The 126,311-nt window shown below is 44.1% G+C and overlaps 10 protein-coding genes across 19 annotated transcripts; 7 read left to right on the top strand and 3 right to left on the bottom strand.

The window, feature by feature from the left end:
- Positions 1–14,812: 14,812 nt before the first annotated feature.
- Positions 14,813–19,675, top strand: LOC143008089 (arrestin domain-containing protein 3-like). Its single transcript, XM_076159682.1, has 6 exons — positions 14,813–15,179; positions 15,280–15,337; positions 16,280–16,424; positions 17,594–17,690; positions 18,034–18,290; positions 18,380–19,675. Exons 1-6 carry the CDS (start codon positions 14,924–14,926, stop codon positions 19,073–19,075), a joined length of 1,509 nt encoding a protein of 502 aa, XP_076015797.1. The 5' UTR covers positions 14,813–14,923; the 3' UTR covers positions 19,076–19,675.
- A 2,300-nt stretch (positions 19,676–21,975) lies between these two features.
- LOC143008121 (arrestin domain-containing protein 3-like) lies at positions 21,976–23,940 on the top strand. Its single transcript, XM_076159730.1, has 4 exons — positions 21,976–22,119; positions 22,766–22,862; positions 23,036–23,292; positions 23,614–23,940. The coding sequence occupies exons 1-4, from the start codon at positions 21,976–21,978 to the stop codon at positions 23,938–23,940; spliced, it is 825 nt and encodes a 274-aa protein (XP_076015845.1).
- Positions 23,941–27,087: 3,147 nt separating this feature from the next.
- LOC143008180 (uncharacterized) lies at positions 27,088–31,690 on the top strand. Its single transcript, XM_076159812.1, has 6 exons — positions 27,088–27,235; positions 28,557–28,915; positions 29,051–29,192; positions 30,227–30,346; positions 30,634–30,724; positions 30,869–31,690. Exons 1-6 carry the CDS (start codon positions 27,190–27,192, stop codon positions 31,065–31,067), a joined length of 957 nt encoding a protein of 318 aa, XP_076015927.1. The 5' UTR covers positions 27,088–27,189; the 3' UTR covers positions 31,068–31,690.
- Positions 31,691–36,134: 4,444 nt separating this feature from the next.
- aqp3a (aquaporin 3a) lies at positions 36,135–41,185 on the bottom strand. The gene is made up of 6 exons (XM_076159893.1): positions 40,965–41,185; positions 38,334–38,460; positions 38,032–38,169; positions 37,772–37,887; positions 37,459–37,676; positions 36,135–37,324 (listed from the first exon to the last, which is right to left on the bottom strand). Exons 1-6 carry the CDS (start codon positions 41,070–41,072, stop codon positions 37,117–37,119), a joined length of 915 nt encoding a protein of 304 aa, XP_076016008.1. The 5' UTR covers positions 41,073–41,185; the 3' UTR covers positions 36,135–37,116.
- Positions 41,186–46,695: 5,510 nt separating this feature from the next.
- nol6 (nucleolar protein 6 (RNA-associated)) lies at positions 46,696–59,132 on the bottom strand. Of its 2 annotated transcripts, none has more exons than XM_076159795.1 (26): positions 58,993–59,132; positions 58,566–58,781; positions 58,356–58,472; positions 58,045–58,224; positions 57,767–57,935; positions 57,517–57,651; positions 57,157–57,320; positions 56,851–56,971; positions 56,684–56,742; positions 56,475–56,576; positions 56,261–56,376; positions 55,993–56,170; positions 55,592–55,714; positions 55,327–55,475; positions 51,718–51,793; positions 51,332–51,472; positions 51,121–51,238; positions 50,789–50,943; positions 50,518–50,681; positions 50,185–50,337; positions 49,968–50,065; positions 49,678–49,802; positions 48,338–48,427; positions 47,991–48,191; positions 47,187–47,288; positions 46,696–47,041 (listed from the first exon to the last, which is right to left on the bottom strand). In XM_076159795.1, the coding sequence occupies exons 1-26, from the start codon at positions 59,041–59,043 to the stop codon at positions 46,892–46,894; spliced, it is 3,453 nt and encodes a 1,150-aa protein (XP_076015910.1). In that variant the 5' UTR covers positions 59,044–59,132; the 3' UTR covers positions 46,696–46,891. The 2 variants fall into 2 exon arrangements, with proteins under 2 accessions (XP_076015910.1, XP_076015909.1); XM_076159794.1 differs by having other exon boundaries at positions 57,157–57,323.
- Positions 48,911–49,663, top strand: LOC143008226 (cocaine- and amphetamine-regulated transcript protein-like). Its single transcript, XM_076159884.1, has 3 exons — positions 48,911–48,937; positions 49,068–49,151; positions 49,342–49,663. Exons 1-3 carry the CDS (start codon positions 48,911–48,913, stop codon positions 49,447–49,449), a joined length of 219 nt encoding a protein of 72 aa, XP_076015999.1. The 3' UTR covers positions 49,450–49,663.
- LOC143008167 (E3 SUMO-protein ligase ZBED1-like) lies at positions 52,359–55,333 on the top strand. The gene is made up of 3 exons (XM_076159796.1): positions 52,359–52,641; positions 53,086–54,406; positions 54,503–55,333. The coding sequence occupies exons 1-3, from the start codon at positions 52,430–52,432 to the stop codon at positions 55,073–55,075; spliced, it is 2,106 nt and encodes a 701-aa protein (XP_076015911.1). The 5' UTR covers positions 52,359–52,429; the 3' UTR covers positions 55,076–55,333.
- Positions 59,133–65,635: 6,503 nt separating the features above from the next.
- On the bottom strand, positions 65,636–67,904 carry c20h2orf81 (chromosome 20 C2orf81 homolog). Its single transcript, XM_076159697.1, has 4 exons — positions 67,764–67,904; positions 67,141–67,337; positions 66,812–67,027; positions 65,636–66,699 (listed from the first exon to the last, which is right to left on the bottom strand). The coding sequence occupies exons 1-4, from the start codon at positions 67,801–67,803 to the stop codon at positions 65,815–65,817; spliced, it is 1,338 nt and encodes a 445-aa protein (XP_076015812.1). The 5' UTR covers positions 67,804–67,904; the 3' UTR covers positions 65,636–65,814.
- A 31-nt stretch (positions 67,905–67,935) lies between these two features.
- On the top strand, positions 67,936–71,051 carry wdr54 (WD repeat domain 54). Of its 3 annotated transcripts, none has more exons than XM_076159698.1 (10): positions 67,936–68,038; positions 68,230–68,511; positions 68,978–69,040; positions 69,161–69,227; positions 69,312–69,368; positions 69,471–69,598; positions 69,690–69,790; positions 69,947–70,109; positions 70,198–70,272; positions 70,417–71,051. In XM_076159698.1, the coding sequence occupies exons 2-10, from the start codon at positions 68,290–68,292 to the stop codon at positions 70,546–70,548; spliced, it is 1,008 nt and encodes a 335-aa protein (XP_076015813.1). In that variant the 5' UTR covers positions 67,936–68,038; positions 68,230–68,289; the 3' UTR covers positions 70,549–71,051. The 3 variants fall into 3 exon arrangements, with proteins under 3 accessions (XP_076015813.1, XP_076015815.1, XP_076015814.1); XM_076159700.1 differs by having other exon boundaries at positions 67,946–68,032; XM_076159699.1 differs by having other exon boundaries at positions 67,966–68,042.
- Positions 71,052–82,234: 11,183 nt separating this feature from the next.
- rhobtb4 (Rho related BTB domain containing 4) lies at positions 82,235–120,226 on the top strand. 7 transcript variants are annotated; one of them, XM_076159719.1, is made up of 12 exons: positions 82,235–82,371; positions 83,043–83,196; positions 102,428–102,629; positions 102,872–102,975; positions 107,540–107,725; positions 108,081–108,900; positions 109,016–109,235; positions 110,210–110,328; positions 114,226–114,376; positions 114,510–114,598; positions 114,759–114,864; positions 115,142–120,226. In XM_076159719.1, the coding sequence occupies exons 3-12, from the start codon at positions 102,438–102,440 to the stop codon at positions 115,318–115,320; spliced, it is 2,166 nt and encodes a 721-aa protein (XP_076015834.1). In that variant the 5' UTR covers positions 82,235–82,371; positions 83,043–83,196; positions 102,428–102,437; the 3' UTR covers positions 115,321–120,226. The 7 variants fall into 7 exon arrangements, with proteins under 7 accessions (XP_076015834.1, XP_076015833.1, XP_076015835.1 ...); XM_076159720.1 differs by lacking the exon at positions 82,235–82,371 and adding an exon at positions 82,730–82,789; XM_076159718.1 differs by lacking the exon at positions 82,235–82,371 and having other exon boundaries at positions 82,719–83,196.
- Positions 120,227–126,311: the final 6,085 nt, after the last annotated feature.

Here is a 126,311-nt window from a genome sequence, read left to right on the forward strand (position 1 = left end):
CAGCACTTAAAATGCTGAGGACAAGAAAGATCCATAAATAATGGGGGCGTTAGATGGTGGATATATGTTTGGCCTGGGAAATGGCCGGCTCTGTGTTTTATGGGGCTAGTTGCAATGTTGATGAATATTTGCCGGTTCGGAATCATAGCTTAATGTCAGCCCACAATTTGTTGCAATTAGCCGGGTGATTTATAGGAACGCCAGGGCCCAGTGCATGGTAACAATTAACACTGCTTTCTCTGGGCTTTTTATTAATGGGGTGTCGCAGCAGAAGAAGGTTTTTCGGCGAAAGCGAGTGTATGTGGGGGCCTCGCCGCGTGGGTGTGGCATCAGCCGGCAGCAAAGATGGAGGTGGACCAAGACCCACAGCAGCAAAACACCCAGACAGGCAAGTGAAGGGAACTTTCTAACCTGAGGATTTAGAAGTTATTTAATAAAATCTAATGCATGTTTTTGGATTTATAATATTGCATTTGCAGATTCATACATATATTTTGGCTATTCCACTTTATTTTCATGAAAATAAACACATGTAAGACTTTGCCAGTGACAGAAAACTTGTCAAATACAACAACTGTGGGCTATTAGTGTGCTTTATTCTTTGTTGTTGCCACAGAAACAAGTGGTACAAAAGCTACGTTTTATAAAATATTTGGAAAAAATACATTTTGAAATATAAATAGCCTTTTGCACAAGTGGCATTTGGCATTTAACTATGTCCTTTTTCAAAACTATGCAATGAGACAAACAGTTAAAAAGGAACCAAACAGCTGTTCTGTCTGGCAATAACAGGGTTCAAGTGGAGCGATGTGCCCCTAAACGGCTAATAAACTGCACAAAATGAGCCTGCAATTAAATTTATACACTTGATTGCACTGCTGTCATGTCCACTACAGGCTTATCGAACACCTGGGATCTATTTCCTAATAGAACCTTGGGGAGAGTGGGAAAGGGAAAAAGAGGGGGGAAAAAAAGAAATGAACAAAGCAATCTCTCTTTTTTTTTCCCTCTCCCTGTTTTTTTTTTTTTGGCCGCATTCTCAGATTTTTGTCGAGGATCCTCTTCGCCCAAGTGGAGGGTTGGAGATTTGAAAGAGGACAGACAAAAGAAATTGGCTTTAATTGGATGTATAGCGTAGCAAATGAGCTTTTCTTATATTTAAATCTCTCCATTCATTTGCCGTCATTAGTAACCAGTGTTATGACATGCCCTCCGCCAAGGTTTGTGTTCAGGCATTCAATCAAGGTGAGTTGGAAATGGAACAAAGCGCAGCCCACAGAAATGCGTCTTGCAATCTTAAATGTCACACCGTGCTCATTTTCCCACTGTTTGGAACACGTGTGAGCGGAAAAGCGGCGAGCGGCATAAACGTCTCTATATGTTATTTGTGACCTGTCTCACCAAGTTACATGCATCAATACATGATAATGAATAACGTTGTTGCAAATCTAATGAAATGACAGATTCTCTCCTCCTAACTGACGCCACAAGCGCTGACACCGCACCGCAATAGCACTCAGCCCGGCCTCCGACACTCCATTTCATCATGGAGAGGAGGGAAGAGGGAAAAAAAAAAAAAAGGTGTCAGCACAGCAAATTATAATCGTTAATAAACCTTTATCCGATGGTGTTTGACAAAACTGTGAAAATGTTCTCGTCTTTCTCGTGTCTCGTTACATGTACTCGTCTCATTTTCATCATCGCCCTATGAATACAAAATGGAGGGCATTTTTCTGCCCTTCACGACTATGTAAATGACGCTATAGTGCAGACCTAAACTACTAGATACAATTAATCAGAGTTGGTTCATTTCACTCCCAAAACTGAAAGGTGTATGTAGAGCTGTGGCAACTCTGCATGGAAAGACACGTGCAGTGCTGAGTGGGACGCAAACACGTGGGACAGAATACATCAAACTCGTTGCTTTACCTATCCAATACCTTTTCCTCTCTTAAGCGCCAACGAAAGGCTAAATATAAAAAAGGTCAGTGTGAGCGAACAATGAATGCATTCAGGGGGTGAAACATGAGGGTCACACAGCGAGTCTGCGCTCTGTTTACTCATCTACGGCAAGATTTCCTCTTCCTTTTAGTTTCCTTCAATTTGCTAATTACGCTCGGCAATTTCACCGAGTAGGTTTGATAGAGAAAGTCACGTTTATGGGACTCTGGGCCTATAAGCTTTCACTTACCACGGCAAGGTCACATAAAGTATGTGGCGGAGGGCCAACAGTAATTTGGTTAACCCGGTTTTGTTTTTTTGTTTGTTTTTTTTTAATTGTGGAGGGGGGTCATTCACAATGCCCAGCAGAAAGCATTAGGCATTGAACTGGCACTGACGAGGGCAGGTGTCCCACCAGTAAGTGGCAGGCCAAGAACACCAGCAAGACAAAATGAAAAGAAAGCAAAATACCTCCACCAAGGCAGAACAAGCCACGGTGAAATGAGTCTACTTCTAAGAATACGCTGGCCTGAAGAGACTATAATAAACGGAATATGTGAAAACAATCTGCATGCTCCTAATTAAGCATCAGATTTGCAGCTCACTTTGTTCCAAGCAAATCCTGTATTTCAGTCCAAGTCCTTATCCAGATCTATTTTTCTACGAAAGAAAATTAATTATCTATGTGCTGTATTGTATCGTAAAATTCCAAAGTTCAAATCCTTATGTTGACTTGAATACCACCTTGCTGTGCCGGGTAGCAAAATCATAAATTACTGGTTTGGCTCCTTATTTGATTATGTCTAATTTTGTGACCTTGTCAAGTAATTATTTGTCGATCTTTCTCTCTACTTACCTTGTTCACTGAGTTGCTAATGGTACTTTAACTAACCAAATTACAGGAGTGTTTCTGAAGTAGCTGCAACACAATTAGTTCAATATGTGTCCGAGTTAAAAAGAAAATAAACAGTGTTTTTCCCGAGAATTTGCAATTTTAACTGAAGGATTCATCCCAGAGAATGTGAAAATAAAGGAATATACATTCTATTCTCCTCCTCGGTCGTACTTTCAATCATCCCTTTTTGACAGCTGACTAACAATCATCATTACGGCTCAAACAGTTACCTGTGAGAACGGCCATAAATCTTGTTAAAATAACCCAAACTGTCTCTTGCGCTTTTTTTTCTCCCCTCCACAAGAAGCAACCTGTCTGTAAGCGCACGCCATCTGTACATAGTTAGAGCCGTATGCACACAGATGGCAGCCAAACACTCCCAAAGTTGCTCCGTCCGCACGTCTAACCTTACAAAGCAAACTAATTAACAGTAAAACGCAGAGAGGAGGAAGGAGCAGTTTGAAAGAGTTAGCGGTGAGTCTAATGAGGGGAGAGTGAGAGCAAGAGAGAGAGGGAGGTCATCTGTATAGTAATGCCAGAGGGATGGATGGGGGGCTACAACTGAGGCTTTAGGTTTACGGCCCTCTTCAAGATCCTTTTTAAATGAGGGCTACTTATCGCCAAGCCGCCGTCCCAGCACACGAGCCTCTAACAGCTCAGCACAGGGCACATGCGATGATAGGAGAAATGCAAGGCGGTAACATCAATGTACAAAAAAGAAGCAACTTTTAATGTCATACATAATGCAGACGAGCCAAAATGCCACAAAGCAACGTGGTGCGTTACCATTAAGCAAAGTGAACAGATAAACATTATTTAGACGGCGGCTTAATCAAATATGCCATAGTCGGTCGTGGTTTATAACTTAACCTGTGTTGCAGAATAAATAACTTTGCCCTTCGTAATGTAAGAAAACAAGTGTAACTCTGTTTAAAATGCTCCTTCAGATGCCACGCGACCAACTGAAGAGCTGCTGCGTCGGCCTGGTTGTTGTGTTTACTTTAACAATGTGCCGCCTTTCAGGAGCCTCCCGCACTGATGAATTTCATTTTGCGAAAAGGAGGACAACTCCTTGGAAAGTTAATTAGTAGGAAACAAGCGGCAGGAAAAAGCAGGAAACGAGAAATGACCCAGCTGCCAAAAGTAATAACGTTTTCATTATTTATTTCATTATTCATTTATGGATGTGTTCAGACAGAATTAATAATAGAAATCCCTGGGAGGAAATGTTTGTGCTGGAACCCTATTACCAGCAGGCCAAGTCCAGTGGCACAGTTAGTTAACATGCACATATGTACTGCCCCCCGACAAATAACATATCAAGTGGAAGCCCTGGATTATTTTGCGCTACCTAACCTCTCTCTTTCAATTCTCTGCCTTTCATTTAATTGTTTCAGGCAGGGTTAAGGTTGTATTCAAACTGGCACCGGCAAAAAGCTAAAGAGGATAAAGCAATCTACAGCCGAGGAAAAGCTGTGAGAACGGCACCACAATAATCACCATGGCATCCATTTAAATGGCAGCGGCTAGATTTTCATAATAAAATGAGCTGTCCATTTCTCCCTGAGAAATCTCGTAATGAAGCACAGAATCAATTAGAACTCCCTTTGGAGGCTGGAATTTATGCCGTTCCATTACACATTTCTTCTTTTTAGTCCAAACATTACTCTGCATGATATTCCCTGATCTGGCGCGTGTTTGCTTTTTCTCACTGTTTACTGCAACACTTCCAGGCCAACTCGTATTTGATTTTTCCCCGCTGAGATTCCAAACTCGCTCCCAGTACGCGCTCTGGAGAAAATGAGGCCGGAAAAGGAGTAGTGGGATTCAAGGCTGTCCAAAGATCCCCATTACAAAAGCAGATTTTATTTCCACTTCCCAACACACAGACATCCCTGATACAAAGCATGTCAGAGGCATGCAGGACGACTGGTTTTTCTCTTGGCATATTATTTTTCACTTATCAAATGTGTTTCCCTCACCAGCCTCCCGACCGCAGCCTACACACCCAATTCCTGGCTTTACTGTATTAAAGCAAATTGAGAACGGATGGCGAGGGACTGGGTGCCTCATTGGATCGATCTGTGTATCTATGGATGAAGAATAGAAAAGCACAAACAGAACAAGAAAGGAGCCATGGCCATGTGTCAGTTGAGCATTTTTACATTAGCCATACATAAGGCATTCCTTCCTCTCCTATTCACAGCTCAAAGCGCCAGGGCTATAGCCATGTGTGAATAATCACACAGAGGGCCTCAGCGGTGCCCTCGCCGCCTTACAAGAGGCGGGTGCAAGGGCAGATGGGGGAGGCGCAGGTTGAAGCAGTCGAGGGACGAGGGGAGGGGAAGCTGGAGGGGGGAGTCATAAACGTTAACATGTTGAGGATTTGGATATCCTCACAAGCTTGTCTCATTAGCTGTTAATTGGCGAGACTTCTCCCCGTCCCCCCTCCCGTGCAACTTTTCTTCTTCTTTTTTTCCCCCCTCTCCCCTGGACGGAGGTGAAGGAGGAGGACGCGGGGACGGGACGGGTGGATGACATATCGCGGACGACGCTTCGCCCGGGAGAGTTAAGCTACGCATTAAAGCAACATAAACACTTCTGTCCTGCGATTAACCTTAAAAAGCAACCGAGTGCAAAATGGAACGCTCAACCTGCTCAAGCAAATTAGCGCAGAGATCAAGGGAGAGAGGGCGGGCAAGAGAGAGAGAGACAGGGAGAGCAAGAAAGGGAAGGGAAAGAAAGAGAAGGTTATTTTGTTCCACTTTTTCTCCTTTTCCCCTCCTTCACCTTTCCCCAACTGGGAAATCGCACGAAAAAAAGCAAAACATCAACACGGCTAAACGGCAAATTATTACCAAAGCTCCCCTTAGTACCTGACTCAAATCAGACATATTGGAGTTGTCATGCAGGGGGGATGGAGAATACTTTCCTCGGATTATTTTGAGTATTGGACCCTTTGACAAACATTAAACAAGACAATAAAACGCACAGGCAAAGGTGGATTTGCCCGCTAGCGTAGTCTGGAAGAAAGACTGGGGGGGGGTAGGCGGCGGGAGAAAATAGGTTTTCCATATTAACAACGCAGTTTTCCTGACTGTCCTGGGGAATTGTCCGTCCGTCCGTCTTTCCACCTCCGTCCCTTTTTTCCCTCAGTTTGCCCCACCCTGCCTTTAATTCTGCCAAGATGCAACTGTGCCCCGAATACCAATAAGGCTCGGGTAGACGGCGGGTCAATTGTCCGTTCCTGTTATGTTTGGGAGGTTTTATTTGTTTCTAAAAAGGTATTGGATTTCGGGACCGAGTAATTCAGAGCAAAACTACGTCTGCTGTAATCTATTTTAATGGCCATCATTAAATGGAAGAGACAGAGATATGTGCATGCCTGTGTTTATGAAGGGTTGTTTTATGGTGAGTTGAAGAATATCACAACTCGCATTTACTGACAAATGGTACAACGTTATGCACTTAAAAAGAAACTCCAGACTGCCTTCTGGGTCTTTATTACTAACAGGTGCATGATGTCATTACATTATTTCAAAGTACTTCAGTGTTCGCGATTGAGGGGAAAAAATGATGTATTCGTATCTTAGGAATAAGACGAGGGTCCGAGGAATGTTTACTTCGCAAACGGCGCGGTTTCTTATCGACGGCATGTGGGGGGAAACACTGGGAAAACAGCGGATTGGTAACGCGATGGTTACAATTACAGTGAGAGCGTCGGTCTCTGGTTTATGTTAAGAGAGATGTCACAGAGGAAGAAGAGGGTGAGGAAGCCGGGTCACAGCCCTCATATGCTGTTTAACACCTGACTCTGAGGCCTAACCCGGGTGAGTACCTCATGCTGGAGACAGAGTTGATGGAATAACAGGGAGGGAAACAAAAGGGAGAAGGAATATCAAAGCCCCGAGCTAAGGACCTCACATTCTCTCTCTCTCTCTCTCTCTCTCTCTCTCTCTCTCTCTCTCTCTATATATATATATGGAGCACCTACCGTCACAAAATGAATAAAATGTAATGACTACTAGAAGATATCAAGCCTCACATCGCATGAAACATTATATTACATATAAAAAAAAGATAATTTCATCTTCTTAGAACACTGAAGCAGCTGCATCAGAGTAACAACATTCCATGGGAGTAAGAAGTTCAGGCTGGTCCCAAACGGCCAGCACCAGTCTTTCCATTCATCTGGCATCCAGCAGATCAAGGGCCTCGGACTAAAGCAGTCCTGACACTGACCCCACTAGGACCCAGCAACTGAAACAGCCCTAACAAGGCATTAGCAGGCACCTCTCTTCGCTCTGCACCCCCCCCCCCCCAGACTTACTCTCAGCTCTAGTCTAAAGACACACAGCTGTGGAGGCAGACCTCCAGGGCGAAGGGCAGACCTGCAGGCCACATGGTGCCCCCTGGCTAAGCTCAAGGGTGCAGATGGAGAGTCAGGAACTCAAAGCAGTAGGGTGCAAAGTAAATTGAGATTTTTTTTCCCGCATCATTTTTTCTCCCACAGAATATGCACTTGCCTATTTTTCATAATCATTTTATGAATATACATCTATTTCCTGTCGCAGATATGAGTCTGCCCTCTAAAATGCGGTATGGCTCTCTCTGTGTGTGTGTGTGTGTGTGTGTGTGTGTGTGTGTGTGTGTGTGTGTGTGTGTGTGTGTGTGTGTGTGTGTGTGTGTGTGTGTGTGGGTGTGTGTGTGTGTGTGTGTGTGTATGCGGCATAGATGTGTGTGTGTGTGTGTGTGTGTGTATGCATGTACAGGCACGTATGGCGGTCGTCTCTGTGTGACTGTGGGCGTCTGGAGGAGAGAGAAGCCTCATCTGTTACCAGCCCAGCCCGGCCGGCCCGCCGCATGAAGGAGAACGACAGGGTGTCACCGCCGACGACAGTGATGGATGCCCTAAATTCCGTAGGCAACTTGGGCAATTGGACACATTAACAACAGGCACCTGCTTTCCCCGTACAAATCTATTAAAAGATAACAGCAATGGCGGCTCCCGCACTATTAGTAAATTATAGCTCTGTCTGAGTGTGAGGTAAGTGAGGGCCTCCCCCTTCTCCCCCGCCACCCCCACCCACCCTCCTCTGCCTCACGTCGTTATAGGCAGTCTCACAGTGCCACCCAATGGCTGCAATGTATACCACTTTGCAAATAACCAGTAAGAAAAAAGTAATTCTCAAAAGATAATCACCACATTCTTATCTACGGACAAAAACGCATCATAACAAAGAGAAGAACTGCTGTCCAAACGACTTCCATAGCATCAGAATTATAACATAGAATGCTAAATACTCTGCTGTCACACAATCTCAACGTATATACACAACATCAACAAACATATAGACATACTATACAAGCAAGGTACAAGTTCACCATGACAACAAGCCCTGGGGCCAGTGTTGTTTACAGATGATTATCGAATGCTGGCTGGTGATAATCGCCGGGGTGATAACCTTTATACAGTTAACAGCTTATTCTGTGTGTGTGTGTGTGTGTGTGTGTGTGTGTGTGTGTGTGTGTGTGTGTGTGTGTGTGTGTGTGTGTGTGTGTGTGTGTGTCTGGGTTACACTCGTACTGTAGTTCTTTCTCCTTATGTGCACCTGATGGTTTTCTCTTGGAAGCTTTTCTTCCATAAAATAAGTCTTTCCTTAGGATGACTGGAGCACACTGCCACTGATGGGAGACAGTATATGTGATATAAAACCATTATGACCTACTCAGGACCTCTTATATTAAAACATTAACACCGGACCAGTACTCTCAGCATGACACTATTATGGCTGCACTTGGGCTAGAGCTCAGGTATGCCACATAAACGCGTGTCACATAAATTTGCCCGCGGGTAAATATTTCCGTGGGTGTGTGTGTATGTGTGTGGGTGTGAGTGTGTGTGTGGGTGGGTGGGTGGTTGGGTGGCTATGTGTTTGTGTGTTGGCCTAGAATAAAGGGAGACAAGAACCAGTAAATACTTTTACAGCGGGCAATTTGTCAGGATGTGTAAATGTCTCCGATTCCCAACAGCTCCGGAGTGAAATTTACAGTCACCCGGGAAGTGACAATGCACAAAAAAGGAGCACTTTTTACTCTCCCTCATCTCCCTCAGACCACTAAAACCTTCCCATAAATCTCCTTCGGTCCCCCCCAGATGTCGACCGTTGTCAGATATCATGCCTTGACAATGCCTTCCACCATCATTGTCTTGACAGAAATATGATATGTGAAACTGCAATGTCACATCACTTAACATGATTTAGCCCAAGCAAGCCTGGACCATTTTAATCAATCACACGTGTCACCTCTTTTTTCCTGTAATGATGGTCGAAGGTATAGGATCCCTGTGTTAGGGTGATCTATAAGACTTATCTGGGTTACTGATTTATGACTACTGCGAGCTAATGTACTCAAGGAGCCTCCTCTCTTCCTGTCATCGGGGTTTCTATCAAATTGGCAAATAAGTAGGGCAGTTTTACCTCATGGGCAGAGAGGAAGACACTTGATGTTGTGTGTGTGGGTCTTTAAAGGCGTTTCAACCCTACGCAGCACATACAAGGTCTTCCACACACATAAATCTGCTTGCTGGGTCTGAAAATGTCAGAGTGTGACGCCAACGCTGTCCCGTACTCTGGCAGTGCTGTGAGGAATTTGGACAAACGTGTCAACCAACTGTCAGACACTATGTATGGCGGTTGCTAATGGACTCTATGAGCTTCGGTGGATTACACTTCCTTTGATCAAATGACAACGCAAGCTCATTGTCCTGTAAACCTTCTAAAGCCTTGCTGGGTAATGGTAGCTTTCATCACGTCTTTCACCTGTATATCAGGCTGGGTACTGCATGCTTGTCAAAATAACTTGAAGAAACTGAATAAACACAATGATATCTCTGGAGGTTCAACCACTGTGAACGTCCAAAGGAAGAAGGAATAAGTGAGCCATCAGTTTCATCTGATCAACAATGTTTCCTCTATTCCGGCCAAATGACGTAAAATACAAGCTGTTAATCAGACCTGACCACGACTTAACACCCAGGAACATTCTGTTAAATCACAAACCGAGTTCAGATGTGACATGCATGAGAAACTACTACCTTTCAGACCATAAACATGATAAAATGTAGCCTGTAAGAACTGTACCTGTGACCACGATGGAGTGACTGGACCCACATGCCAGCAGCTTCACTGCGCCCAGCCTGGCCGGCGTGAAGTCTCTCAGATGGGCCTCTTCTGGGCTGACGTCCACCCTGCCCGGCCTGCCGTGCCCAGTTTGGCCGAGCTCCCCGCTACCCCAGCAAAGCAGGTCCACACCCGTCCTCTCCGGCTCGTTCACATCCAGCTGCATGTCCTAAGGAACAAGTAGAAGACGTGGAGGAATATGTTCCAGGCACAAAGCAAAAGAAAGTTTGTTTTAAATGTGTATAAATGTGGAATCATTTTGAGCAAGCGTTGGTCGCAAACAATCAGAATGGCTCAGCCTCATTTGTAATGAACTGCAGCTCTGATACAGATCACCAATATTCTCCTCAACATGTTTATTTACAATCTGCCCTCTGTGCTAATTAGAATGCGACCCAGGCAAGAACACGCACGCACACAAAGCCTACGCACGTGCACGCTTTGTGTGTACATGCCTGCACACGTACACAAACACACACACCCCCCACAGCAATATTACCAACACAATTCCATCCGACTGATATTGGAATTTTCCGAAAGAGCAAACCAATAGATAACCTATTACAAAACTATAAGGGATCAATAGCTAATTTCTTTGCATTGATTACCACTTGGACATTTAACATGCGCCCTGTGGCCACAATGTGTGTTCCGCAAGCTTAGATCCCCATTGGCCCTCATGAGTATTAAAATTATCGATTCAGACAGAGGACTAAAAATGTCAAGCTGTTCATTAATCTTAATAAAGACTGGACTTGACCAAGGCGCCCTTTCTCCCAATGCAGGGATACAACCTATCCAACCAGGAGCACACACACGGCATAGATTAATGAGCTTCTACTAAGGGATGTGATTTAAGTCTTTGCCATTAATGGATCAATTACAAAGGAACAAGTCTTTTATAATAGTGTTTACTTTTACCTTCCGTGCAGCTTTACAGAACATTTCACAATCCGTGTTGACCGCTGTGTGGCTGGTTATTTGTTTAGGAATAGCAAAGAAACTTCACCAGGCAACGAGCAGCAGTGCAGTGCCAGGGTCCTGACGCGATACGGAGCCGTGTCTGCTGTTTGCCTGCAGTCCATTACGGACCAATGCTGCCATCAGGTGCTGTCTGACAGACACATCTTCCTCTTCAGTAGATACGTTTCAGGATGGTCCCTTGCTTAATGAAGGCCCTGAGCAGGATTTGATTTGCTTACTTTTCGTAAGTTTAATTATAATTCTGCCTCGCTCACATATGCGTTTCCTACTCGCTACCGGTTGGATTTGAGCTGATGTCATGATGAACATTCCGTGAATGAATTATAAATATGGATATAAATAAGACAGAAAGCCCTTAAACAAAGTGGCTCCCATAAAACGTGGATGAGGAACACATCTGGGTGATGGATAGCGAGGCGTGGGGCTTCTCAGTGTCGGCTGCGCTCATGGAGTTAAAATATTGCACTTTTTCTCCGACTTACGAGGTGACAACCTTGGAAGGCTGATAGGGTTTCATTCTGGTATCAATATCCTAATGCTCTTTGGATGAGGGGACCAGCAGGTTACAGGACAAATCAGAGGCCAGTTAATACCAGTATTCTCACAAAGACGCAAGGCAAAAAAGAAATGTGTATTTTGTCTTTTCTGCTTGTTATTTGGGATAAAAGATATTGTTATTTCATTAATACATTTTATCACTGTGCTCTGCTTATATTACTGCAATCTGATAAGAGTGCTCCATTATTTCTTAATATATAATCCCTTCCCTACCTCCTCCTCTGTATCTCACACACACACACACACCTCCAGTATTTCCAACCCCCCTTTCTGAGCTCCAACACAAACCTCTATAAAAGGCATCATATATGCTCTTCCACACTCTGTCACAAAATGTCCTTTCTATAACCAATTCATATTTCACCAGGTCTTCCCATATTTTAGCTTATAGAAGCTTCTGCCTTTTTATACATATTTGAAAATACGTTTATTTAAAGTGAAGAAGAACATGGCATCCTATCTGACCTGTGTCCTGAAATATGCTTTTTATCTTAAAGATCAGAGACCTCTATTCTTGCATGTGTAGCCATGTTATGTTCACTTTTCCACAAAACCAGAAGTAATTCATATGAGAATCTTAAGACTGACACACTGGATTCAAATGATATTTGCACCCACTGCCACCAGGGGGCGATATCGGGGCTTGAAAATACAAACAAACAAGTTTGCCTTGAGGGCACCAAAAGAGCATTTATGACCTCGTCTTGACCATGCAACACATATCTCTTTCCTGAAAGATCTACTTGGTATGAAAGCGTACTGGGGCCTTCATGCACTGCACACCACAAACCTGATGCCTGAACCAGATATCTCACTTCCCTGGACATATTCCTCTGCTGAGCATCTTCTCCTTATTGTGCAGACATCTGGTGTCTCTGTGCCATATCTGGGGGTCTTATGCTGCTTTGTCTTCTCCATCATACAGAATATATAACTTGGTGTTTGTTTAAGTCCTTCCCATGGGCCCCTCCTCCACATCAACAGATACATAACAATGGAAGAAACAAAAGCTGGAATGCTGAATTAGAGTCACTGCACCTTTCAGTCTCAACTTCTGCTGTTTGTGATTAAAGGGAAATGGACAAAAACAGATGCATTTATAGGTTATTTAGGTACCAACCACACTTTGCTTCCCCTCTGAAGTCATGTGTCCATACATGAATAAAATACATTAATATAAAACCAAAAGGATCCCGGATCGTGCAGACAATGGGAACAGCTTTGGAATTCTGCACAAACACACCACATCAAATAAAAGTAGTAACAATAGTAAAATGCTGAGCAGCACACAGCGACAAACAACCAACCTGTGTCAAAGTTAAAGGACATAATCTTGTGGTCTCCATTTCGTCCACTGTTGTGCTTCCTGTCTTGTTGTTAGGTTGTCTCGCTGCTAAGACTTTGGTATCCCCCCCCCACCTCTCCCTCCCTGCACTCCCACAGTGCCAGGGTAACCATCTCCATAGCTACAGGATTTTTTGTTGACGGAACCATGTGAATGAGATTGTAGTCTTGATTATCTCAAAGCAGGAGTTGGAACAGTGTCGTCTGTGCAAAATACATCCAACAAGAGGCCACTTTCCTGTTAAAATGTCAATTGCTTGAGAAAATACCAATACTGCTTTGGTTTAAAGCTTTTATTTGTCGTTTGTTGTAAAGCTGTCTCAAAAATAGAAAGCTCTACTCTACTACGCCACAAAAGCACATAAGGATGATCACGCAAAAAGTGCATTAAGACCGTAAAAATTCTCATTTAACTCCCTTAATTTCCATATAGGATAACTCTTGACAGACTGATTGTGTGTGTGTTGCAACTCATCCTGACCCGTGCAACACCTATCTCTTTCCTGAAAGATCTTCTTCATATGAAAGCATACCGGGGCCTTCATGCACTGCTCACCACAAACCTTTTAGCCAGGAAGTCCATGCTTGTAAAAGATATCTCACCTCCCTGGACATATTCCTCTGCTGAACATGTTCTCTTCCTTATTGTGCAGACATCTGGTGTCTCTGTGCCATATCTGGAGGTCTTATGCTGTTTTGTTTTCTCCCATCATACAGAATACATAACCTGGTGTTTGTTTTTGGTCCTTCTAATGGGACGCCCTCCCTATATAGTGAAACATAACGATGAGAGAGAAACAAGCTGTAGAGCAAGCATGATGAGTCTGTGGAAGGAAATTACGCAGGAAAAGAGATGGACTCTATCTGCAACAGAAGAGATTCACTTCCCAACACGCATGACATCTCTGATAATCATCTGACCCGAAGAAGTCTGCAGCAACTGGGGAGCATTATATGAAAAACTACAGCTCTTAATCATCATTAAAAAAAGAACCATTAAACATTTTTAGTCCATTCATAACCACATAAAAGCTTTCATCCTCTGGTGTAGTATTAACCTGCCATTTTCTGTGGCTAATGGATGAATGTAAGTGTTCACGTATGTGCGATATCTCCTCTTGCCACAGACTCATTACTTGCCATTAGAGCGCACTGTGGTCCACAGAATATATGTCATTTCTTCCTTTTAATCATGGATGTAGTTGTGAAGGATGCAGGTTTGTGGCAGTGACAAGAACACGGCACAATACTGACAAGTGTTTCTTATATGCCGTCTCCTGTATTACATTACATTACATTATGGTAATTTAGCAGACGCTTACATTACATTACCACCCATTACAGAGGGGGGAGCAGTTTGGGGTTTGGTGGCTTGATCAGGGGCACCTTGGCAGGGACTCGAACCGGTGACCCTCCGGTTCCCAAGCAGAAGCCCTACCGACTGAGCTACTGCCGCCCCTGTATGCATGTAAATTTGTGGAGAGAGAAAAAAGAAATCTCTAACTTAATTAAGTACTTTAAGAAGCATTTAATCAAAGTTAATGACATTTTCAAGACAAAATAAGGAAAAAACTGAAATCATATTTCATGTATTTAATAGATTATTTTGTATTTTATTTTTGTATCACTCTTTAATCCAATCATCAGTCAGTCATATTTTATAATGTTTTTTTCAAGTTATATTTATTACATTTTCATAGAGGGGAGGAACGCTGTAAATAAGGGCATTTGCTGTCTTTGCATGTGATTGTGATGTGCGAATGTGATTTCTGCTCTAAAACATTTGGAGACATAAGGAGTTTTAGCGGTGCGTTTTCTCCTGTGCACGTTAGATGGCGCTAGAGGTCTTATGAATGTGCGCCTTTGCATTCTTTGGGCGTGTTCCACTCCGCAAAACATAACAAGACGCCATGATACCCTCAGTGAGGATTGTCCTGCTGTGATACATGCCGGGGGCCAAGACTAACAATTGACTACGTAACTTCACCTGCAAAGTTTTGACACATTTCCTTCGACGATGCCTTCGATTAATAGCTTGATGCTAACGTACGACGCGCTGAACGAAGAATCGACTTTCTCGGAAGGGGATACAATAACTGGAAAAGTAGTGCTAATGCTGCAAAAGGAGACTTCCGTGGAATGTTTCTTCGTCAAGCTGAAAGGAGACGCAAACGTGCATTGGAGTGAAAAACGAGGCGAGCATAACCATTCATACACGGCGCACCGGAGGCTGTTTAAGGCGAAGCAGTTGTTCACCCCAAAGAACTCAAAGGGTGCGTTTACGAGTGTGTGTGCTCACGCATGACAGCCATTCATTTTGCAGCGTCAAACCAATTAGTTATTATTACATTATTGTTGTTATTTCATTTGCAGAGACTGTGCTTCCTGCAGGCACCCATGTGCATAACTTCAGTTTAGGGATACCATCAACGTAAGTGGAACCATCCGACAATTTCACACAAATGTCTTGGCTTCTATTGCAGCTGTTCATTTATTAATTAATTAAAAATTACTAACACTCACTAAAGAAACTTTCATATAAACATCAAACAAAAAGTTCGGAAATTTGCGTTTGGTAGATTATTTCTCTGTTGTAACAATGCTTCTTGGCAAACCATTTTATACCGTTGGAAAGCCTGTTTAGTTCCCTTTTAAATGGTTCCCTTTAAAATGGTTCCCCATTTGTAAGGAACATGCATTTGTTGGATGAGCAGCACAGCTGAGTATGTGGGTTGCACTCATGAAAAATTTGCCAAATCTTCTCTGCCAAAGCCAAACAGCTTATTCTGCTGTTCTGATGTTTATATTACATTTACTACTAAAACGCCCTTACATTCACATTTGAAACACTGACATACATACCTAATTTCACTAGCACACATAAGTCATTTCAATAGCATATACAAATGATTTGACTAGCAAGTATACAAGTATTTCACCGGTGAACGTAAGAGTGTTTCATTTGTAAGTGTATGTGTGTTTCGATACTAAGTGTAAGAGCGTTTCAATAGTCGTTTCATGCCAGAGTGTCTCAGTAGTAAGTGTAAGTGTAAGGACCCTAATTGTGTCTGCATCAAATTGGAGAGACACAGGCTCAGCCATGCTTTAAAATAGCTAGTATTGTAAATAACTCTAAATTGTCTCATGAAATTCACAAGACAAATACCCAAAATTCATAACTCAACAATATATTGGTACAAAATAGAAGACAATGTGTTCACAAAATGACTAAATCAGTTCCAAAGGCTCAAGTTATTCCAGGTTTCTCGCACTGTATTGTTGTAGTGAGTTGAAAACGCTGAAGTGTCAGATGACGTTGGTGTTTAGTGTGGACTGAAAAGAGATCATGTCTTCTGCTGGTTCTCCATTACAGGGGCATGCCGTCTAGCTTCAAAGGATGTCACGGAAGGATCGTGTACCTGCTGGAAGCCAAAGTTTCCAGAAGCTGGCGAATGGACACCACAGCAGCAAAAGTGATAACGTTTGCTTCAAAGTGCTTTCCAGACGTTCGTCTAATGGTAAGAATGATCCGTCAGATGCCAGATTCTCTTTTCCAGGATTTGAATGTAGAGGCGCCGTTACTTTATATTGGGTCAACTGATATCTCACTGGGGTAAACCATAGCAATTGAAACATTTAGACAGATTACACTCAGTGCTACCATCATTAAGGATGGCAGATGCTATGGAGGCCTTAATGCAACAAACAGGGTGTGCTGCTCTAGAGTTGAACAACTAAGAATAAACCCAAATTCTTTATTCTTAAAACTAACTTTCCTGCGGCATCCAAGCTGAAACCCAACAGGAGGGCTTGGGTTGAGACAGAGCACTTGAAGCTTAATGCTTCTGCACACACACTTGCCATGCCCTGAGCATGCACAAACACTCAGATCAAGTGCTTTCCTAGTACACACACATACACCCAAACACGCCTCACTTGATCAAGTGCCATCTGAGCCCATACATACACACACACACACACACCGCCTTGCATTGCCTCTAGTAGGTCAAAATTCAAACTGACAAGAAGAGCACTATTCTGAGTAGAAAGATAGTACAGTATTTTATTCATATAGAAGTTTATTAGTAATTAACTTGGTTGAAATTAATCCTTGGTTAAATCATGGTGCAAGTAAGTCATACACCTTAATTTATGTTTTATTTTGTTAAAATAATTTATCTAGCCCCCAGAAAAGAAGTTTCCCCACCACAGTATTTACTTTAATAAATGCAGTTTGAAGTGTATTTTTTCATTTAAATTAAAATTATTTTTTTTTGCTTTTTGTTTTTATTGAAGCAAACATTTTACATGACATTGCACATACAATTATAGGATATTTTGGAGATCATTTTTACAGAAAGAGGGGGAAGAGGAGAGAGAAAGAAGGAAGGAAGGTTGTATTCTTATTACTATCGTTTGTTAAACTTTATATGTAGACCCCGAGGTAGAATTTCTCTATCTCTCTCACTGTATTTCCCCCTCTTTCTATACAAAAAATGATCTCCAAAATATCCTAAAATTGTATGCGCAATGTCATGCAAAATGTTTGCTTCAATAAAAACAAATTGCAAAAAAAAAAAGATGTTTTTACGTGAAGCAAATCAAGTCTCCCTCATAAATAAAATGTGCTGTATAAATCAAGTTGCCTTGCCTTAATTGATCTCTGGCCATCCTGGTTTTATTCTAGTCGCAGCAGTTTGGCACCGTGGATAAAGATTTGGGCCTTTTCTCAAAAGGAAAAGTGCGCATGGACGCCACTGTTGACCGTACAGGGTACGCTCCAGGTATTGTCATTTTAACCTTTGATCACATTAAAAATCCTCTTTGAACTAGTTAAGTTGGTCAAAAGTCATCACAGAAACAAATTGAGTAATTCAGTGACAAACTGCTCTGAAGAAGTTGAAGTGGACAAAGATGAAATATTGTGTATATAGTTCACAACGGAAATGTAAAGGAAACATGCACTTCATTTAATTAGGTCCATTTTGTTCATAATGTCCCTATTAATAATTGTTGACGCGTGTGAATCACTGGGTTATATGTAAATTGTAGAGCTCAAGGTGTTTGTACAACTGTATATGGCATTTGGATCATTGCGAATATCAAATTGTTGTCTTCTGTTCACAGGGGATACTATAAATATTGTTGTAAAAGTCAGCAATTCGTCCTCCAAAGACGTGAAGCCCAAATTCAGTTTAAAACAGACAGTGTTGTACCGTGCTCAGGGCAGTAAAAAACACGGAGAGAAGAGCATCAGCAAAATGGCAGGTGACATCATCCTGCCCAATAAAGAGGGCACTGTCAGGTGTGCAATGGAGATTCCTACAGATACCAGCCTTACCATGCACAACTGTGAACTCATCACTGTGGAATACAAACTGAAAGTATGAAACCTAAGATCCATTGACACAAATGTTTGTTACAATGTTGTAGTGAAGGCATCAATAGTTTTGTTTGTTTGTTTGTTGCCCAGGTGTATTTGGACATCAGTTTCTCCTTCGACCCAGAGGTGGACTTTCCAATAATCATCTTTTCGAAATCCTGCCGGCCCGGTGGGGCTATGGCTCAGTACCCAGCTGAGGCATTTGGGGGCCCTAGCAGGAGTGACTTCTGTCCTCCTGCTGCATCTATGAGACCTGTGTCCCCCAGTCGAGGTGCTTACGGATACCCACCAAACCCACCCACATACCCAAATAACCCACAGATGCATGCTGGTCCTTTTCCCATGTACCCTCTACTGCCTTCACATATGGCAGGGGCTTACTCTAACCCATTGCCACGGGGTCCCTCTCCGTATGGTTCGCCATTTTCATCTGCAGCGACGTCTCCCGTGCACCATCCTCCCCCTGCAGGACAGGGATTTCACCCGCCCCCATCCGCCCCAGCTATTCCCTCACCTTCCTTCGCCCCTGCCTCCGCCCCGGAGTATCAACCTGCCCCATCGGCCCCAGCGTTCCAGTCACCTCCAACTGCCCCAGAGCTGCTCCCACCCTCATATAATTCAACTCTGTTTAATGCAACTCCAACTGGTCCAATGTACATGCCTTCTTCTTTAGCAGTGACCAACACTGACTTCCTGTCTCAGTCAGATGAAGGTCCCCCAGCCTATTTGTCCCTTTTCCCTCCTACGTCCACTGGAGATTCTACCACTGGGTCCAGTGCAAAGTAAGGCGCCATATGATGAATGAGTAATTTATGTAGAGTACTAATAAATGAAGAATTAGCCCATCGATGTTAATTCATATGTACATCTCCTTATGCAATATTTATAGTCACTGTGAGTTTTACCTGCAAGAACAACTGTTTGAGTGCAATATGTACAATAGCAGTTATTTTATGTTTCAAGTCGAGATGCTAAATGGCTTTGTGCAGCTGTTAGTCTGTGACGCAGGCTTCAGTCATCAGGACACAATGTGCCTTGAGTTCATTTGCCCACAATAGTTAATTTTGTGAACCCCTAATCGTTTACATCTCCTTTCTCTACCTCGGTTTTTGTGATATGAGGCCAGTTGAACTTTGTACGACAATGTCTTTTAGATCAATGAAACAATCAATTACAAGGCCAAAGTTGCATGGTCACTTGAGGTCGACAAGAGACTGTATCACTCTGTTGCCTTTATTGTGTCCAAAATATTTGCGACTGTCTTTTGTTCTTAAAAACTTTGCAAACCTGTATGCGATTTGTTATATAAATACACTGCCAATGTTTTTTGCTGATATTTTTGGGGATATATATAAGAAATATAACAAATAAATACCAATATTACCAACCACTACATCCCAGTGTTCTTGTTTGTTTATCATTATCAGGCACAAACACTTTCTTTTTTTTCTTTTTTCGGAGCCCACATTTAGATAAGTGAAAGTAGTAGTAGTTTGCAAGGTTACCAGATAGGTGTCCAGACCCTCACTAATAATTTAGCTTTTCCTTTAACCTGACAGTGATGGTGTTAACATGGATATTTAAATGGGATGCACTAAAAGCTTGTACATAATTGTCGCTAGCTAGACCTTGAAATAACCATTGAAATTGGTCTTGTGATATTGACATGACGGGTCGCTATTCTTGAACATGAAGTTATCATTGGGATCATTCATTCACCATACGTTTCAGTGTCATTGTTTTATTGAAAGGGATTCAAGGATAAATTGAAAAAGAAATACATTGCTATGAGAAGAGGTGTTTGTCAAGGTGAAACAATCCATGACCAATATCTTGTTAGCTCACGCAAAGACCAAAAGCAAAAGTTTGTCTTACTTCGAGTATTGCCTTTCTCTCTCCCTCAGTTCTGACTGGAGGAAGAAGTTTCATCCTCGTGATGCACTCACTCTCGGAAGTCTTTAGCGGAGAAAGTTTATCATAATTGACCTTGGTTGTCCTTTGGCATCATGCAACATCTTCCTACAGAATGCTCTCTCTTGTCTTCAATCAGTTTTGGATCAATTTTTACAGAAGAAGAGAAGACGGTTTTTCCTTTAGCCAGTGTTTAATCCATAATTCTGCTCTGTTTTCTGGAAGATCATCCACATTAAAAAAAATGTTTGGACCGCTACCCGAATGATCCGGTTTAGAGTACTGGGTAACCTGAGAGGCTATCGGCGATACCTCCTCTGGTAGAATCCTACCTGATCTGTGTGTCTCAGGTGTTGGTTTATTCAGAGGATGGGCATGGGTTCAATTCGGGTTGCACTTTGCAGAATCCCGATACCTATATCGCTTATTTGTTTCTCTGCACAAAGACTCTCTAATGCCTTGAATATGTTCGGAACATTGTATTTGGAACAATTTGAAACTTATTATCTGAAGGTTGAGTATATCAGCAAGGATAAACATCTCTATAACCTGCAGCATTCCAACTCATAAGAACTATATAATAAAGGACAGCAATATTTTTTATGACCAGCACATTTTACAGACTTCAGTCAAGTCGTGTGTCAACTGCTTGACACAGTTCATCGTTGAAGTTTTCCATTGACCTCGTTCTTCGGCCATGGCCAGATAAAACCCAGCAGAGTGTAATAAGGACTCACATGTACAGCGATCAGATCCTCTGTCACAAGTGGAAAAGTTCAACTTACAATGTGTTTCGTAAAGGACTTCAGTCTGGCTTACAATGTTCGCAACGACAAAGGCACGGTCTCAGAGGGAGATACTCTAACTGGAACTATAAGTTTTACTTTAAGACGGCAGACCAAAGTTAAGAGCCTCTTTGTGAAAGCCACAGGAGACGCACGAGTAAACTGGACGGAGGGAGATGGAGATGAGACAAGAACCTACTGCGCACACAGGAGATACTTTAAAGCCAAAGAATACTTAATTGGAGAAAACACAGAAGGTAGGCCAAAGTAATGTGTAACCTACATAGGACGACCAAATACTATGTGATTCTAAACCCTGAATTTGCTTAAGTTCTAATTCCAAAGATAGCATTAGATCAATTGAAATCTTTAGCTACAAGCGTTACAACTTCTGCGAGTTAATTGTGGCATAATAAATTAATGTATCTGAAAACCAATGCCATTCATACCGTTTGATCCCACAATGTCAAGAAGTAATTAGCTAAAATTCGGTAAGCAATACTCCAATAGTGATGCTGTGTTGGGAGCCGACTTACTGAGAGCCACGTCTTAAATGTTTCCTCCCTGTTATGCAAGCCTGATCAGTATTTGCAGGAAATGGTATGTGGCAATAATTGCTGCTGATTTGAGGTTCTATCAGTTAGTGTGACATACTTCCTTCCAGCCTGGTCCATTAATGATGTATGTCACAAATCTTAATACTCATTTGATGAGTAATTAATACAGAACTCCAGAGGGTTGACTTACATTTACTAGTCTGTGTACATTGATGGAAATAAAAATTATATGTTCTATCACCAACAACCTGATGGTAGAGGTGTCAATCACGTTTTGTCTCTTGCAGACAATGTACTTCCAAAAGGCGTGCATCGCTTTGACTTTGAGCTTAAAATACCACAGGGGTAAGTGGGAATTTCCGATGCTTTGCATGGATCAACAGTAGCTGCTGCAATCATCTGCATTGTACGGTTGATTCCGTCTTGCAGCAACATGCCATCATCCTTCAAGGGGACTCACGGAATGATCGCCTACATCCTTACAGCAAAGATGTCTAGGAGCTGGTGGATTCCATGTCAAGCGAAGCAGGAGCTGAAATTTGTTTCAAACTCCACTCCAACAACTTCCACGGTAATCGTTTATCAGACACTATAAGGATTCATAATATAGCTTGATTTCTTAATTTTACAATTACAAAGCCCCAAGAATCTGTGACTGGGATTTTCGGTGCAATTTGTTGTTTTTGAGGAGCACAATGCCATGTGATTGACATTAGCATGAGTAGAGTGGTGCTCGAAGCAGAATGCAGGAAATTGAAGAAATCCTGTCCAACATCAAGCAGGTGTACTTAGTCATTTCTAATCTTCTACAATAAATAGGGATTCAGATGCAGGGTGTGTAAATGTCAGCAAAGGTTAAATTATATGTCTGACCAGGAAGATGGTGGAGTTAGTTAGTATTGGTGAATATTCATTTGGAGGAATTAAGTTCACTCAGTTATTTTGCAGGTTTGGTTCATCTTAATAACTGGTTTTCATAGTATTTAAATATTTTGCACCCCCAACCCCCCGGGCTTGTCAAATGTGATCAACTACAGCAGGAGTTTTAAGACATTGATACCGCTGATTTAATGGGAGCCATGGCGAAACAATCCAGTGCTGTGGTTCTGGAGGGTCAGAATCGAGAACCAATGATGTGACGATGTGATGAGACAATATTTTCTAATCGTTCAATTTCAGCTGCAAGAGTTGATGTGAAGTAATGATTCCTCATATGATTCTAGCGTCCCAAGTCTCTTTCAGTGGAAAAAGAGATTGGGATTTTCACCAAAGGAAAAGTCCGACTGGCTGTTACAATTGACAGAAACGTTTGCACCCCAGGTAACGCCACTCTAACATACCAGTAATATGATTCGGTATGTCATCAAGTGTTTGTAATGGAGGCATAATCCATACCTCATATTTGGAAGTGTTTGCTTTGGGCACTAATATCCACGGAATGTACAACACAAATAAGCATAAAAGAATTTCATAAAGATAGATGTTTTTGATAGGTGAAACTGTGGTTGCTGTTGCCAAAGTCACAAACTCATCATCCAGAACAATGAGGCCCAGAGTCTGTTTAATACAGAGAGAGATATACCGCGCTATGGGCAAGACAAGAATCATGAAGGATGGTGTATGCAACACCGTGGGGGAACCAATCACACCACAAACAGAGGAAACTGTTTGTTGCCCACTGAAGACTCCTCATGAGATGGCTTGGCCTATCCATAATTGTGGAATCCTCTCAGTGGACTACTTCCTAAAGGTAAACGAGAAATGCACTCAGAGATGCATCACACGTGCCATAACTGATTTTTGACTGACTTGTAAATGCAAATGGCAAATGGAAGGGGCCTATATCCAGGGGAAAATACTATGACTATGGTGTTTAATTAGTTACACATTTTAAACGTCGGAGTAGTTATTAGAACGCACCATCAAGCTGAAGGAAAAGAAGTTGATGCATGCATGTCAACCCGACAAATTTGATGCAAATCAGATTACATCTGTTATGGTATAGCTACGACAGGCAGGCAGACGGCACATAAATTACTTGTTCCCTGTATTTGTTGTTTTCTTTTCCTAGGTGTATTTGGACATCAGGTTCCACCTGAATCCGCAGGTTGCCTTTCCTTTAGTCATTGTGCCTGCACATGTTATGAACAGCGCCCCTGGTGGGGTCGTTGGTCCAGACACAGCTCAGGCCCAGAGCAAGAGTGACTTCCCTCCTCCTTTAGCCTCTGCGGAACCACATCCTGAGCACTCAGGATGCAGTGCTTATGGAGACCCCACCCTCGATCAACTGCCACAGCAAATGACTCCCTACGGTCCTTCATCCACAGATTTTCCATCATCGTCAGCATCAGAACATTGGCAAAGCCCCGCTGCTCTCCCATTTTATACCATCTTTTAATGATTTCCTCAGACAGACTCTGTAAAATTTACCAATTTGAGAAACAAATCAAAAAGGGAAGTTAATTATATATTAAAAGGTGACATGGGTGTTTAAGCAATTAGGCACTTCACACCGATCATTAAAACGCAGTTTTAACTCATTGTGCCGTCTGTGAAACTTGTAAATAAATAATAACTGCAAACTTCGGGGGGACGGTTTTAATAGTTCTATACCAAGCTTACATAACTGGATTTAGATCAAGGTTTGTACATTCATACGCCCCTGCTTGAATTATAAAATGAATGTCATACTTAATGTCTTGTGTATGTAAAAGGCTGTTGACAAAGCACTACGGACATTGACAGTAACTATGGTTATTTAAAAATGTTTACTGTCGCTCTAGTTCATCCCTATTAAAATGAGCTATAGTAGAACTAAAGCAGGAACCAAAATACAAAGAGGAACTGCTTGACATAGGAGATCTTGGAGATTGCATAATTGTATTTTTGTAATTATGGTCCTTGTATTATTGAATTTCATAAAATTACTATACTATAACTAACTATATTACATTTTCATAGAAGAGAGGAACTTTGGAATTAATGGCATTTGCTTTGCTAGTTGTCATGTCTGTCACTTTTACAATATTTTCAAATTGTGATTTCTGAGCATTAGGATTCTAAAACATAAGTCATCATCATTAGGAGGAATCAACCCTAACCCTGCGACTTCCGTCGACGATGTCGATTGAATTGACGCCGACGTATGACGCGCTGAACGAAGAGTCAACTTTCTGGGAAGGAGATATAGTAACGGGAAAAGTAACACTGGTGCCTTGGAAGGAGGCTAGAGTGTAAAGGTTCTTAGACAAAATGAAGGCGCACCAGAGATACTTTTAATCGACACAGCGTGTCGTCCAGGAGACGAAAAAAGCGCAGTTACGAGTGTGTTGACCGGGTGCAACGCATGATTGAGCCATTAACTTTGCATCATCATCAATTAGTAGTAGTAGTAGTACATTAGCAGAGGCCGTGCTTCCTACAGGAACCCATGTGCATAACATCTTAAATATGTCATCAATGTAGGTGGGAACAGCCAACAATTACACTCAAATGTCTTAACAGTGCCTGGAGATAGATCCAATTTAAGGGACACAGGCTCAGTCATGCTTTAAAATAGCTGGTGTTGTAAATAACTAAAGAATCTCTATGCAGCTGTCAGTCCCCCGAAGACAACCCACCCAAAGTAAATAAAACGGCAATATATTGCTCCAAAAAGATGAAAATGTGTTTTTACCATGACTACGTCAGTTCCAATGGGTCAAGTAATTTCAAGTTTCTCGCATTGAATTGTGACTGAGTTTAAGTTAAAAAATGCTGAAGGGAACGTTTGTATGGAATAATTTACTTAATTTTTCAGTAAGGGTCAGTTAACCAGATTTCCTGGTTCAGATCCAATCTCTCTGGCTGCACTCGGGTTCAAGTACTACTGGTGTTCCCCATGGCTCTGGTTTGGACCCTCTTTTATTTATTATCTACCTTCTATTACTATTACTCATCTTTGCCCATCGCTTACACCTAACAGCACTGCCATTCTTCACACCCTGGTTACATCAATTGCTTTATCCTCTTTGGGCTTACCGTCAAATATCATTTACTTCAATTTGTCCAGAATTCAGCTGCCTATATCATTACCAGAACTCCCTCCTTTCATCATATCACTCCTGTTCTTCATCAGCTTAACTGGCTCCCTGTTAAAATCGGCACTGATTTCAAAATCCTGCTTTTCGTTAATAAGGCCCTCCACAAGAATCTGATCAATTGAAATCGCTGGCTAAAAGTTTTTTCAGTTTATTGTGGTATAATAAATCAATGAGTCGACTTGAGTAATTAATGCAGAATTCCAGAGGGTTGATAAACATTTACTTGTCTGTATACATGTATTCATACACAATTCGCTAAATCAAACGTATTTGGACAAATCATCAAAAAAAGATGATGTAATGCATTGCTTAGTTGTTAGATGTAATCAGGCAAAAGGTTGGTTATTCCACACCCTTACACAACTTGGTTCTAGATACAGAAAAGCATTTGAAACTGACCTTACTTGTCAAGATAGGTACAATAGTGATGGTTGTGATGGCAACAATAAAGAAAAACAAGTCTCCAAAGAAAAACAAAAGTAGGGTTCAGTTCTCTCGGCAGTTGTGTCCTAATCGTGGGGCTGCTGCCACGAGTGTCCCTTCCAGAGCAGAAATGTTTGCACCTCACAACTGGTAAAGGATCAGAATTGTGTTCAATGAAAAAGATTTTTGTCCAATATCATTTTAATACCAAGCTGTCTCCACTGGATTTTGATTGGAAACAATAGGCCCTTGGCATTCTTTGCAGTGCATCATGGTGCAGAAAAACATCATGTGACCAGGCAGGCCCCAAAAGCTGTCCCATTTCTCACCTTAACGAGTGGACAATCCTATTCAGCTTGGAACGCTGTTTTCTCCTTATAACAGATTTATGATCTTGAGTTCTAATTGGTAGTCCATGGAGCCTTAATGTGCCGGTTGTAAACAGACTTTTTTTGCCCATCGTAGTTGTAAACACCAAGGTTGTATGAATCGGTTGCACTTGTGTAGGCCGGTTTTTCCAAACCGGTATACACAAGTACAACAGTAGAACAACAAACCGCTGTCAGCCAAAACAGGTCGCCCATACACACTGAAATCTGGTGTTTGGACCGACACATCCTTAAGGTGGTCCGAAACTCTATGATTTGACATTGACAGTTATAGATAGTCACATATGAAACTCTACTGGATCGGTGATGTGAAGGTTATAGGCTGCACACTCCAATGATATCTGAAATAGAAGAATAGCCTTCATATGGGATTATATAATAATTAATAGTTGGTTCACTCTGTGTGCAACTCATGTATAAGCAGTACATGTTCCCACTGCTGCAGTCACTTTCTGCAACAAGTATCTTTGTCAACCATTAAAATGTTAATGATTATTATAACTTCCATGGCTTTTGAACTTCCATGTGGAATTCGATTTCAAATGAAAATCCCTCCTCCTGGGTTTATTAATCACTTTTTTTTAATCCACTTTGAGAACTGTGCAGTCTGTGGTTGCGTGTGGTGTCCACAGTAACTTGCACGCACTTTGGTTCCTCCCATTGGCACTTTGCTGTTGTGTGCACACTGAGGAGAGCCGAGCTGTTGTCAGTGGAGACCGCACATTGAAGAGAGAGACTGTCTGTCCCCGCGCCATGAGGCTGTCCCGTCTCTGCGTCCTCCTGTCCGTCCTCTATCACGGTAAGGAAAGAAGACTGTGGCGAAAGTTTTCCACCTTTTTTTCAACTCGGTTCAAGTCGCTGCAGGTTTGAGCGTCAGGCTGTTTGATCTCTCGCGTTAAGCTCCTCTAATGTTGCATAGATGTGATCCAGCTCTCGAACTTTACGTGGATTCAGGACATTTAGCAATACTACAAATCAACACACTTCACGACTAGTTAGATACGTTGCAGTACCGATCGAGTATTAGTTTGTAGCTACTGTACACTAGCTGAGCGCTATTCACTATGCCGAGGCGGGTTTGTGGTGCAGCAATGAACGAATACATTTAGACTTTATTTGGGGTATATTTCATTCTACTTTTTATTTAATATTCATTATTCAACGCAGTTATTTTTTGTTTACCTCCAGTTTTATTTTCTTCTTATTTGCATTACTAGTACTCTCTAGTTTAAGCCTTTAGCAAATATATCCGGGTTACTGAGTTATCAGGCATGACTGTACATTCAAATGCAAACCAACACAATAACTAATAAATCACAATACCAACATTAATCACGTTTGATTTGTGTGATATTTATTCAGGTGTTGATTCAGCTGTGGTGAGGTTGTATTGTACTCAGAGGTCACGTTACTATTCTATACCTCTTATGTTTGCTAACAGGGCTTGACAAAGCATTAGAAAGGTCCCTCAATATAATGCTGCTCAATTCCACAGTGACAGGAACTACAGACCCCAGATATTGAGAGCAGAATGACCAATAAATCAGCAGGCCCATGTACACATATCAGGGTATCAGTGTATATTTGCAGGTTGCAATGTTTTGGCCTATACTGTGAATATTTGTTACTCCTAAATATCAACATTGCCCTCAGAAACCCAGTATCAGTCATTTTAGAGTTGAATAAATGCATCTTTCAGTGTCAATAAAGACAACATTCACTGAGATTTACCAAGTAAGCGTGATTGCAGTGATATTGTGTTGGATTGTGGTAGACTGTATGGAATAAACTAATGTTCAGCTAATCCTAAACTAATGTGTGTACTCACACTGCAATTTCCCTCAGGATGAAGAACGTTTGATCTTATCTTACCTCACCAATTTCCAATCAGATGCTCCACCAGATACTAAACTAACTTAGAAATTTCCCTAAGAAACGTGCTGTTATGAATTGTAATCAGCGCATTTAAACTCTTTAATGTTTTAGCATAAGGGCTGTCTAGAAAGCTTTTATTGTGATGTTTGCAATAGTTAGAAACAAAACAATGCTATGTCTATACTGCCCAACTACCACAAAGTTATTTTTGTTACCAATGTTTTGGCTGTGTTCCTCCCTCCCAGAGGCGTCCGGATTCATGATCCGGAACAAGCTGCTTGGCAAATGTCTACAAGTGCATGCTGATTACTCAAGAGTGTCACTAGGGGAATGCACCCCCTCTTCACCCATACAGGAATGGAGATGGCTCCCTGAGAGTCAGGCTCTAAGCAGTCACTACACAGGGGATTGTCTGAGCGCCCCGGGGGAGCAGTTTGAGGGTGTGGGTCTGCGGCCCTGCATCGTCAACCCTGCAAGTGAAGAGGCTGGAAGTCAGGCATGGTCCTGCTCCAAGAAGGGCCTCCTCACTTTACTTAGGAAGGGCGTGCACCTCAGTGCCACACAGGAATCTACACTGGTCTTCCTTTCAAAGGAACACAAGCAGGTAAAATCTACCGTGTGATACAAGATCTGGCAGTATTCAAATACCAGTTAAGCAAATATTGTCAACTAGATTGGAGAGTCTCTGTAAGAATAAGTCAGATTAATGTTCTTTTGGCATTTCGTCTTTACTAAACAGGGCAGCAGGTGGCGCTCACTGGAGAACCAGACATTGTGCAACGTGGACAACCATCAACAACCCCAAGATCAACCTCGACACCCGTTGGGGAAATCATTACAACCTGTGGCTGTCTCTGATACACACAGACAGGCTCAAGCATGTAAGCCCAATAATAGAAAATATATTTCCTGTATCATGCAGGCCAGGCCTTCCTATATTATGAGACACTTACAGTCTGACAATGATAGACGTTCCCCTTAAGTACAATGACGGCAATGCACTTTGCATACTCTCACATATTAATATATCAGAATTACACACATTGTAAGATGGATTTCCTACCTTCAAGGCAGCCGTTGGTTTCAGTTTATGCCAGTTTGTTGTGAAAATCCACTTGCAGACTGTCAGGACCCATGAAAGAGACTCCAACACAGGCACAAAAGATGAGGATGAGCAACGAGTTCATAGTTTCCTTGTTACAACCAGAGACCGATGGCACCGAAAAACAGACAAACTCACATGGCTGAAACGTAACACGTGGTAATTAGCGAATTAGGAGCAGGTGCGGGTGGACAGCAGATGGCCCTCTGGTGGTCAGGTGGAAAATGACAGCCTGGTGTCAGCAGATTTACAAGGGATTCTTTAGTTTTTGTGTCAGAGTTGGATTGCCTTTTTGCTCTGCAGTTAAAATAAAGTCAAGCCAAATTTATTTAAGAAATCAAATTTATAGAAATCCACAGAGAAATTGAATGTGAAAAATAAACGTTGCGATATTATAATTTAATGAGGTAAAACATGCAAAACCGTCAGCTTGTAACATTTGAGAGGTATTAACTCTGCAAAGTAATTCTGCAAAAACATCCATGTTCTATGTCTTCTGGTTTCTGCTGCTTCAAAGATGTATTCCCCAATGGCCCATATATTAGATTAGAGTGTGTGTGCTTCCAGGCTGGATCTCATTAAATAAAAATGCTTTCAAGAACGATCGATATTTGCATCATCTTGGAAAACGTCCAACCAGTGCTTGAATGGGAGTGGCTGTAACTTGGCTGATCCTGAATGAACTGATTTGCCTCTCTGTGGTGAAAATAGACACCACATTCATATCTCTCTCTCTCTATATATATATGGCGGTGCATTGGTGCCTTCACAGGTTAATTTAAATGTATTCTTTGTTCCCCTTACCACCTCCAGTTGAAGGCACTATGGCTGAGGGGGCCACAGACGCAGATCTCGTAACAGATGTGTCTCCCTCGTCCCTCAGCACTAAAGCCTCTGCAGATCCCACCATGATTTTCTTCAGTGTGGACTACGGTGAGTGTCGTTATAAATAAGAAACCATTGGATGTTTCCTTCATGAATTAGATAAATACATGCTGTGTGTGCTGTGTGCTGTGACACACCTTATACAAATGAAGTTACTGATTTGCCACTAGGTGGAGACAGATGAGAGCAGAACTGAACTTTTATGAAGCGTTGTCATTGTTCAGAGCCTGGATGGAAATTGAACACGTCCCATAGCTTATAGGGTGTGGCTGTGTATCTGTATGTTTGTGTGTGTGCGTGTGTTGATCTGTTTTAACTTGTGTTAATGTGTCCAGGGATGGGCTGGAAGATAACCATGTTGGTACTGAGCTCTTTGGCTCTGGTCCTGGGGACTGTGATCCTCATCCTCAATGTTTACACCAACAAGTGAGTGCCAACACTAACACTACAGTGGCCAAATACGTGATTACTCAATAAACTGACAACTGACGATACATGAGGCGGTAAAAATTCCAATAAAAGTTGACTCAAGTTGACTCTTGACAACTCTCTTTTTTTGTCACCCTATAGAAGGAAGAAGGTGGTGTGCGTGTTGAAGTCGTACACACCCAGGCAAGAGGTGAGCATTCCGGGGTCCCCTGTGACCAATGAGAGAGCCCCGCTGACGGATCACGCCATGCGCATCCCACAATCCACCCCCACGTTACACCGAGGGGAGATCCTGATCGAGTGGAAGGACGGCACTGTGACCCCTCTGTACGAGGCTTGATGGCTGCGCTCTTTGATACGCTTTGTTTTGATCCTAGATCTTTAGCAAGCCGTTTTAACATTCAATGTGTTTTTTTAATAGCCCTTTAATTAAAAAATGTTGATATCAAAATTTGACGCTTTTGAAATTTGATATCAAAATTCAGAACACTTGGTATTGCTTTCAGAGTTTATTTCATGTCTGAATAAATGCTCCAAACATGCAGCCCTCGTATCAACAACCACCGCCACGGTACTGCAGAGTCACTTTACTGGGTCACTGGGTTGTAGCTTTTAGTCTGGCGTAGCTCTAAACACACTGCTAATTCAGGAGGTGAGTGTTAGTCAATGTAGACATAGGCACATGTTAAAGAAAGTATTAATACTATTTTTTTCTACAGTTATTGTGCTTGTGAATCAATCTGAGAAGTAGTATTAGAGATAAGATGTGACAAAAGGAAAACTATTGACTAGTTTCATAGGTTTGTATATAGCTGATATAGTTTAACTCTAGTGTTCATTTTGTAATGGATTATGTTTTGATACTGCAGCAATTTATATATATATTGTTTTTTACTAACTTATTTTGACCCATTCAAATTGTCACATGCTTTTGTCTCATTCCATTTGTACGTTTTATAACCTTATGACACTACCATTTTGTGATGTATGTAGGCTTTCTAACTGTTTAATAAAAAAGTGGAATCTAATGGACTTCTGTTTGTTTATAAACATATATTGGAGTTATATCATAAACCTGTTTTAATTTTGCTGTACTCTGTAGCACTTTGGGATTGTTTTTAACTATGAAAAGTGCTCTACAAATAAAATGTATTATTATTTATTATTATTATTTATGAAACCGATTTCCTCCATTTTGTCCATCATTTTCCTGCATGCATGTGTTTTACACTCCAGCAGCCCCTTTCTCATGATTTAGCATTCGCAGGAGGGAGAAAGACAACAAGTGCTGACAAAAATACCACTTCTGCCGCAATAACATCTGTAGGTTTGCAGTAATCACAGATATGTTTAAGTTGATGATGACGGTGTTACGGTTTATAAGAGTTGGCGTTTCCCTGGGGCACGGAAACTTCCCAGCAGCAGGAGACCGTTTACAACAGAATAGCAAAGGCGGTTTTACAGTTTTTGGGTCAGGCCTGGGTGTTGCCAGGCAGGTTAATTTGATCTTTCCTCCATTTAAGAATAATGAGCAGACCTGGTTTTGAACAAACCGCGCTAGAAGGAAGCAAAGTAGCAAATGTATCACACTACAAATACAGATTTCTTTCACATATTACATTTCTGTGTTGTTTTCAGTGCGGTTGCCTTTGTGTAGTATAAAGCTTTGACGTTTTCTCTGGAGAAAGTAACACCAAAGTTAAAGATTGCGCCCCGTCTCCCCTGCTGGAAGTGTTTACACTAATGAGAGGGTGCTGGCTTTAACGAACAGCAAACAGCACCCTGAAAATGATGCAGCATCCCACACCCTTCTAAACTGCAGCCACATGCCTGATGGGGGGAAAAAGCTCTTTTTTTGTGATTCATTGAGTTTCCACTGCATTTTCCAGTCAACCACCACACAAACTATACGGTTACCACACTTTACCACCCACTGCATACTCCAGTTACCTCTGAGGTTCTCGTTTTTCACTGTGGTGTTGCCACAGTTTGCACACATCAGCGTGCACAGACGTGTCTCTTTACCTGTGAAACATGAGGGAGAGGAAGTGGGAACAAAAGGTGTGCGTGGGTGTCTGTCTGTGTGTTTGTCTGTCTCTGTGTGTGTGTGAGAGACGGACTGATGCACATAGCATCTGGCAGAACAAATATCTCTCCACAATGGAATCTTTAACTTACTCACAAAGCAGATCAGTTCTACCATTGCCTCATCTTGTCTGATTTCTCAAGCGGTGATGAAGCAGTGATGACATGCATAGAAGTCCAAAGCGATACGCAACAAAGGTCTGTAATGTTGTGAGGAAGTGGTTAACCCCAGTGTGACCTCAATGTATAGTTTCTGATGGAAGTTGACTCAAAAATGCATTAAAATGTAGTTTTTGTGAACAGAATTAGAGGATTAGAAACAAGCTCTAAGGCCCGAGGTTTGCCTCTGTACAGAAACCCCGGCCCCACTCTGCTCATCCTTACACATAACAGCCTGACGGCACGAGACACTCCCCCACTAAGACACATTTTACGGCCACATCTTGACCCCTACCTGACTTTGCGCAAAAATAGTTCATTTTTTTCCCCGGATTACATTCCAATATCCATTTGTTGCGAATACGTGGACGGCATTTCAGCGCTGTCAGATTTGAGAAAGAACAGCAGCAACACTAAACAGATGTGTTCAGAAGAGCGCAAATACATGAACATCCTCCATTTCCTTCCAAAGCGCACACATCGCTCGGCCTTCTATTGAATTCAGCATTCCAGACAACATCTTCCGGGCACGTCTTATTGTTTTTGTTATATGAGTCGCATCACAGTCATTGACTTACCCAGGATAAAGGAAATGGATTGGGTTTAATTGGTTTATAGGGGAAAAACATAAAAGGAAAGATTACCTTTTGTTGTAGATTTGCAATTCTTCTTGCAAATTAGCTGCATTTGAAGAAAACTTTTTCAAAAAAGCCTAGTCGCATATTATAAATGACATTCTGTGCTTATGACTGAGCCAAGTATGATAGATATAAGTGGTTGTGTATTGTATACTTGTTTGCCTATTTGTTAAGCAGGCAGAAACACTTGATCTGTGGCATCAGCTCTCCAGATCTGGCAACTCCAGCCATCGCATTCAACTCTAATGTGTCCCACATTTCAAAATGCACAGTCAAAGTCAGGCCATGGGAGTTCAGTGAATGCTCACAGTAAGTTTGAATATGAAGAAGCAGGTGAGGATGAAAAAGTGTATATCTTGCGTATTTGTGTCTCAATCTCTTCTCCTGACATCCTCTCACCTGCACCTAAGTGTTTGTTATCAGCGTCTGTCAGCCTCTCCACCTAACCACCTCTCTCCATCTGCATTTTTACAGTTGCAGTCAAGAATAACATACATTTGGTATAAGAATTGAATGGCTACCTTTAGATTTTCATTTCCCTTTTTCTGTTTGTCTGCATGTGTTTGTATATGTGTGTCAGTGGGTTATGTGCTCTCAGTTTCCACACCCAGATTCTCTACTTGGTACAGTGCCATATGTGCAGATGTATGTGTGTTTCAGGATCACAATGTTCAAACAAATGTGCGCACATAGCGGTGGAAAAGTGCGTTTGTGTGTGTGAGGGACAATGACTCACTTCTCTCCAGGTTATGTTGTTGCTGTGGATTTGGCTGCCAGAGTGTCTCCCTCTCTTTTTCCCTCAGAGTGTTGTAAATATAGAAAGTTACAGCGTTCTGTGTATATAGAAGAAGGAGGTTTTCTCTTATTTCACCCCTGACTGAGTCCTCAAACCTTCACAGAACAACAACTCTGTGAGCACACATGGGCCGCACATGGCACCGACTCTTCCCCCTCCAGGTGTTTTGTTTAAGTATAAATGAGCAGGCCAGGGGAGGAGGGGAGGAGGAGAGCAGGAGCAGGAGAGAACCAAACACTGAGCTAGATTTTATCACGTTGTGGGACCTGTCAAAATTTTGTTTTAACTTGCTTGGTTCTTCTTATCCATCCCCTGTTGCAATGCATCATGTGATTGAATTGATTTGCTCCCAAATGGAATGTTATCACTCACACTGCGTTTTTGCCTGAATCTGCTTTGTTTGTTTCCAGGGTTGTTCATCAAATTTGTTGAGCAGATTTGGACAAAAGTGGGTAGGAAGAAGGCGTGACACAGCCCAGGTAGAAACTCTGATTCATTTACTCAGGAACACGCGTTGCTTTTCTGAATTGCTATTCTTAAATGTACTTCCAAATAAACTTAAAACACATTTTCTTTATCCGGTGGTGTTATTATTAGAGTTGTTTCTCTGACAAAGCTGGTCAAGGCTTGATTGGTCTTGGTGGAGGTATGAGGTACATGAGCTCTGATGAACAAAAACATCCAGATTTTGCTTCTTGACTCAAAGATGAAAAACTGCTGGATATCTGGGTCGAAATCCAATGGAATCCTGAAATATGAATTTATGGTAACAAAAATCAAAAAGCACATGTGCACAGCAGACAGGCTATTGGCCTCGAACCTATAGGATCACTGGCCCATGCAGGCTGTTTTCATATTAGAGGTGGCAGATTGTTGACTGTGACTGATGTCAAAGCACCTGTCGAATCTGCATCCAGGCCGTCCAGAACCTTGAAAAGCAATCTGTATATTTATGGGGAATGGTCACAAGTCATCGAACACCAACTTCATTTTGAGTTAAAGAATCACAAGTGTTTTTTTTGCTGAACATTAAGACATTATTGCATCAACCCGGCCTGTGTTGACAAGAATAGATCAAGATGGCTTATCTCACCTAGTCATGTGACGGGACTTGCTAAAACCTGTTTTTAGTTTACCAAAATTCACTCCCTTGTGTGATTCATTTAGAAATGGGAAAATAAATGGAAGCATGTTAACATAAAATGCAATTAATATCCATTAAACAGACAGAATCGTGTTCACCCTGGGGTGTTCCATATGTTTCCTTAATTTGTTGAAGTATGGCAAGAAAATAACAAGCACTTCAAAAGGGAGAGGAGGGTGATTTGGTTTGATTTATGTGCTTGTGTTTCCCATGAAATAGCTTAAAGAAGTGTGAGAGATGCTGCTGTACATGGCGTGCTGATGGCGCAGGACTCTCTCTCTCATAAAGTCGTCCTTAAAGAGCACATCGGTGCCTCGGCGCCTGGAGGGATTTCTTCTTGTGTTTAATTAGAAACTCTGACGCACTCTTGACTTGCAAGAATCACAACATGATGGCGTTTGTGTTGTGCACAGTGTTGATGTCTTTTCCAATATGACACAAGTACAAGATCCCTCACTAAGACAAGATTAAAGAAACAGCAGATATCTGGTGACAATCGCCACCATTATTGAGGCTCAACAGTAAGAAGAAGCGAGAATGGTAACTGGAGTCCAACACCAAACTGTGACCCGAATTTGTGTGGCTATAAAAAAAAGGAACTTTATTGTATCAAAACAAAAGCATTTCCCATTGGCCTACAAACAAAATGCAAAAAGGTTTCATAGCCCAGTGTAGCACCCAACCATACACATAGACAGAAATGAACACACAGTAGAAATCCAATGTTGATAAGATCCATTCATATGTGGGCCCAATGCAAATTTGTTAATGCACTTGTGATATTTTCAAGTATTAAAAAGGGAAGCTGAAAAAGCCTCTGATAACATTTAATTCATATGTAGGGAAATGATCAAACTCACATCAAAATAGCAGTCAACTTATCAACGATTTAACGGTTAATCTCTTTTTTTTGTACAGTGTGTATATAAGAAGAGAAAGCTGCATTAGGAGAGGAGGGCTGACGTGAGAAACAACATGGAAAGGCACGTTTCAATGCCATCTGTGAGCTCTGAGCAGCAGCGTAGACCCGATACTGATCTAGATCGTATCATGTGACTTTGTTAGTGATGACCTGTGCTGTACATCGTTCTTCTCAACCGGAGCTTCATTTCCAGGCATTGAACATTTTGGATAAATTTAGAGACATTTCTCTGAATTAAGAATGTTAACATTGAAAGATGTTGGACTGAGAATACATTGATTGATTGAGTTGCTTGGGAAACACATGTACATCTATATAAATATGTCAAACTATCAAAAAAAAAAGGTTTATAAAACTACATATATATAAAGCATACAATACTGTTCAAACAGGAGAACTAAAAACACCACATCCAAATTTGTGTGTTCTGGAAGTTGTGCTCCTCCCCGCTACACCCGTACTCAATCGCTCCTCTACAACGTATTACAATTAGAATGGCGATATAAAGGGAGTGGCCTGCTTTCACAAACGCACAGCTAAGTCAGGACTCATCCCAGTAGCTGTAAAGCTGGTTTGGAAAAACCAGTTGTAAGGGCTGAACGCTGGAGTGCCGTTAAGTACAGAATCAGCACTTCTGCAGCACACTCAGGACATCTCTTTGGTGGACTCTTTGGGCGTGTCGTTGGAAGTGACATTGGTGAGTCTGACTCGCTCGTTGTCCTGCTGTGCCTCCTTGCGGTCGCGTACCTCACCCTCCACATGGAAGCCAACCATCAGCTGGTAGATCACCACACCAATAATGGTGCCAAGGAACGGCGCAAAGACGGGCACCAGGAACCAGCCATTCCGAACACTGAGGAGTGAGAGAAGGAGAGAATTACTTAGAGATTGATACATAGATAGATTGATACATTCCGCTTGGAGCCACTCATAATGAGGGTGTTTATGTACCAAGTACCAATGATGTGAAAGCGTGAGCAAACTTACGTGAAAACCTCTGAGCCCCAGCCGGCAACCGCAGTGAAAATACGTGGTCCCAAATCCCTGGCAGGGTTGACAGCGTAACCAGAGTTGAAACCCATGGACAGTCCAATGACCAGAACCACAAATCCCACAGTGAAGGCCTCCAGACCCTGGGGGATGGAGTTGTTGTACGGATCCACAATAGCCAGGATGCACACGATCAGTGCTGCTGTGCCAATGATCTATGGGAGGAGAACACACAGTATGAGACGGTGAGGAAATATCTCATCTTTGCACAGGGAATGTGTTTATGCCTAAAATAATGTAGAAAACATACCTGATCAAAGAAGCCATTGACAATGGTGAGATGTTTCCCTGGGTAGGTGGCAAAGATCCCTGCTGTGGCATTTGGCCCAGTCACATTGAAACAGCCAGGATGGTCCCACAGGGCATCTAAAGGGATACAGACAAGAAAATACAGAATGAAACCTTCATCTGTTTGACTAGAACTGCTGTATAAATGAAAAGCTAATACGGATTAGCACAGACACATTGTGAAGCTGTCGTTTTGCACCGCAATTTGGAATCCTTCCTCACCGTAGTACATGCCAAAAATGACGGCGGCACCCAGGAAGCCACCCAGTGTCTGGAAAGCGAAGTACATGGGGAATTTTCTCCAGCGCTCTCTTCCAAGGAGGCACAGGGCAAAGGTCACTGCAGGGTTCAGATGGCCGCCTGCAAAATTACATAACGAGAGCATGTTAGCATCACATACTGGCTGAACAGCTCTGAAAATACACTTACAATTTTGTTACAGTTGCACATAGAATCTGGCTGAGACATATGAGGCCTGACACCCATCCAAAATTGTAGTAGTAGTATTTGAATTTTTAGCATACCTGACACCTGGCCGCAGACCAGGATGCCTAAGGTGGCAGCGAAGCCAAAAGCGAAGTTGACGGTGAGAAACATGCCATGGGAGCCACCGCTCAACACCAACTGGGCCACAGCACCGCAGCCAAACATCTGGAGAGAGAAGAGAGAAAGGCGTGGGTTCAAAAATGTGTCTCCATGACTTACTGTACAACGTTTGCATCGTAACTCACGCGTGCTACACAAAACTCATCCCATGATCAAAAGGCAGCAGAAGTACAGAAGAGACCCTGAATTAATTAACACAAAGGCTTTGTTGCATGGGAGTAGACAGGTCAGGACTCTACATTAACATGTTACTAATCATTGAGCGCTGCGTGAAGTCGAGAGGATGAAGGCAAGTATGTGATCCTAATCAGTGAGACAGAGATCAATACCTATCAAATAACCTCTATTCTGCTCATAAAGGGAACCAGGAGGATATTCCAGAGATATGTCATTGTTTTGATGATGCCTGAGGAAGAACTGCTGCCACCACTGTCTGGCCGGCTGTTCTGGGGAGGAAAACAAAGTGCTGCAAAGGTACCAATTCTAATTTTCAAGGTGGGAAATCTTGCAAAGTTGTCTAACGTAATTAGACACCGTGTGAGAATGCTCAGTGTGCCCTAACTGTCCTGTTTGTGTGCTGTGCTCCATAAAAGAAGAATGCCTGGCAGCTATAAAAACCCACAGCGGCCCCTGACTGCTGAAAACTCAAATGAAGTTTTTGGGTCATTATTTTGGAGCTGAAGGCAAAATAGGTGCATTGTGGAACCAGTTTTCCAAATCACTTAACACAGAGGGAACGCACTCAGAACCTCCCCTCCCCTGTGTGTGAGAGGAACCACATGAGGGGGCGGTAAAGCTGGAGTGGAAAGCAGACGTGGGGCTTTTATGAAACGGCGTTTACAGTGCGTTCTTTGTGTAATTTGGAGCGAGATAGAGAGAAAAACAGTTGCAGCTGGTTAAAAGAACCAATGACGAAGATAGTAGAGTTATGTGATTGCATACTTGGCTCACCTGATACTATACAGTCCACTGTAAGGGTGTGACCAGCGGGCTCATTGTTGACACACCCAGTGATGCAGATACTCATTGTACCGTCACACTCAAGTGGTGACTAACATAATTACTATTAATTGATTATTAATTGGAACAGCTTTTCCTGTTTTCAGGCTGAGCTGGATGCCAAGGATGCCACAATCAAAACAAAACAACAACAAAAACTAACACACACAAATACACATACTACAAACAAGATGGTTTTCCTGGACATTCCAAGACATGATTCCTGAGACGTGCCCTGTTTGTGATGAATGTGCCACACCTGGCAAAATCAATTGTCATGTCACCTACCAGATCGGCTTCCTGATGTCAGAATTAGAATTCCATTGCATTAATATTGCATATCTGTGTGTAATATGAAGATTGATTTTCCTTTAATATGCCGATATACAATCAAATGTTGGAGGAGGAAATAAGTTAAGGTAAGTAATTCAATTTGGGTTCAGTTTCGGCATAAAAGGCACAATTACACCTAAAATGGTCCTACAAGTTGAATCATTTGAAGAATGTCTGGTTTGTTAAGTGTCAACTTACTGCCAATGCTCAAAATAGAACAACAGCCTCTTACATAAGCTAATTTAACATTTACAAAACTGTTGATTGTTTGTTTATTCATCAGGACAGACGGGCGAGAGTCTGGGTTTATTTTACTCAATGGATAAGAGGAGCTACAATTATATTCTAAAACTTAAATAACTATAAGTGAAATGCTAAGATTGAAACAGATTTGCCAATCTGCCTTGAGGAGCACACTGATAAAGTAGATGTAGATCAAACATTTGTGGACAAATGGGATTATGTGGCATCAACTTAAATATACTTCCTCCTTATCGTACTAAATCAATATACATTGCACACACACACACACTCATAAACAAAAGGTCATATATCTCAGTTCCAAGTAAATAATGCTGTGCAATCAGAAATCCAATTATGTCCACAGTTCACAGTGTCCTGATCAACCAGTTACAAGTACCTGTTTGCTCTCCTAGCCCAGTTTGCCAATGTAACCAATCCCATGTTCCCACAAACACACACACGCACACACAGAGCATGCAACACCTCTGCACAATACCAAGAGTGTCACTTCACACTCTTTGAAGTCTCTGCACAACTTATAAGTGACATGTATTTTCTTTTGCAGAGTATTCATCAAACTTCAAAAGTGGCAGCAGCAAGTGCACCAAACAAAAGCTGTCATGCAGAGAAGAATGAAGAAGAGTGATGAAAGGCGAGGGTTGTTTGAAAAGGGCTGGTGTTCACCTAACATTAATATACATTTTGTGTATGCAAAAAAGGGTGCTTGGCACATTAAACGCTGCCTCTACTGTATTTGAATCAGTGCCAATAAAGGTTTCCTCGTTCCCATAAAACCAGCTGAATCAGCATCTCTCTGACACCGTGTCAACAAAAACCTGATCATTCATCTCACCAAGGAAGGTTTACCCTGAGGCACATGAGATCAACAAGCATATTGTTCAAACTGTGTAGCTGGGTACAGCATACATTGTACACACACACACATACACACGCACACACACACAAACACTTACCACAAGGATGAGGGTGCCCAGACACTCTCCCATAGCCTGGCGAAGCAGCAGGTTGCGGATCTGAAAGAAGCGCGACAGTTTGTCCAGAATGTCCTTATGTCTGCCCATGTTGTCCTCGTTTAGAGTTCTGCTTGAGAGAAGGAGTGTGTGTGTGTATGTAGAGAAGATGGATAGATGTGGGTAGGTGTGATCCCTGAGTGGTTGTGATGTTGGGAGCAGTGGACTCCTCCTCTTATAGAGTCAGGATGGGTTGAGGCTGGGCTGGGTCCATACTGACAACCCTGTGAACCACACCTCTCTCTCTCTCTCTCTCTCTCTCTCTCTCTCTCTCTCTCTCTCTCTCTAGCTCTCTCTCTCTCTCTCTCTCTCCCTCTCTTGCTCTCTCTCTTGCCCCCCCAACCCCCTCCCACTCCCACTCTCTCTCTTTCTGCTTGAGGGCAATGTCCCTCTCTGGTCACTTTCATTCCAAAGCCCAAACCTCACTCGTCACTCGTCACTGTCTCTACTCGTACTTCTACAGCAACAGTATTCTAGTTTTGATGTACTTATGTGGAAGTTAGACTTTTGTGCTTCCTCCCCTCAGCAGACAGATCTGTGTTTGGTGTAGTGGAGCAGAGGGGAATGATTAATACTGTAAATGTGTTTTGTGTAGCTTTGTGGCATTGTGTTTTCGTGTCAAATCTTCAAATCTCAAAGAAAAGCAACCATACAGACTTCACTTGTATTTATCTATACTCATGATTACCTTCATATACTGTATGTCACTGCTCATACCTGACCTATAGAATCCAACCTCAACATCTATGGAAGGACAGTGTCTGATTAAAACGTTATTTTTACATGTGCATGAAAGGTGGAGACGATCCTTTCTACTTTTTCAAACATGAAGCGAAACAAATGTCCTAACTCCCCAACATCCTTGTGAGAAACACATACAAATCTGTAATACAGATCATTTTACAGCACTTGCTTGTTCATTCCCACAGGATACACACAAACACACACAAGAACACACACATACATGGCTCTGTCCCCTTTTCCTTTCTGTCTCTCTCCTTATTTCTCTGTGACCTGTTCTTTTGTCCCTATCTGAAACTTCATCACCACATATTACACCAGCTTTGTGTACTTTCAATAGAGGTGTGAGAACGTTTCCACAGACGGGTCTCTATCTGGAGGAATCAGTGTACCATTACTGTACTCTGTTTGTAGTTTTGTTCTTTTGGGTTATGCCCATTTTGTTGTTGTGACAGTACATTATCAACTCCAAACACCTGAGCAATTATTCAAAACACAATTGTGGGCCTATCTGATTAGTTTCCTTTAGTGTGGAACATTCAAAGTGGCTCTGCACATTTCAAAAAGTGCATTTCAAAGCAACTTTCCAAAGCCAAAGCCGGGTGAAAATCTTCCACTGCCTGGCATGTTGTACGTGCAGCTAAAACAATGGTCTAGCACATTACAGATCGGTGATACATTGAATCTGCACAGGAGCCTCAGGCAGTCTGAGTCACACCAATTGAGCGTCAAACTTCGCTGCGTCAGGCGTATTGTGCAACAGCTCCAGTGAACCTGTTTGAGTGCCACCTCAGACCCAGAGGGAGGGACGGAAGGAGACGAGCTGGAGATGACAAGCTCACAAAAATATTTAGCCATGTGTCAGGAGGATAACTGGTTTGTGATGCAAGCAAATCGTGTCATAAACATTTTGTAACAGGATTGGAGCAAGACTTATTCCAGCAATAAGGGAGAGTGAACAGAAATGGCCTTTTCTTTATATGGTGGTTAAGAATACATTACATTACGATCATCTGGCAGACACTTTTATCCAAAGCGACTTACATTACATTACCACCCTTCGCAGAGGGGGGAGCAATTGAGGGTTCGGTGCCTTGCTCAGGGGCACCTCGGCAGGGGCTCGAACCAGCGATCCTCCGGTTCCCAAGCAGAAGCAGAAGCACTACCCACTGAGCCACTGCCTCCCTACATGAATGACGTTGAATGATGTTGATTATTAAATTGCCTCTCATATGTTTGCTGTTCCAATGTACTGTTTATTGTCATAGTCTAATCTCAAAGAGGACGTTTTAAATCTTAACCACTTGTTGGATCATTTATATTAAAACTTGTCTTATTGTAAACAATGTGAACCACAGTTGCCCAATTATACAAAACGGATTTTGAAGAGTTGCCGCAGAAACCTTCATCTTTCTTTTCTCTTGTGTATCACTTCATCTTACAGTCGGAAATTGACAGTAGTAGGAATTCTCTGAAGTAGACCCAAGGAGCTGCATGTTTGGGCCACATGGTTTTGATTTTCCTGGAATAGTATAGCTCAAGAACAGGAGCGGAAGAGAGATGGTGACAGGAATCTAAATTTTCCTGGTTGTCTTTGAGTAACACAACCATCAACAAAAGCTATTAAAGCAACAACGAATTTCTGTCTGATTATGCAAAAACAAGTCTGAACAATTAAGGCCCTGGCGTTGATTCACAGTGTTGTTGTTGCAAAACCAGTCAGTGTGTTTTAGTGCTGAAAAGGGACAAACAAATGGGAAGAACCCTCAGGTCCTCAGGCAGTAGCATGGGTGACTGTACCAGGTTTATGTCTGACGGGTGTTGGTGCCAGGAGTCTACCAGATGTGCTCGTCCACAGGGAGGGTGTCAGTGTGAAAGTTGTTTCCCATCAGGTGCAGGAGCACGGGACAGGTGTGAACAGGTGAAGAGGGATTTATCTTCAGCTCTCAAAGACTTTGCATGATCAACAGCTTAAGAGTTTAGTTTAGGCATTAGTGATCACCCCAGAACAGGATACTTTTACAGTTAATCTTCAGTTTGTAGTTATAACCACAACATGACTGAGTTCTGCTGGTATCATTTTGCATAACGACAACCAGGAAAATTTAGATTCCTGTCTAATTCTACTGCAGAAACTTTGGAGCTGGCTCAGTTCATTGCTGGTTGTGGTTAGCAGAAGAATTATAAACCACACACTAAATCTAAATACCTGCAATCGCTGTGGCCCGAGCGTGTACGACCACATGATGAACATTTGACCCTGTTTCACTCTGCAGAGGTCAAAGGTGAAATCTGCAGTTGTGCACGTCCATGATCGCTGTGACTCATGAATAAATTAGATGGCTGTGTCAGGAATTTGACGACAGTTTATCATCCAATTGCAAAATCAGGTCCCTGTTAAAACAAAAATAATCTCCTGAGACGGTTTGTTGAGAGTGACTCAGATCTGGTTGATTCTTATGTCTCTCAACACTATCTGTGCTTTGTTCAGATTGATGATTGTTTATCCAGACAGGAAGCTGTGACAAATTAAAGTGGGACGTGTTTTATGGGAAGATTATTAGTCAAATGGACTTCATGGAATAGGTGATACTCACACGTCTGCAGAATATACAGTGCAGGGAATACAGCTGAGGCACCATAGTATTGTGATACACTGACTCCTGGGGGTGGCACATACGGTACTCTGAAGCTCGTTTGTGGTACATTTCCCCCTTCTCATTTCCTCCATCATCATACTGGGCTATAATTAAAAGAACATGCTCTGCTGACAACTGCAGGCACACAGACACATCCTGTGTCACGCACAGCTGAAAGGTATAGACTGCCAATAAACATGTTTTATATGGTATTCACAGTAATGCCCAATATGTGGACAGATGCATTGTATTATAAAACAGTGCAGAGGCCATCATGTGAGAGTCAAGGAAACAACAATATCTGCTTTGTTTTATTATGTACAAACAACAGTGGATGTCCTAGATTTTATAAATGTAATTTGTAACAGAGGGGGTTCTTGAGTTGTTATCGCACATATTGTGTTTCTTGTAAGGCTTTTTTTAATCCAAGCATAAATAAAGACCTAAGCAACTGCAAATGTTTATATAAAAGAGTTTTATTGTCACCTTTGATTGCATTACATTATCGTTCTGTGTAATTTGTCAGAGGCAGATTAGTAGTTGGATCGTGGTATTACATTACTCTTCAGGCGTATACCTTGGCTAAACTTAATCCTTATCTGGCGTCTCAAATGTTTTTGCCCCCTCTGTGACCTGTGGAAGCTGTTCAAGTTGAAATCTAAGACGAACTTTGCTGAGTCCCCACTAAGGCAGACTGGCACGAAACTCAGCGTCTCCAACCCTGACGACCTCTAACTAACAATAAGAAAATTGATGGTGGGATTGCACAAATTATACCCATGTCTGCATTACTGACTACTGAGGAGCACTCAGTGAATAAAACAGAGGCGTGCAGCTACACGATTCATCACCACGTGACCCTGATGTGAGGTGATGTACTGGAACCACATGGGTCAGTGAGAGCCATGGTTTGTTGCTGCCTAGACTTGGTTCTGAGGTCCTGACAGTTCCAGGTAATCGGTGTTACTTTTCTACATAATCTCCAGAAGAAGATTGGCAACTGATGTGAATCCCTTCTTCCTCCTTGGAAATTCAACAGAACTCCAGGTTTACCTAACCATGACAACCATGACAAATAGTTGGAATAGGAAATGATGGATGGAATTTATAATCATATGTCATAGGCAGATGTACGATAGGTAAAACAGATTGATTGCTAAATTCTGAGTCTGATAATTACTGTAATGTTTTTGTGGAAATAAAGGTTATTGACAGATCTCAATAAAACCGGGTGGGCAGATGAACACGATCCTGATGGCGGCGCTGTAATCACCATTTTAATGTTTTGGTGATCAAAGTGTAATTATTTGCCCCTGCATTCATTGGGTCTGCAACAAGTTTGGTTTTGCATGAATGAACAAAAGCTGCAGCACCTGTTTGTTTTCTGGGCTCCAGTCTTCATCACCATGGAGCTTTCGCACATTGTGTGTTCAGTTTTCAAACAAGAGCTGTAGCTCGTAACATTCGTCATGTCTGACTCCAACACAGGTGTGCCCGTACGCCACATCTGACACACCTACATGGACGGCAGCCAGACTTAATGTTATTTGTTACACCTGCTAAGACAAGTCAGGTCGCTTTCAGGCAGGCCTGTCCTAATAAAGAGCCATGTTTCACACAACACGCAAAAACACATTGAATGTTCAAATTCACTTCATTTTGAATTTCTACTGTAAACTTCTTGACAGTTTTTTCAGTCAGTTTAGTACTTCAAATGTTCTGAAAGGAGTTGCATAGTTCTATACAGTATGTAATGACAGCCAAGGAAAGTTATTCTTAGGTAACTGGACTATCTGGTAAAGGCTTGCAGACGTTTCACCTCTCATCCGAAAGGCTTCTTCAGTTCATACAGACTGGTGGGGATTCCCAGGATTCCTGGTTCTAGAACCCTCTGTGAAGGCGTAGCGAGGGCCATTGATACTCCTGATAAGTCATAATCAGGGTCGTTGATACTCCTGGTTAGTCCTCCTGGTTGTTGTACTGATCGTCGTTAAGAATTCGTGATTATTTTACTTCTATGGATGTGTTTGAATGGGATGATTGAAGACGCTTGTGTAGCCTCAGACTTGTCTTTATTCACTAACAGGGCTTAAAGAATTGATCCCTTTTTGTTTTTCTTTGATAAGGGATAGGACATAAATCTGAACCTTGAGTCGTTTTAGCTAGAAGTCAGCAAAAAACTACCTCCAAGTCAACTTTAGTGAGTTTACTGAACTTCCTCTGCAAGTGACACAAGTACAAATGACACAATCCTGAACTTGATTCTCTCACCGATACCAAAGAAGATTCAAATATGAATGAAAACTTTGTCTTTATTAGACACAGCACAGATATTAACACCTGACTAGGCTTTAACAGATGACATGTTGGACTTACTTTTCCATTTGCTTTCTATTGTGAACAGACAAAAATGTGCTTTTCTGTTGGAAATGCAAAACCGTAATGTAAAATATGTCCATTAAAAGTGGTGTGTGTTTACAATGGCATGATCTAAAATGCCCATCGTTCCATCCTGGCGTCCACTGATTTGACCAGGTCCTTCCCGAGGATCCTGAAGTCCTCCAGTATGGCCTGGACATTGGGGACGGCTTGTGCTTGGTCCCCTGTCACCTCCACACTGCGAGCAGACATCTGTGACGTCTGTGTGATGAGGGAGTAAAGGTAAGAGCAGGTTAGAGCATGATGCTGGAGGAGAAACGACAGAGGAGAGAAAGGACTGCACAACAAAAGGCTTTTCATCCTGGATTTACGCTTTGGAGATTGCCACGTGTGACTCGGCTGCTACCTTGAAGGGCACTGGGATGAAGGCCTTTGGCTTCCACAAAACTGCAATCACTGTACCGCCATAGGGATCACAGAAGAAGAGGGCCAGGTCTGCAAACGCCTCCTGAAAGTGCATAAGTGCAGGTTGATAAAGTAGAAGATCAAGTTTCAAGTAGTGGCCTAGGGTTAGATCAAACAATCTCTTGCATATTTGCTAAATCTGTTTAGCATAGCGAGCGCTGGGAGGCGCGAGCTGTTGTTTGGGTGAACACACCTGATGTCGGCTCATCGTGTGTGAACAGAGCAACGGGATGGGAAATATGCAGCGTTTTAGCTCACGGCACACCAGGAGTTTGAGGATCAAGCTTGTGACTGCAGACTGGCTGCTTCCATCCCACTGGCACAATGAGTTTGGGTGGGGCAAACGAGTCTAAGCCTTAAATTGCTCCAGTGGAGTTCATCCTCGGATAGATTGGCCTGTGTAATGCTGGGCGGGTTCCAGGTGGTAAAGTGTCAAATCAAGCTTTTCTGTTTGTGTGTTCTGTACCACAGTTAAGGGTGCCATGTTTTTTATATTTCTCCTCTCTGTTATCGACTTTGGAGGCTCATCCAGCAAGGTCCAATAAGCTTCTAGTCTAAATAACCTGGCTGCACTTCACAAATCCTGCTGCAGAGCTTTTCCACATTCTGAGTCGACAAGATGGAATAAAACTCACACACTTCCCTTTAAACAAAATAGTCCCGACAGCTTCCCCCCCCCCCTCCTCGTCTTCAAGCGGGCGATCAACACTGATCCCAAAGAACCCCCGATCCTACCAAGACTCACTCTGAGTTCCGTCAGGTAGAGTGCCACGGGATCGTAGTCGATGACGGGCAGCGGCCCTCCAGGCGCCGCCACGTTGCCGGACACGACGCCCCTGCCGAACGTGACGGGAGGAGGGTCCACCGCCTGGCCGAGCAGGGGGACCTGCTTGGGGTTCAGGTGAATCAGCACGTCGTAAGCGTCCAGGGGAGGACGCATGGCCACCTGCACAAACACACACACAACTGTATCACAATGTTGTAACTGTAGACGCCGCCATCACATCTCATTAAAGAGGCATCAAAGATGAGAGAGAAGGGCGTAGGGGCGAGATTAATGAGTGTGTGAGGAGTGTGTGTCAAGAGACGGACCCTGACGTCTTGTATCTGGCTGCCATCTGTCAGCTGAAGCTCCAGCACCTTCAGGCTCTCTGCAGCCACCATCATCACACGCTGCAGCATCTGAAAACACACACACACACAAATACAAACACAAAATATGAAATTTGCTGACTGCGGTTTTGACATTTTGTAGTTGTTTCTACATAATACGGCCATTACTGCTGAGTACAGCTGCAATATAAAACACAAAGGCATCTCTGTACGTTTACTTTCCAGACTTTGACAAGAAACTTATTTTTTCTGCTACTACAGCTGTTATGGTGACCTTAACCCACGATGACGTCTTTATCAGGACGTGACGGGGTCGCCAGTTCCTGCCCTCTGCCAGCGTTATAAAGGAAGATGCTGGGAGCCGCTCAGTGTTAATTTTGGCTCAGAGGCCGAGTGAGGGAGAAAGCACAGGAAGCATATCTGGGTCAGTGAGGCACCATGGGAAGCCGGCATGTGTACCTTCTCTCTTCACTACTGTGGGCCGCCGGAGTCTTTCACAGCTACGGCCTCAACCAAGCTGAGGAAGCCCAGTATTTAACTTATTTTACCGCCATGGAAGACGGCAACGAAAAGCAACTGGTGAGCTCACAAAACAAGAATAGAATAAGAACCGCTGCTAATGTTGGTTGATGCTAATAAGTCTCCTGCTGAATATTCGTCCTTGGTGATAATGCTTGTGTGAGTGACAGAAAAGATTTTGTATTTCCAGATCAGTGATTTGCACAAAGTTTTGGAGAGACTTCAAGAGAACCAGTTTCCAGCTCTCAGAAAAAAGCACAGTCATCTCCCTAAGGTATGCAACTCAATCTAATACACTTACAAGAAAATGTCCACCTAGCGATACTTTGACTGGTTTCATTTCACATTTAAGATGCAGGAATCAGTATTTAGTCTATGATTAACAGTAGGACATCAGGGACACTGGGCCATTGTTACTGGGTATTGAGTAATATCAAACTCTGATGTGGTGGTGTGTGTTCCAGTGTGATCCAGGAGAACAGTGCGCTCTGAGGAGAGGCTCCAGAGTCGGTAAACTGTGCGACTGCTCCCTGCCCAGAACATGCAACTCCTTCCTACATCGCTGTTTATGATTCCGTCTCTTCAAAAACCATTTACAAATCCTTGTCACTTGACTTTTACTGCACAAATATGTATATTTTTGTAAATTTTTCACTGTCATCATCAAAATTCTGTATAATATGTGAAGCAATTAAATGTGTTTGGTTTCATTTCTCATGGGAGTTTGTGTGTGTGTGTGTGTGTGTGTGTGTGTGTGTGTGTGTGTGTGTGTGTGTGTGTGTGTGTGTGCGCCCTCTGACCTGTACGCTGGGCGCTCGCTTGGTCCACATAGATAGTTTCTTGTCTTTAGGTGTGGCTATAAACATCACAGGCAGAGATTCCCTGGACGCCATGAAGTCATTCTTGATCTCCGTGTAGTCGGCGGCTACACGTGACGGAGAGGAAGAGGGGGGAGCAGCAACGTAAACACGGGGGTTCAAACAATGATGCATAGGCGCAGGATGTTCATGTATGTGAGAATATACACAGAAAGAATGGGACTGTGCATATGTGTGTGTGTGTGTGTGTGTGTGTGTGTGTGTGCGCTTGCCTGTGAGCTGGCTGTTCAGGTTAACTACCAGCGGGTTGTTCCTCCAATCAAAGGAAGACAGCAGATAAAGGAAACGAAGGAAGCCCACCTGAGGAGAACTGTGGAGCAGAAACGCAATTCACATGACCTACTGAGGTAACAAAGAGAAGTCAAAGAAACATTTCTGAAGTGGACAGATCCAGGGCTCAGATTACTAGGGAGCAGAATGGCTACTTACCCGGGAGGAGAAAAGGGTGCAGGCTGGAGGAACAGTGACGCCACCAGCAGGTCCGCTACATCATCTGGAATGTCTTCAGTAAAGAGCTGAGCCCCGAGCCAGCGCTTGGTCAGGCGACACGCTGCCCCGAAACACGGGTGCTGCTGCTGGAGCCTGCAAACACCAAAATAAAGTTTATATGAGCGAGAACTGTTCAGAAAGCGAGCAGGGAAAGAATGTAAGACGCCACATAATGATGCAACAACACCTAATAAGATCTAAAAGTGGGAAGATTCAAGGAGATCCTCCATATTTACACATTACAGAGATGCCATTATGCTGTTTTGACTTTACCCGTGCAACGTGCTGGTGAGAAGAGGCCTGTGAATGGTGGCCATCTCTAGGGCCTGGGCCTCCTCGGTATCCCTGACGACCAACAGGCCGTCAGCGTTTAAGCTCTCCCTCAGCACCTGGGGCTCGCGATGGTACGCCACGTGGATACGGAAGACCAAGCCGTCCTGGGAAAACGCAGAGGCGAACATGAGGGACCGAAAAAAACAAACAAATGCTGTGACCTTCAACATAATAATATGCTACAGGTAAAGAAACACACGCAGACACACACCTTCCAGACGTCAAGGTGAGTGGGGCAGGGCCGGCAGGTGTAGCTGTGCTGCTTTTTGAGCAACTCTGCCAGGCGGAGGTGGAAGGCGGCTCGGAGGTGGCGGATGGCGAGGCGCTCGTGAGGCCACTTTCCACTTCCCTCCATGTGACAGATCACTACAGACAGAGGGCAGTACCATTCCATCTTCCTTATTAGGGTTTGTTATTAAACTACAGCACGTATTGACACATTTGGTATTTTTAGTGTCTGGAGGAACGAAAGAGAAAGAAAAACTAAAACCATCTGATCTCGCGGATCTTACTGCCTCTCTCTGGGCGTAAAGGAGCTCTCACCTGTGATGGGGGTGATGTAAGCAGGGCAGGGTTTGCTTTCTTTTGGCACCAGCGCCCTGGACAACTTTTCTCTGTCAAAGAACGAGTAGTCCAGCTTCAGGGACACAGGAGGGAAGACCTGCAGGGGCACAGCTCAAATGTCAGAACCTCCATTTGGTGCACTGGTGCTGTTGTTGTTGTTGTTGTCTGGTGAGGATGAGGGGCCGCTCACCTGTGTGTACCGGAGCGCAGGGTGGGCTCCTTGCACTGAGGTGATGGAGAGAGGCAGATCCTCCAGTCGCCACAGTTTCCTGCTCAGGTCATCATACGACTGAACTACTTTTAAACTGTCCTCCTCTCCAGTAGCGGGCACCTTTAACAGGATAATACAGGCAAAACATTTATGATGGAATTAATGCTTATATTTTTGAAAGAAATATATTTAGACTCTGAAGTAACAGCAAATGAATACAATCACAAAACAGAGATGCTTCTTACTAAAACATATTCAAGTATTGGAAACAAAGACCCACTTCTCTCTTTAGATTTTAGCTTTTGGAGGATTTATGGTTCAGTGGAAACATCAGACACTGCAGCAGAAGAAAATGTAACGCTCACCTCACTTCCTGTTTTGATGACATCGTCAACAATCCCCCCAAGATATCGCAAACAGGATTCTGGGATGTCGGCGTGCCTAGGGAGAGACAAAGAAAACTCCAAATATCAACTTGGGCTTTAAAACAATGATAGACTGAACTCACTGACCGGTTTCATTTGTGTTTGCAGCGGTAACACAAATTAATAACAGGGAGAAAGTGAAGAAGCACGAGCACCTTCACTGACAGATGCTGTCGGCGTGTAAATATGTTTTAGGTAATGAGACACGCTCTGTTTGAAAAGCCTGATGAGTGATTAATCGGCACAAAGGCTTGATAACACACACTTGATAAAGACGTTTGTTGATGCACTACATGATCCAGCCAGATTCATGTTGGGAATGCGCCATAGAGTTGACTTGCCATTTGACAACAAAGAAGATGAAGCAGCTTTCACAATGGTGGGAGGTCCTATCTCACACACTGTATCATAGGCAAAAGCGATACAGCATAGACTACTAGAAACAGTTCAGCATGTATGCACTGTATAGGATAAAAGATAAACTCAAAGCATCTCAGAAGGCATTCGGAGTGGAGAGAGGCGCTCTGAAACCTTCCTAAAGAGGTTCACTTACAGTCCTGCATACTCCGGTCCAGCAGGGGGCAGCAGGCGCCTCTTCTGCTAGTTTGCGCACCTTTAACGCTTCCCAAAAGTAGAAGTAGTGAAAGGCGCCATGGACGAGGGTCCGGTCAAGAAAAGGCCGAAGTCGTCCGTTGTTTGGGAACACTTCACATTAAATCCTGAACGCGACAGAGTGGTGTGTCGGCACTGCAACAGGGAGCTGCGGTTCCACAACAGCACCACGTCCATGCAGGAGCACTTAAAAAGGAAACACACCGGTCGGTCGGACGCTCCGGTGGACACGGAGGGCAACATGGCAGCGAGGTAACTAACCTGGCACGAAACTGGAACTACACACACAGACACTATACACGTCTGGATGTGCCCGTCGTTAAATTAAACTGTCAGCCCTGTTCCAAAATAAACGCTTAGGTAGGAGGCTGTGTTAACTGCCATGATGAAAAGTGTCGAATTAAACCAGGAATACGGCTGGAAAGTCTGATTAACAGCCCTCTAATAACGCTGCGTACAATATATACAGTGAAAGTTTGGGTCGTCTTAATGTTCATACACACACACAGACTGCACGGAAATGCGCACACACACGTACACCTGTAACTCGTTCTGCTCTGCTGGATGCAACTAAGGAACCAGCCTAATTAGGCTAACGTCTTAAAGTGACAGTGTACCATTAACTGGTCAATTACATGGGAAATGAAATAAATGACAAATCAAACCAATAAGTAAAAACCCTCTTTCTTCCTTCAGTAGGTTTTGTATGTCCAAGATGAAGCAGGAGGAGGATGTGAAGACGTCACTCAGTCTAGACCAGGAGGGGGGTTTGGATCAATCAGACGCTGCAACATTGTTAAGCCCCAACATGGCTACAAGCCGCATTGTTTGTAGCGGTGAGAATGTGGAGAGGGAGGGCGTGAGAAGGAGCTCCGTCTGGGACATTTTTGTCAAGAAGGACGACGAGGTCCACTGCCAATTATGTGATCTGAAGCTGAAGTATTCGGGCAGCAGCACCTCCATGATGTTCCACATGAGAAGCAGACACACAGAGAGTACAGGTCAGGACGGCAGGGCAATACCTTTAGACGTGACCGCGTTGATCTCCAGAATGATAACCAAGGATATGCTTCCCATCGATGTCATCGACGGGGAGGGTTTCCGTGACCTGTTGGCCTCCGTTGTGCGGAATTACAAAGTGCCACCATCAGGGGAGATTATGCGCATTATTGAAGGCCATTATGAAGAGAAGGTTGAGGAGCTCAGGGCACAGTTATGCAGGGCAGAGAAAGTTGCTCTCACTGCCGATTGCTGGACCGGACACCCACTTGAGAGGTACATTACCATTTCCTGTTCCTTCATAACAGAGGACTGGAAAGGAAGGACGGCTGTGCTGAAGACACACAGACTGTCCAAGAGCTGGACAGACAGAGTTCTTGAGACTGTAGCGGCCTGGGACCTCGCTGCCAAAGTTAATGTGTGTGTTCATAACAACACTCGTGACATTGTAGCAGACCGTGCGTGTTCCCACGTCCCCTGGGACTCTGTTGTCTGCTTTGCCACGACCCTGCATGAGGCTGTTATTGAAGGGCTGAGTGATGATCTACTCACTATCATTGTTGCTGCTGGGAGACTCGTCAAGTACTTTAAACACAACCTGCAAGCAAGTGAAGCTTTGATGCTGATGCAAACCCAGATGTGCCTGCCACAGAACCAGCTTATCCAGTCACGCAAAGACAGATGGGACACTATATGTGACATGTTTCAACGGCTCCTGGAGCAAAGATGGGCTATTAAGGCTGTTCTGGCTAATCGCACAGTCGTCCACAGACAAGAAGCTCAGGCCATTGAGATAGAGGACGATTATTGGCAAGTCATTGTGAATTTCACACCTGTGCTGGCCACTTTGAAATGGGCCACAACGGTCATATCTGCAGAAAGCGAGGTGTCCATCTCAAACATCTACCCAATTACATTCAGCCTCATTGGGACTCACCTCGTGCCTAAAGAGAGTGACGTCAAACAAGTGTCTGAGTTCAAGCTGAAGGTTCAGCGGTCTCTGCGAAATCAGATGGAGGTAGGCATGAACTAATGTTCACACAGATTTAATTGTTTGTTCAATACTCTCAACATATTCATTGTGATGCTGACACATTATTTGAACTGTTCACAGGTTGACTCGAGTGATTTAGCCTCCAAACCTGCCATGATCGCCTGTATGCTGGACCCTCGTCACAAACACCTGGGCTTCCTGACGCCAATGGGGCGAGTGGCTGCCAAGGTTAAACTGCATGAACTGGTTTCCAAATTTGATAAGGTAACAACTCCTGTGATCACAAAGATTGAAAGCCAGGAGGCGCTGGTCACACCTGAGATCAAGCAGAGTGCCGTGACATCATCATCATCATCATCACATGTGAGAGACGACACCAAAACCACCATGATGCTGCTCCTTGGAGACAACTACAGTTCCTCCTATTCCACTGATTCTGAGGCTCAGGTGGATTATTATTTGAGAGACATCTCTGCCTCACTGGTTGCAGATCCTCTTGACTGGTGGAGGATCAACAGCCCACGATTCCCCAGAGTGGCAACTCTGGCAAAACACTACCTGTGCATACCCGGAGTCTCACTGCCGCCCTTACTGTCACAGGATGGACAAACATTTGCAAAAAGCCGTGCAAGACTGAATTCAGAGCATGCTGACATGATGATCTTTCTAAACAGAAATGTAGAACTTGCATAGATAGATAGATAGATAGTCCCACAAGAGGGAAGATGTACAGCGGTTTCACTGTCTCACTGATTTTTCTGTTTCTGCTGGGGCTCATTACGCTCCAAAGTGAAATACATTTGTCAGACAAAATGTATAGAATGTGTCCGTAAGGAAATAAACTCATACACTGTATCAGAGCCCAGTAAATGTATAAACAATAACACTACATAGGCATGGTGCCGTGTGATCGCTCCACACTAACTTAATAAAATGCTACATACAGCTGCAGCAGGTGAGTGATGATCTCTCTGGGGACCAGTCGTTTCTGGCACATGGTTTCTCCGCCCCACAGCACGGCCTCGGTGATGGCACCGTCCTGGAAGCGACGCAGCTCAGAGCGAGAGCCCCACAGCTGACGAAACTCGGCCGCCTGGTAGAAAGACAAATCGGGCATCGATTTCATGAGTCGGCACTTTAACGAACTTGGAGGCTCTGCGATACGGCGCTGGTTAAGTGAGGTCTTTCTCGCCGCACAGATGACGTTACCTTGGGACTGTCTGCAGGTGGGCCTCTGTCCAGGACAGACGCTGCCAGCTCTGGGCACAGGATCAAGCCCAAGGACAGAGGAGGCTGAGCTTTGTGCTTTGGGGCTTCACTCTCAACTGACCACTGCAAAGACACAAAACCTCAACTTTAACAACCACATGACTGCAGACACAGTTAGGGCTCATTATGAACACAATTAAACATTGCACAGGTTAAAGGAGTATAGTAACCATCCGATATGTTGCTAAACTCATTGTGCCTGATTTATTATTACGAAAAGTGGCGATATTATGAGGCACTGCGGAAGATGTGTGTGCCTGTTCTGTCAGATCATTTTGTGCCTTTCTGGACCAAACAAGATCGAGGTGGTTTAGTGTCACACTTGGAACGATGAATCTTACCTCAGGGTCAGCGGGGAGGGAATGGGTGAGGAGCTGGATCCGCTGGCCCAGTCCTCGCTGAAGGAGGGACAGAATTAACGGAAGGGCAGTTTGGATGTAGTTTCCGCTGTTGTCCATCAGCTCATTGAGGAGGTTCAGTTTCTTACAGCTGGACTGAAGCTTGACCAACTCGCATAATCTGATCAGGGGTTGAAGAGCACAAAGCTGTTAAGAATGAACTGGATAGATATTGGTTCTTATTGCAGTAGTGGTTAAAACAGGGCCATACTGGAAGACGTGGTCGCTGGTCCTTATCATGGGTTTGGGGGTCATTAGGAGGCCGTGGAACCCGTCGACAGTGGGGTCGTCCCAGAACTGCATCGACAGAGACGCTTCATGTTGCACCTAAATTAACAACCCATCGAGAAAACATGTTAAAGGTTACAAATCAACAAATCAATGACAAGTTGATCCTGCTTAAACACAATTTTAAGCATGTATACCTGTTTGTAGGTGCAAGCAGTCATGTCAGCACACATGTTGAGGTGCCCAGAGGGGTCCACAAACACAACCTGGAACGCACTGTGGAACTCAGCAAGAGACGGCTGCACGGGGAAGAGAAAGGGGGAATCGTTACGCGTTATGTTCAGGTGACAAATGAAACCGCACAAAATAAACATACGTATTCATCATGTTGCACTTGAGCACTCACAGCTGCTGAGTCAGGATCTTTGGCGAGCGTGATCCCAGTCACTGTCAGGTCTGTTGAAGCTGGGGGTCAGAATGAGAGGCTGGACATGTCAACACAAAAACAAACTGCGGGACAATGAGCAGGATGTGAAGAGATGATTTTGTGGAATGACTCGACTGTTTGCTTACCCAGAAAGTTCAAGCTGTTTCGGAGCAACTGGTAGGCTGTCATTGTGTTGCTGATTCTGTGTGTGGTCAGTAAATATGCCATCAGCATCGAAGCCAGGAAGCCATTAAAAGAGCCAGTGCCCTGCAGGGAATGAAGACACGAACAGAGGAAGAGACGGAGGATAAATGGATTAAACCACAGAGTGCATCAGCGTAATGTGCTGCACCACCCACACTTCAATGTCATATGAATTTTGCCAATTAAAAAGTGATGCAATTAAGAAGATTGATGCCCGTAACCGAGGAGATCTCTTGCATGTTTGTTACCCGGTCAAGCTCTCTTTGTTGGAGCCAGACTTTGAGCAGGGCCACGCCGTCAGCAAAGGCCGAGCACTGGGAGCTGACGGCAGAGAGGAACTGGAGGTGAGCTCTGGGCAGCAGGTCCCCCAGGATGGAGCTGTTATAGTGAGGGGTGGGAGGCTCGCGTCTGTCTGCTGAGAACAGGGACGAACAAACATGAGGTTAGAAATCACTTCTGCGGCAAAACAAAATGATAAAAGGCGCAATCATGTGGGAAAGCAGTTTGTGTTGCTCGAACTGATGCGATTACCGGGTTACAGGTTCCAAAATAACTGTGATTATTTAACAAAAAGGATAATAACAGGAAGTGCAAATTAGGGCTCTCACCGGTCTGAGAGGCCTGTATGCCTGTGTACCACTCTGTTCGGATGTTATTCTTCTGGGGGAGGAAATTTTTGGGCTTGAAGTATCCAGGAGGTGGACAAGCATGAACACGCACGGTGAAGGCAGAGGAGTCTTTACCTGAAGGACAAAGCACCTCTGTTTATCAAATAGAAATATCACAATGACATCACAACGACAATAAAAACTAAAATAATTTGCTAGTATTCCTTGAGATAAAAAAAGAGAGAAATACCTGCAGGGGTCAGCAGCAGGACTGGGCGGAGCCTGTTGCCGTGCAGGCAGGAGTAACGCATGGCCACGACGTCAGAGGAGGACATGAGATGCTGAGCCAGGCCTGCCAGGTAGGCAGCCCGTTTCCTTGGATACCTCTGGTTCAAAACATCCTTAGGGTGAAGGATATCCTAAAAGAGGAAGACGAGGCGGCTTCAAACATCAGCGTATCGTCATATTACCAGCAGGACACCAGGAGAACACAGGATATTAAGTAAGTAACAACAGCAGATGACTTACAGCTGGGATGGCGGCAGCCAGGTCCACCATGACGCGCGGTTTGGTGCAGGTGCCCAGAGGGTAGCTGCCGATCACATCAACAGACGCTGGAGGGGCCATGTGGAACTTGCCTTTGGTCACCTTTGGTACCAGGAGGAAAGGAACCTTGACCGCACTGGACAGCCATGACAGATCGCTGAGCTGGAACACATGGAGAGATGGAAGCAAATCATCACAGGAGACCCCAGGATAAATGACTAACTGCTGATAAGGAAGCCAACAACAAGAACAACAAGCGGGAGTCTTAAATACTGTTAATCTCAAACTCATACCTCGACTTCTGGGGATTGAGGCACAGTCTGGAGCAACTCTGTCACCGTCTCAATGAAGGAATCGATCTGCTGTTTCCTGCGTCCGCTCAGGACAACTTCCTTCAGCAACTCCTCCATCTGTAGTTGGGTAGGAAATATTACCAGGCTATCAAAACTCTGACTTCTTTAGATTCTAGTTTCAGAGATGCCAACATGTCTTCTGTGACTCGCCTGCATTTTGAGCAGACTGCAGTGAAACAGACTCTCTGCCTCCTTCAACTGGTTGAGCTCCTCTGCCGTGGGGGGTCTGTAGAGGTCATTCCGGGACAGCTTCACCGAGTGAAAGGAAACATCTTCCTCCTGCTCTTCATCCCTCTCGGGTTTGCTCCTTTTGGCCTTAATGGGAGCCTCATCTTCCTCCTCATGAGGTGACTCCAACGCAACCATCTGTAAGTAGACAGTGTAAGGGGGAAGTAAGGTAACACTATACTGGCATTGGAGTTTAGAGTTTAAAATTTGTCGTGCTAATATGCGAGGTGCTGTCGATTTAACTGAACTTTTTCTTAAAAGTTCGAGCAGAAGTCCCCCCCGTGGGTCAAATACCTCGCTAGATGACCAGGAAAGAGCTTCATTGTATCTCTAGTCTCGCCATAATTACCTCTTCCGCGTCCTCTGCAACCCTCTTCATCTTATTAATGTCTGATTTCATTGTAATATTACTGTAATTCCAATTTTAAGGGCAATATATGATCAACGCCGCTTCCAGACCATTGCGAGCTCACATGTGCAAAGGGTCAGTGAAACATGCTGCTATACAAAATACATCTCTGATTGGTTGAAACGCAGCAGTGGTGAATGATGATTGGCTCGCTGTTCGTCAAGCTTCCGGTCCCCCTCAACAGGATAGGTTGCGCGAGCATTTCTCTGCGACCGGTGTGCGCATGCGCATAGAAAAGCGTTTATGTTTATGCTTTAGTACAGTAAACAAAACGTTTCTCCAATTCGAAGTCAACAAATATTCCTTTCTGGTGTCTATGGCAACTGTGAATTCATTTAAAGTTTTAGCCGTGAAAGTATCGATGAAAATAAAGATGCCATGTATTAATGTGAATTTAGTTTGGTCTTCTTTTTGTGACACACACTCATACACACACACGCATACGAGAAAAGGACAGGGAAGGAAATAAAGGAAAAAAAACAGCATTATATTTGCAGCATATTGTTTTGCTTTATTAGGTGTAACATGTATCGGATCAATTAACTATGTAACTTTGTGACTGAAGGTAATTTAGTGCATTTCTGTGCGATTTAAAGATAATGTTCAGCCATTTGAGGAACACAGAAAACGAGCAGAAATTAGACGAAATTAAACCTGCAAAGACTGCAAAGACTTATCAGCTTTGTTGTAAACAAATGTTTTTCAATTTTAATAACATAAATGTATAAAATAAATCTACCATACAAACAATTAAACTCCACATCCCATATACTGTACACTTCATTATACAACCCATTAACTATTTCAACCCATTATTCTTTGGGTGTGTGTGTGTGTGTGTGTGTGTGTGTGTGTGTGTGTGTGTGTGTGTACACATGAACCTGTGATGATGGCAGAGTTCCTTCATTTTCCCACAGTTCCCAGTTTCTTCATTTTGTGGCTCACTGAAATGACATAAAATAAGACAGATGTAATCAGTTAGTGCAAAAGCAACAGGGAAACTTGCTTTATTAATCTTCAACACAGGTATGACCTTTCCATGGAGGACGAGCTGGATCCTCCTGTGGCCAGACGCATCCTACCTGTGGCCTGAGAACTCTTTCCTTGTGCAGTTTCATGTGAATGAAACCTGTGAGTGGTTCATTTGACATGATGACTCTGAGCCATGTTCTGAGTGGTTGTTGTTTTGATGTTGTTTTCAAAGGTCTTAACTGACCGAAAATAATTAATGTTAATGTTTTGGCTGTGTTGAGGCTTTAGATAAATGTTCATATGAAAGGTTATTAGCAATAACATATGTGTAATGTTAGGTTACCTTTGACTTTACCACAGGTGGTACATCATCTGCCAGCTCACTCGGTTGGCTGCTTGAGATCTGCCAGTTTCACGTCGGTGGAGGATCGGGGTAGTACTGGGTGGGAGGGTCTGTGCATTCAATCACCATAAACACACTCACACACACACAGCTGCCAGACAGACACCCAAAGGAGACGTTTTCAACCCCTGACTATTTATACAATCATATATAGAGAACGTTTTCTATTTTTGACTATGAAACCTTTGCTGATGTGCAGACTTCGGTGACCTCATAGCTGGTTGTCGGTATCCTAAGTACAGCTCAGTGGCGACGACTTACTCACAGCACAATTAACATGTTTATGTGGTTCTAATTCACAGTGATTGTGAGAGTTTTTGTGCAAAATGCACCAGCGTAGTTTGTGTGTTCCGCGGCAGTTAAGAATTGTGAGCGCACTTGAAAATCCTCCAGCACAAAACAAATAGTCAGTCCTACAGAAGAGGCCTTCACTAGTGCCACCATGCTGGCTCACCTGTTGCCCGGTGCTCCCGTTGTGTTGACCCCAGGTAGAATATGTTGTGTTTGAGAAGCTGGTCAACGGTGTCTGGCAACGACTCCTTGTTTCCAGTCAACAGCTTCATCCCAGCAAGCAGCACATTCCACCGAGAGCTTCTCACCCTGTATTTATTGATCCGCCATTTCCGTTTCCTGCTGAAGGCTGGTCTGTTCATAGTGTTGGTGTATCACACACTGTAGATTTTTACCATGGCTCAGGTGTCCAAACCTTGGTCCACCAGGCAGCAGTTCATCCGTCACTTGTCAGGAAGGGACACCCCCCTCCCCTGTGTCTGGCTCACTGCCTCTCTCTCAACATCGCTGGTGTTGTCTACCTGTGCACTGGCTATGTACGCATGGCTGCAGACAAGGCCTCAGACACTGATGTCCAGGCATCCTGTACGGCAACCTTGCTCTATGATGTATCTACAGTACGTCACAGCCACGCCGGTGGTGCCTCTGTGTTCATGATGACAGTTTTCGATGCTGTCCATGGCCTCTCACATGCTGGCCTCTCACATGCTGCCCTTGCAGCATCTAGTTGCAGCTATATCACTGGGATGTAATACACAGTCACAGTCAAGACTTAAACATCAGGGTGACCTGTGGTAACTTGGCATCAGAAACCTGTGGCACAACTTTATTGTTTCGTATTGGCCTCAGCTTTGAAGAATGGTCTGGTGGGCAGAGCTTGCTGGATTCGAGTTCGACCGCCTGCGGATCATGGAGAGAAACACCAAGGGCACCCATAGTATCCAGTCTCACACGGTCTGAGAAGGGGATGAGAAGGGGACGATACGATCCCTTCTTTGAACAGACATCTGCTTTATTTCTTGCCTGAAATTGGTCCATGTTGAGGGTTAACGGCTTCGGCAAGCTTACCGCCCATTCCGGTTTCTGCTTGTATCTTTGCTCCAATTTGGCAACTCCACTCTGTTTCTTGGGTTGGGGTTTTGAGTAATTGGTATCCAGTATCTTATACTGTGGAGTGATGTGTTGAGGCAGGGAGGAAGGATCAAGCTTTTGTATGGGTTGCTCTTTAGGTAGACGCAATGACACAGTTGATTTCCTGTCACTCTCTGCCGCCAGTCTGCTCAGTGTTCTGCTTGAACTGGGTAGAGACATTGAACATTTTTCTAGCACACCTTTAGGAGGTAAACGACTCTGAGGTAGTTTAGCACTTTTCACAGGGGGGAGAGGACACAGAAGTCTGTTGCTCTTGTCATCTCTGGACTTTCTTGTACTTTTTTCCTTTTCAGACTGTTTTGGAGTACTTTGTGGGTGGGCTTGTGTCTCTGATTGTCCAGCTTTTTCTGCTGAACTGGACAGGGGCAGTGTTAGTACGCTTCGACTCTGAGGTTTTTTCTTTGGATCACTTTTTGGCAGGGGGGGCACTCTGTAGGTTTTGTCTTCAGGTTTGCTGGGACTTTTTTCCTTTTCAGATTGCTTCAGAGAACTGCTTGCACCGGACATCACAGTTAGTCGGCCATTTGCGTCCCCCTGTAAGACACAAATTGGGGTTGATTTGAGTTTGAGATGCAGACCCTCTTACAACTTTTGACTTTTTAAATCATTCAACCAAACCCATTGATTTAAACAATACAAAAATGCCCACAGAAGAACAAAGCATCCTTCTCTGACTGGGTTTAAGTGCTTAACAAATTTTCGACCAAAATGCCAGATAGAATCTTACAATACTGAGGTCATGACAGGCAGAACGGCAAATACAAAGACACATCTTAGTTCAGTATCAATGAGGGAATGATGAAAATCAATTAGCATTATAACCTTTTTGTAGGTGGGGGGGAAAGTGGTTTGGATTGGTGTAGCATGTTTAACAGGGACACATCCCTGAGCCCAGCCTTCAAAATATGAAGGCACAGGCTCTGAGTCTTCTGTCCTGGAGGCTTCCCGTGGTCCATCTCCTTCATCTTGGTAGAGAAACTGCCGTTCCACAAACTGAACCAGGTGGTTTCCGGCCCAGGAAGCAGAGTAAGATTCTAGCTTTAGAAGAAAATGACAGGGAACAATGTAGATGTTACAATGACAATGTGCAAAACTGAAATAAAGTTAAAAAAAAATTGCATATTCAATTTTACCTGTTTCTTGATGTCTGCTTTCACACAGCCCTCCGTGACGCAACCCAACAGCTCATCCATGATCATGCCCACTGTTTCCTCTGTATCCTCCTGTGTCAACATGTGCCTCCATTGGGTGCTGGAAAGGCAACATTGTGCAAGCTCTTCCTCAGTCAGGTCTTCTGTGGCCTCTTGGTCCATGTATTCAGAGACTGGCGGTGAAACACAGTTATAAAGAAATATGAAATATAAATAAGGGGTTTAACATGTCCACTGAGTTATAGTTGACAAATTTAACACAAAGCAACCAACCTTTAAACCAAGAGATACAGAAACACTTAGTAACCGGAAGTGAATGGTGCCCAGTCAAAAGAACAGACACAGGGCAGCCATGATATCAAAATACAGAAACAATGACACTATATATGTCTTACCTTTGGTGACTGATGACTGAAAAAGACAATAAAATGTAGTTTAATATAGCTTAGCATTGCTCAATCTATATTAAATCAATCTCTGCAGCTATGAGGTCACTGAGGTCAGCACCTTGCTAATGATATCATCGTGAAAAATAAAAGACTGTATAAATAGGCAGGGGGAGAGATTCTCAGGCAGTGCGATGTGTCACACATGGCCACAGGAGGATCCAGCTCACCCTCCACAGAAAGGTCATACATGTTTTGAAGATGAATAAACCAAGATTTCTCTGTTCCTGTTGCACTAACTAAACTGTTTGTCTGTATCTTTCTCATTTTATGTAATTTCAGTGAGCCACAAAGTGAATAAGTGGAGGGAAAGGCCAAGGGAAATGTTCAATCAACACAGGTTTGTGTGCACTCATACACACACATAGAGAATAATGGGTTATAATAGACTAGAGCCCTTCAGGCACTTTCCTCTTTGGCATACACAGAGAATTATAGCAGCTCCATATAAACAATGTTGTTGTTTATGCCCTCCTAATCACCTTTAATGACAAGGTCCATGCTGCTGGCTTTCTTTCCCCTGGATCAGGCTGCGGTATGGCTGCTGTGAGCGAGCAGAAACTGAGGAAGGTGGATGCCGTCTCACTCGTTCTCTTGACCCCTGACCTTTGTTCATGGTTACTGCAAAGAACAGCCTGACAGGGAACTGCTCCTTGACAAAGGCAAAGGGAGGCTCATCATTTCTGTCATGGTGAGGAATCTTTGGAAGGGAGATGCTTTGACCCCTGTTTGTCCCTACGGCAATCTTGCACTCAATCACTTGATAGTTCAATCAGCTGCTTGCAGGTTCCTAAGCAATATGAGCCTGCAAGTAGATGCTGGTCGATTTTCATTTTATGGTCACGTATTCCAGAGGGTGTCGGTGAGTTAAGGAACACGACATCCTTGTGATTGTCTTCTAGAACTAAAGACAGAAAAGTAGACAGTATCCTCTCTGGGGAACACAGCCAAGCACATGCTGTTAATGTCTCTAATATCCTTGTTCAGAGGAGCGAATACAGAGCTATTGTCACCAGATCCATTCTGGAGGTCAACCAGAGTCTTCAGATCCTTCACCAAGTAATTTGAAAGAATCTGGACCTGGACTTCTTTCCCCCCCATGTTTAATTTTACCCTCCAGCAAATCAAAGCGATAGCTAGAGAGCTCCTTTGCAGCCTTGTCAGTCCTCGTGTTCACCTTCAGCTTATGTTCCTGCATGAGAGGATAGAGAGGTGACATCTGGATTCAAGCTATAACATGTATAATATAGACCTCATGCATAGCAGCAATCCACTCTCCATCAACCTTCCAGCAAGCCCATGGCCTGAGCTGTCTCTTTGAAAGTCTTATAGTTTTTGCCCTCCTCGTAGCTCTGTGGACCCCTGATATGAGCCAATAGCACCTTCAAATAGAACCTCTCTCCCTGGACAACTGACACATTGCAAATCCTTCCTTTTTTCTGGGGAATCTGTCCGTCCTCTGGCTGCTTATTCCACCTGTATGTACAGAGCCTTGCCTCAGGGTCGCTAATATCACTCACGATGTCATACTCCCACTACTATAATTGTTACATCGTTCATGATGTAGTCAGAGTTGACATGATTTCACACTCCCACTACTTTAATTGTGACGTCATTCAGGGTGGTTCCATTCATGTCCCAGCTACTACAATTTAGTGGCAAGACAAATAAAAAATGAAACTGCTACTTTCATGTAAATGAAATGAAGAGCAACTTATGCTAAAGCCCTGAACCACAGTTTTTGCCAAGTTTGAAGGCGTTTGGATGAATGGTGCTCATTGCAACACAAACATACACACATACACAGTGCACACTCCAAATATAGTAGTAGGTAAGATAAGTCATGGGTGTATGTGTGGTTTACAGTTAATGCCCAAGGATTAGAGGATTTAATGGGTTTTGCAGTTTGCAGAGTTTTACGTTGTACAATTATGTGATAAAAACATTTGCCTACAAAAAGCTAATGGAATGTGTTTGTTGGTGTAATTTTGATGTAATCAAGTTTGGAGTTCTTTAAATGTCTTTACATACTCTTTAAATCATCCAGAAATCGTCTGGAAATGCAGTCAATAACCCTCAATTCCAAAATGTATCCGTGAATCCAGAGAAAAGGACATAGACGGAAATAAGTGAACAACATTTTATATTTTATTAGCTTACATGTATTAGATGAATTGACAATGTACAGTAACTGGAATAAAAAATTGTATGGAATAAAAAAATGAATGCGTTACAAAAAATACATGATCGTCTTTGACAACTTTGCTGATTGTGTTTTTACAACTGATCTGTTTTTCCATCCTTGACACAGCTCTTTATAATTGGAGTATATTACATAGTCACACTTCTAAGAATGAAACATGGGTGTGACCTGAGGTGACCTAAGACCAGAAACCTGAGGCACACCTGCATCGTTTTGTATTGGCCTCAGCCTTGTCGACTGGACCGGTGGACAGAGTTTGTTAGGATCAAATTGGATCGCCTGGGAGTCATGGAGAGAAACACCAGGGGCCAAATGCACTGTGTCCAGTCTGACAGAGTCTGAGAAGGGGACGATCCCTTCCCTTCTATGCCCAGAAGGAGACAACAACAGCTTTGGTGAGTTTACTGTCAATCCCGTTTTTTGCTTGTTGTTTCTTTGCTGCGGCTTGGCAAACCCATTCAGTCTCTTGGCTAAGAGTTTGGAGTAAGTGGTTTCCAGTATCTCATACTGTGGTGTGACGTTGTATCGAGGCAGAGAGGAAGGATCAAGCTTTTGTATGGGTTGCTCTTTACGTCGATACAATGGCACAGCTGATGTCGTGTTCTTAGCCTTTGCCTCCTGTCTGCCCAGTGTTTTGCTTGAACTGGGAAGGGACACTGAACATTTTTCTACCACTCCTTTGGGAGGTACACGACTCTGAGGTTTCTTTTGAGCACTTTTCAGAGGGGGGAGAGGACACAGATGTCTGTTGCTCTGGTCGCCTCCGGGTACTCTGGGACTTGTTTCCTTTTCAGATTGTTTTAGAGTGCTGCTTGCATGGGCCAGGTGTCCAGGTTCTTCTGCTGAACTGGACAGGGGCAGTGTTAGTTCTCTTTGACTCTGAGGTTTTGTCTTTGGATCCCTTTTTGGTAGGGGGGGCCCTCTGTAGTTCTTGTTGTCTCCAGGTTTGCTGGGGCTTTTTTCTTTTTCAGATTGCTTCGGAGAGCTGCTTTCACGGGTCATCACAGTTAGTCGGCCATTCGGAGTCACCTGTAAGACACAAATTATGGTTGATGGATTTTAAAACGGCAGAGCTGCAAATGCAAAGACACATCAATACAAGCTCTTAGTGCAACATGACAAAGGAAATGTGCATTGTAACCTCTCTGTAGGTGGAAGGACAAGTGGTTGAGGTTGGGGTAGCGTTTGCAACAGGGACACATCCCTGAGCCCAGGCATCAAGAGTTGCTGCTGCAGGCTCTGAGTCTTCTGTCCCGGAGGCCTCCTGTGGTCCATCTCCTTCATCTTGGTAGATAAACTGCCATTCCAGAAGATGAAACAGGTAGTTTCTTGCCCAGGAAGCAGAGTAAGGTACTAGCTTTAGACACACAAGGACAGGGAACAATGTTGGTGTGTAAAACCGGATTATCCACTTAATTTCACACACTGAAATAAAGTTTAAATAATACACATATACAAATACCATTGTACCTGTCTCTTGACGTCATCCTTCAAACAGCCCTCCATGACAGCAGCCCACACCTCGGCCATGATTTCTCCCACCGTTTCTTCTGTATCGTCCTGTATCAACATGTTCCTCCATTGGGCTTGACTAATGCAACCTGGGACAAATACTTCCACACCCTTCCCCTGTGTTGTCCCTTGGGGGTAGTTCATCTGTTCAGGGTCTGGTGGTAAAACACAAATATAAAGAAATATAAGTGACAGAAAAAGGCGTAAGTGTTGTGGCAATTCGGGGTTTGACATGTCCACTGAGTTATAACTGGAGAGTTTAACAATACGCATAAGCGTGGAACAAGAACTCTGTACCATGTCCGTTTCTAACTAGTCAGCGACCCCTGGTGGTTGTTATCAAACATGTATATTTTCAGTGGTGAACTTTGCCCAAACATTTGCGTTAATTTTTCTCACACGTGTTCCGACAATACCCTCAGTGTATCTTGAGTACTCCTTTACCCATTGTAATTCTTTAACTAACATATACAGAAACACGTTATGGAGTAAAGGGGAGCGACAGGTGGCGAGTCATACGAACAGACACAGAGCAGCCATGACATCACACTACAGAAACACTCACACTCTATATGTCTTACCTTTGCTGACCAATCCCTGCAAATAGGAAAAGGCATCCATAATATAGATTAGCACTGAAGGTCTTAGCTCGTCCGCATTTTCTGCTGTGTATACGGGTTACAAGGCAACCGTGTGTGACGTAGTTACGCACGGCCGAGATGCGTCGCCGCTGCTGCCGTCTCTATGGCTGCGGAGGACGCTACTGGAGCTTTGCTAACCATAGCATTGGAAGTGCTCCGTCAGTGTCAATTACATCTTTATTGATCTGTAAATTGTTATGTCAGATAAGGTAAAAGTAAGTAAGTATGTAAACGGTAACTACACTTGGTAGCGTAATGTTAGTTTGATTCGCGCTAAAGTAACCAGCTAGCTTATTGGCTTGATAGCTGGTGTTCGGTAGCTAGTTAGCGCTTAGATTAACTTGGTCTATTCAAAATGACACACAACAACAACAACAACATGTTTGTCTGTGTGCTTTGCTCTCAGATTGACACCTGGGCTCCCGCTGCCGTTTCCTCAAAGTGTTGCTAAAGAGAAGACCGCACGATGTACCACAAGGAAAAGAGCATCCAGATCAAGAACAGCGCCTCTGCTCTGTATAACAACCTGAGCGTGCTGCGCATCGCCCCGCGGAGCCTCACACACTTCACGGTTGTCCACGCCAATGTGGTCAACATGGTGAGCGCGTCCTGGGACGGACTCAGCTACTCGCACCGCCAGCTGCAGTCCAAAGAGCCCAACGTGACCAGCAACTCGCTCATCATGCAGGTGAAGACCACAACTTTACACCAAAACGAGAAGAGATGAGACAGGATTTAGGTGATCATCAGTCCAGCTAACACCAGGAATATAACCTGGTCTCTGTCTGAGAAGTTGAGGCAGTTATATTATTATTGGGGCGGCAGTAGCTCTGTCCATAGGGGAGTCAGCTTGGGGACTGGAGTGTCGCAGGTTCGAGTCCCAGCTGCAGAGTTGCCAGTTAATCTTCAGGGCACTGCCGAGCTGCCTTTGAGCAAGGCACCGAACTCCCAAACTGCTCCAGCGCTGGCCCCTCTGTGTAGTCTGTGTGTGTGTGTGTTGTGATATGTAAGAGGGGCACGCAAGACAAATGTCAGATGATGTGTTTGCATGTGATTTGACCCAATTAAGTTTCTTATTATTATTATTAGATGTTGTGTTTGTGTTGTGACATCCTGTCGGTTGAATAAAAACATCCAGTGTTCTCTCCTCACAGGCAGCTTGGTGTGTTTTACCCTCTCGTGATCTGCTGGTGGTGTCATCACAGAAGGGAATACAGGTGTGTGTGTGTGTGTGTGTGTGTGTGTGTGTGTGTGTGTGTGTGTGTGTGACGGAGAGAGAGTCAGACACAAAGAGTGTGTTTGTCTTACCCTCAACTATGCTGTGTCTCTTGTCTCAGATGTATGAATCTGACGGCTCCATCATGGTGTACTGGCATGCACTTGATATCCCAGAAACACCCACAGGTAAATGTGGTAAACACTTCCTTTAATGCCTCTTTCAGTATATATTTAGAGCATATTGACTGAGCTTTTTCTCTCTCCTGTCAGCTGAGGCCGTGTTCGCCAGAGGGATAGCAGCTGTACAGGAAAAATATATATGTGTGGGTGAGTACTGTGTGTTTCTGTGTTACTTGTGTTTGGAATGATCACACCTACATCTTGAATACATGCTAAAGCTTTTGTCTTTTTGTCTCTTTGACTTTGTAGGCGTGTCGTCCGGTGCGATGCTAGTATTTGATATTCCTAGTAAAGGAAGTAACATCACCCTGTCTGAGGTCCTGGAAGAGCACAAGGAGCCTGTCACAGACATGGCCTCAGAATGCTCTGACAGCATGGTACGGCTGTCATATAGTAGTCATAGTGGTCATCAATAACTGCATCATGTAACGCTTCGAGGAATTACAATCATTTCCATCTCTCACTCAGGAGTGCATCGCTGACCTGGTGAGTGCAGATGATGGTGGCAACCTCTGCGTGTGGAAGTCTGGGGAGGAATTTCATCTGCTCAACAAGATCCCTGGCTTTGAGTGAGGAGTTAATGCCATTGTGTTATAGCGAAGTCATTTTGGGTCCACCAGTGTACAGAGAAAGAATGTATAGTCAGTCTGTCTTTATTATTATGTATTGATGGCCCGTTGCGTCCCTCCTCTCCTCTCCTCTTTGCCCCGCCCCCTACCTATCAGTATGAGCTGCTCCTCTGTCAAGCTGTGGAGAGGCACGATGGTGGCAGGTTATGGCACCGGCCAGATCCGTCTGTATGAGGCCGTGACTGGAATTCTGCACGCTGAGATCAACGCCCACGCACGCTGGATCTATTCATTAGACATCGCTCCTTTGTCTGGATTGGTAAATTGCTCAGAGTTACAGATATACTGTACTTCAGTCTGTTCATTTATCACTCAAGTAGCTCCTTCTGTATTTTTGTGTGCTTTAGCTTCTGTCTGCTGCTGAGGACTCTCTAGTGAGGGTCTGGCACCTGACCATGACCCCAGAGACCAACACTGTGGAGGTAAGCAATGGTTCTGCTGAAACGTCTTAAAGCATGTTTGCAAGGCTTTCATTGTCAGAGTCCAGAATCTATTAAAAGTCTTTGCTTACCTGACTTTACATATCATCATATAGACCACTTTAAAGTATTTTTCCACATTCCTAGGTTGCCCATTTGTACAATGAGTGTGTGACGGACACACAGATCTGCGGGGCCAAGTTCTGTGATGGAGAAGGCTGTGCCTTCGCAGTGACAGGCTATGACCTGAGTGAGATCGTCCGCTACACACAAACGTAGGACATTGACTGGTGAATTTTTATTAATTAATTTAGGGTCAAGCTCAAACTCTGCAAGGATACAGGCATTTTTAGCACCGTCTTCTTTTAGAGAAATGCTGTTTTGTGCCCGATCTGTTACTGTGATTACAGGTTAGATAATTCAATAAGCATTCTGTTCTATATTTGAAACTAAATCATGTTTTGGTTCATTACTGAAGTAAGATGGTTAAAAAAAAAGAAAGAAATGAACATTGAATGTTATTTCCATACTTTCTTTTTGTTGTTGAAGAACTGTTTCAGTACAAAGGCAGCAAATGATGTGTGGCAGAGTCATTTTGAAGTTGCCACATTGCTTTTGTGTTGTGTAGAGTTGATTGTTCATTAGTGAGACTGGCAGACACACACACACTATCCTGTGTATTAAGTCTTGTTAACATGTCTGAATAGTGTATTTTTCTGAGTGGAACAATAAAAGAGTGTATACTTGAATATTCTATATACAGATGTTTACATATATGTGAATGTAGCTTTTAAAGAGTAATAAAGCATTCCTTTATTCATACTACCATGGCCGTTGTTTCATACAGCTGTACCAAGAAAGCGCGACAGGTTGGAGATGTTCACTTCTCAGTTTTACCACTAGATGGCGTTATTGCTGAGTTATTTCGACCAGATGCTTTGACAGTGACGTGTTACCATTTGCAGGAAAGGTTGACCTGAGGGCAGATTATTCCAGATGTGCCACATTGTGACAGAATGATAAGTGACAGGAAATTTGGCCAATTGACAGAGGAAGATGATAAACAACTTCTTTCATTGTATTGTCTTCTTCTGCCTCGTCCTCAGTTGCATACACAAACACAGATATGTGCAAACATTTATTTTTAGTCACTCCATGTCATGTCACATCGTGTCTATGATTTATGAGTTGCCATTGCTTTTGTGTATGCCTTTTTCATGGTTAACAATCGTTTTCATTTGTCACTGCTTATATTTAGTCCCATTATACCTCTACAATTATTTTATTGATTACTTGCATTTGAATTACAGGAGACGTTAAAAAACACCCAAAAGTTTTATGCCATTTTCTGCGGAGAAGAGCCTGTTTGGTTGATATCAGACCCCTGGGTATCGCTGCAATCCAACCTATAGATACTAAGAGATAAGAAGAATCAGGTCAGTGGGGATTTGTGTGTTTGTCTTGGGCTCTGTGTGTGTTCCTGTCTTTTCTGGTTTGCAGTCAACACTGGTCACATAACATCAGCTGACAAAGCTGTTTTGACACCACATTTGGCAAGTAGGTTATGTTAATTAAATTTGGTATGTACAAACCAAATGGTAATGTCAGTGCTAATGACCAGGCCAGAAATAAGCATGGACATTCATTACATAGTGTCAAAAGTTGGGGTTTAGGGTGGTGCAATACAGTGGCTGAAGAGGTGCAGGGAGATCAGTATGAGGATCCAAATGACATGGACACTGATTACACAACCACTAACTGGAAGAGAGGGGCATGGGGTGGGGGGGGCCTCGACAAAACAGATTTCAAGTAAACAAGAGTGAGGGAGCTGAGGAGACATAGAGCAGAGCACAGAGCTTGTTTAAAAGATGGCTGAGAGGAGGAATGACATCACTATCCTGAGAAAAACACACAGAGACAAACAACAGCACTCTTTTATTGCTTGTTAAATCTGTCAATAGAGCCGTACGATGTTCCAGTCCAGGACACAGCCGCAGGGCCACTCATGCTGTGTACTGCTGCAATACTTATCAATAGTTGGCTCTTCGGTGTTACTCACAGCTGAGCACACAATGTTAGGGGAGGGGGGGGAGAAAAGAACCTCAACACGAACAGTTCTCAGCTACGGATGTGAGTCGGTGTCTCTATGTGCCAAATAATGATGAGATTTCAGCAGCATTTTGAAATCTTTTATTAATGAGAGTCCACGTGTCGTTCAGTAAAATCACAGAAACACACTGACCAAAGTATGAAGGAGATTTAGTCAGTGAGTGATTGATATGCCAGGTTTGGATCCAGATTTAGCAGCTATTATACAACTATTACAAGTCACAGTCTGACATAGTGATCAACAAATACAATTAACCAACAATACAAGCTCTGCCGGTGCACAACTCAAATTGTGAATAGGTATCGACCAAGCCCATTTTTTTAAACAAGCAAAATGCAACAATACAGGTTCAACCATCAACTATTCAACTATAACAAGGAGCAACGTCTGTGTATTTTGTATTGTGAAGGTGCGTGTTTGTTTTGTTCAGGTGAAGATGGAACAATTTATCCCACGTCTATCCATTCTGGTGGCAGCTGACTGGGTCTGTGTCGTTAAGCCTGCTGGGATAGAACCTCACCAGGGGGGATGAAGAGCCCAAAGCCCCTTCAGCCTGCTGCCACAGACAGCCCAGCTCTCTGACGAAGGAACCGGGAAACCGGCTCCTGCAGACACGCTGTATAAATAGATCTTTCATTCAAACACACACAAAACTGACAGACCTGAAAGGCTGCAACTGCTGACTGACAGCAGCAGCAGATAGGAAAATATAGTACTAAGGCACACAAACCCAAATGAGAAAACTCAAACTGGGTCAAATATAATTTGCAATGCCTTCAGTGTTTGTGTTGCCTTTATTTTAGTGTACTGTGTAAATGTGTAGTTTCACATGGCGGTGACAGGGTGGTGGCCTGTCCTGGTAAATAACATGTAGAGAAACAAGTTTGGATGTAAAAGTCATCCTTCACATGACTAGATGGCTCTCAGGTGAGTCTTGTGGTTTTTGAATGCGTCTAGAACAACAAGTCTTTGTCTGTTTGTTTGAAGGATTGGTCAACAATTCATCAAACACCTTGAGTGATTCAAAGGTGGGAAAACCTCATAGGCGTATTCATCCCATTATGGAATTATTATATATTCTAAAATGATAGCAATGTTTAACCCTGCAACCTAGCAGAAGCAAGGTCCTCAGAACTTTCAAAAGTAAGTGGAATGGGTCAAATGAAGATAAAGTTCACCATGGACGCATCAGAGCAATTAAGGCAATATTATTAGAGTAAGACCTTAGCAGAGGTATGAGCTATAATGAGTAACCTTTAATGTGACTTTTAATAGTACTTTTAAGCAACATAAAAAAGCTGTTTAAGTTGGCACATCGATGCTGTGTTCATTTGAATTTGGTGGATCCTGTTAGAGTTAATGATGACACATTATGTATCAGAAAGACAAGACAGTATTTTATACATATTTACGTTTTTAGGTCATCATTGGAGGAGATACAGTGAGAAAAAGGTGTGTGAAACTGATATGATATTGTTTAACGTGTTTAGCTGCAGGCGTTTCATGGCTGTGACTGATCCTTTTCATTACTAATTGGATTATAATCAAACCAAACCCATCCACCTCCGCAGCCACATTTCCTGTCCATCAGGATGCTGTTCCAAGGAAAGCAACACACAGAGACAGCACACACACACACATAGCACAAACCCACCCACTGGTCTCCACACCTTGTTTGAATGACATTAACCAACCATGAAGACGCAGACCGAAGCCTCAGAGATTCTAGATAACAGATTCCAGATAATGTAACAAACTGTGTTGAGTTGTGTTCAATCGAAAAGAGTCTGCTAAGACTTGACATGCCATTCATCTAAGTGTTTCACAACAATTTTAGGTTTATCGCATCGCAGGATTTGAGAATCCAGAAACATTTGAATGAAACGCAAACATGCAAAAGCAGGGAATCAGAGTGGTTCATCCATAAAGTTTCTATCAAGGTACTGATGAAATCTACTGCCACCGACTGACCAAAGAGAAGCTCTCTCTACATTACTGCATTTCATTGGCTTGTACCTGTACTTGTTTATTGACAATAAAATTGAATCTAATCTAATCTAATCTGGACACTACTTTGCTTCCTCAGGTTGATGTTCTGTGTTATGATCTTCAACCAGGTTGATGCTACAAAGCCAGAAACTCACTATCCTCACTATCCTCACCAGACCGGGACAGAAGGATCTACATAGAGAGGAGAAGGGGGCCATCCTGGAGCACAGGTAAGTCGTCTCTTCTGCTGAAAGGAAGTGAAATCCAGGTTGATGTGCGATGACAGTTTGTTCAGCAGGCACAGGGAGTGCGTGGTCATCCATCCTAAATGCTTGGACACATTTCAGAGCAGCGTGAGAGGGAAAGCTCATAGCGTGTATGTATGCCTGCACAGACATATTTGTTTGATGTCACAGCATTCGTTCGCTCATTAACTGGACTCCCCATCCTCTCACGCACTCATGCACGCACTCATGCATATCCCCCAGTAACGTCATTTACAAGGCTTGGGCAGGGCAATGGGACTTAAGTGCATTACATTAGAATAAAGCAAACACGATCAGACCCTGCCATCTGCACTGGGATGGCATGGTTGCCTAGCGCTGGGCCTTGTCCTTGTCTGACGTTGATATGCTGAAGTGTGTGTGTGTGTGTGTGTGTGTGTGTGTGTGTGTGTGTGTGTGTGTGTGTGTGTGTGTGTGTGTGCATGTATGTGTTTGTGCTTTGAGCTCATGTGTACAGATGCCACCAATAAGTAAATTCTTCCCTAAAACATGACTGTGTGTGATATGTGTTTAGTCCAGGCTTAGTTTTTGGAAATTATCTTAAAGCTGCATTGGTTGGTTGGTCAGAGTCATTGAGAGCTAACCAGAAAACCAAAATAGTCAAGAGTTGTGTTTTCAGAGTCTGTAGGTTTAGGACTACTAACCATTTTTAATATTTCTTATTATTTGGGAATATTAATATCTACATGTCATTCAATGCTGGCTTTAAAATGACTGGGGCAATCTCAATTTTAATATTGGACCTAATACAGTATAATACAATAGCATAGAACAGACTCTCCAATCTGATGACGGTTTGGTGGTTTATCAACAGATGAAAAATCTTAGTTTGCATTTAATTCACACAGATTGCTCACACATAAACATCCCTCTCATTACCTCTAGTTTGCGGCGTGTGGGTGAGAGTTATTGAGTCTCAGAATAGAGTCAACGTAATAATAACAGCAATATCCTGGCAACCCCTTATCATTGTGCTCCATCAGTGAGGCTGCTAATAGGGTTAATATGAGAGAGACGAATGCACGTCTTCAGGGTGCAACCTGCAAACAAGATACATAAACACTTCCATCAAACATGGGGGATGTGGCACGGGACCTCTGCAGTAGATGTGTATTCAGATTTGTTTTTGAGACTGAATTCAGAATTCGTAGCTTTGGATATTAACCCAGGCAAAGAAAACAGATGTGATAGAAATTGTCCTCTTTTATCATTTCTGTCTCTGTCAAAGAAGCATCATGTTAGGTTAGTACAAAATCTAGGCAAAGGCTTCACTTCATTTCAGTTTGTGTGTGTGTGTGTGTGTGTGTGTGTGTGTGTGTGTGTGTGTGTGTGTGTGTGTGTGTGTGTGTGTGTGTGTGTGTGTGTGTTAGAGAATTATTGAATTGTCTTATAGAATCAGAAAAGGAACTTACAGATTTCCGTGTTAAACATCGTGCTGATAAAGGGCTCGCTGGTTCCTGAGTGGGGTCATGTTATGTGTCGTCTCTAACCTTTAGACTTACATCAATAATGCAATATCCCTACTCTATTAATATTGCAAAATTGATTATATAGATTGCAAATGGTGTAGTTTATAATGTGTTAGTAGGTAAAGCTCCTGTGGTTTAAGTGTGCTATCAGGAAAGGAGGGTTGGAGTGGTGACCTGATGGCCTTTGTCTACCTAACACATGCTCCAGCTGTGCCGTCACTCAGCATGCACCATAAATACAAACACACACAACCATATACTTGTGAGCATGCCAACAAGTGCACTAACACACTTGGGCGGCTAGTTTGACATGGATCAGTGTGTCCAGCAACCCTGTTTGTGTTTGTTCTTCAAACACAAACTTATCTCATGTTACCGCTCTCTTTGTGTCGCTGTTTTAAGCTGACAGCGTGTGACTTTGATCAGTTAACACCGGCAAGTGTACACTTACAAACTAACATCTTCGCCTTTTTTGGAAGAATGTTTTGAATTCCGCCAGAAGCCTCAAGGTCGTTCCAAACACATAAAGCAGATCCTACATTTCCCTTTGACCCAGTCAGTTTATTATTGGGAATTAGTCTTTTGCTTTGGTCATGAATTTGGTGATTCACGCAGGCCAATAATGTTTGTCTCACTGCTATGCTACAAGCTGCCTTTGTGTCAAAGTGGTATACACTTCAACTTTACTTAAATCACTACATCCCAACTACTCATCTTCACATCTTCATCGTCACACAGAGCGCGCACACACGGCGGGAAAGCGTGTGAAGCATTTGCATTTGCTTCAGACTGCCGTGTGAACCTTTGCACTCTGCGTCATTTGCCTGTTCACAAACTGTGTTTGACTGACCTAAGCTGTGGCTACAGTAAGCAAACTGTTGCATACCAGATAGAATAAATGAGCTCAGCTCGTCCCAGGCTTGATAATGCTGCTCCTGCAGTCAGAGAGGAAGAGAGGACAGTTTATTGTATGTGAAAGAGATACAAGAGATATTTGTTCAACTCATGAACTTCATAGAATTATGATGTGGATTCAGTGAAACAGGAAGAAGAAGAAGAAGAAGGATTATTGCTTTTATGAACATTAAAACCCACAAGCAGGAACCTTTTCTTTCACATAGAACCCCTAAAAACCACCTGATTGGTCAGAGGACACAGCACCCTGCTCACTACACAGTGTTTTAGTCTTGTATTGTTACCTGTCACCTCCACCCATCTGGCCTCCTGCCCGCCTGCCAGGACACAGACACAAATGATATGAGCACAAACACAAAGTGGTAAATGGAGCAGAAATGCAAACACTGCAATCTGCCCGTTTGTCCTGAGAAAGCTGTCCAACCTTCGCGGAAGTGCGGTGACCTGCATGGCCCTCCATTAGAGCGGATCACTCCCACACCGCATGTCTGTGCGGATGGAGGGAGTGGAGAAGAGAGAGAGAAGTTTGGCTAGGAGAGAGAGTCAGAGGAGAAGAGAGACGTGACTGTCCCCATGCACTTGGAAGCTGAGAAGAAACGTCTGCTCAATCCACACACACACACACACACACACACACACACACACACACACACACACACACACACACACACACACACACACACTACTTAACTCCGTGCCATACATCTTGGTCTTTTCAAAACACACACACACATACATAGTCAACTTGTAGATCTGCCTCTGTTTGATGAGAACATTTTTGAATGAAAGTAACAAAGACTCAACTCACAAATATAACCCCCCCTGGAGAGAACATCACACCTGCTCCTGATCACACCGGAACATCAGAAGTCTCCTAAACGAGAGGTTGGGTGAGCGAAAGAGGATAAACGGATGCATAGAGACAGAGAGAGAGAAAAAGAGAGATCAGAGTTTGTCTGGAAAACATTATCAGTGGATGTCAGGGCAGAGGTAGCTATGCTCATCCCTGTTTCCATGGTGACCCCCAATGCAGTGACGCCGGTAAGGAGCGCTGCGGCCGCGCTGACATGAGTTGCACGTGCCAGTGCCCAGCTGACAGCGCAGCGCATACGCCAACAGCTATTCATAGCATCTCAGTGACGTCCAGCAGGGACACATACAGCCTGGTGTGTGAGCCAAGAAACACCAAACTGGGTGAACGCCAGGCCAGGAGCGGAAGGCGCCTCCCCCCCCCCCCCCCCCCCCCCCTTCCCCCGAAGAGAAGAGAAGGATTGATACAGAAGGAGAGATGTATAGAGGTGCAGGATGGGGGTCATGTTGCATGTCCCTCTGATCTGGGCTCAGACTGACAGGGTGACACCTCGCCCTTCAGTGGCCTATAGAGACGCATGAGTCCTCTGAGTGACAAGCGTGTGAACAACAAAATAAGAACACGTACACACAAACTGGATGGAGTCTCTCAGAAATACACAACATGCCCATAACTAGTTTAAGTCCTCGATGCTCGTCTACAAAGCAGAGTATGGCACCCACCTATCTGAAGTCACTCATTTAGGTTTATGCTCGCTCACTCAATGAACGTTGCCTGGCACAACTCCTTTGTGGTCCCTAGAGCAGGAATGAGTTACCAAATTCCATTCGATTCCACTGAGAATGTCTCAAGGTCCCACCTCTTTGGCGAACACCTTCTTTCACAAATCAGTGATTGTGCTAAATGGGCAGACCTTAAGAATTGTGCTGAGCTGGGCTCTATACTTAGCCAAGTTCTATTCACACATCACTGCCCATAATGTAGTACAGTTGGCGAGAGGGCTGGAAATACCAACTCAGTGCCTTTGTAAGCGATTGTTCAAGCTCAATTGTTACTTCTATAACAAAGCTTTGTCTGGGGGATCAGCGAGAAGAATGACGGAGGCACCGAGGCAAAAGAGGAGCCCATTGTGGTCCAAGATACATGTCATTGTGGTCATTCAATGGATGGTGTTAAAGGCTATTGTGCCCCCTGATCTGCCACTGTGGAGGTAGAGTAGCTGAGTGAAATCGATCCAAGCAGGACAAAGATAACCTCTTTTTGTGCGTATGTGTGTGAGCTTACGACTTTTGTCATTTGTGTTATGTGTGTACGTGAGCATCTGCTTGTGTTCGGGAGGCAGCTCACTGACCACCTGCGTTTGTGACAGAAATTCAGCCTACGAGGGCCTTTCACACACCTTGAATCAGCAGTTTGCACCAAAAAACCCCAGCGGTTGACCTGACAGTGGGGTGAACCATGTGGACACACCCATTATGTCCCCGTTGTGTCCATGTGGCTGCATCAATTGTGCTACAGCAGAGGCCTTTGGCAATGGAAAGTGCTGTACAAGACACTTTGAGATAAAGGCTCAACGCACCTGTGTTTGCCATAAAGACAGCAGAAGACAAAGACTCACTGGAGTGAACAACTGGAAAGACAGATTTCCATGTGTCTGCACCAAAAATGATCCCTTATACCAAATGAGAAGGTGGTATTTTGGAAATCTTGGCATGTAGATGAAGATCTGCTAAATCTGCTTGGTGACAACTATGTGTCAATATTGGTGTGTGTGTGTGTGTGTGTGTGTGCGTGTGCGTGCGTGTGCGTGTGTGTGTGTGTGTGCGCGTGCATGCAATATGATGTGTCCCATGCCTTGTGGTCACAGCCTGAGGATGGTTGCGTAGGACTTATGATGCACACTAACTGGGTTGTGAGCAAGCCTGGGCAGGTTTCTCTATTCCCTTCAAGAGACAACGGCTGACTGAGCAAGAATCCCAAAGAATCTTTGAGCGCCAGGGCCTCTTTCACTCTCACAACCCCTCAGCTGCACTCATACCTTCTTTTTTAACTCATTAAAAACACTGCAATTTTAAAGAAATTCTGATCAAGGCCGACTCATTTTGTCTGACCTGCTCATACAAACACATCTGCTTATATCAGTTTGTACATGGCCAAACTGTCATGGCTTGTTATGTGGAACTTTCATTTATTGTAATTTGATAATATCACCATAACAAAATTACAGAAAACCTTGATTGTATCATCAATCTCTTTAATCTTCTTCCCACAAGCCTGTCTGCCTGGCTGTTGTATGTTAACACATTCAAAAAGATAATTCATGATGTCAAATTAAGATGAATTAGATTGTAGAAATGCAAACACAGTATAGATGCCTAAAGGGTAGAGAAGCTGCTTTGTGACTGGACTGATTCTAGTAAAGAGCTTGATAGAAGTAACACATTGCAACACAAAATGCATTTGCTGAAGACAATGTGCTGATTGCAAATGCTGAAAAAGAAAAACATGTGGCAGTGTGGGGTTCAAACATCTATTACATTTGTCCTCTACCTCTGGGTACATTTCACGATTTGGAGAAGTGGACTATAACCTTGAACTGGATCAGTGCGAGATGAGCACAGGATGAGACAGTGTGTAATTTGCGCATAACCTCCTCCCACCAGGCCTCCCAGGCGACCCTTATTTTGGAATTATATTGGTCCCCTAGATCCAGGATGTAGTGATAAATCTCAAAGACAATCTCTCTGAACTTGAGCAGGTCCTCCTACATTAGTTGAGAAGGAGGGGAAGGGAAGTTTTGAAAATAGTTAGAAGCAATGAGTCTGATTTGTAGGTACTGTGTTGTGTTTACAGATTACCATTCGAGTACAAATCAAGGGAACATCATATGCCTTTATGATGCCATACTCAAAAGGAAGAGTCCAAAAGGAGAGAGAGGACAGGTGGTTGTTGTTGACTGGATCTATAGAAATATCTTTTATATTTAAAGTGTTTCCTATATTGGTACCAAATCTTTAAAGTATTGAGAACCACAGGAGAGAGACGTATATTATATAGTTGTATATCTGTGTGTATTGCCCAGTAATAGGATTTTAAACATGTAAAGGTGAAACCTCCGCTGAGCTTACATCTTTGTGGTAGTGATTTGTGGAACATGGAAAATTGGGGAAAATTGGAGTGTGCACAGCAAAATAATTGTTCCGAGACTCACGAGTGGGTGATAGGAGTGTAAACCAACGCTATTACATTACGATCATTTGGCAGACGCTTTTATCCAAAGCGACTTACATTACATTACCACCCTTCGCAGAGAGGGAAGCAATTGAGGGTTCGGTGCCTTGCTCAGGGGCACCTCGGCAGGGGCTTGAACCGGCAACCCTCCGGTTCCCAAGCGGAAGCACTACCCACTGAGCCACTGCCTCCCTATTATCAGCTCGTTTATCGTCACTTCAAAATAAAATCTGCATCAAAAGCATCTGAACAAGTGCTCAGTGACTTTCAATGGATTATTTTAGATTAGAAACCTCCAGTAAACAATTGCATGGAGATAATTGGATATAAAAAAGCTGTTCTGCGGGTTTAGTCCAAAAGCTTACTACTTCAGTTACCAAATCCCCAGACAGCATATACATTCCCCATACGTGACAGATGATGACTAATGCCGTCTAGATGGACAGCATTTGAGCTGAGTAATGACTCTGAACACACTCCCAGCAGGTGGTAAGCCACCACATGCACACAAATAGTAATTAGGTATAGGTTGCCAGATGTATGGATAAATAACAAAGGTTACAAATCCACAAACAATACAGATGCAGAAGTGTGTAATGCAGTACCAACAGGCTCAGTATGTAGACACACCACAGACACATGGTAACCTCCAAAGGGTGGAGTACGCTCCAGTGGCTGTAAGCACCGGCCTGGCTGAAATGTTCTTGAACAACACAGTAAATGTCATACGCACACATGCACACTGTGTGTATTTTGCGTAGTGCCGTATGTTTGTGTACATTTAAAACCAACATGCAATTTACTTTGGTTGACTGGTATATTATAATGCATTAAAGACACACTTAAATGTCCCAACATCAAAATCATAACAACAATAAAACAATTCTACCACAACTAGAAAAACGAGTAGTTATAGATAACAAATAAAAATAAAAGCGATAAATATGAATCCCAGGCTTCATATCAGTGCATATGGGAATATGACTGAGCCAGTCTGTCCACACTGCGCCCTGTCCTCCTGCTGCCTCTCTCTCTCTCTCTGTACTTTATGAATGGATGGCTGGGTGTGGCGATACTGATGAGTGTGACGTCACTGCGCTCGACGACAGACGCTCGCGCAGTGAAGTCATAAGCTAACTGAGAGCGGGAGAGAGACAACGCTGGAGGAAAGGGGAGGAGAGGAGAGAGAGGGACATTCACACACACACACAGTCACACACAAACACTCTCACTCAGGCAGCGGCATCGCCTCACTCCCCCGGCGAGGACTGAAACTTCAGGCGAGGATTGTAGGTGAGCCAGAGCCCAGTTACGCACCGGAGTTTGGATGTACGGGAAGGATGAAGGTGCAGGAGGACAAAAGGCGGAATGACTTTGTTTTTTTCAGGCGTTGTGATTTTTGTTTAATGTTGTTGTAGAACTTGTAACAGACCTGATTGAAATCGCGTAGGGGAAAGAAAAAAATCCTTATTCTAAGACAGAAGAGGCGTAAAAAAAAAAAAAAAAAAAAAACAGCCAACAGAGAGACAAAAAAAAGTGGAGGACCCCCCCACCCACCCACCCACACACATACACACACCAAACCCCTCCCTGCCGGTAGGTGTGACAGACAGAAACAACAAAGGGACGGGGGAGACACACACAACTCGCATCAGGACCACAGACCAAAGCAGACAGATCCCGTCAAGCACAAACAAGAGCGTGTGTGCAGGTATTCGCAACATGCATCAACCTTTTCCCCCTTAACTGCATTCCTGTGTTTGGGCAAGACCACCACCAAAACACACACACACACACACACATACACATACACATACACAAACAGGAGCGCGCAGCCGATAATTTGAGGACGTGTTCGAAGCCAGAACACGCCGCGATCGAGCTCTTTGATGACTCTGTTGTCAACCGCGGAGGAATGAGGAACGCAGCGAAGTGATCCGAGTGTGATTTGTGCCTCATTACAGCCCGAATGGGGAGAAGCGAGAGAGGAGCGCAGCACTGAGAGAGAGAGAGCGACTCAGACAGACACACAGGGAGAGAGAGAGAGACAAGGAGCGGAGAGAGGACAGCGGAGGAGTGAGAGGACAGCGGATTCCAGAGGTGCATGTCTTTGTAAAGGTAAGAGGACAGACACAATAATGGGACTATTATGGAGAAATCGCTGAGAATACCCGCACGGTGTTGATAAGAAGCAGTGATTTGTGCTGCTGTAAGTGTAACAAAGCGCCCCACGCTGCACACGACACGTGGGAAGCGATTTTATAACCACCTAAAAAATCGCTTTGTGTGCACTTTTCCTTCACATATTTCAAGATTTAGGAGTTTTATTTACAAGTTGGAACGATGTCTTTAAACTTGAGCACCGAGCAATTAAAGCATCTTAGACAAAGTATTAGGTTGGGCTGAAGTCTAAATTTGGGAAACACACTCTGTCAGCATAGACATTTAAATGTAGCTTTTAATGATTTGTGTTGTATCTTTAGACGCCAAGTGCTGAAACAGAGGGAAATAAGATGGGTGTGTCACCTCAAGTCTGCCCAGGGAAGCAAATGTGCACAGCAGTGATAAAGCTGCAGACTGCTGAGGGGGCAAAGGGGCACTTTACTGTTTGACGTCAACAGTAAAGTTGTAGTTGTAGTTGTAGTTCAAACAGGCATAATGGCACCGAAACAATCATTGTTTATGTTAAAGAATGCAGCAACAGAAATGTGATATCTATGTGTCTTAAGTCTGCGCGATGATGTAGAAATGAAGTGTTTGTGCTTTCGTCTCTGCTTTTCCCTGTGAGAGGAATGCTGCCTTTGGGCTATAGGTGTTCCACTCCTGCAGCAGCTCGGCCTCTATGTTCCCTGTTTTGAAACCGAAGCTCAAACCGGCGGTTCGTTTGCCGATCTGCGAGCCGGTCTGAGCTCTGCTGCACAAGTCTGAGCTTTTTTCTGTGTGTGTAAGGATACACACATAATGAAATATCCCTCCAGACCACCTGCAGCCTGGATCAGTGCTTCCAGTCAGCTGAGGTGTAGAATAACTCCAGGCTCTCTTTTCCAGGCACTCTAACTGCGGCCACTGTTTATAGAATAGGAGCACTAAAGCACAAAGCTCTGAACTAAACTGGGTGAACGGCCACACACCAGTCAGCCGCCGCACCAAAAATACACTCAACAACGGAATTTCTGCTCTTTTCTTTCTTCCCTTCTTTTCCCCACTCTGTGAGTGGAGAACAGATGGTGGGGGGGTGTGTGTTTGTGTGTGTTGTGGGGTGGGTGACATCAGTTCCTCCGTTCTGTCCCGTCCCGTCCCTCTGTGTTTTTCTATCAGCTGTGGAATTTGAACCATTCTTCCTTTGGGGTGAGGCCCATCCCTCCGTCTGCCCGCCGCTCTAAGGAGGACGTTTGTCTCCAGATGAGGCCCGGGAGTGTGTGTATGTGTGTATCGGTAACTGGGGCTTTCCAGTCGGGGTTGCACACCAAACATTCTTGGCTGCTGGATGGCAGTGTAGTAGTCGGCCAAGTCCACGCAGCTGGAAGTCATATAAGACGGGGCTGTCTGTCTTGGTGTAGGGAGCAATATCGCACACACACACATTTGCTACAAGTGTGTTCTTATTGACCGAGAGTGTGCACGCTGTGAGACATGTGGACATTATGTATGTACACAAGGACAGAGGTGCAGCTCAACTTTATGGCACTGTAATTAAATAGCACACACACACACACACACACACACACACACACACACACGTATACATGGGTATCAACACAGGCATTCACACACATTGAAAAATCCCTAACAGAGACTCACAGTCATCATACAACAGTGTCTTCTCTTTCCAGCACCACATGATGTTTGTCCTCTTATGCAAGTTTTGGAGAGCAAGAGAAAACATAGTGAAGTAGACACAGGAGAGAGAGGGAGAGGGAGGGAGAGAGAGAGAGAGGGGGGGGGGGCAGAGAGAGAGAGAGAGACAGGAGGACAGAGAGAGAGAGAGAGAGAGAGAGAGAGAGAGGCAGTTGTGCTGCTGATGGCAACTGTAGAGTTTGTCTTTCTCTTTTTTCTGCCTCTTATTGGCTGCCCCTCTGGTTGTTTTTTTTAACGGCGTGTCCGTGTGCAAAGAATGTTCAAGTGCCGAAAGAGCAGCGAGTGAGAGAAGAGAAGAAAAGAGAAGAGAAGAGAAGAGAAGAGAAGAGAAGAGAAGAGAAGAGAAGAGAAGAGAAGGGAAGGGAAGGGAAGGGAAGGGAAGGGAAGGGAAGAGGCACCCAGGGTTGGAAAGGAGGAGTGCAGATCCTGAGGAAGAGGGACACAGGGGGGTTTTGGCTGAAGGGAAATAAGAGCAGGTCAGGCCGAGAGAGAGAGAGAGAGAGAGAAAGAGAGGGAATGCCAGACACATGATTGCATATCGCCTCTTGTGTTAAATCTTGATAGTGACCCGTGTTGCTTTCACTTCTCCCCACACCATCTCTGATGATAGTGATAACAAAAAGATTGGAATGAAAGTTATTACAGAAATGAAAACATTCTCCCACGTCCCTCCGGAGTATCTGCATATGTGCTCATGGATGAGAAGGAAAAGTGGCTTTCCTTTCTTAGACCAGAAATATAAACAAATCCCTCACATCAGAATCCTTTGGACATACGTCTTAATGTCCCCTAATGTGGTTATCTGCTGCACTGTGTCCCTCCTTTCAGTATGTGTGTGTGTGTGTGTATGTGTGTGTGTGTGTGTGTGTGTGTGTGTGTGTGTGTGTGTGTGTGTGTGTGTGTGTGACCGAGTGTGATTAGCTTTACACGCTTCCGCAAGCAGATGGTAACAAAGGATAAACACTGACACGAACATCAAATTAACCACTTTGTTGTTTGTCTGAATGCAGAATTGACACGTATGTCCGCACCAGCTGATCTTATGCCTTCAGAATGTACAACGCACAAAAAATAGCTGGCTAAGGGGGAAGGAGAGACTTAAGGGACGTGGGTAATGAAGTGTATCCAGGGAGGGCGAGGGCAGTGTTCAGAGAGGGGAGATAAGAGAGTGGAGAGGGTGTCTTCCTCTGAGGACAGGGTGCGGGGTGTCTGAGTCCAGAGATCTAGGGTGGCTGCGTGGACAGGGTGGGGTGTTGCGCAACTTTATTGTTGACAGAATACAGGGGGAGAGAACATGCACCTCCGGGCCAAAGGTTCCACACAGGCTGAATCCATAAAAACAAGTCAAAACTGAGTCCAGCGCTCATTTGGAGCCTTAAATCTCCTAAACCTCTGAGCTCTTTAGAGCTTTGGAGAGCATGAGTAACTCCTGGCTCATCAGATGAAGACATATAGAACACTTACCAGACAGAGCTGTGATTGCTTCATCTTTAACTCTAAAAGAAGGTTTGTGTGTCCAATCTTCAAGTTTGATCAAGTTTGTTTCAAAACTGGAAACAGAAAGTTACACCATAAATCCATAATGAGAGTTTGGATATGTGACACACATGGGAATTAGGTGACCATGGAGACAGAGTAGCAGGCAAAGCACAGTCTGTTAAGTTTAACATGACAATTAATGACAATGACACGACATAATCCCATTTAGATGGAAGTAAAAAGTGTAAATAATAATGAAGGCCGGGCGTTTATAGAGGCGACAGTAAAGCCGGGTGACTGATCAGGCTCCTCACATACAGAGTCACACGTTCCATCTGCAATATCTGTGTGTACACGTGAATCAAAACAGAGTGACAGCAACTCGTCACAGCCAGTAAAGATTTGAGAGGAAGAAGAAGAAGAAGAAGAAGTGAAATTACATCATAATGTAACCGACGATGTCAGTGTTGTGATGTTACAGGTGCAGTTTTTACGGGGGAAGGGGGGAAACCCTATTCTTATACCCCACACACACATCCCAACCCCAAAAACACACACACACACACTCAGACGCACACCAACCCCGTCAGCCACACAACTCTGACTGATTGTTTTTGAACTCTGAGAGGTTAAGTCAGGAAAAGCAGCAGAGGGATCAAACCTCTCTCACACACACACACACACACACACACATAAACAATCACACACACACACACACATATACTTCCAGTATAGCAAGCAGCCGTGTTATGCCACTGCACGCTTGGCTCGTGCGCTCTTCTATTTGCGTTCACGCTGGTGTGTTGTTTTCCATGTTAGCTCACAGTGCTGCGGATGTATCACCGCAACAAATATAGCTTCCTGTGCATCTGTGTATGTGATTATGGGATGCATATTTCTGTGTGTTTGTGTGTGTGTGTGTGTGGATGCACAACTCCCGTATGTAATTTGATGCCTGGGTGTCTCTTTCTTTAGCATCTGCTCCTCTCATTTGTGGCAGAAAGCCGATCCCCCTGGGTGAGATGGCTCCACAGTCATATGACAGAGGATATGCCAACTTGGTTCCGAGTGTGTGTGTGTGTGTGTGTGTGTGTGTGTGTGTGTGTGTGTGTGTGTATCTGTGTGTGTGTTTGTGCTGGGATCACAGATTGCATCTCGCACCGTAGGAGGTGGATGTGTGCGTTTTGTGGGAGGTGCGTTGGTTCTGGACACAGGAAGCCGGGCGAGACACCAAACACACCCGTGCGTCTGCCGTCTCTGCCGCTCGCACGCAAAGTTACTCTCTCGCGTCTCTCGTCTCGCTGTCAACGCTTTGGCCGTGTGCGTCCTCTCTGTCACCCACCTGCCTTCCTGTAATAACAACACATATCCCGCCACCACGCAAATACTCAGCAGCTGCGGCTTCCAAAATGATGAATCAAGAAAGCCCAATTAGCACCTTGATCGCTGGTGGTGATTGCCTGTCGGGGGTGAGACATGGAGCGAGAGAGAGAGGGAGAGGGGGAGGGAGAGGGAGAGAGATGTTAACAGAGAGAGAAAGATGGAGAGATTAGAGAGAAGTGGATGGTTTCTTCACCCCAGCTGTGTTTCTCAGCGTTTTGTGTCCTTTTGACTTTAGGTGCCAAAGTGTCTGAGCTGCTGCTTGATCTCATTGTACCTAGATGGTCTCTCTCCCTCTCTCTCTCTCTCTCTCTCTTTCTTTAACCTCCCATCATACGTGTTCCTCCCCTGCTGTGCCTCTCACCCAGCAGTTATGCATGTTGAAATGCTTACACGCACACCCACAAACCCAGTAAAACACACACATGTGTATACACACGTACGCTCACGGCCGTTACTTGTCACTCTATGATATTACAATTCTTTCTATTATTCTGCAGTGAAAGAAACGCCCAAGGATGTTTAGTAGTCAGAGTCAGACCAATTTCAAAGTTGCCGTGTGTGTGTGTGTGTGTGTGTGTGTGTGTGTGTGTGTGTGTGTGTGTGTGTGTGTGTGTGTGCGCACAGGTTGGTTAAGGTGTTGCCCTTGTTATGTAGTTTATTCTTTGTCTTTGTAATCACACATTTGCCAATGTCAACGAGTTTCAGGAGGCTGATGCAACCTGAATGACATTCTGTCTCTCTCTCTCTCTCTCCCTCGATCACTCCTTCTCTATCTCTCACACACACACGCACGCACACACACACACATTCACCAGGACACATGAATCAGATGGCATAACCCAATGTGGCAGGTTGCAGATGAGAGCTCTGTCATCATCCCAGTAAGTGTTTGTGTGACTCCCCTCAGCTAGTGGCCGTCTATTTTTAGTCACGACTTTAAACAAATTTGACCGGAAAAACAATTAATTTCACTGAATGCACGAGGCTTATACATTATGTTTATAAACATATTAAGTATGAACAGATTTCCTCAATAAATGACAGTAAAATCTGGGTTGTGAAGGTCAGACTGATACAAAGAAAGTGATCCTCTTTATTATATTAAGTCCCATAAGTGAAACAAATTGGAGAAGATAAGTAACGGCTAGAAACATCTGGATAGAAATAATCTGTTGTTGTGTTCATATTGTAAATCAGGAATTGCTCATCTCATTCTTAAACAGGTGAAGGGTTGAACTGATTCTTTGCTCTCATTTCAACATAAATATTTAATGTAAATCAATAATATCATTCCTACATCCTCGCCACTTAATACCAATAGATTTCCCCACAGTGGTCACGTTACACACAGATATTGACTTCCTGAGTGTTGTTGGACTTTCTACAGTTAATTCTTGTGTAACGATTACTATTAAACGCAGCTCGGTCCGATCTAAACTCACCTTGGTGGGATTTCACAGAAAAAGTGACTTTGACCTTTGCCCTCACTCAAATGATGATGTGTTGTGAGGTTTGGCGGGCAGCTCGGTGAGAGAACGTCACGCGCACGCCGGTTGTTGTACGCTCAGTGAAAGCGCCAGACCACGGCTCGGCCGTGTGGAAATAACCGGACACCAGTATAGATTTTTCCATCACACTATTTTCGGATGCCTACTGTGTATCAGAGCTGCGTGTGTGTGTGTGTGTGAGAGCACGGAAGTCTAAGTGTATTTGAACTTGTGCGCCGACGTCTTGTTATTGTGACTGATCTGAGCGGGTGCGCCCCGGGTATCATGCTGCATCTTTCACTGCATCTCCAAATCTCCATGTTTTATGTTTCCTCTCCTGAGAAAACGCTTTGACCTCTTGACCTCATAGAAATCCTTTCAAACCTCCGAACGGATACAATAGATGCAATTGCTCCGTATCAATAAAATCACTTTGCTGCCGGGCGGTTTGTGCGATGCAAGATTTTCACATGACAGCAAAGCTTTGTGTTTGTGTTCTTGTTTGTTCGAGTACACTACAATGTGAGGAACTGGGATCATGTGAGCTTTTCGAAGAAAACACAACAAAGGAGCTTCCTGTTATGCAGGGGATGTCTGTAATGCTGTTTATTTGTCTGTCTGTTTCTCCGTCTGTTAGTTTTGCTTTTACACTCCTGCCCCTGCTCTGCTCTGGACCATCCATGTCCGTTTCCCTACCTGGGAGAGAGCGAGCACGCTCGAGGCTTATGCACTATGCAGAGCACGGTGCAGAGAGCGTGCTGCGGCTCTGCACTGACTGTGTGCACTGTGATCTCAGCATGCTCTGCTGCTCTGCTTCTCCCTGCCAGAAAGAAGTCCAGAGGTGTTTGGCTTGGCTTTACTCTCTGTTTGATCAGGCTGTTTCTGGAGTACTGGCTGACCCGTGTCCAGGCCAAATGCATCTCTTTCTTCACTATTCCACTCTTCCACTCCCCCTGCCCTTATTATAGTCACATGGGTCTGTAGTTTGTACTATTGCATCTGCTGCATTTGAAAAAATATCTGATTCAGGCTTTTCCTGGTTGCGTTATGTTTTTTCACACACACACACACACACACACACACACACACACACACACACACACACACACACACACACACACACACACACATACACACACAGGGGGGTGGGGGGGGAGCATTACTTGCACTCCTTCACCCCTCCTCTGTTGTCTGATCTTAACCCCGGCACAAAGTTTCCTCTGATACAACCTCACCAGGGTGTGAGAGTGGCCGCAGAGTTGTCTGAGGTTCAGAGAGGTCACCACCATTCCCAACATGACCACAAGTTGCAAAGGAGTGTCAAAGCTTAGCGATGGGAGGGCGATAAAGGCCCTCTGGTAGAGCACAGCCATTCTGATTACATCGCTTGGCCCCAAGCATTGATCTGATTGTTGACACAGCTGTTAGTAGAGCTGACCTCATGATCAGCTGCCTGAACATGAGGTAGGTAGACAAAGTTGGAACACAAACACTACTCATTCTCTAAGCAGCGAGCAGAACCAGTTCTCCTTCCATAGGCTGAAACAGTTTTATTGTTGTATGCAAACCCTTTAATTTGTCCTACATGTATTTAGTAATTCTATTAGGCGGAGCAGGTAAGAGAATACTTCATGTTCAGGCTATTCTGTGATCCATCAGATGGATTTACGATAAGATGAATCAAGAGGTTAATAGGGAATATATCTGGTGATTAACTCAATTTCAGACCGGCAGTGAAGCCACGTACGTCTGGCTTTAATGCTACCAATCTAATCAGAGGCGATGCAGAGAACACGTTCAGTGGATTACACTTGTTTAACTCAAGATATGTGATACGACAGAGAAATGGCTGTGACATTGACATTGTAATGACATCATGGTGCGTCTGGAGTTCATCCTCCCATTGCCCGGTCTGTGTGTGTGCCCACCCTGCCAGGCCCCTTTCATATTTTGCAAAGGGATTTGGCACCAGATAGCACACCAAATGGTGGAAATAATAACTTTACAGTCTGCCAGATCCCATCAGCCTTCAAGGCTTTGGGTTCTCAAAGTCATCGTCTTCAGCCTTCTCCCTCAGTCCCCAGGCTTTACCTAAAACCCGCCTTTGTTGCTGGTCTGCTCTCCAGCCAGACATCTGTCCTCGGCTCTTGGCTTTACTCCAGCTTTGGACTTACAGACTGGTCCCTCACACTCCTTAACTCCTCTCTCTTCCTGATTTCCCATTTCATCAGATCTCTCTTGCCCTTGTGCAAAAGGGGTTAAACTCTCTTGTCAGTATCCTGATTAGGTTATCTGGGTAACAACGTGATAATGAGACGCATTTACAACCTGCATTACTTGGATAACATATCCTGATATACTCTGCATGTAAATACGTCGCCATAATAGTGTTGTTGCATGTCTTTAGCTCAACTGTTTGTTTTCAAATTTCCCATCACACTATTTGATGATTAGTTATTCATAAGGCTCACACACTCTGAAATGAGAAATGATGTGCCGTATAAATAAATGTGACATCATTGCTGAATGACATCACTTTGTTAATTTGATGACATCATGGTGATGACGTAAGCAACCAAACACATAAGGAACACAAAGGGAACTAACTTTAAGATGTTCCCCATTATTCTAATGTTCCATGACGTGAACGATCTCTTAAAGAGTTTGAACCTGCAGAGAGGCTTAATAAGATTAGCTGTGACACTTGACAGCCACAGCACAGGAGGCACTTCTACTGACCTGTATGTGTCTGTCCAGCTCTGTGTGTGTGCGTGTGTGTGTGTGTGTGTGTGTGTGTGCGTGTGTGTGTGTGTGTGTTTGTCAGTATGTGTACCTGTTACATAGCTGCATTTTTGATTGAAAAGACAAATCAGAAATGCACCTATTGTGTCTGTGCGTGAGCTAGTGGTGTGTGTATCTCTAATGCAGGACGTGTCTGTGCAAACCCCCCAGCCTGTGTGTTACGTGTTTCAGAGTCGACCACCTCTACAACTCTATGTCTTCATCAAAACAGATTTGTGTCAGTGAAGTATTTAGAGCATCCACTCTATCCTTCAACTGCTCACAAAAGCAAACCCCTGCGTTCCATCGATCCCCAGACACTCTTCTGTCTGAGAGTATGATTTGTTTGACACAGGGTTAAAGCATCAAGGCCAGAAGCCCACAGAGACGCTGGAATTTCTCACCAAAGTGTTTCCTACTTAACACTGTGGCGATGTTTCAGTCCTGACAGGCCAACACTCTGCAGAACACCGTAAGCCAGAGAGACGTGGGTATGGATGGACTGATAACGGGCAGATGTGCCCTTGCTGGTGGTGGTGGTGGGGTTACGCCAGATGCCACATGACTCTACATGGAGTGTTATGCCAGTGTGGAAGCAGCTAGTAAAGGAGAGGAGGAGTGTGTGCAGCGCTGCATGCTTGTTAATCCTAGGCGTTGATTTGCAATAGCCAGGCGCCTCGCTGTGAAACATTTAAGTTGGCATTAATATCATAATCAGAGGTCTGCTTTTGCTCAGAAGCAGAAAGGAGGCGGGGACCCCCACACACACACTTAACATCCCTGCCTCTCCGCGCCAACAACCCCCGCGCTCCATACTTCCCTCCCGTTGTATCCCAACCATTCCCGCTTCCATGCAGCCCTTTGTGCCGTCTCGAGCCCGAGCCACTTCACATTCCCTACATATTCCGGCGTCACGGCGCCGTCATCACCAGCCGCGACAAGTTCGGGCACCAGCGAGGGAACGCTTATCTAAGGGGGCCAGATGTCAGAGGTCTGTGGAATACTCTGTGAAAGTTCTCAAAGCGTATTTGAAAAAGTAGAGGGCAGCTGTCTCCAGATGACTTCTTCTCACACACACACACACCTGCTCATGATCACAGATAAAAGGGTCACAATCTTCACTTTTACGGCCAAATCAAGCACAATATGAATAATCTGATTGCATATTCTGCCAGAAATGGTCACCTTATGTATCTAAAAGGCAAGAAACTTAGATTCTCCTTCTTTCTGTCATTATTTCTGTTGATGTGTCCTTATTAGGGACATAATGAGGCAACAACAGCTGCTCACACACACCGAGCTCTCTAACTGACTGCAGATAAGAGAATCCACTGATAACTTAGGAGGTAAACAATATCCCTGGCCTCTCCCCCACACAAACACACACACACTCTCTCTGTCTCTCACTCTGCTCTCTCCGGCGTTATCTAGCGTTGAATGTTTTTCACTTAAACTGACGCGCTATCCACAAACATGTGCATCACCCGTTACCCAAAAGGCGGGCTGTTACAAAACACACACAACACACGCTCTGTTTCATGCCATGGTACCGACTTTGGCAACACATGTCAACCACTTCTCTATGTCAAACTGTGTGTGTGTGTGTGTGTGTGTATGAGAAGAATCATCTTCCCAACAAATGAGCTGCTGATCTCACCATGCTGTAGATTTTTGTGAAAATGTGTGTGCTTGCGTGTGTGTGCATGTGGACATATTTGCAAGTTATAATGTAATCTTTGATACTGTTATCAGTTCCATGGTGCTTGAAGACCCACTACAGCTCTGACCTACTTGTGTACACGGCTGCATGTACGCTATTTTACATTGTGTGTGTGTGTGTGTGTGTGTGTGTGTGTGTGTGTGTGTGTGTGTGTGTGTGTGTGTGTGTGTGTGTGTGAGGCGAAGTCTCAGTGGACACGGGGAGTGTGAGAAGCTGGGTGTTTTGACAGCTTTAGAAGAGTCCTAGTACAGTGTTGGGGAAGGGGGGCGTGTGTGTGTGGGGCTGTTGGATATTTTGGCGTACTTGTAGAGGTGAGAATAGGGTTAGATTTCCAATATATTATCAATTACATTATCATAATCATCATGTTCATTGGCTATGGGGAGCACAAAAGCCTCTCGCAGCTACAGTGTTGTGTGTTTACAGCAGAATCGTCTCCCCAAAACTAATAAACCAACTTTGATTCGGAAAACATAGATTTCACGAAACAAAATGAGTAACTTATATAATAAATATACATCATTAAATGTATATCATGTGACAGAATCCCTTCCCCTTGTGATATTCAGTCTTTTAGTGTGCCATTTTCAGATATCTGAGCGTTGCTTGATGCTGTGACAAGTGCATTTTAACACATTTACACACGAACAATCACACTAATCAAGCATCTGATTTCTCTTCAAACTGAGAACTCATTTTGCAGCTGAAGTATGAATTGCAGAAATGTAGCTGAAAAGGTGAAAAGGGCAGTTATAGCACTCTGGACTCTGAAGAACCCAGCAATCTGGGGTCAAGTCTCAGCGGAGCCTAGACAATGAAAACAGATCTGTCCTTTGGGATGGATGAAGTCCTATTTGCCTGAACAACATGTTTTTCCTCTAAATAAATAATCGGAACGTTTCGATTCTTCAGCGCTGGAGGAACATTTTGTTGTTGAACACATCTTGGAAGAAAATTAGTTCTGTTGTCTGAGCGGTGCAGCGGTCGCGCCAGCCAAGCAACGATCTCACCTCTTTCTCCCAACTTTAATCTCACCAAAGGGTAGAAAAGTTCTGGGGAGTTACTTCCCACGCAGTTAATAAAAGAGCGGTAAAGCTCGTAAACAAGGGCCAACTCGTCTACAGTAGCTGTGAAGCCAGGCAGCACCTCGGCCTGCACCGCCTGAGAACTCTCACAAGTACATCTCTCAAACAAAGGGGCTGCCTCTCCAGATTTGAAAGCCCCCTCAGTGCCCAGTGCTGTTGAACCCCTGCTTTCTCCCTCAGCATTCCAGCCCATCTTTCATGCTGTTTCATTCTGACCATGCCAGCCGGGTCAGGGAGCAGCATTTTCTCAGGGTATTAAAGACCACACTGGTCAAAGATAAAACAAATCTCTACTTCTTGCATATTCAACAAATGTCCGCTTGGCTCTGTCTGTGAGATTGCGGCTCTATTATGCATTTTGTATTTCAAATATACAGTGTTTATGTAATAATTGACCACCGCTAACAGCCAAATATGTTTTCTTACCTATACTTTCTCACTCATGGTCAGTTATAGCATGATCCTGTTTAACTCGTTTCACTTCTATCACAGTGGATGATTGCAGGTGTGAAGCAGGAGGCGTCACTGTGTTGTCGGCTCAGGGTGCAGCGACCTCATGCGATAGCTCTGGCATTAGGTAACTGGAGGAGGAGGGGTGTTCTGTCGGTCATTTCTGTATCAAACATTACCCCCATTGTAAGAGCATTCACTACCAAGTTCTGCCAGTAGATGTCTGCCTTCAGTCTTCCATTAATAGAGTTGCATGAATATAATGAAAGGCAGGTGGAAAGAATGTTCCTGCCTCCTAACAGGTTTGGACAAAGGCTTCCAGTAGATCAGATGAACACAGGCAACTTTATATGTATTATAGATTAACTTGCAGAGCAGTTCGGTGCTTTTATTTCTTGTAGATTACGTTTTTCTTTTCACTGGCCTATCTCAACATTCCAGAATTGAATTCCCAGACATTGAGGTCATGGAAAACTATAAGTGCATAAAGTCTTGGAATTTTTTTTAGAAAAATCCCAGAGCTGCCTTTTTTCTTTGCTGTGTTGGCCTTTGTAACAACATTTGCTGCTATGTGATATCTACTTGCTATGTGCCTGGACATCAAGAAGAAACACAGAGGCCAAGCTATAAAGCAAGAAAAAGCTATATACACTATTACATCATTACTTTGGAATGATGTGCTTGTCATTTCAGCAGCTCCCTTTAGAAGTATAGAATTTTGCATTAATTCTGAATAATGTTAGTGTTAATGGTAGTTTACAGACTCACTACAACCTGTGTGAGTACTGTGTGTTGTGCTGTGTGAGTAGAGCTGATAGTGATGCAGTACTTGCAAGACTTCCAGCAGAATGTGAAGTGTTGTGCTTCAGCTAAAGGGACCATGCTTGCGGCATGTTTTGAGTTAAATGGGGCGATGACAGCTCAGTTTCTGGGCGTGGATTCGGTCAGCTCCGTCCCCTCTGATTGGCTCGTCTGCCGAGGTCTGTGATGAGACATTCACGTGCTCGTCTTTAGCTCGTAACTAAGACAGTTCAAAGTCAGAAACCCAACAGATAGCGTGATTAAGTATAATAAGTAGCACGTCTAAATAACCATATACAAAGATGAATTAATTCCCTCATCTTGAGCTTTTAAGTAAATATACAGATTTGAAACACAATTTAAGAAATAACTGTTTTTTGCTATCTGGCTGCCGTCTCATACTGTGTAGATCACAATCCAGCGCCTACATTTACCAGTTTTTGTGACGGCACATGAATGCAGCACAAAAGGAGCTGGGCGGTTTGTGAGTGATGACGTAGCCGAAGAGGCGCGGCTTTGACGAAATCAGCTGTGGGGAAACAACAACAGATAAGGAGGCGGCTCAGACCAAAGAACCTCTTGGCCAGCTATGTTCCGGTTTCGTCACTTTAAATAACGCAAAAGTAGAACAGCTCTGCGGCAGAGAGTCAATATTGGCGTAGGAGTGTGAGACGCAGAGTTATAGGAGGCAAGGAGAAGAAGAGGAAGAGGAGGAGGAGGATGTGACAGGGCACAGGTCCTGTGCGACGTCCGCAGCTGCAGGCTTCATGCTCTTTGTCAAACAACGGGACCACCGACACCGCGCTCTCTTCCGCCGAGTCTTTGTCCGGTTTGAGGGGCCGGCCGATTCACCGGCAGAGTGGCATGTGGGTCAATACCGGGACCGTCGGAAGGTAGGGACCACTCCTGCAGGCAGGAACGGTGGGTCACATGCTCCCTATGCAGCTCTCCTGTGCACAAAGCAGCCAATACATCATTGATGCTTTCCATTACTCCCAAGTGTTCACGATTCTTTCTGTCACGCAGAAGCATCCGTGTCATGTTGTGTTTGTCGTGGGAGCCTTACCGGGGCTTTAAACCCTCTGTTGTCTCTATAATGTTTGTAGTTTGTTTGCCTCACACGCGCGCTATAAACGATTATTTCTGATAGCGCTGACACAGCTGAAGATTATCATTATTGCTTTTTAATCCCACACACGAGCTGCACGTTGAGGCATTTGGAGTCAGTGTGTGTGTGCGTGTGTCTGTTGTAGTGCAGGCGGATGGGCTTGGCTCGTTACGCAAGACAGAAGATGCCTCGTCTTTATTTGGATGCTGTCTGCCAATCCACCTGCCGTTATCTTTCCCCTTACACACACACACACACACACACACACCTACCTACCTACCTAGGTCTGTGCTGTGTGTAGCCGGGGTCTCATCTCACCACAGCCGCTAGAAGCTTAGGGTTGGCTAGGCTTTGTGGCTGAATCGACTTCCCAAAAAAACAAAAAACCCTATGAATGAGCCAGGTGCTTATGAATGGCTGCGTTGGGAGAAGACACGAGTGTGTTTTCATTGATGGGCTGCCGTGTTTTACACCACGGCATTTACCAGAGCAGTGTGTGGCTCGACACGGACTGCAGATTAGGTGACAACTGGAGATAAAACGGAATCTCAGTTTGTAAAGACACACACACACACACACACACACACACACACACACACACACTGTAAAGCTGATCCCGTGGCCATGACGTTATTAGAAGGATTGCGTTACGCAGACAGGTAGCTGTGTGTGTGTGTGTGTGTGTGTGTGTGTGTGTGTGTGTGTGTGTGTGTGTGTGTGTGTGTGTGTGTGTGTGTGTGTGTGTGTGTGTGTGTGTGTGTGTGGCTGCTCAAGAAGACTGTAGTGAATCATGTAAGGAATATTTACATTCATATTTCTTTTGGAAAGATAACTATGTAGGGCCACAATGAGTGAGTGAAATGGGGGGGAAATGCTCTCCAGATGTAATTGTTTACCTTGGCATGGAATTTTTTATTAGATGTTGTATTCAAAGTGCTTCACATCCTGGCTAGAATGACTCCAGCTACTTCTGAATCACTGTAAAACACCGCTGATTACAATTTTAAAAAGTGTATTTCTGCCATTGTAGTCACTCTGAGTCACATTCTGAAAGTCTACGCCTGCTTTCCCCCCTGAAATAGATGCATAAATCTATAATCTGGACGATCATCATGAATACACTTGGGTATTTTAGGAACAGAGCTACTTACTGTCCTGATTGGGCACCTTGCCTAACACCTTGGCAGGGTCAGCGGCTGTGAGATAACATAGTGCAGCACTGACAGACCCACATGGAAGATTCAAGCCAGCATTCTCTGGCTGGCTGGAATCTTCTGACCCCATTAGTACAAGGTGCATGCAGGGAAATGAGCTTGTTGTTGTTTGGTAATGATGCTGAGAATGAACCAAGTATATTTTAACATGGGAAATGGATTAATTTGCTGTTGATTTAATGTGTGTAAAAGTAAAATAAAAAAAAATGTTCTGGCCTTATCTGAGTTTTGAGGACCAATGTCTTAGCTCAGAGGCCATTTTTCACGTGTTTTTAGTGAGAGTAAATGTTAACTGTTACATTCTGGCTGGAGATGTGCGGCCAGGAATATTATGGTCCCTTGATCAGACCAAAGTTTCAATAATATTGGGGTGAAAAGAGAGAATACCAGAAAGTATCTGACTGTAAAACAGAAACAAGCGTCTGAGAAGAACACATGAGGGAGAGAGCGTAGGTGGAAATTATGGACAGGAAAAGAGGAAGGGATGCAGGGAGGGATGAAGGAAATGAGGGCATGAAGAGAAGCCCCGTCTGTGTTTACAAAGCATTATCACACCAGACGGGCCAGAGGAGGAAGGGAGGCTTCCTCAGACACACAGACTCGCTGCCACCAAAGACACACAGTGCGTAGTTCACTCTCAGCCATAATACATGCATTAATGTGTATATGCTGTGTGTGTGTGTGTGTGTGTACTTGCAAGTCTGCTCCCGGAGCGCGTGTGTGTGTGAGGTCTGCTGTCAGCAGTACAGGGAGCTGAGCAGAGGCTACAGACCAGGTTATGTAACTAGTCTGTGCCAGCTGAGCCTGTGGCAGTCCCCGTCTCTCTCTCTCTCTCCCTCTCTCTCTCTTTCTCTCTCACGCACATACTCTCCTGCACACAAACACAAACACATACAGTACACCTGAGCATAGATTCACAAAGAGGTCAACAGTTTCTTTGATGTGAACACGCTTTAGACAAAATGGTCACATACATGATTTCCCTTGAAATGCTCTCAACATATTCTTCCAGCAATTACACACGGATACTTTGACTGTGCACCGGAGCCTGTGTGATAGAGCGAGTGAATACTGGCCCCAGTGCAAATCAATGTGGCAGCAATGTGGGTCATTTTCCCTGATGTAAGGTGATGTGGTGAGCAGAGAGTTTAGCATCGGTGTCATCGAGCCCCAAAGGACGACAACAAAGAGGTGGACGGGTTACTATGGTGGCACCGCTGCTGAATAAAACCCAGACAGGGCGAGACTGGGGGATAAATGAAAGGATCTAGAAAGGAAGCGATGGGTGTGTATTAATAAACAAACGAGCTAAAGGAGCAGGAAATGAGGAATGAGAGCGAAGGGGGGAAAAAAAGGAAAGAAAGCATTAAGCCCTCTCCTCATGAAATCCCACTCTGGCTACACTGAGACGCACTGTTCAAATTATGCATGAAGTTCTTTGTCTACCCTAGACCTCCTGCACCACACACACACACACACACACACACTCTGACTCAATCCCTGACAGTGCAGAGGAAAGCAGAAGGTCGACGTTTGTGTGTTGAGTGGGTGCGTGAGCTCCTGTCACAGTGTTCTTATCACTGTAGTCTTGCCTCCACCCATCAATATGTCACCACAAGTGTCACTAACGCAACACACTCAAATCAGTTAGAATCTCCCTCTCTTTTCTTTTTCACACACACAAATAAACCCAGGCTGTCGTCGCATTCTTCCACTTGTTTGCCCTTGAAGATTCCACTTTCTGCCGTGTTGGAAAGATGACACTGGCGGGGTGGAGATGATGTCTAGACGTCTCTGTACAGTTCAGTCACCGGCTAGTAATGAAACCTGAGCTCTGCCCTGCTGCTTGTCTCTCTGCTCTCACATGTCTGCAGTCTGGCCTTCTTTCAACCAAGCGTGTGTGTGTGTGTGTGTGTGTGTGTGTGTGTGTGTGTGTGTGTGTGTGTGTGTGTGTGTGTGTGTGTGTGTGTGTGTGTGTGTGTGTGTGTGTGTGTGTGTGTGTTGTCCGTACAGTTCGTGCTTGTGCTGTGAGACAGGGTGGGTAAAAGCGGGTAAAGCAGAGCCGCAAATGGGGGGGGGGGTCATCTTGAGCCCCTGCCCGACCCCCCCACCCCACTCCCACCCCTGAGAAAGTATCCACACCACCACCCACAGCACCTTCCAGTTACATCACAGACTAAGCTCATTACGACACACACACACACATCATGCTTACAGACTCCCATGGGTCAGTAAACTTATACGACACACTCTTCCACCCTTTTCTTTCTCTAGCTGCCATGTTTCTGCTTGACCATCTATTAAAAGCAAACACCTAACAGAAGGATCCAGAATGGGATGTGTTTTACCCCCGAGCAGCCTCACATACAGCCGTCCTTGCCCTTTGACCTGTGACCTGACTCTCTTACATATCTAGTACCATACATCCTCTCCTCACCTCCGTCTGCGTGCGATTGTCTTCATCCCTGTGTGTGTCTGTTCCGAGGAGGACGGCAGACAGCTGTTAGACAGGTGTGACGTCTGTGTGTGTGTGTAGCTTTTTACTGCCTCTTCCTGCCTCACCTCGTGTACGTGTCTCTGAAGGCGCAGCGGCAAGGGTACTTATACAAGTGCACTTACATATGGAGCCATTCAGGAAGCGGACTCTTGACAGACGCTTCTCAACGGCTGTCCTAGACTGCGGTTGGTACTTCCTGCTTTCATCTAGTTGGACCTCTTCTGACAGGAAATCAGTCGATATGAATATGATTTTTGTCAAATCCACCACTTAGAGTCTGTGGGGAAGATACAGTTTGTACTTGTGCAGAGATGGAGCAGTTATAGGTACAATTAGGACGTGTGTGAGGATATGGAAAGTAGTCTGTGGCTGAATGCACGCATAGATCAGGTGTCTTATGAATAGATGCCATTTTTAGCTGCTGATGTCTGTCACTGCCGGGCTGAAGTGTTTTCGCCGGCATCTGTGTCAATGGAATAACAAGCAAAGACCTTTATGAATGTTTCATATGCTCTATTTATGGGCCAGGTCTTGAGGACAAGTTGCAAGGACTGACGTGCTGATAAGCCGACTGCCGCTCTGCAGGCGTCAGTATCACCTTTAACAAAAGTGCATCCACTCTCTGCATGAACACTTGTTATGCAAGAGAGACGGTTCAATGAATCCTGTCTGCAAATTGGTCTCAACGTGCAGTTCGACATGTTAGAAAAGCGTGTAAGCAGTTCACAGAAAAGGGGATTTTGATAAGATGTTTTTGTCGATACTGGATGCTTCCAAAAGAGGAAGTCAGTAAAGCTGCTCTGTGTGTAAAGAACCACTTTGTGTTTGATCTTCAAGGCAACTGGAGTAGGTTGGTGGTCCGTACCTTCCCCTGTCTGGGCACATTTGACCCTCACAGATGCTGTATGAAGCTTTTGCTCGGGTTCCAGACCGAAAAGTTCATTTTGATCTTGGGCGTTTTTCTTTCTTTCTTTGTTTTGTCTTTTATGCGGGTGAGGTAGATGCTTTGTCACTCTGCAGTCTCTTCTCTCCAGAGACGAGATGTTATCTGGGCATCAAAAGGGGAACAGATAGGGGAGGAAGGACAGACGTGGAGATTGAGAGAGAGAGAAATAGTGAGCTTAAGGGATCTCTCTCTCTCTCTCTCTCTTTCTCTCTCCCTCTGCCTGTGCTGTTACAGAAATAGCTCTGCCGTCCCTGTATTCCTGTATTCCTCAGCCTGCGAACCATGTGTTCTGTAGAGGAGTTTGGCAGGAGCCTGGGTACATTGGTCAGAACATCTACGGGGGCTTAGAGGCACAGAAAAGAAGCCGTCCCCTCGGCTGGACTGGGCCAGCGCCACGATACCACTTGCATATATTGTTGGAAATTTGTCCCCCATTCCTGATCAATGTGATGTTCATTTTGTGTGAATATTAAATTAATGGGTTTCTCTCTCTCTCTCTCTCTCTCCCCCCTCCCCTCCTCTCTCTCCTCTGCTCTCCAGGGCCCTCTCCATGGATATAGACACAGACTATGAGCGCCCCAATGTGGAAACCATTAAGTGTGTGGTGGTCGGGGATAATGCAGTAGGCAAAACTAGGCTAATCTGTGCCCGGGCCTGCAATGCCACCCTCACACAGTATCAGCTGCTTGCCACCCACGTGCCAACCGTCTGGGCCATCGACCAGTACCGTGTATGCCAGGAGGTGGGCACGCGCATTGTACTTAATTCTGCTAATTGTGCATTGTTGAAGTGGACGGAAACTGTGTAATCCTAATATCTCTTTATGGAATTTAAGAACAAACTGTGTTAATTTTCAAAGAGGAACCATCCTGTTTGTAACACTCTTATACTCAATATCTGTGTAATCCTCATGTCCACTGAAAACACAAGATCTATGATTACAGTGTGTTTGTTCCTGTGCGTGTGTGTGTGTGTGTTTTGCAGGTGTTGGAGAGATCTCGTGATGTTGTGGATGAGGTCAGCGTGTCCCTGAGGCTGTGGGACACGTTTGGGGATCATCACAAAGACAGACGTTTTGCTTACGGCAGGTAAAACAAACATACACACACACACAGACACACACCTGCAATCTTGCCTTCTGTTTGTCAATCACCAGAATCAATTGCGAGGTCACCATAGGTCGCAGGAATTTTGGTGTTGACACAATTTCCTTGTCTAGAATTCTTTCCACAATTCAAAAGTATATTTAAAATGTAATCCGGCGGCCATGTTTGTTTTTCTGCTGAGACTCTGACATGATTTGATCGTCACTCTATCCTCTTACGCTTCATCCCTCTATCAAAGCTGCTTTATTGGCATGGAATAAGCAAAATCTACAAACCACAGTAACCAAGCCTGACCACATGGCAGTAAGCCTGAGGAGTAAACACACATTTGGACATGTCGTTAAACGAGCAGATCACACACATCAGCTGTTGATTATCAGCGATAATCAACAGCACACATTTTTGCTTCCGCTAGAATGAATTATGATCGTCCCATCCTGCCTCTCTCCCACATGTTATCCATTTTATCTGGACCTCTAATCATTTATCGAGCCTCTCCCTAAATAATGACTACGCTGCAGGACTTAGATACACACACACATCCACACACGAGCAAACTGTCAGGGTGGGTGATTGCACTTTGTGAAACGGGTCCCCCGTCACCTTCTTCTTCTTAATGTGTGTGGTTGCACTTGTTGGTTGCACACACTCCTCCCCTCTGCGCTGTTGATTCTTTTCGCCATCTCTATTTGGACAGCGAGTCTTATTTTTGTTTTGGTCGTGCTTTGGTATGCGAGTGTGTCCGTCTGCATGTACTGTTTGCTCAGTCAGCTGATGAAAACACAGTGCTGACTCAGCTGTTTCCTGCCTCGCCTCGCCTGCCTCCCCCGGCGTCTGCAGCTCCAGGGGTCAATATCTCCTCTTCCTCCTCCTCCTCCTCCTCCTCCCCCCCTGATTATCTGGGCCACCTCTTCCCTCCCTCAGATGCCCTCAGGTCCCTCTGCTCCTGTTTCTTGCATTATTGTCATTCGCCTGCTCTTTATTGTTCCTGTTCCTTCCTTTCCTGCGCCCTTTTGTTGATATCAAAACTCAAAACACAATGAATGGTCACAGCGTCACGCGCTAGTCAAGCCTGCTGGTTGGACAAATAATCTCAGCGATCTTAACCTGACTAAACCAACCAATCTTCATTCATGCACTTAGATTTCCACCATTAAATTATTAAATTTTCTCAATAAGTGACGAAAATCAAGTTGCGTTTTTCATTTTTCATCCTTTATCTTCAGGTATTGTGTAGATATTCCCTAAACAAATCTTTGGTTACAGCAGAAAAGGGTTAAAAATATGCCACACTTTGTTATTGAGTTTTGTTCTTGTAATCATTTGAAGTTGTAATACTGTTGTGATGGGATGAATGATTGACTGATGAACTGTGTCATGCCAGGTCGCGCCAGTTCATAAATATTGTATTTGGGACAAGCCATTGTGTACATGCATGAGTGCGTGTGTACGTGTGGACTATATCTGGTCTATCCTTACATAACCTGTCAACAAATGACCTTTGTAGTTTGGATTCAGAACACACACACTTAAACACAGACAAAACACTATAAAACCAGACGCTGTTAGAGGTCAGTAGTAAATTATTGGCATAGAGCTCAATAGGCCATCAAGCACATTATTATGGGGCAGATTGTTTACATCCTCAGATGACTCCAATCTGCTTAACCATTCATATAATATTGATAATCTAATGTTGGCCAGTATCCTGTAAAACTGCACACAAGTTCACCGGTAGTGGCTCCTGTCTATGTAAACTAATGGGAGGCTTCTTTCACTGATGCTAAGCCATATGGTTCCATTCATATATTAATGTGAAGTGGAAGCCAACTGAGAATTTGCAAATTTGGGTGACTTTACATTACATTACGATCATTTGGCAGACGCTTTTATCCAAAGCGACTTACATTACATTCGCAGAGGGGGGAGCAATTGAGGGTTCGGTGCCTTGCTCAGGGGCACCTCGGCAGGGGCTCGAACCAGCGACCCTCCGGTTCCCAAGCGGAAGCACTACCCACTGAGCCACTGCCTCACTCACTTGTGACTTGACTTGTCAAGATTCCTCCAACACCAGCTCCCAACTTTCCTCACGACGACCATTACTGTTGCTTGTGCCAGATTTCCACAACCATGGCTGAAGTCACATTGGCATGAATAGTATTTGTCATATTTAGGCCTAAATGCAAATGTGGACTATTTAGAGCTGGTCATTAAAAAGCAAATGTGATGTTGCATATGAGGGGGAAGAAATAGGAATCCCTATTTTGTAATTTCATCAAAATCACACCTTTAATTTAGGTCCTCTGCATGTCCTTTTATTGTTCTATTATTATTATTATTATTATACTATCTATTATTTTTACATCCCTGTGTTAACAATACCACACTTTGCATGAAAGCAGAGCACACAGGTAATGTACTGTAGCTCTGCAGTTTCAACTCTCTACATCGCATCAAAAACAAGTGTCAGGGGTAATTATAAATAATCTTTTTTTGATGATAATTGTATTTCTGATATTGTTTATAAGCTTTGGATTCTGCTTCCAACATCGGACTCATGCACAATATCTCAGTACAGTAAGAGCTGTGACTAAATGCTGTTCGAACCCTGAGGTAGATTTGTCAACACTGTGGCATTAACAGCCTGTTTGTGACAAAGCACTTTCTTTACACCCTGAGAGCACATAAGGCACATACACATTTCACTTGAACTCAAAACAGACTAAGCCGCAGTAATGATCCTTTGACAAAGTGCTAATGAGCATTCCTCTCTCTCTCTCTGTGTGTGTGTGTGTGTGTGTGTGTGTGTGTGTGTGTGTGTGTGTGTGTGTGTGTGTGTGTGTGTGTGTGTGTGTGTGTGTGTGTGTGTGTGTGTGTGTGTGTGTGTGTGTGTGTGTGTGTGTGTGTGTGTGTGTGGGGTGATGTAATAGCTTAGCGGTGTGTGTGTCTTATAGCTCAGGAAGCTTTTGCGAGATTATGAGGGAAAGTAAAGATGGACTATGGAACTTGAATATAAGCTGCAAAAAATGTCTTATAACGCAGTATCTTCACACAAAGTAAGAACATAACACCTCATTTATAACATGCTAGTATATGTCTTAGTGATCGTCTTTGTTGTGAATAGTAGTGACCCTACACACACACTCGCACAGAGGCCCATCCATTTCATCATAAACGGGGCCACCGTTCGGCACCCCATCTGACTTACGCCAACTTAACACCTTACAAAAGGAAATGGTCATGTTCACCTCTCTTCATTTTATTTTGCATCCCAGACGGGCCAGGACGGGGTTGTATGGGATGCAGGGTTGGGTTGGGTCTCTGGGTGGGATGTCCTCTTTCTTTTTGTTTTTTTTGTTTATCTCTTCTCCTTCTCTTTACCACAGTCTATGATGTGGTTTGTACTAGCCTACACTGCTGTTTGACATCATCCTGTAGAAACTGATTTTACCCTATGAGATCACCGCCATTTCAATCTACTTGTATTCTACCTCAGGGTCTACGTATAAAGTTTAACAACAGCAATAGTAATAATAATACAACCTTCCTTATTCCTCTCTATCTCTCACTCCCTTTCCCCCTCTTTCTGTATAAAAAATTATCTCCAAAATGTCCTTAATTGTATGCGCAATGTCGTGTAAAATGTTTGCTTCAATAACAACAAATAAACAATAAAAAATAAACGGGGCCACCATTGACGGTTAATGTAAGCATACATGTTACGCAACCGCTGTGAATGCGACCTGTGCCCGCTGGAGCCCAGCTGCTGGGGTTAAAGCCTCCTGTTGGTTTAAGAAGAGCATGTAGGAGTAGTGGATTATTGCAGCGTAAGCATTGTGCTGAAGCTGAATAATCCGTGACTTTGAGCTCAAACATTACCTAGAAACACTCACGCACACACAGAAACACGTCTCAGATACATCCGTGCTAAAGAGCAGCGGCAAGTGATGCTATCTGCTTGTTCAAACATGGTTGAGGAAATGAATATCTGTGCGTGTGTGTTTGTACGTGTGTGTGTCCTGATCTATTCTTAGCCTTCTCTTTGTGACCCGTGCAGCCTTGAAGGGCTTAGCGAGATTTATGTAGAGCGACAAGAGAGATGTGATACACTGATCGCCAGCCCGGAGGCGAACGGACCCATACACACCGACCCGGCGACACACACTTACATAGATATATACTAAACTTGTGACCCCTCCCTCGCCTCACTGCTCCCACAATGCCTTGCACCATTTGAAAAACCTTTTACCGTGTGCATACCATACATGTTTTCATACAAACTGAACAGATAAATCAGGTCTGGGCCATTTCCTCCATTCCTCTCTGCATCTTAGACCTTGCGACTCCCCTCTGACATCCATCCTCCCTTTCCCTATCTCAGTCTTTTATCCATCACAACCTGACACAACATATCGCCTCTCCTCCACAATCATTCCAAATATTCTTTGTGATCTTTGTAAGAATACGAAATACAGAGCTAATATTCCCTCCCTCTCTGTTCTTCTTTCTGTCTCTCCGTTTCCCCCGCCCGTCTCTTCCCCCCTAGGTCTGATGTCGTGGTGCTTTGCTTCTCTCTGGCAAACCCCAACTCCCTGCGGCACGTCCGCACCATGTGGTTCCCAGAGATCAAGCACTTCTGTCCCCGGACGCCCATCATCCTGGTCGGCTGCCAGCTGGATCTGCGCTACGCCGACCTGGATGCGGTTAACCGTGCGCGGCGACCTCTAGCCAAGTGAGACATCATCTACATCCTGCAACAATAGACACATTTGATAGAACATGGATGGTTGAATATTAGGTCAGGGCTTCATGGGGCATCAATTGGTTCCAGTCCAGCCAGTTCTGGCCTGTTCCAAGTGAAACCTGTAAGGCATCATTCCTTTTTGCTCACCAAGCTTTTAGTATTTTGTTATCAGAGTAAGAGCTTGTCTGCCAAATCAGATCTTGCAATGTAGGTCACATTTGTTACATCACAGTCTTCCTTTTTTGGGGATTTCTTGTCTTTCTGCACGTTTCATGCTCGAGGTTTTCCTGTATTTTCCAGGCTTTACCTGAGCATTGTCCCAATTATATTTCTTGACCCACAGACCAATCAAACCCACGGACATTCTTCCCCCAGAGAGAGGCCATGAGGTGGCCAAAGAGCTTGGAATTCCCTACTATGAGACCAGCATAGTCGCTCAGTTTGGAGTCAAAGATGTTTTTGACAACGCCATCCGAGCTGCCCTCATTTCCCGTCGTCACTTGCAGTTCTGGAAATCTCACCTGAAAAAGGTGCAGCGGCCTCTCCTCCAGGCGCCCTTCCTGCCTCCTCGCCCCCCACGCCCCATCGTGGGCATTCCAGACCCCCCTCCTACAGATGGCGAGGAGCCCGACTCCCTTTTCTGCCATCCCCTGTGCGCGGATGTCCTTTTCCTCCTGAAGGGTGGCGAGACTCGCGTCTTCGCGCACAGAGTCTACCTGGCGACTTCCTGCTCCAAGTTCTACGACCTCTTCACTCTCGATTTAGGTGGCTCGTCTCCGGGGTCACAAGGCGAGGAACAGGAGAGCGCGGAGCACCCGGAGAGCGGTGAGCAAGACGAGCAGAGCAGGAGAGGAGCCAAGGAGCAGGCTGGCCGCACAAAGAGCTTGGACATTGACAAGGACGGAGTAGACGGAGGAGTGCGGGGACTGATCCGACCCCAGCTGCCCCAGCAGGGCTCCCTGAGGACTTCCCAGAGCGATAACGCCCTCCCCTCCCGGGCCCACTACTCCCTGGGAGCGATGGGGACCGGTCGAGCACTTTCTAGTTGGGGTAGGGGGTTCTTGAGTGTGTGTCTGGAACACATTAATGACCCCATAACTGGACGGCCACGACTCATGACTGTGGTAGCCATGGACGTGCTAATACAGGAAGAACCGTTTAAGGTGAGGAACTTAATGAAATATCAATAATTGGAAAATACAGGAATTATAGGAGGTAGCATACGGACACAGAGGTGATTAAACTAAGACGTGAAGGTTTTTCTTGCTGTGGTTTCAGGCGGTGCTTCAGTACTTGTACACAGGCAATCTGGACGAGGGCCGAGGAGACCTGATGCAGGTGGCCACCATTGCAGAACTGCTGGAGGTGTTCGACCTGCGGATGATGGTGGCCAACGTGCTGAACAGAGAGAGCTTCATGAACCAGGAGATCACCAAGGCTTTCCACGTCCGCAGGGCCAACCGGATCAAAGAGTGTCTTAATAAAGGGACCTTTGCTGGTAAACCACTTAGCCAAACACAGAACTCTAAAGAGCATTGGTGTCATTGTAAATGTTTCCCATGTATGCATCAAAGTGTGCGTGTGTGTGGAAGTGGTGGGGGGAGGGGATGAGAGCTTGATATGGATGGAAAGTGCGTGAAAGATGAAGCATATTCCAGTGTATTCTCTCAATCGCTTGAAATGTACACAGTGTGTACATTTAGATCATATATTTGCTATTGTATATTTGCCAGAAAATATGCAATATTGCTTGTTGCGTTTTATATGTACTCCTATGTCCCCTTAACGCCATCAAACGACTTGATGGCCGTCCTTTCAGTGTGCTTGGTTGTCTTTTGTGTGCATCCCGTGTTTCCTACATCCTCTGTCTAAACCCCCCACGCCTCCTCCAAACTGTTGTGTTTGCACATCGTCATTGCATTTGCAGCCAATGCCGGACATCTCTCCTCAAATCCTGCATTCATCTTTCTACACTTTCTCGGGTGTCTTTGTGTTAACTATGGGAATCCATCACTAACAAAAATGTCGCTAAATGATTCCAATGATTGAACAAACATAAAGAGCCATCAGACACAGCTGTGTGAGCTAATCTGCCTCGCTTTTGGGTACAGAAATAACTCGGTGTTGAACTACAAGTAGATGAAATTCAAATGCAACCTATTAAGATAACATAAATCTAACATAGTTGCTGTTACCCATTGTTACTCTCTACAGCACAGCACTCTGCTTTGCATCTACAGTACTTTGAAGTACCCACAGCTCTCCTTCCCTTACTGTGTCAAAAGCTGTTCTGTCTTTCTGTCAATTTATCTCTCTGTCTGTCTACCTGTGTCTATGTCTCTGTGTGTCTGTCTGGCCTTCTGTCTGCCTGTGTGTGTCTGGACGTGTGCCTTTGTCTGTCTTTCCCCCTCTGTAGCTTGGGCCTCTGTGGCACTCCACCAGATGAAGTTTCTTTTCCCACCCCGGTTTTAGATGTGGCGTTCCGACTGGACGACGGCTTCCTGCCGGCCCACAAGCCCCTGCTCATCTCCAGCTGTGACTGGATGGCCGCCATGTTCCGCGGCTCGTTCATGGAGAGCTACGTCGACGAGGTGAGTCTGATGGTGGTGTTACCTTGTGTTTTGAAGAAGGATTAAGTTTCCTGTCCCAAATTGTCGCCTCAACCAATTTAGGCAACTATTCAACTCTAATCCTTGTTCAGCCTCGAGGGCCAAACTAATCATCATGTGCACTGTTGTCCATTCACAACATTAGCTTTAGATAAAACAATAATGGGTAAGGCTAAATTAGGAACCTTGATAAGACATTTCTTTGGAGACGTGTTTTCGTGATGACACTCATGGCACATGGGTGTGTTTGTGTGTTCTCGCTGTGTGTGCACTGTGTGTGAGGGTCGACAGCGGAAGATACCTGATGCGAGTTATCTGATTTGACCTACAAACCCCTTCACCTGCAAATGTGGTGAAAGCTCTGCAGGCCCCCTGACGAAACTCTATACATATTGAGCACACACAGGAAGACTGTGTGAATGTGGTGTCTATATACCACATATGCACATGCCTTTTTTCAGCTATGGCTCCACGAACAAGCAGCCTACTCATGCTTAGACCTCCTGTTGCAGGGGGACCATGTCATTTCCTGTCTCAAGCCACAAGCTGTGTAAATGTATCGCACTGCAACACGCTGAGATCAGGAGCCTCAATTCAAGTTGCGTAAGAGCAATTGTATCTCCGACAGGTCTTTGTTCTAACCTGTCAGATATTTTACCTGAGCCCAGATGAGTCCATCTATTTAGGTCAGCATTCCCCAAGCGGTGGGCCTGTGTGCTCTCCTGAGGCTCAGGTTCTGGACCTTACCCTAACCATCAAGGAAGTTCCTGTCTGCCTGTCTATAAGTGGAGACTCTCTATGCTGTGATGGAAAACCAGATCCCCCGGGGTACTGTTACGCTCAAGCTCAGCGGGATAAGATTACGTGGATCCAGGCAATCAAAGGGAACGGAAGTACCCTTTAGAAATTGGTTCCTGCCTCGAATGGACAGTGAGGAACAGACCCAATGAGGCATTTTGTGTTCTGCTTGGGCATGGTGAATAGAATTACAGGAGAAAGGCAGGAAGAACATTTATTTAGAGGAGGCCTAAGAAATCCAATTTGTTTTATGTGTCACCGCATGGGCAGCTCTTTACTCCGGAACCCACACACACACACACACACACACACACATGCAATCGAGCATGTAAAACCACATACAGCTGTTTTGTGGGGGAAAACAGGACATCAGCGTCACTGAGGTGGTTGCTGTCGGTGGGCTGCCAGTGTCTATGGTTACCCTGAATGGGTGGTGTTTGTTGCCATTGTAGCTTTGTTTATGGCATGACGCTGGCACACCACAGAAAGCAGGTGCTTGTGGGACAAAGCCTCAAAGACCGACCACACAAAGGAACAGTGATGCTGTCAGCAGTTATGTGTACGTGTATTTGTATTAGTGTATTTATGACTGTAGGGTTGCACAGTTGCAATTTCCATGTTGTTTGGAGTAGTCCGAGTAAGATGCCTTCTTGGATAAACGCTCGTTTAGAAGCGTTATTGGCACAAGGGAGCAATACTATTCAGTTATGCACTCAGCACTGACAGTTTAATTGAAGAAGAGCAGCACACTAGAACATTTGGGCCGCCCCCTCAAAGGGATATGGATTGGAGGACAAGTCAAAATACTTGAAATGGACGAAAAAGACATTTCTCCTGTTCTGAAGCTAATTCTGAATAAATAGAGTTTTTAATTCCAGTAGGGTCGTACTAAACAACTAACTAAAAAAGGATCAGGCAAGTACAGAAGTACAGAACAATCACGAGCAAAAAGTCAATGTCAAAAGGTAAAAACTAAGGCTGAGACACAAGAATCAGGTAAGAGGGTAACACTGGAACAAACACTAACAATGTGACAGTGAGCGGGTGGAAGACAGGAGGAGATGTGCTGTGGAGCTGATGGGTTAATTAGATGCAGGTGTGCAGGCTGAGCAGGTGAAATGAATGAGTGGCAATCAGGAGGGAACTGGAAAGTGATCAGTGACCGCACCACACACACACACACACACACTCACACACACAGACAGGGGGAACACAGGGGACACATGGAAAGGGGGGAAACAAGGAAAACAGCTGGGTACACATCCAAGTCGACAGCAATTCATCCTGTGCTCATTCCAAAGAACATGTCACACACTCGGGCTGTGAGATTTGGCGCCGTTCTATTTTCACTTTTCTGTCACACTTCCTTTTCAGTATTTTAAGGCTCACACTTTTCGGCGTTCATGCTGTCGCGTGATAGCGTGACTATTCTAGTTGAAGAGTTAAAAAGCAAAACATAGTTTGGTGCAGAATGGATTGCACAAACAAACTAACAAAGCCTAAATATGACTAAAATGTGAAAAGACTTTAAGAAACGCATGTATGACGAGCTAAATGGGGAACAAGTCATAGTTTCAAATGTAACTCTAACTTTTGTGCTGTAGTCCACTGTATTGTAATCAAAGAGCATTTGAGCCGCTCTGTGGTTTGGCCTCTGGAGTTACTCAAACTGAGCCCTGTCATTCATGGAGTGTGTCACGGTACACCTCTGGATTATGTTCTAAGTGTGTGTCTGTGGTTTTGCATACTCCACGTGAGTGCACATCCCAGTGGACTTGTAAATGCAGAGACACATGCTTGTCAAATGCCTGTTTTTACCCAGGGTAAGAAAATTGGTAAAGTTTCTTTTATATTACTGCTTTACTCTGTCCACATTTGCTATGAGATTAATTGATTCTGTTTTATGTTGCCCCATTGACATCTTTATATGTTCAGTTCCTTTGCTCTGATGATCTTTAAACCCTTTGGGGATTAATGTCTCATCTGACACCCAGACACCTCCTCCTGTTTCTCATTATAGTGCCAGATACATAAGTGTTGCATTTAAACACTAAACTTAAGCTGTTGTCAAATCTGCCTATCATAGTATTCATAGTTGCTTTAAACAGTTATTTGCTTGGACTTGCAGGCTCTTATTCATAAACATCCCGTCAGTGTGACTTCATCCTCTCATTAATGCTTCCTGTGCTCAGCTGGGGGTTTCCAGCTCTTAAAGACCACCCTCGACCTTGTGTGGTGACTTTTCGGTCGTAACGAGAGGTCGCGCGCCAAGCTGACATTTCTCCTAATTGCTTACGTGAGTGGAGGTTGAAGAGCACCTCAGTGGGTCCTCTGAGAGGAGCCCTGGAGGGGTCGGGTCAGCACCGTCATCGTCCTTTACCTTTCTTCCTTCCTTCCTTCCTTCCTTCCTGGGCTTTAGTTGCCATGACCTGGCTATGAATTGGTGCATTGATCTGACTTGAGTCTATAAAAAGAGGTCTTGACTATTTTTAGTCATTCATCTCTGCTGGCCTCAAGTGAAGTTGGTTAGCTGCGATCAACATGGCTTCACCCTAACTGATCGTATGGCGCCATCTAGAGGTTGTTGCAGGGCAAACACTTTCTGCAATACTGTGTAAAACATTAATGTGATATGTTTATGTTTTCAATTGGCCCAACTCCAGCCCACTTGCAAATACGATCCACTGAGCTGTTTCTGTCTGCATCATCCGTAAAACACAAATCTTAACTCAGGCGGTGATACATACGAGGGCCGGGTGTCGGGCCAGCGTCTCACTGTGCCCGGCGGAGCGTCCTGTGTGGTCTTTTAAGTTTGTCAGTGTCGGCCACACCGCTCACTTCAGCAGCCCCCAGATGGCTCTTTCATCTAAGCCAGGATCAAAGGCGGTGTGACGAGGAACAGGATGCTCTCTGACCTTTACCTTCAAATACTCACAGCATGGCTTGCGGCGGTATTCTTGTCTTTAATGTGTATGTCACAACCATAGAAGCTGTCCTGAATATTATGATTGAAATACTGTGTCCTTTGTTTGATTGAGTATGACCGTGTACCCTGTTTGACCTTAATCTTGTCTTTTGCAGGTATCCATTCCTGACACAAGTGCTGCCTGCATGCACGGGGTTCTGGAGTTCCTGTACTGCGGTATGCTGACTCCCTCTCCTGGTCTGGAACCCATTGAGCTGATCATTCTGGCCAATCGTCTTTGTTTACCTCGCCTGGTCGCCCTCACAGGTAAAAACAAGTGTGAACGATTGTGTGTTCAGCAGGGTTGTGTGTACAAGCGATTGGATGATCATGTGGGTGTGTGTGTTGCTGGTGCGTGTGCTGTGAATACTGACATGGGTGCGTTTGTGTGCATCTCCAGAGCAACACGCCGTGGATGAACTTCTCCAGTGGGCAATGAAAGGAACGGACATCGATGGACAGGTGTTGGGTTACCTGGAGCTGGCACAGGTTACAAACTACTCTCCCTAAAAGAATCATTTATAATTCATCCCTAAATGAACTTTTTTACATTCAAACAGAAGATGACACTGTAACTACCATTGCTGCATATGATAAACGTTGGTTTCAGCAAATAGTTTATCTCTTCACTTCATCTTCTATGTTGCAGTTCCACAATGCCAAGCAACTATCAGCTTGGTGTCTCCACCACATCTGCACAAACTACAACAGCATCTGCCGCAAGTTTCCCAAAGACATGAAAGCCATGTCTCCAGGTACACGCTCTCCTTCTTCTTTGGTCTTTAAACACCAGATTATGGTTCTATTTGATAGCCAACATGTGTCTAAGGGTCCTTAATTCCTTGATGTGCTGGTTGTTTCCTTGTCTTGCCTTTATATCATTTTCTTTTCCATCTCCCCATTCTGTCCTCTTTGATTCTTCTTCTCCTATGATTTCCTGAAGTGACACTTGAAATAAATCCTGTTTGACATTTGAAGTTCTCTGCGCCGTCTTATCTTTGTTGTAAATATCCTTTCCCTCCTTCTCCGCAGAGAACCAGAGGCACTTTGAAAAGCAGCGCTGGCCACCCGTGTGGTTCCTAAAGGAGGAGGACCGCTACCTGCGCTCGCAGAAGGAACGGGAGCGCGAGGAGGAGATCTTGCGCAAGCAGCACACCAAGCGGGGCTGGTGTTTCTGGAGACACTCGTCTTCCTCTCCACATGTCTCCTAATCGTTTCCTCCTGGGTCGCCCCTGCCAGCATCACTAACCCCTCTTTAACACGTCAAAAGGAGGTCAGCTTTGAAGCGACACAGCGCTACTACGCCTGAATGTTTGCTGGGCGTTAGAGGGGCCTGTACGTGCCTCTTTACATATGCGTGTGTGGATTTATGATTGGGTGTATTTCGGTATGCTTGTGTGACTAGTGTAGACTCGACTGAGGGGTATCTGCATGGATGTGTGTGTGTGTGTGTGCGTGTGTGTGGGGTTACTGGTGTGTTTGAGTGACTGATGCTCCCGAGTTGAGTGCTTTGCAACTTCCTGATCGCCCTGATCTTAAAGGCCCCTGGTCCCCTCTAGCAGAGCTCTCAGTGTCCCAGCCTTTGAGTGATTGGACTGGGAGTAAGGGCTCTATATCGCTCTCAGTCTCCATCTGTCTCACATTGACCTTAATAACTACTACACGTCGACCACTGCAAGTCCTCTCGGGGAGCTTACCTCTGCCTTCACTTGTTACACTGACTGTTAGCTTGCATATACAGAGCTGTGCCCAAACTCAACCCCTATAAACCAGCACTGGATACCCAGGAATTGAACAGACGATGTAATTGTTGTTATTTTGATATTATTTTTACCTTTTGTATTCCTTCCTACACCTTTTTGAGAAAGCTCTTTATCAGGGGAAATGGCACACACTACTCCTGGGAAAGTGTAGAGGACTTCAGATGAGGTCACGCCGTCAAAACGAGATGATAAAGAGTTCGCAATCGAGGACGACCTGAGCGCCGTTAGTGGGTTAGGATGATCCCATCAGCAGGATTGAGCAAAAACACATTTGCCATTAGGCTTGATGCGGTGCCCACCCTCATCCTTCACCCCTGGCACACCCGGGTCCCCTCTTCCGGCTCGCCCCTCCTCCTCCTGCTGCCGTCAACGGGCACCCACCTGCTCCTCCTTGAAGAGTTGGATTCACCAAACTGCACTTCAAGCGTGAGCGTTCTATAGCAATGACAGGGTTAAAGAGAGCTCGTCTTACTTGATACCTCTGCCACGGAGGAACGACGGATCCAGTATTAAACAAATAACGTCCATGACCACTATCTTTTTCGTTGAAGCACCTCAGCCAGCCTGCCTTTTCACCCCTACACCACTAGGGGCAGCACAGCTCAGGGCCCCTGCACTAATCCTCACGCTAACAGGAGTGTTTTTTTATGCCTGTAATTTCTATAACCTACTTTCAATATCAAGGTCAACAGTTGATATGTAATTATTTCTGAGTGTTATGGGGGGAAAAAGCGTTTTAAAAATTGTAACTATTAATTCTTGCCTGATTCTGAATACCAAAGCTGTGATTTCTTTTCTTCCTTTTTTTAAATCTCGGTTTTCCTCACTTTCTTCATTTCCTCCCTGTTTCCTTCACTATGAAGAGAAAGGGAGGGAAGATAAAGTGGCTTAATAAGAGCAGCGGAGTAACATTTTAGTTTTCCTTATATAGTGTTTAGGCGTATATAAAAGTGTTACTGCTGGAATTGAAATGGTGCTTAAAGACACAACAAGACAGTGTCCACGTGAACACACAGACACACACAGTTTGTATATTAACAGTGTTTGTCTAGATGTCGTTTTGTGTTTACCTGCGATGAACATTCAGATATGTACGTCAAATGCATTCGAATTCCACACGTGATCGTTTAAAAAAACAACAACCTTGTCCTCGTCTAAATGCTAACGGTAAGAATTCAAAGTAGGTCATTGACTTAGAATGTGCAGATTTTAAACATGCTGTTGTTGCGAGCTTGTAATGTTTTCGCTGCTTTTTTTGTAATGGAAACAATGTCGTCTGTTTAGCGTTCTTGTTAACCAGGAAATATTCTTACTTTAGGGAATTGTTGCGAAATGACAAATGGTTTTGACATGTAATTGCATTGAGAGAGCAAATCAGATTTTTCTCGTTAAGGGTGCTAATTTCTTTGGGCTTTAGGACTGAATGTGAAAACAAGACTTTAGGGTGATGGATTTCTATTAGCACGTTGTTCTATTTGTGGGTTTGCACCCCTCAGCTTTACCCAGGCGGCTGTAGGAAATGGATGGATGGTGTGAGACATGTGGCGCGTACTGCCGTTCCCCACGGGAGCTGTAAAAGTCATTGTCAGCTACCAGAATAGAAGTGGAAGAGGATCTCACGAGACCCCGAGTGAGAATTGAGCTGAAAAGTGGGAAAGTGCCGGAAAAGTGGGCGAGCCACATGCAACGTACACATTTGGATTAAAGATCACCCCAGTGAAATCAATGACTGGGCAAATTGGAAAGGAAACCTAAGGGGAGAATGTTTGGGTCAGTTCTGATGGACTTTCCTGCTCTCTTTTTATTAGATTAGACTTATTAATGATTGGTGAAGCCTCTTCTTTTGGTCGATGTGCCTTAAAATTGCACAAACTTACTCAGAACTAAAAGCTAGTTTTGGTTTTCAATGACAGTATCGTAGTTTAAACCTGCAGACGGGTTCTGCAGCCGTTGATATGATGGATCGACATGACAATGATACAACCATGTGATGGATTCTGGCTTTGCTTTATGCAGATTCAACCATTGTCCTTATCTGGGGGGGGGGGGGGGGGGGGGGGTCTGAGCTGACCCCAGCCACGCCTGTGGAGACTCTACAGGCCTGCTGCTTGTTTTTATGCAGATAAACAGTCTTGAAGTAAATAGTTTTAGAGTGTATAGCTTGGTCTTGCCATTTGGCCTTAGAATTAGAAACTTCAAACCACTTACTTTGAGAAAGCAAAGGGTTTTTATGGACACTGGCTGGCCTGTGTGCTGGGAGGGTGCAACCACTTTCACAATGTGGTTCATTTGCATGGTGGCCTAACATTTTCATTGACACTTTATTCTCTAGTCAGTGTTGGAATGCACTTTCTTCTTTTTTGTCTATGACTACCTTGTTGTGCTTCGCATGAATTGTTCTTTGTGTATGATTGTTTCTAAACCTGATGATTGTAGCACAATATTTCCACTGAAAGTCTTTTAAAATTTGCCCACCTCACCTGCTCAGTGCGGAGCAGAATAACTCATCCGCCGTCACGACTAATGCTTAGTTGGAAGTAAATGCTACAGTAGCTATTTTTATGCTAAATGGCTTTTATGCACAAATCAGTTTACTAATCAGCTTACAGTAGCATCATCTATCAATAATATGATGAGAGTCCACAGACGTAACTGGAGACTCCAATTGGTGAGACCTGTGGTTCTGTACAGTATTAGAGCTGTCACTTTGATTTCATTGCTGTGTCATTCATGTAACCTGTATGACATAGAATGCATCTTTCACAATGTCCTTATGGCTGGTTTGGCCTGCATGATTGGACTAATGGCTTGGGCGGAGCATGATGCATGCTTTGGGGTTCGGCTGTCTGCTGTATATAAAGATGAGTTTCTTAACCTTTGGCCCCATGTGAGGTCTTTTCATGTCCAGATGGTGTCACTGGAATTTTTTATGGCTGGTATACTGCAATTATTTAAAAACATATAATTATGAACTATGTGATTGAATTGAGATAATTGGGACCTGAAAATTGGGTTAGAGCCTCAGAAAAGGTTAAGCGACTCTGTGTAGATGGACGTGAAAGATTAAAGCCTTGTCTGCGCCCACACTGCCCTCTAGAGGCCAAAGTCCCATTCTCATGTCTTTAGTGTTTTGTTTTTGTCTTTCCACACCAATTCCAAGTTATTGTCTGTGTTTTCTTGGTCCGACAGGCCTGTTGACAAGAGAACACAGTGTTTTTAGTCTTCGGTGTCTGCTTTCCTGTGCCTTCAATGAAATCTAATGGCACTGAAACTGCCACCCTCTGCTTTCAAAGTACCATCAATGATACAAGTCAAGAAATACAGATGTGAAAAGCAGAAATAACAGCCGGCAGCTCATTATTGTACAGTATCTTAGCGCTTATGTGTTGACTGCAGAGAGCCGTTCTTAGCTGTTATGGGCATATTGAGACCTTCCTCCAGCATACTGTTAGACGTGGAGCTTTACAAGTTCAGTGTAATTACATCTTCCTCTAAAGCTTTGCAACAGATATTTATATAATGAAATGACCAAGAAACCCAGTGAACCAGCAGTTTTACAATAGTGTTTTTAGTGTACTGCACTCTGTCAGGTGCCTACACTTTCTATTATGTAGCCTAATGCAACTTTGTGATAAGTATCCTATTTTACATTTATCTTCATTGAAATCAAAATATCGCGTGATTTAAGTTTATCTCTCCCTGTAAGCCAAATTCACTCATCATATTGCTTCCACTATTTAGCTGCAATTTAGCTGCAGTCTTGCCTAAAGTCAGTGTATTCTAAGTTGGGGATTGGCACCTGTGAACTACTGGTTTGATTAAAGGCAAATATTAGCTGTGACCACGATATATATTATGCTTTATTGATAATAGTTGTTATCCAAAGTGACTTACAGTACACTGTTTGTATTCACTAAGCTGATGTACACATGTGGCTGTGTGCACAGGGAGGCCCAGGGCAGGAGGAGCTGCTGATAGGTAGAAATGGTCTCTATACTGTAATTGCTAAGTGAGTCGTATATACTGTATAGTGTTGTTATGCACTTTTATTTCCATTGACTCCTTTGCGTTTTATTAACATGTACTGCTCATGCTCGTGTTTAGGACAATAAAAGGCAAACGAAAGAGCACACCACACTCACAAACTATTAAGGGCTTTCTACAAATATACAACAATCAGAATGTTTTGCTGCTGCTGCTGCAACAAAATAAAAGTTTTGAAAACTAAAATTTGTAATATTTTTGAACCACTGTGATTTGTACAAACTTCAAACAAAAGTAGAAAAAAGTAGTTTTTTTTGCCATTTCAGTATTTTGATGTTTGACATGAATTTTATTAAAGTTGTTAATCTTTTGAACTTGTCGTCTCACTTTTGTTCTTGTCATATGTGTTAGAGAAGAAAGTTTCAGTCTGCTGGTTTCACACTTTGTTATGATAAAGAGAGAGAGAGAGACTCGCCTGCTCTAAAAGGTGAGTAAAATGGTATTATCCAAACCCAAAATTGGAAAAATGCAGATTCCATTTTGAGTTTCATATTTGAAAAATGTAAACATGTATGTACAAACTTTACGACTATATTCAACCAGAGATGGCAATAGCAGTAATGTGAAATGAAGTGGCACCAACAAATTATTTTTTGTTATCAACATATGGTATAGGATGCATATAATATTGTAAATAATCTATATGTAATATGTAGAGAAGTGTCTAGGTGTGATTGCAAACTGAGACCAAAATCAGGACAGATTAAAATAAAAAATCCCCAAATTCTATTGATGGTTTTTGTCCACGAGGGGGACAAGGACACGTGTAGAATATCTGTTTTTTATATGAACAATATTAATAATTCTCAGGAAAGTAGAAAAACAACATTTCAACAAACATTTACTCGCATGAACAAAGCGCACATGAACGCTCCATGTTTGAAGCTACGGTGCCATCTGGTGGACAAAAGCAGCTCTGCAATATTGCTATGTGACAACAAAGATCGTTTATACACAGAGAAGGTTATAATTACAATTGCTGTCTCCAAATCTGTATAGAATGAAATTGTTATGTTGTATGGTTTCCAATGAGATCACTATCATAACAACTGTGCTTAAGCTGCTGTTCTGTATACACACGAACACACACACACAGAGTCTCGCCCAAAATATTAATCATGCGATCACATGTTGTAATCTTAGATAAACATCTGCACATTTGGCTCTACAGGTTTGGCTGGTCAGTCTGGTTGATTCGCACACTGAAATGCTCTTGCACCAGTTCGGCCAATCAGATGAAGCCCAGCAAACCCCCTTACTTCTCACGATTCCTCAAGTTTTGGGGCGGAGGAAAGTTTGTCCCTAAGTGGCGCCTTGAACTCATGTACCGTCAAGATCAAGGAAGTGACAGCTGGGACGTTTAATTAATAGAGTTTGGTCCGCGAAGGGAGCTCAGAAAAGCCACCGAAACGTGTGGGGGGGTGGAGAAGGCTGGGTGTTGCCATGACGATGTGGTATGATGTGGCTGATGACGTGTAACTTTAGAAAGATGACTAGGGAAGGTGGTGGTTGCGGGGTAATGAAAAACTGTCTCCATATGCCATCTTGATGTGTGTTTCCGTGCGTGTGTACCATGTGTGTGTGTTTACGCGCCGATTCCAGTAAAACACCAGTCAAGCTGTCGACCTACACACTCCTACCAACCCATGGAGCACTTACACAGCCTTTAATTTCTCTAGTAAGCGTAGGAATTTACTAGCGACCGCACTGTCGTCACGGGTCACTGTTGCTTGATGGTTATTGGCTTGAGCCCCGATTACAGACTTTTACGCTGAGTCAGCCGCAGTGTATTCAAATTTCCCATCAGCCTCCCCCAGTACTGCAACGCAACCTTGTAGGACGAAGCTTCAGAGCCTCTCACTTGTGGTGACATCACCACATCTGGCACTCATTTCCCAGGTCTCCTTTGGGAGCAGATAAGAAGATCTGAAAAGGAAAACACGGAACGCTGAGGATGGTACAGCGTGAGCGAGAGCCAGGGCTGTTTTTCTGGATCTAGCTCCTATCATAAATGAAACACTTTCAAAAGATGCAATCACACACACACACACCGTTCTGTGAGAGAGCAGTGCGATCCTCCTCCAAATTCAGCCTCATCTACACTCTGTTGGTCCAGACCTCCCCAAGGTCGGCTCTATAAACAAAAACTCACTGCCCACACGCACACACCCACACACACACACACATTCACGCACACACATAAGCGCGTGTACCTCTAAATCAGGGCCTCTCTCACGGCCGAGTTTATGAATACTGCATCATTGTGACACCATGATCTAATTTAAGGTCTGTTTTGTATACCAGAGTGGAAGTAGAGCTCTTTTTCTACAAAGATTTGTGGTCTTTTTATGTCAGCGTTACCCTGGACATTGTTTACGCTTGTCATATTTCACCGGAGCGAAGCAGCGCCGTGATGACGGGGAGGCTTGTGTTTTTGTTTGTACGGACAAACTGAGTAGAGAAAGGACGCCACTTTGGGAAATCACGTCTTTCAGGCTTTTTGTCTGTGTTTACAAGGGTGAATATATGAATTAGACTTAAGAGGAGCATGTTGCATGTACACAGTTTCATAGACACACTCTGCATAAATACACCCATACACACACACACACACACACACACACACACACACATACACACGCACGCTGAGGCTCAAGGGGAAGATATCTCAGAGCTGCTGTGAAGGCGCATAGCTGAGGGGTGACCTCAGCTTAGAGCCTGTGAGAAGACACCCACATTCACACACACACACACACAATGTGGATTTCTCACTCTTTACATATTTACATATACACACACACACACACACACACACACACACACACACACACACACAAGCAAAGGTATTTGTGATGATAATGAACTTGGAAGTGAACACTTCAGTTTTCTTTTCCACCCTTTGTATCCACATATCTCTGCTATTTCCTCATTTTTGTATCCTCTCTGTCCCTGCACCTGAATTGACCTCTGCGTGTCTCTCGTGACTAACACACAAGTTTGTTAGCTCCAAGTTCCTGCTATGATTGTGCGGACACAACTCTCAGATAAAAGTGTGTATACAACTGGCTTATCGCTTATGACTAACTTTGACTCTGTTGTATCATTAACATTGTTAAGTCTCTCCCATGTCTCTGTCCATTAGAGCAACAACATGACTCCTCCACATTAAAATGGACAAAGGGACAGAGGAGGGGACCTGCGTCACCACCAGGTTGATTGATGTTTGTTTTTCATTTTTTTGCACAGGACGTGAATGCAGATCTTTAGAAAGTTTAGCTCCAGTGTGGTATTCAATTCACGAGTTGTAGTACTTTTGAAGAATGAGCAACTTCGGCAGCCAATTATGGCAAAACAGTGAGGAATCTGAAGAAGCAAAGATAACAATCTTGGCAAGACCCAAGGTCCAACCGGCCCGCCTCATTTTAATGGAAGTCGGTTCGTAACGTTTCCAATCCTGCTGAGACACGGACAGACAGATGGACAAACCAACACGGGGAAAAACACAATCTGGACGTCTGGATGGGAATATTTCAGTGTTCTGACTTGTTTGAAGTGTAGCTGGGCTGCCTTCAAAAAGGAGGACAAATTCCAGCGGCCCATTATGCGAAACAGTAAATTCACAAGACAGCGTGATATTGTCACACCAAAGGCTGCTTTTATGACCAAATGTGCAAAATATGCTGCATTCCAACCATACACACACACACACACACACACACACACACACACACACACAGAGCTGAAGGACAACACATGTTAGGTGAGTAGGTAGACCCTGGCCTGTGTGTGAAGAGGGGAGTAATGAAAAACACATTACTGGACAGTGTAATGAAGAGTTTGGAGGACAAAGATAAAGCTGTGACCTCTGAACCCAAACACGCCCGTGACCTTTTAACGCCACACATCAGGTCTGAACACATGAACCCTGCCGTGCAAGTCCAGATATGTCCCGGGAAGACAGGGTTTGGACAAATCCATGCTTACAGGGTTTGCTTGTTTGCTTTTCACAGAGAGAGATTAGACTCGTATAGATGAGGTGTGTGTTACAGTGAGCAGAAGTGTGAGTAATAAAGGACTTTTATTCAAGGAGATGAGGTACTTGTGGTTCACGATGGTACTTCCATTTCTGCTTCTTCTACTTCTGCTACACCAATTGTTTCCTGGTAGTTTAGGTTACTAGTGTGCAGATTACAATTTGAGATTAGGTTGTGAAAGGCTGCTGCAGTTGGTTGTTGGCTAACATCTTTGTTTATATAGGCCATACATTTATATTTTTCACATTTCCTTCCATGATTTTCACCTGCAAATGTCTTCGGTTTGTCAGGTGGAATCCAGTTTTGTAGATTTTCATTATTGCTGCATCAATGAACAAACATGGACCGAGGCTGCTTGTTTACTTCCTACATCTACGAAAGCAGAATTTGAACACCGGACATTTACCTGTAATGCAGTACTTCCTCCCATATCATCAGTGCTGCACTTGAGCTCTATTGATGCCAAACCCAAATGCAGAAGAGCTTAGTGCTATCATGTTTGCAGCAAATCAATAAATAGGAGCACAAATGATCGATGAATAGTAAAACATACATTTCCAATTATGGATTCCACATTCACAGAGTTGCTCTGAGAGACTATGAGTGGATGTTGCGTGTGACCGGCCCGCTCTGTCACCCACTCTGTTAGTTTACACTATTTGGAAATGGCAGGAAGCTGAACTGGATCCAGCATCTGTGGCCATTACAGAAAATTTCAGTAAATGACTTGAAAATCCCCATTGTTTCCTTATAAACACACAAACACACACACACACACACACACACACACACACACACACACACACACACACACACACACACACACACGCATGCTTGTCCAAATCCCCTCGACACACAATTATTCCCACATTTAGACCCCATCTCTAACAACAGCTGCCACCGCACCCCAGCAGAGGAAATGCCAAAGTCCTCTGAAGTGGAGCATAACAGCGCTGCAGTCCACATCCACAGTGAAGGCCTGAGAGTCTGCAAGGCCAGGAGAGCCTCTAATGGCAGGAAGTTGTAAGAATAATAGCGGCATGGGGATGTCATGCCCCTGTCCCTATGGCATGCAAGCTCCAGCCAAAACATCTCAACGTATATATGTGTGTGTATGTGTGTGTGTGTGTTGACTGCATGCTTATACAACCACATTACTGTCATAGCAGCATTTCCGGGCTTCAGTAGTTATGGGTTTTGAGGAGAAGGATCTCATATCATATCAAACTATTACAGACACACAGCTCTGTAATCTGTCATCGCTCTTATACTTCAATACAAGGCCATACTTCTTTAATAAACTGTAAAAATGCACACCAAGAGGCTGGATAGAAAGTCGTTGCCTTAAAAGGAAGCGTTTGTATTTTTATGGCTGTCTGGCGTTGGTGTCAATCCCACATTCATCACAGGATTAGTCAGACACTGTCCACTGTTTCCAGAGCAGATTTAAGTGGGAAAAGGTAAAGCACTTCATATTAAATGCCTCATGAAGAGCGCTGAAATAAAACTGAGGTGTAAGGTCAGCCAGTGTGAGTCCGACACATCAGAAAGTAGAAACCTGTGACTTCTATCCTCTACATCTGCCCTGGATTATCTAAAAATGGCTGCTAAGTAAATTACAGAGCTCAGGATCATTCCCATAATCCAAGATCTTAGCCCGTTGTGCCACTGACCCCACGGTGGCATGGATGTGTCTGTGTGTGTGCGTGTGTACTTGTTTAAACAGGCAGTTCAATGGTCCGAGTAGAGTTCACTTTGGTTGTGTGCCTGTGAATGAGGGTATGTGCTCTCTCTCCTCTGTGTGTGTGTGTGTGTGTGTGTTGGGCAGCCATTGAGCGGACCCCCAGCCGGGTTGAAACACTCAAACAGCCTCCCCTGCTCTTTTTTTTTTATGCGCTGCCTGCTTCGGACTCAGTTCCCATGAAATTGGCCCTTCTGTGCCTGGCTCAGAGGCTGCCTGCACTGTAAATGGCTTCTCATTGAGTTTGCCAAGGGCCAGTGGGGGACAAATGGAAGACACAAAGACAAAAAAAGAGTTCTGACAGTTCCACAGCCAGCCGCACTGCCACTAGCCTCTAAAAAAAACACCCAACAATTCCTATTTTCTTTTGCTCAAACTGAGAGTTAAACCATCACAATGGCTCAAATTAAGCAAAAACAAAATTACACTTTTCTTTGATTGCGCCATGCTGCTGACCCCCAGCTTCTGACTGGGGCTGCTGGGAAAATAAGTGTATGATCTGGACTGAGCCTGATCACGTGCAGGCTCGGTCAACTCTGACGTATTGAACCAAGTCACCTTACAGAAGGCAAAGGTTGCGCAGAGAGGGAGTTAGCTAGCTTAGGTGTTTGTTCAAGAGG

The sequence above is a fragment of the Genypterus blacodes genome, unplaced genomic scaffold, assembly GCF_046128005.1.
Source record: "Genypterus blacodes isolate CSIRO-AG114 ecotype Tasmania unplaced genomic scaffold, CSIRO-AGI_Gbla_v1 ptg000099l_1, whole genome shotgun sequence".
Taxonomy (NCBI): Eukaryota; Metazoa; Chordata; class Actinopteri; order Ophidiiformes; family Ophidiidae; genus Genypterus; species Genypterus blacodes.

Bases quoted from the DNA above. Each gene is read 5' to 3' on its own strand.
- c20h2orf81 (XM_076159697.1), bottom strand. From the start codon at position 67,803: ATGGATGCCTTTTCCTATTTGCAGGGATTGGTCAGCAAAG. The intron at 67,338-67,763 runs GTAAGACATATA...TTTTACCACCAG, and splicing joins GCAGGGATTGGTCAGCAAAG to ACCCTGAACAGATGAACTAC. The intron at 67,028-67,140 runs GTACAATGGTAT...GTGTGTCTAAAG, and splicing joins AGGATGACGTCAAGAGACAG to CTAGTACCTTACTCTGCTTC.
- aqp3a (XM_076159893.1), bottom strand. From the start codon at position 41,072: ATGGGCAGACATAAGGACATTCTGGACAAACTGTCGCGCTTCTTTCAG. The intron at 38,461-40,964 runs GTAAGTGTTTGT...TTCTCTCTCCAG, and splicing joins TGGGCACCCTCATCCTTGTG to ATGTTTGGCTGCGGTGCTGT. The intron at 37,677-37,771 runs GTATGTTTTCTA...CTCCTCCCATAG, and splicing joins TCAATGGCTTCTTTGATCAG to ATCATTGGCACAGCAGCACT.
- nol6 (XM_076159794.1), bottom strand. From the start codon at position 59,043: ATGAAATCAGACATTAATAAGATGAAGAGGGTTGCAGAGGACGCGGAA. The intron at 56,972-57,156 runs GTAACAAACATG...CATTCCCTGCAG, and splicing joins AACAAAGAGAGCTTGACCGG to GGCACTGGCTCTTTTAATGG. The intron at 51,239-51,331 runs GTGAGCGGCCCC...GTGCCCCTGCAG, and splicing joins CTGCGCTCCGGTACACACAG to GTCTTCCCTCCTGTGTCCCT.
- LOC143008167 (XM_076159796.1), top strand. From the start codon at position 52,430: ATGGACGAGGGTCCGGTCAAGAAAAGGCCGAAGTCGTCCGTTGTTTGG. The intron at 52,642-53,085 runs GTAACTAACCTG...TTCTTCCTTCAG, and splicing joins GAGGGCAACATGGCAGCGAG to TAGGTTTTGTATGTCCAAGA. The intron at 54,407-54,502 runs GTAGGCATGAAC...AACTGTTCACAG, and splicing joins CTCTGCGAAATCAGATGGAG to GTTGACTCGAGTGATTTAGC.
- LOC143008121 (XM_076159730.1), top strand. From the start codon at position 21,976: ATGCCATCATCCTTCAAGGGGACTCACGGAATGATCGCCTACATCCTT. The intron at 22,863-23,035 runs GTAACGCCACTC...TGTTTTTGATAG, and splicing joins CAGAAACGTTTGCACCCCAG to GTGAAACTGTGGTTGCTGTT. The intron at 23,293-23,613 runs GTAAACGAGAAA...TTCTTTTCCTAG, and splicing joins CAGTGGACTACTTCCTAAAG to GTGTATTTGGACATCAGGTT.
- LOC143008226 (XM_076159884.1), top strand. From the start codon at position 48,911: ATGGAAGACGGCAACGAAAAGCAACTG. The intron at 48,938-49,067 runs GTGAGCTCACAA...TTGTATTTCCAG, and splicing joins ACGGCAACGAAAAGCAACTG to ATCAGTGATTTGCACAAAGT. The intron at 49,152-49,341 runs GTATGCAACTCA...TGTGTGTTCCAG, and splicing joins AGCACAGTCATCTCCCTAAG to TGTGATCCAGGAGAACAGTG.
- rhobtb4 (XM_076159717.1), top strand. From the start codon at position 96,987: ATGTGGGTCAATACCGGGACCGTCGGAAG. The intron at 102,976-107,539 runs GTAAAACAAACA...CTTCCCCCCTAG, and splicing joins AGACGTTTTGCTTACGGCAG to GTCTGATGTCGTGGTGCTTT. The intron at 107,726-108,080 runs GTGAGACATCAT...CTTGACCCACAG, and splicing joins GCGCGGCGACCTCTAGCCAA to ACCAATCAAACCCACGGACA.
- LOC143008089 (XM_076159682.1), top strand. From the start codon at position 14,924: ATGCCTTCGATTAATAGCTTGATGCTAACGTACGACGCGCTGAACGAA. The intron at 15,180-15,279 runs GTGCGTTTACGA...TTTCATTTGCAG, and splicing joins CACCCCAAAGAACTCAAAGG to AGACTGTGCTTCCTGCAGGC. The intron at 18,291-18,379 runs GTATGAAACCTA...TTTGTTGCCCAG, and splicing joins CTGTGGAATACAAACTGAAA to GTGTATTTGGACATCAGTTT.
- LOC143008180 (XM_076159812.1), top strand. From the start codon at position 27,190: ATGAGGCTGTCCCGTCTCTGCGTCCTCCTGTCCGTCCTCTATCACG. The intron at 29,193-30,226 runs GTAAGCCCAATA...TACCACCTCCAG, and splicing joins ACACAGACAGGCTCAAGCAT to TTGAAGGCACTATGGCTGAG. The intron at 30,725-30,868 runs GTGAGTGCCAAC...GTCACCCTATAG, and splicing joins CTCAATGTTTACACCAACAA to AAGGAAGAAGGTGGTGTGCG.
- wdr54 (XM_076159698.1), top strand. From the start codon at position 68,290: ATGTACCACAAGGAAAAGAGCATCCAGATCAAGAACAGCGCCTCTGCT. The intron at 69,599-69,689 runs GTACGGCTGTCA...TCTCTCACTCAG, and splicing joins CAGAATGCTCTGACAGCATG to GAGTGCATCGCTGACCTGGT. The intron at 70,273-70,416 runs GTAAGCAATGGT...CCACATTCCTAG, and splicing joins CAGAGACCAACACTGTGGAG to GTTGCCCATTTGTACAATGA.